This window comes from Arvicanthis niloticus, chromosome 14 (genome assembly GCF_011762505.2).
Source record: "Arvicanthis niloticus isolate mArvNil1 chromosome 14, mArvNil1.pat.X, whole genome shotgun sequence".
In the NCBI taxonomy this organism is placed as follows: domain Eukaryota; kingdom Metazoa; phylum Chordata; class Mammalia; order Rodentia; family Muridae; genus Arvicanthis; species Arvicanthis niloticus.
In genome coordinates this window covers 18,673,391-18,817,569 of record NC_047671.1, presented here as the reverse complement: position 1 = coordinate 18,817,569, position 144,179 = coordinate 18,673,391, and the positions used below count along the sequence as shown (strand labels likewise).

The 144,179-nt window shown below is 39.4% G+C and overlaps 4 protein-coding genes and 1 non-coding gene across 12 annotated transcripts; 1 reads left to right on the top strand and 4 right to left on the bottom strand.

Annotated features, from left to right (window-relative positions):
- Nucleotides 1-37,824: 37,824 nt before the first annotated feature.
- LOC143434423 (uncharacterized) lies at nucleotides 37,825-48,148 on the bottom strand. Its single transcript, XM_076913049.1, has 7 exons — nucleotides 47,900-48,148; nucleotides 44,095-44,328; nucleotides 42,670-42,823; nucleotides 41,672-41,781; nucleotides 40,350-40,463; nucleotides 38,700-38,846; nucleotides 37,825-37,959 (listed from the first exon to the last, which is right to left on the bottom strand). The coding sequence occupies exons 1-7, from the start codon at nucleotides 48,146-48,148 to the stop codon at nucleotides 37,825-37,827; spliced, it is 1,143 nt and encodes a 380-aa protein (XP_076769164.1).
- An 18,496-nt stretch (nucleotides 48,149-66,644) lies between these two features.
- Nucleotides 66,645-88,057, bottom strand: C14H18orf54 (chromosome 14 C18orf54 homolog). 3 transcript variants are annotated; one of them, XM_034517982.2, is made up of 9 exons: nucleotides 87,921-88,057; nucleotides 87,338-87,658; nucleotides 85,285-85,604; nucleotides 83,496-84,263; nucleotides 83,069-83,219; nucleotides 79,696-79,804; nucleotides 73,128-73,259; nucleotides 71,520-71,590; nucleotides 66,645-68,323 (listed from the first exon to the last, which is right to left on the bottom strand). In XM_034517982.2, the coding sequence occupies exons 3-9, from the start codon at nucleotides 85,565-85,567 to the stop codon at nucleotides 68,251-68,253; spliced, it is 1,587 nt and encodes a 528-aa protein (XP_034373873.1). In that variant the 5' UTR covers nucleotides 85,568-85,604; nucleotides 87,338-87,658; nucleotides 87,921-88,057; the 3' UTR covers nucleotides 66,645-68,250. The 3 variants fall into 3 exon arrangements, with proteins under 3 accessions (XP_034373873.1, XP_034373876.1, XP_034373875.1); XM_034517985.2 differs by lacking the exon at nucleotides 87,921-88,057 and having other exon boundaries at nucleotides 67,211-68,323; nucleotides 83,069-83,236; nucleotides 83,791-83,792; nucleotides 84,034-84,263; nucleotides 87,338-87,480; XM_034517984.2 differs by lacking the exon at nucleotides 85,285-85,604 and having other exon boundaries at nucleotides 67,212-68,323.
- On the bottom strand, nucleotides 71,120-71,256 carry LOC117720292 (small nucleolar RNA SNORA21). Its single transcript, XR_004608305.1, has one exon. It is a non-coding gene; the product is annotated as a small nucleolar RNA SNORA21 (small nucleolar RNA).
- On the top strand, nucleotides 87,675-109,320 carry Stard6 (StAR related lipid transfer domain containing 6). 3 transcript variants are annotated; one of them, XM_076912489.1, is made up of 10 exons: nucleotides 87,675-88,063; nucleotides 88,324-88,461; nucleotides 88,836-88,998; nucleotides 89,996-90,076; nucleotides 91,894-91,987; nucleotides 92,177-92,226; nucleotides 98,808-98,934; nucleotides 103,720-103,837; nucleotides 106,184-106,277; nucleotides 109,001-109,292. In XM_076912489.1, the coding sequence occupies exons 5-10, from the start codon at nucleotides 91,898-91,900 to the stop codon at nucleotides 109,197-109,199; spliced, it is 678 nt and encodes a 225-aa protein (XP_076768604.1). In that variant the 5' UTR covers nucleotides 87,675-88,063; nucleotides 88,324-88,461; nucleotides 88,836-88,998; nucleotides 89,996-90,076; nucleotides 91,894-91,897; the 3' UTR covers nucleotides 109,200-109,292. The 3 variants fall into 3 exon arrangements, with proteins under 3 accessions (XP_076768604.1, XP_076768603.1, XP_076768605.1); XM_076912488.1 differs by lacking the exon at nucleotides 87,675-88,063 and adding an exon at nucleotides 88,192-88,239 and having other exon boundaries at nucleotides 109,001-109,320; XM_076912490.1 differs by lacking the exons at nucleotides 87,675-88,063; nucleotides 88,324-88,461; nucleotides 88,836-88,998 and adding an exon at nucleotides 89,089-89,228.
- Nucleotides 109,321-116,260: 6,940 nt separating this feature from the next.
- Poli (DNA polymerase iota) lies at nucleotides 116,261-132,536 on the bottom strand. Of its 4 annotated transcripts, none has more exons than XM_076912483.1 (11): nucleotides 132,414-132,527; nucleotides 131,016-131,141; nucleotides 128,908-129,072; nucleotides 127,102-127,254; nucleotides 125,096-125,332; nucleotides 124,638-124,816; nucleotides 123,362-123,453; nucleotides 122,438-122,605; nucleotides 118,809-118,936; nucleotides 118,210-118,415; nucleotides 116,261-117,333 (listed from the first exon to the last, which is right to left on the bottom strand). In XM_076912483.1, exons 1-11 carry the CDS (start codon nucleotides 132,514-132,516, stop codon nucleotides 116,521-116,523), a joined length of 2,370 nt encoding a protein of 789 aa, XP_076768598.1. In that variant the 5' UTR covers nucleotides 132,517-132,527; the 3' UTR covers nucleotides 116,261-116,520. The 4 variants fall into 4 exon arrangements, with proteins under 4 accessions (XP_076768598.1, XP_076768599.1, XP_034373872.1 ...); XM_076912484.1 differs by having other exon boundaries at nucleotides 131,016-131,138; nucleotides 132,414-132,513; XM_034517981.2 differs by lacking the exon at nucleotides 122,438-122,605 and having other exon boundaries at nucleotides 132,414-132,536.
- Nucleotides 132,537-144,179: the final 11,643 nt, after the last annotated feature.

Genomic DNA, 144,179 nt, shown 5'->3' with positions numbered 1-144,179 from the left:
GGCATAACAAGAGACCTACAGAGTCAACTAACCAGGGCCCATTGGGGCTCACAGAGACTGAACCACCAATCAAAGAGCATGCACAGACTGGACCTAGGCCCCTTACACATTTATCACAGATGTGGTTCTCCTAACAATTGAAGCAGAGTCTGTCTCTGTCTCTGTTGCCTGCCACTGGATCCCCCCTCACCTACATGGACTGCCTGGTTGGGCCTCAGTGGGAGAAGCAGTGCTTAGACCTGCTGGGGTTAGATGTCCCAGGGTATGCTGGTACCCAAGGTAGGTTTCCCCTTCTCTGAGAAGGGGAGGAGGTAATGGGGGGAGGAATTGGTAAGGACTGGGTTGGAGGGAGAAAGGGAGCCTGTGATTGGGATGTAATGTGAATAAAAATAAATTATGAAAAAACTTAACTTTTGGCTTTGACTAATTCACAGAAAATTTCAAAGAGCACACAAAGATTCTCCCTTATACCCTCCGCCCTATGTCAACTTTCCTTGATATTATTATCTCAGATAACTACAATACATTTGTCAAATCTAAGAAACCAAATTGTGTATTATTATTATTAATTATGCTCTAAATATTTTAGTTTATTACTTTCTTCATTATGGTCCTTTTGTTCCAAAATCAATTTCAGGATAACATGATGCATTAGGTTATATCATATTAATCTACCTTTGACAATTTCTCAATTTTTCTGTTTTTTCTTTTCAAATATTTAATTAATTCTTTAAAAATCTCATACAATGTATTGATTATATTCATACACACATACACAGACAGATAGACACACACATACACTGCTCCCAGAGCCACCCCATCTCCCTACCTTGCCAACTTCTCCTCTCTCTCTCTCTCTCTCTCTCTCTCTCTCTCTCTCTCTCTCTCTCTCATAACTTGCCAAGTCTAATTGTGCTACTCTTACACTGAGTGTGGTCCATGCACTGGAGCATGACCAACCCACCAGGGGCCACACTCTTAAAGGAAACTGATCTCCTTCCCCTAAAAGCTATCAGATCTCCACAACTCATCACTTAGGGATGCAGACACAAGTGTCTTTTTTTTTTTTTTTCAGAATACAGAACCAACCAAGTATTTCCCACAACACTTTTCAATGTTCATTACTATGATATGTTACCCAGATCCATAATGAACTTAGGGGTTGTTCTTTTAATGTACCAAGTGTAAAGTATCCTTTCTCATCACAGCCAAGTAAAATGTGTCTGGAATTAGCAGGCCATCACTAAGTATCAATCATGCTTAAGATATTTTCCAGGTTGTCCACCGTAAAGTCTCCTCCATTTCGTGTGTTTGAAAGTGTGATGCATATCACCCACACACACACACACCCTGAGGCAGGAAGATTTAGAATTGCTAAGAAACACTAAGAAGAATCAAGCAGAAAGCTCGAAACGAAATCCAAAGTGAGTATTACCATTACCGCCTACAGCCAGGGAAACAAAGCTGTTTTCAGAAGGAGGGTGTGGTCAGATGGACCCGGAAAGGAAACTAAGAAAATTATTGACAAGGATCAAACGGAAAGTAGGGATGACTCTGACAAGAGCAGTTTTGCTTGTGTGATGGAGTGAAGCCAAGGCCAAGTGCAACGCGTGGGGCTGATTATTATGACAGTGAACTTAGAATGCAAGTTGCACATCTTTGACTGTGAAAGGAAATAAATGGAAAGGGTGGTGTCTAGCTAGATCTTCTCTAGCTGGAGAGTCCCCAGCCAAAGAAGATCTGAGGGTTCTGTTTAATTGGTGAATGGAAAAAAGATGTGAAGAAAACATATGCTTAGGAAAAAGAGACATTTGAGTAAAGACACAACGAGGAAAATAAATCTAAGTAATGTTACTGGTACAGTAGGTGCACATGGGTTATGTCACAGTATCTACCTCAAAGTGAGGTTGGTCTTTACTGGGGAAGAATAGCTGTTATTACTGATTTGTTTGTCAGAATTACACAGAGATTTAGTGAGACAAAAACTATCAGCTCGAAAAGTTTCTGCATCTCCCTTGTGTGCATTTGAGGGTCTTCCCACCAGACTCCATCCCAGCTCCCTGTCTGTCTCTGTCTCAACTCTGTCTGTGTCTCTCTGTCTCTATCTCTCTCTGTCTGTCTCTGTCTCTCTCTGTTTCTCTCCATCTCTGTCTCTCTTTCATCTCTTCTCCATCTCCCTACTCTACCTCTCTCTCCTCTTCTTCCTCCCCCTTCTCTCTGCCTCTGCCTCTGCCTCTGCCTGTACTCTTTCTCTTCCTCTCCAAGCATTTCCTCAACAAGCCCACATCTCAGCAAAATTCATCCAGATTTTCAAACCGAATCTAGATGCATTTTTAGCTCCTCGAAGTAAGTTTCACACTGTAGGATAGGTTTCCTTTCAGTAGAGCAGTAATAATAGAGTCTGACTAGAATCTTGCAAGAAGTCTTTGGTTCGTAGAGAACTAATTACTCATTCTCAAACCTATGAAGAAAGTATGTAGAAAGTACATGGAAGGGAGTCAGCCACACTTTTTTTTTTTCATTTTTAGTGAGGCCCTTTGGTTTGTTTACTGGCATTTCAAAAGAAGAAAGCACAACATAATATTGTCTGTCACAAATATTGCTTGTCTACAGTTCAGAACATGTAAATAAAGGCAATGCATCCTAAGTATGCACAAATGTATGCATGTGTGTGTGCATATGTGCATGTGTGTGCATACGTGTGTGTATGTATGTGTGTGTGCATATGTGCATGTGTGTGTGCATACATGTGTGTGTATGTATGTGTGTGTGTATACATATATACGTAGTTCAGATTTAGTATTTAAAAGTTATTCAATTTTACATTCTTTTCCCTTTGACAAAAGGGTATTTAACCAGATGAATGTGCTATACAACATATAGATATATATATTATTTATTTTATTTTATGTGCATTTGTCCTTTGCCTGCATGTTTGTCTACATGAAGATATTGGATCTCCTAGAACTGGAGTTGCAGGTATTTGTGATCGGCCATGTGGTTGGTTGAAATTGAACCCAGGACCTCTAGAACAGCAGCCAGTGTTCTTAACCACTGCACCATCTCTCCAGCTCCTATGCTGTTTTTTAAAAGATAGGCAATCTCAAATAAATGGGAAAACTTTTTGGTAGATTTTTTTTTTCATTCTTCCATTGTGTTTTTTTTTTCATTTTATTTTATTTACATTTAAGATGCCATCCCCTTTCCCCATTTCCCCTCCCTAGAAAACCCCTGTCCCATGCCCCCCTTTCCTTTTTGCTTTTATACAATTTTTTTAAATGTTAATCAAAGGATTTATAAGTTTGGCAATGCTCAATCAGAAGGGTAATCCAATACCCAACCTAGATATAAAGACTATCTTTGACTGGTGGAGACCTGTGAACATCTGCCTCCATGCCCCCTCTCTCTTTCTCTCTCTCATCACCTAGCTTCTCAGATGTTTTTAAGATGAGATCAATATATAGCATAAGACCACAAATATTTATTAAAATCAAATGACAATTTTAACAAATGGTTAGTGTCTAAGAATTCAATTAATTCTTATAGTGAGCTAATTAATTAGTACATTATAGGCATATAATTTGTAAGAAAAGCCATGTCCACATTTTTATTATTGTTGGCATTTTATTATTTTATATATTTCATTATTGTCAATACAATGAAATCAAAAGAAATGAGCTCAAATGATTCAAAGGGAAGAATCGATATACATACCATCAGTGTTTAAAATTATATCATTGTTTATATTGCCAGCTCTCAGCAAAGTACCAAAACACTTTATTTTATTAATTAACTATCAAAAAATATATGAATACATTAACTGAATGAATGAATAAACAATCCATGAAAGTAGAGAAATCAGCTTGACTACGGATCAATTTTGTTCTCAAATTCTCATTGTAAAGAATGAGATCTTTCTGAAGAAGTTAAAAGCTTATTGGCACAAAACAGCTCAGATAGTCAGCTTAACTAGCAGCCATTTTTAAATTATCTCCCACAACATATATCTGTGTGTCAAACACTCTACATTTATTTGAAAATAATACCTGGAGCATGAGTGTTATTCGTCTCATAGTCCCATTCCTCAGATGAGGCTAATAAAGAAAATAAACTAAGTTTTCCAAAATCACATTGTGTATAGAAAATATTAGAGAAAAGTCAGCTCAGCCGTTTGGGTTTAAATTGGACCTGGTGTCTATTAGATTATCTTCCCTTTACAAGTTGGTCGGTGTCATTATTATAGAACATTCTTTAGCAAAGTTTGCTCATGAGGTCTGGATATTCCCATCATAAGGGGCACAGCACAGATAGCATCACGTGCCACATAAAATTAATGCTGTTGGTTTAAGTTTGTTGACGTAAGAGCAGTGGTTCTCAACCTTCCTGATGCTACGATCCTTTAATACAGTTAGCTCCTTGTGTTATTTTTTTTTTTGCTACTTCATAACTGTAACTTTGCTACTGTTATGAATCATAATGCAAATATTTTTGGAGATAGAAGTTAATTGAAAGGGTCGCGACCCACAAGTTAGGAACCAGTGTGTTGAGGTCTTATTAACATGGACTTTGTAAATTCATTTTGATCTTAATATCTGCATAAGAAGTAAAGACTTGAGAAGGCTACTGTATTCCATTTGATCACTGTAGTAAGAATATGGCTCAATAAAACGAGAATCTGATGTTCTGTCCACTAAAAAGTCTCCATTTATTTCAAGATCTCCAGGAGCCTATATTAGCATATCAGTGAGAAGCCACAGGCTCCAGGGGACTTGGCTAGTGATGATGCACGAGCATAGCAACACAGCTCATCACAGGAGGCTGAGGGTGGCTGACAGCTGTTCTTCTCTTGAACAGAAGCAGAAAACACAGCCAAGGATGATAGGTCTAGATTATAAACACTTCACGTGTATTTTCAAACTGAAACCAAAATAAATTTGATGGGAGCTCGAGACTAATTGGGGGAGAAAATATATTTTAACCTTTACTATTATAAATTGATTCTTATATGAAAGACTGAATTTTTTCAAGTGAAAAGGAAGAAAAGACTTGTTTGCTAGCCACAGAAATAATATAGAGGCAAGACGCTAATCACTTTAATTATCTCGGGATAGTCATCCAACATGCATTTTATATTCTCTGACACATTTTAAAATTAACAACTTCTAAATATTTTCAAATTACATACCACCATTGCTTTTTGTTTCTTTCCTATCTGTTCTGTTTCTTATGATGGTGAGAAAGAAGAGAAGGAGGGGCTGCAATAGAAATATTTTGAATGTTGTGATGAGTCATCAAAAGTAGGAAATCAGAAGTTGCCCACTTTGGCCCACTCTTCAGCACAGGATGAATCACGTCAGCCACTAAAATCCTGTGTTAACTCTATAATTAACGCCTACATGACTCTTAAACCACAGGTTTCTAACTCACATTTAGATCATGAGGTCAGAACCTAATAAAAGAAAACTCCAGACAACTCCATCATGTTTATAACCAAATTATGTTCTTTCTTGAATTTTTACTTTGGGATATTTTCTTCTGGGTACTAAGCTTCAGAAACCCTCTTCCATTTCTTTACCACCTCAGCTCCACCCACCATTTGGTGACCAATGTCATCCTTAAATCAAATGTCTAGCTCTGATCCCAGGTATCTTCTTCGGGTACAGTTATGCTCTTGTCTTCGGCTATATTCTCTTCTGACTTTTGTGGATGACTAACACTTGAAATGCAGCCAGGACCCTGGTTCTACCACCCACACTGATCTAGGAACACCAGCTTTGCTGGCTGCCTGGTTGTTTTGACATTCAGGAGGTTGTCACTCAAACTTATAATTACCTTTGTTTTTTGTTTTGTTTTGTTTTGTTTTTAGTTTAAATACCATGTAGCATAGAATATCACTGTAACACTCAGTAGAGAAGAAAATAGGAGGGTATAGATAATAACAAACTTCTGATGGTCATCTTTGTATCCATATCTGAACATCTAAACATAAAGAAACATTGTTTCATGGAACAAGCATTCATTATCAATTCCACAGCACAGTGCCTAAGAAAAATAGTAAGTACTTGACAAATGTTTATAAAGGACATAATAAATTCTACTAAAAAAAATGCTGCCAAACATAAAACATACCCATGTCTCCACCATTCAGTTTTATCATACTGAACTTGAGAGAATAAAGGTTCCCAAATTTCTATTCTAGGAATTTTATTCAGCAAGCAGTACATTCAAAGTTAGTCCTAAATTATTAGCAGAATTAATATGGTGTGTAAAAGGTAATCATGTCATGTCTCATGGTTTATAATATGAGATGACTTGATCTAGAACTTACAAGGTATAGCCTAGTGAGAGGTATTTACAACACTGGGATCACTATATGTGAAGGGAGTTGAAGGAACTCCAGTCTATTCTCTTTCTGTAACTTTTTGGCAATACAGTAAGTGGTTTCCCCTGTGATGCATCCCCACTGTGATGGACTGCCTGATCGTAGGCCCAAATAACAGAGCCAATAAATCAAACTGTGAGCCAAACTAAGCCTGTCTCTTTGTACATTGGTTATCTGCGCTATATATGTTACAGTGGCACAGTAAGTACAGTGATAAAAATTGCATGTAATTTAACTATAGTTTGAGGTTTTTTTCCCAGTGAGTTTATTTGTAGAAAGATCTTACTATAAAGCCTGAATTAGCATATCAAGTGCTCAAATTATAGACATGTGCCTTTACAACTAGTCCTAATTTGAACTCTGACTATTCCAACAACATATACATTTGATAGATAGATAGATAGATAGAATACAATATGTAATATAATATATATCATATATACACATACACATATAGATATGCATGCCAACAAATATATATATACACTATATATGTGCCATGTATATACACCACATATATATGCCAACAAATATATATATATATATATATATATATATATATATATATATATATATATATACAAGCAAATGGGTTACTTAATCTTTCATTTCACAATTGAAAACAAAAAAGCACAAGTAAATATACACCATACATTGCGCCTGAGACCATGGACCAGTGGGACTAGCTCTGAAAAATCTGAGGTAGGGATTTGTAGCAAACCACATGTCTTTGTAAGTGTCAGCAACAACCTATGTTTTACATTCTTAATAAGTCTATGCATTACAAAGTTATTCATCAGGCATTTGATTTGTTTGTTTTGTGTTGTTAATCTCTTTCCTTTCTCTGGTTCTTAGAGATATATAGCTGAGAGTAACATATTTAGAACTAAGACAGGATTTGAGGAAACAAGAAGTTAGTAACAAGACTGTTCTGAGAAGAATAGTGAAGATACATGGGCCCACTGCGGGCCTCTGAGGTCACACCACGTTGCAAGCATCAATAGTTTCAAATATTTATGTCTAGGTGGCTCTTTAAGAAGACATAATCCCTTATGCTGCATAAAACACTATGGCCAGCACTGTATTTTGTCATATCTATACATTCTCAACTTAGTGGTGAGCTTAACAGATTCTCTTCAACCGATAAATTATGTGGCTTGTCTTACACGAATTGTTTTTCAAAAGACTATGTTCCTGAGGTGATTATCCTCGCACAGTCTTGTTGAGATGAGCCTGTCACTGACATTATCCCTGTCTTCTTTATAAGTTCTAATGATGTGTCTAGACATGCGGAAGGAAGTCAAAAAATGAAGCAATCAGCTACATAATTTGGAAGGAAAAATCATATTCAGCTGAAATATTGAGTTGATTGGACTGAGGGAAGTAAGCTGCCCAGCAGTTCCGAGCGGGGCTTTTCACTGTCTACTCAGACTTAATTCTTGTCTAGAATATAGTAATGGGGCTGGAAATTGGTGAAAATCTATGTAGTCCTTCTACACTGATGCCAATCAGCTCATCTCAGCATAAAATGAGATGCCATCAGTCACAATGAAGTAAAACCAGTTCTCCCAGCCACCGTGCCTGGCCCTCAGCCTCAGTGTGTATCCAATCGTCCCCAAATAACTGGTAGAAGCTGGCATTTGGGCTAAATGTGCAGGTCTGATGAACAAGCAGATTCTGATTCTTGATTCGCAGGTTCTTCAGATATTTATAAAATAGCTATTGACTAGGCTTTGTTCCACAAATACAGAGGTAAAATGATAACCTCAGCTTTGGGGGGCAGGCTTGGCTTGGGTGACAGGAGGGAAAGTTTCTAGGAACACTGTGTAAGATTTCTCTTGAAATCAAAAGAAAAAAGGTAAGAAAAGAAAGGAATGAAGGAGGGAAAGAGGGAGAGAAGGAAGAAAGAAAAAGAAGAGTCCTTCAGTCCTCTCTTCAACAAAACCTACTGCGTATCCAGATTGAGAACAGAACCTCAGGAATATCACAGGGAGTCAACAATGAGTAACTATCACTGCTGACCTCTGTGAGCTAATGGAAGGGACTGTCATTTTTAGTAGATGACAAAAACAAGTGGAGACAAGCGGGGTGAAGGGACTTTTGGTCAGTCATCCAATCAGGAAGGGATGGAGCTGACTCCCATAACACTCCATCCTTCCCTTCTGCTTCATCCTATGCTGTATCAAAACAATGCCATGCAAGAGAGGGAGTAAACACGGGGCTGTAATGCTGACTTACAGTGGACTGTATTTCCCTCCAGTGTAGCTCAGTAGCCACACTGTGCTAAAATGTCCTCTCTGGGTAGTATGAGTGTGGATCATGTGCATGATTTAATTTTGTCTCCATAGAAATCACTTACTAGGAGAGATTTTATTTTGTCTTAGAAAGGCGAGATTAAAAGACCCAGAGTCTCTACTGAGTCTTTATAGGGTCTCTTTAAAGAGTCTCTATTTAGTTTTCAGTTGGTGTATAAGAAGCTGCAAAAAATGTTGAGCAAAATAAGGTTGAATTTCAAAATAAAAATTGAGAATCGTGCTATCAGTTTCTTTTACAGCCAAATGCTAACAATTGAGGCACCTGGACCTCTAAAGTGAGAGGAGGAGTTGCAGGATGGCGGTGCACTAGCCCACTATCTGAGGTAATGTCCATTCTCCAATGAGCACAGTTTCAGATTCAGATTCAGTCCGCATCCTCTAGGGATCCACCAGCTTTCTGGACTCTAAGCACACTTCTAAGGCAGTCAGAAGGCAGTTATGCAATGGGCTAACTGCATATTTTGAGCTAAAGCAAACAAAAAGATCTTAGTGTGTTTTATCTCTGCTGCTCTAAGGGGAATACCTGACCCTACATAAGTTATGGCAACAGGAGTTGGTTTGCCTCATGGTTCCAGGGGGTGGGAAGTCCAAGAACATCATACTGGCATCTACTGAGGTCCTGGTTACAGTGCCACAGCATGCAGTAGGGCAGTGGAGGATAAAAGGTAGAAATAAATAGGTCCCTCTCTTAATAACTGACCCACTTCTGCAATAATGACATTAATCCGTTTATGAGGGCAGCACCCTTGCAGCATAAGCGTCTCTAAAAGACTTCATCTTCTAACACTGTTACAGTGGCAATTATGTTTCCATGTGAGTTCTTCATGATGGCACAGGAAACCACCCCAGGGCTAAAAACTGTATTAAGTGCACCTTGGTTATTATTATATGTTATTAAAGCATTCTTTTCTTTTATTAAAAAGTAAAATGTAGCTACTTTTCAATAACACACTGTAACTTTGTGTAGGTTACTTTTAATATCTGTCATCAGCAGAAACTAATGTTTAACAGCTCTTTGTATTAGGAGGTAAATTAAGTCACCCTTCTCACTTCTGACCTCATGAAAAAGGAAAGCCTGTCAAGCCAGTGAGTGTCACGTCACAAAAAAAACTGCCAGGTTGTGTTGTAGCTTGTGTCTGATGGTTTGCTCCATCCAAGCATCAAAGTCCTGCAAGGACTCATGTTCTTCCAAATCCTGGCATCACACAGGTACTTAGCTGACTTTGGTGATGTTGTAAAAAGTTAACAAGTGTGGACTATTTGAAGTTGTTGCTTTTCCAAAATGTTACAAATATTACAAAATGTTACAAATATGCAAGGAAGTCTGGGTAATGTAGTTGATTCTACACAGCACCCAAAGTGGTAGGAGCAATGGCGGGAAGACCAGAGAGCAGTTTCATCAGCGTCTCAGAGTCTCTGCGTGTGCGCTACCTGTAGCACCTGTCTTTCCAGTGTTGGAATGCAGCACTGAATAATGTTTGTGGCATCGGACTGTTTGCTTCTCTCAAGATGCTCTTCGGAAAATGCAAATCTATTTTTAATATTTCATTTTTAATTATGAGTGTGATCATGTGAGTACAGGTGACCATGTTGGCCAAAGGAGTATGAAAGATTCCCTGGAGCGAGAGTCAAAAGTAATTTTGAGCCAGCTAATGCTGGTTCACTAGTAAATAGGAACTTTAATTTCACAAGCATTGTATTTTCTGATGTTTTACAAGTGGAATATAAGTCCAGGCTATTTTTCTTTCATATTTCAAGCCCCAAAATCTAAAATAATAAGAAAATGTTAAACCTTGTTGTGAACTAGGCCAAATTTAATTTTAAAAGATAAACATTCTGCACTTTGTCTCGGGTAGACCAACATCTGCAAAGCCTCTTTGATACCATGATCTTTCTACTCTTATTTCTCATTATTGTTTTATTTCAGACTTTCATATTTTTATTTTCCAAAGCATGTCAGATTGTTAAAATCTATATAAATTAAATATTTTAAGTTTTTTTTTAATTTGGAAAACATGTAGCAAATATAAGAAGTATCTGAAATGAGGTCATCTTTTTTAAATAAGCACCAAATTCTGCTGTGAATTTGTATCCAGTACAGTCAGCGTCCAACCTTGGATGCAAACACAAGCGGCTGTAATATCTCTGAGGTAGTCAATCAAGCCTGCTGCGATCGCACCGACTTCAAATACACACGGACTTTTTTCTTGTCATTAATCCCTAAACAATGCCGTATAACAATGGCTTACACTGTTCACGGTGCATTAAGTATTTTAACTAATCTAGAAATAATTTAAAGTACATGGGAGAGGCTCCAGCAAAAACACAAAATAAAATGCAAGTTTGTTCATCTTAAAAGATAGTGGTATATGAGAAAATGTGCTTAGTCTTATTGTAACCTATTAAGCCATGGTTGATTGACATTCCTGGGAAGCCTGCTCTCTTCTGAAGGGAAAGGGAGGAACAGTGGATGGGGGGACAGGGATACTGGCAGAAGTGAACGGAGGGGGAAACTGTGGCTGGGAAGGGATGTATGGGAGAATAATAATAGTAGTAGTCTATCCTATCAAGCCCAAGACCTATCACAGACTTTGAATTAGTTTGCCTTTCAATAAAGTAAATAGAGATAAAAATAAGTCTTACTTTTATCCGTTTCATATAAAAAGTTCTCTCTGTATGCAAAACTAGCTCCAGGTTGCTCTGTGGAATTAAAATCTTGAAAAGAAAAGGGAGGAATGGGGAGCAAAGATTAAAAGGAAGACAAAGAGAGAAAAGGAAAGAAATAAGGGAGAGAAGAAAGGAAGGAAGGGGGATAAGGAAGAAGAGATAAGGAAGAAAAGAAAGGATGGGTCAAGAGGAAGAGCCAATCATCACTGTTGTAGAATCACTTGTGATTTGTTTAGTGAACAGAGTTAAGCATAACTAGAATTTCTAACCCAATAAACTAATAGTTTTAGTCAACCTATTGGCTATACAAACAGGTTATTATCAAGTACATTATTTTTGCCCTAAAGATGAGTATATAGCTATGCAAATACCTAACTCAAATGTCAAGGAAGCAAAGGAATTTGCTAATTAGAAAAAGAAGTCTGGAAATACAAATATCTCAGGGAAAACTGTTCCCAGTCTGAACTGAAGTCAAAGAAGCCGAGTGACGGTAAATATGGCGTATGCTGTTTTTTCACTCTGGCTTCTCAAGACCTGGTCCTGTTATCTTCTTGTTCTTTTTTCCTTGTCTATTCTAGCCAGCTGCTACTGTATTGCTTTATAACTCAAAACTCCCAGTAGTCACTCTGAAAAATTCCTAGCAAAAATAAATACACAGCCAGTTTTCCTGGGTGATGGTTTCCACTGATTGCTCCAGAAACAGCAGACAGATTGCTCTAAGTGGTTTCATCTGAAATGAAGTAAAATAGTATTTCAGTAACTTGACCTGAAGATCTCTCGGTGTTCTTCATTGAATGCTATAATGTTTGAAGTTGTCAAGAATGTAAAATGATTCTAGTTTTTCAACAGCCTGTTGTAACAATGGTTAAGTATAAGACCTGGAGTTATGTTGTCCAAGGTCAAGTCTGAGCGCAGCTGTTGTACTTAATCTTTCTGTGTCTCCTTTCCACTGGATAAAATACGATCTCTAGTGACAGTCATGTCACAAGCACAGGATCCTCGTGAGTATGAAATGTGTTCTGTAAAGCAGGATGTCAGTTGGCATTTACTCTCATTTCTTACACAAATGAGACAAGCCAGTTTCAAGAAGTCCAAGTGACAAGATTCTCCACTGTGAAGGACTTGGCAAGTGTGGAGAATCCCACTGAGGAAAGCTCACCAACATCTGTTGATTTCGTTGGGGACTTTTACTACTATGCCATGTATGTGGAAAGTGTTAGTTTTGGTAGACTTTACAAAACTTCATACATAAGTTGGGTTTTGTTTAATAAAAGTTAACAGTTGTTTTAGCCCCAACTTTCCACGGCCTATCTCAATAAAACATTTCTTGACATTTTTACTTTGCTCCAACTTCCACCCCAGACAACTGAATTTCACCACGACTTGGAGCCATAACTTAGGGTCCTGCCATTTTCCCCACCCCCAAACCCAAGCATTATCTATTTCAGGACATCAGAAATCTTTGTTGCAGCCAAGTGCAGTGGCTCATGCCTTTCATTCCAGCACTTGGAAACTAGAGGCATCTACATAGACGGCTCCAAGCCAGCAAGGGATACAAAGTGAAATCCAATCTCAAAACAACATCAAAGGAAAAGGAAAGTGTTTGGGGCTGGAGAGATCGCTCAGCGGTTAAGGGCACTTGCTGCTTTTCCAGAGGACCTAAGCTCCCTTTGTCACATGGTTCATAACTACCCATCACTCTAGCTTCAGGGCACACATGCCCTCTCCTGGCCTCTTCAGCCCTTCAGTCCTGTGCAGAAAACCATGCGCAAACACCCACATATATAAAGAACTAAAAGTAAAAATGACATGATGTTTATGTCTTTGAGTTCATAAAGCACCAAACATAGAACATTGCTTTTGATATTTATGAAATGGTGCATGGGCTTTCCAGTTTAAGAAATTGAAATTGGGAGAAATTCAAAAAAAAAAATTGCCCCAAGACCAGATAATCTAGTAAGTGGCTTAAAGAAAAAGAGGAGGAAAGAGAACGGTAAAATGTCTGAGCCCAGATCATCAAAGGAAACCTAGGGTTCCTCCACCATTCATTTCCCACAAGCAGCACCTCACCGTCAACCTCCAAAACTGACGGGCTCAAAAGCCTGCCACTCTTCACATTATTCATTTACGATACAGTGGTTTGGAATCCAGGTTCTTGACTCTTTTACTCATGAGAAAAACTGTACTGGGACACAGGAAAGGAAGGACAATGGAGTGTTGAACACACTAACTTCCCCTTTGCTCAAGCCTAAAACCATGCCAACAAGATTTGAAAACACTTAAGAGTTTTAAAATGTATGCGTTCTTTAAAAGAAATTCCGTGAAGAATTTTGGTCCCTGAGTTGGTATAAAAATCAAAACCCTGCATCTGCACAGCTTCACTTCTCATCCCTGATACGTTATGCACAGTTTTTAATTGTTGGATGGACTTACCCTGAGGTTTGCCTTTGCTGTGGAAGATCAATATTTTCCCTTCAAATCAATTAGCCATGAATTAATTCATAATTCATTAACTCATATCTTAGTGTAGCAGATATGAGTCTCAGTTCACAAGAGCAGGTGTTCAACAAATATTGCTGTTTTATTGCTTTTTAATCAACTTAACATGGCACTAAGCCTACATTATTATCCAGTAATTGTGAGCATACCTTCTATTCCTGGGTCATACCAAAATCAATAAACACACACACACAAAACGATGAGACATGCGGTGTCTCCCCCTCAACAATTTGCAGTGACCATGTCTGGCATTCTAATTATTCAAGCCCAGGAAAGTTGGGACTCTGGCTTCTTTGCCCTACATAGAAATTATAAGCCTTTCCTAGATCTGTGATAGCAATGCCCTTTTCTCATTTGCTCAGTCACTGTCCAAGCATAGGGCATTTGTTCCCACTCCCATTCAATTCTTAGACATCTCACTACTTCAAAGAAATTCCTTCTGGAGTCTGTCAGATCCAGAAAGCCTTATTGGCTTCCTTTTCTTTGATAGGACTCCCGATTACCTTGTAAATATTCACATGAGAAAGGATTCACATGAGAAAGGAAAGAAATGGGAACAAACAGCAATGCCAAACAGAGCTGCTGCTTCCATGGGTCACTGAAGGAAGCAGAACAAGGCTCTCTTCCCTAAGTGCGAATGAGTGACAAACATAGCACAGAAAGGACCCATTAACATTTCTCTAATTCATCCTAACATACTATTTTTGGTCTGGTATCTTTGCAATATGTAAAGAGCCATTTCTAAATTATTCCTCATGAAACAAGATTTAAAAAGACTGGCTTCGAGTTGAAGCAGATTGCAATCCCGTGGGGGAAGCAACAATGTCAACCAGCCAGACCCCCAGGAGCTCAGGGGGACTGGACCACCAACCAAAGAGTACATATGGAGGGACTCATGGCTCTGGCCATGTATGTGGCAGAGGATGGTGCTGTTGGACATCAGTGGGAGGAGCGGCCCTTGGTCCTGTGGGGGTTCAAGGCCCAGTGTAGGGGAATGTCAAGGCAGGAAGGCGGGAGTGGGTGGGTGGGTGGAGGAGCATTTTCATAGAGGCAGGGGGAGAGGGGATAGGATAGGGAGTTTCCGAATGGGAAGGCCTGGGAAGAGGATAATATTTGAAATGTAAAGAAAGAAAATATCCATTAAGAGAAAACACAAAACAACTGACAACAACAATAATAACAAAAAGACTGGCTCCTCAAAAATATGAAGTTGAGAACAGCTGAGTGTATATTATATTGAGAATGCCTCGTGTAAGTGAACAGCGCTCAGACAAGGCGAAGCACCTGGAATAATATAACTTCTCTTCTAGGAGGGAAGTAGATAACACACACGAAATTTGAGCCTTTTCTAAAGGTTTCATTTTCTCATTTTACGTGTATGGGTGTTTTGCCTTCATATATGTCGTGTACCATGTGTGTGCCTGGTGCTCAGGGAAGTCAGACGAGGGCAGTGGATTCTCTTGAACTGAAGTTACAGACAGTTGTCAGCCACAGTGTAAGTGCTGGAAATCAAATCTGAGTCATCTATAGAGCAGCCGTTGCTCTTAACCACTGAGCCACTCAGTTCTGTCTCCCATGCACTCCTTGGCTAATCCTCAATGGATTCTAATTCATCCATCTGTTGCAGGGTTTTCCAAAAAGAAACACGGACGCCACCTTTGGAAAGTAAGTAATAGGAAGCTGTAAATTCTCTAGAAACATTTAACCCTTAGCTAAAGTAGCAGCTTCCAAATGCCCACAGTATAATGCTGGAAGGAGAAGCTGAGTAAAGGTGGAGCCGACTTAGGAAGAATCAAACGTCTCCAGCATCGGTTTTTAAACTGAGGACCAATAACAAAAGGCCTCAAAGTATTGTCAGTGCACAAGAGGATCACAAGTTTAAAGTCACTTAATGCGGAGATGAAAGAACTCCAGGAGTTCCCCTTTCTGGAACAGAAAGTTACAGACACTATTTAATAGTGTCTTGAAAACAGAATGTCTCCTTCAACCCCCACAAACCTCTCCAGCAGTGAAACCATGACAACTAAGTTAGAAGATTTCTCTAGGAACTGCTGGGTTTTCAGCATCTAATGTTTTCCTTTCTTTCTTTCTTTCTTTCTTTCTTTCTTTCTTCCTTCCTTTCTTTCTTTCTTTCTTTCTTTCTTTCATTCTTCTGTTCTTTCTTTCTTCCTTTCTTTCTTTCTTCCTCTCTTTCTTTCTTCCTTCCTTTCTTTCTTTCTTTTGGAATGGTCTATTTCATTTTTTATTTCACTGCCCCGCTGCCATACTTTCCTTTAGCTATTTGAGTTTGACCTGGTATTGAAAACAAATGGGTAAGATTTTAAATGGGTTTGCATCTTTTCTGTTCAGACCCTCCTATTTTCCTCCTCTCGTTTACTGACTATTCGTTCACTTATATGGTATTTGTATGAATGCCGATATTGATCTTATACTTTGAATTGCATCCAATATTATTTCATATTATTTCATTTACCTTGTTATCTAGATTGTTAACATACTATAAAGTAGCTTTAAATGTTTATGATTTTTAAACAGGAATAAAATCACAGGAGTTAGGGAAGTGGCCTAATGAGTAAAATGTCTGCTTCTCAAACATGAGGACCTGAGTTCAATTCTCACTGCCAATTAAAAGCACAATACAAAAGGCAGCATCTGTAGCTCCAGCACCAGGAAATGGCTGGAGACAGCCAGTTTACCTGAAATGGCAAGCTTTGGGTTCAATGAGAGACAGGTTTTTATAAAAATCCATACATGTGAGGTCCAGTCTTTAAAAAATAGACACATACACATATATACGCACACATGTATATGTGTATATGTATGCATCATTGTGTACTAGTTATTTTTATCAACTTGGTACAAACCCAGAGTCATCTGAAAAGAGGGAACTTTCAGTGAAGGGGTTGCTTGATTAGGCTGCCTGTAGGCAAATCTGTGGGACATTTTCCTTATTCACGATTGACGTGGAAAGACCTAGCCCACTATGAGTGGGTCCACCCCTGGTCAGTTGCTCCTGGGTGATAGAAGAGATCAAATTAAAAAAGGAAGCCAGTAGGCAGCATTCCTCCATAATCTTTCCTTTGGTTCCTGCCTCCAAATTTCCAAGGTTGAATTTCTCCCTTTGTTTCCCCTAATGATGGGTCGTACTTCATAAGCCAAAATAAACGCTTTCCTTCCCCCATATTGCTTTTGTCATGGTATTTATCACAGTAATAGAACCCAAACTAGGACAGGTGAATGATAAACTGAGGAAGAAACCTGACATTGACCTCTGGCCTCCGCATACACGTTCATAGGTGAGTGTACCCCTAAGCACACATGTACACACACATAGACATGAAGATACACACTCAAAGACACACATGCGTATATCATCATCCCAATGAGAAAACACTATAAAATAAAGATTAATAGCGTTCATTTTGCAAAAGACAAACAGATACTTGGTGATGTCAAGGAGTGTGCAAAGAAAATTTTTTGGAATCCTTTATTTACAGGTCGCTAAGACACATGTAAATCTTAGACATCACTCTTCCCAGCTGTCGACAGAATAGACTGAAGAAAGGCCACACTCGAAGTTTATATTGCACTTAAATTTAAAAAGCGAGTGACCTATTAAAACAAACTACTCTAAGGCACAAATGTGATGTGAGACAAACCATCGGCCTTCAATGCCATTCCTTCTGGACGTGAGCCAGATCATAGGGATTGTTGAACAGCAAGTTGATGAAAAAAGAAAAGAAAGAACACACCAAATAAATGGCAGTGAAGAGTAGAGGCACCTTTAAGGAGTAACTGAAGCAAAACTTTAGTCAGCTGCACTGGCCAATGTTTCCAAATTCAAATAGAAGTGAGTACGAATTGCCTCTCCTTTCCTCTTTGTTTTCTATCTGCACCATTTTTAATGTTCCCACATAAAGCCCCTAAACGGCCAAAAAGACCTAAATACAAGAGCAAGGCTATTGAAAGTTATTTAGAAACATGTGAAATATGAAAGTCCAAGTCAGATCTAATTTGCATCCTGCCAGAGCACCTGCGGCCCTTCCCCGCGACCACACACACACACACACACCCCAAAACCCTGCAGGCTGGTGGGAACTGTCCATGGTAGTACACGCCTTAGGAAACTGCAGATTGGAGAGGGTCTGAGGGAGAAGGGTGAGTCCAGGCTGCTTCTTCCCAGCCTTGCCCAAACATTTGGCTGGCTAAGCTTGAGTGGGCGCTTGAGAGAAAGAAGCTCTACTCCTGACCTGGCACCCTTCCTTTGCAATAATATTTCCCAAAGCACGTAGTAAATCAGTTTACTTTTACTTATGTGTATTCATGTTTCTGTGTATATGTGTCTATGTGATCATATGCACACATATTTATCTGTGTGCCTTCAGAGAAGAGAGAGCATTTGAAAATGATTCCTTGGAGCTGGGGTTGAAGGTGTTTGTGAGATGATAATGTGGGTGCTGGATTCTGAAGCCAGGTCCTCGGGTCTTAGCAGCAAGTGCTCTTAACAACTAAGACCTGTCTCTGTCTTGCAGATTTAAATCTTTGTGGGCAGAATTGTTAACTTAGAAGTTGAACCGTCTGAACCTGTGTCCTGGGGTATAAGTCAGGTATCCTATTGTCTGCATAGATAGCCCATAAATTTTTCTTCATTTTGACTTTGCTTCCCTTGGGATTCAGAGAACTAGAATCCCATGTTTTTAAAATTCTGATCAATTGTCAGTTCTTCTCATCAACTTATTTTCTCTGACATCCCATACATAAGTGCCTTCAGAACATGATTTAAAAGTCACTAACCCATAATTATAACTTCCCAGGGATACTTCTATGAAAAGGTCAGGCATATATCCAACAGTGACTGTGCACAAAACCCACCTGCTAATCCTGGAGTCTAAACCACGTTCAGGACCAATTAACATAGAAATCCTAAGATCGAGAGCCTAGCACCAACATTAAAATCTTAAAGTTATTCTCCTAGTGAGTCTAACATACAGCTGTGTGAGAACCACCTTGTGGAGACAAGTGACATGCTGCAAACCTGGCCAGGCAGGACTGACATTTATTTCTATAGTATCCCCTGTTTGTCCATGGGAGACACTGTTCAAGATACTCTGTAATGCCTAAAATGACAGGTAGAATATATCGTGTATATACTCTGTGTGTGCATGTGTGTGTATGTATCATATATAGTATATATTACATATGTACATATTATATACATATATGTGTATATATGTGATGTATATGTGTGTATGTATATGATATATGTATATATAGAGAGATAATTTAATTAAGTTAAGCACAAGATATTAACAATTATTTGTTGTATACTTTACATACAAATATTTTTATTTCTTTATTAAAAACTTTATTTTTTTTTCACTTAAATTATCTAAGTTATAGATTCTTTTTATCATTTCCAAATTGCCAGAACCAGTACTTCTGCATTTGGGAACATTATTGTGTAAGATATGGGTTTCTTAAACAGAGGCAGAGCAATAACCCACAGTCAGTCTAATCACCAGGAAGGGAAATGAATGCATAACTAGTAAGAAAAATACAGAATGGATACTCTAGGGATTATTGGCATCACAAGTGGGACAGCAGATTTCATCACATTGATCAGAACAACATGTACTTTGAGAGCTATGAATTGTTTTCTGAGGGCATTTTGCGTTTAATATTTTAGACCACAGTTGAACACATGTAGCTAAAACTATGTAAACAGAAATACAGAATATACAGGAGACCTCAGTGATGTTTCTTAAAATCAAAAAGCTTATGATATGAAGAAAACCATTTCTGGAAGCACTTGGAGTTCTATTATGGTCATTTATTGCTTTGATATTTATTGTTTTAATAACAAAATTCTTCTTTAGAAACAAACTATATGTAAATTATGAGAGTGTCGTTGATGTTAGTTTTCTTAGAGAGGAAGATGCAAGGACAAAAGTAGATGTAAAGATAATAGCTATTTATTCTCATGGTTGTAAGTTCTGCATTTCTATGTAGTGTTTCTTAAATTTTCCTGCTCTGATTTTCAAGGACTGTTGAGGTGTGAAGCTGTCAAAAAAAAAAAAAAAAAAAAAAAAAAAAGAGAGAAGAATTGAAGGTTTCCATTAAAAGTTCATCATGGGTCTGAAGGCATGTAAACCAGCCTCAATTAGAATAAAACTGAATATCAGCGGTGGCAAAGCCAGATAGAACTAACAAGAGCTTCAGCAAATGTCTGCATGCAGCCAGAACAACTTCCATCACCACTCAAGACACAGCTGGGGACATCTGAAAATGTAAGAGAAATAAGCGCATGTAATACAAATATAACCAACTACCAGAGCCATCCAATCCACTCTGGAAAGAAGCAAATTTATGTTTATATATTGCTTGTTGTGATTCATAGATCAGCATGAAGAGAGCAGAGCAGAGCACCGCCTAAATAAAGTCTTTCCCTCAGGAAAAAAATGCAAAAGGTATAACTTCAAATATTTCCTGAATATTTAAGGAGTGGCTCTTAATAGGAGGTGGTCCTAAGTAGTATGTCCTTGAGCAAGAATTTGGTACTGCCCTTCCCAAGACACAAAGCCCATTCAACACTCTGAGCTAGGTGTTGTGCAAACTGTCTTTAAAAAAGTATTTCTCAGGGAAGCTGGAAGAAGCTGAGGACAAGGGCAACCCTGTAGGAGGACCAGCAGTCTCAATTAGCCTAGACCCCTGAGATCTCTCAAACAGTCGACCATCAACAAGGCAGTACACACCAGCTGATATGAGGCCCCCACCACATATACAGCAGAGGACTGCAGGGTCTGGGTTCAGTCAGAGAAGATGCACCTAACCCTCAAGAAACTGGAGGCCCCAGGGAGTTTAGAGGTCTGGTGAGGTGGGAGGTGGGGGTGGGGACATCCTTGTGGAGACAGGGGTGGGGAGGAGGTATGAGATGTGGAACAGTCGGAGCATGGACTGGAGAGGGGGGAATAAAATCTGGAGTGTAAATAAATAAATGAATGAATAAATGACATTAAAAAGGAATCTCTCTTATTTTATTTTAATTTATTTTTAATTTTAAAAAATAAAATAAAAAGTATCTCTCTCCATTAATTTGGACTTTGGTTCAATAACTTAGGGCAAAGCTTTGTCCGTCTGAGTGAGGAATGAGGGATCATCTCTGTATATGGGTGCATATACATAGCAACTACCATCGCAAGCTAGAGGAGCATAATGGTTAGGTTTTCTGTGAACTTGACAGGCTAAAGTCATTTGGGAAGAAGGAACTTCAGACGAGAAAATGTCTCCATTAGATGTCTGTGGACTCATCTGTAGGACATTTTATTGATTAATGATTGATGTGGGATTGCTCAGCCCACTACAGGCAGTGCCTCCCCTAAGCAGGTCATTCCTGGGTTGTATATAAAAGCGAGTTGAGTGAGCCAGAGAAGCAAGCCAGAAAGCAATTCCCTCCATGTCCTCTACTTCAGTTTCTGCCTCTAAGTTCCTGCTTGAGTTCCTTCCCAGACTTCCTTGAAATGTGATGTGAAAATGTAAGCGGTATAAACCCTTTCCTTCCCCAGGATGCATTTGGTCATGTTTATCATAGCAACGGAAAACAAAGGCAGGGAGTGACAAAACTTCACCTGGAGTGAAGTTGAATACTGGGTTGTTCTAGGCATGTCTCTTGTGGCCAAGCCTAGAAAAAATAACTTGGGCAAATGTAGAGCCACATGTTACAGTGTCTAAGAACATTTCTGGTAAGGTTCCAAGAGCAGAATGAGATCAGTTACCTGTGAGAGTGGAAATTACATCAAGCCATCTCCCTCCCACCCTCTCTCTCTCTCTCTCTCCCTCACTCACTCACTCCTTCCCTCCCTTCCTCTTTTCCTCCCTCCCTCCTTTCTCTTTCTTCTATTCACCTGTCTAAAATAAAGCACCTGAAAATGGAAGAGAAATATTTTAATTAATATTGAACAATACCCATTATGGGACAGAAGCCTTTCTAAATGGAATTTAATAAATTGATCGTCTTTATTGATCACTAAGAGCAGACAGAGCTATCATCTACACCGAAGTTCTCTCTTTTCGTCATTCTCTCTGTTGCAAAAATTGTTGACTACCCCTTCATATACACTCTGATCTTTTCATACAAACAGAGTTCTTGAATCTTAGCTGGTTTCTTGGCCTTTCAGAGAACAGACAATGGTCCTTTCCATCCAGTGAAAATGGATGAGGCTACATGACTGGGTTGTAACCAATAGGATGACTGGGAAAGCAATGTGTGCAATGAACATACCATGTACTCTAGAAAACCCCTGTTGATGTATGGATAGAAAGTAGATGGTCTCATCCTTTGCATGCAACTGTCTTGCAATGGTAGTAGAATAAGAAAGAAGCCAAGACCCTCAGACTTTGTCGGTAAGGAGAGCCCCTGCAACAGTTCAGAGATATTTGGGGGAAGGAAACAACCTCATAAGATAATTTAGTCATTATTGATGAGTCTATCTCTCACAGCTAAAACTGACAAAAATTATCTCTAGTTTACTTGTTCAGTAATGCTTTTTGATGATAATGTGCAAAAGAATTAAATCACACTACACTCTGATGAAGCTAGCATAGTGATAGCAACACCATATCACAGGGACAATTGTTTTAAGGTCTAGGAAGTGATGTCCAGGGCTACACAGACACAAAGTGGTCAGAAAGGTAATACAAAAAAAAAGTTTAAATAAGGTAAGAATAAGCCCAATTTCTCAAAAATAAGCTGAAGAAAGGGAAGACTTTAATCCATGTTGATATGTAGATATCTAAATTTAGACAGGTTTAGGATGAGAGCTGATGACTTAACACATAGACATTTGTAAGGAGGAAGTAGATATTCAGTATTTACCACTGAGTAGCTCCGTGACCTTTGTTAAGCAACTTAACCTCCCTTAGCTGGCATTTTTCTCATTTGAAAATAAAGTTATTAACAGCCAATCCATAGAGCAATTATATATGTTTAGTTGAATGACACACCCTGACATTTGCCACAATGCCTGGCACATCACAGATATTCAATAAATAGACTTTAGAAAATACCCTGCTCCAACCAAGAGAAAAATCATTAGGGTTTTTTTCTTTTCCACAAAATACCGACTTTATTCAGTCCCAATTTGGTCACGGCATTATCGCTATTTCTGAAGGGCTATCCTTCCTCCCCTCATTCACATCCCTCATCGGGTCATTCTCTCCCTTCTCTGGATTCCACGGTCACCTCGTCTTGACTGTGTCATTCGCTGCAACTTAGTCCCACACTGGTTTTGACTCATGCATCTTCCATTAGTGCCCAACATTTCAGAGCATGTTCCTGTCCTTCAGAACACACATCCTGTTGTGCTCCCAAAATACTCATTAAAGAGACAAATGATACCCTAGGAACAAATGTGCGTGTGTATCATCCAGAATGCCAAGATGAATAAATGTCATTCTATTCATATACTGAGTCACCAAATGGCAGAATACCTTAAACTTTAAAAATCAAATTAATGGAATCGTGACATTTGCAATCATGGATAAAGCCAATATGATGTACTTTAAATTTTGCCTTAACAAGAATAGTCCCTCCCTAACAGCAGGTGAGTTTTAACTTCAAACTCCACTCCCTGTTCATCTGTTCCCCTTGCCATTTCAAAGCCCATCGTGATGCTATAGTGTGTTGGCTATCATCAAGAATCATTAAATTTTTTTCTCAAATATGCTAAGACTTGAGACATCACAACTAACTAAATAGGCTCCAAAGCTAGTTTTTTGCTCACCTGTCTTGGGAGTTATCCTGCTAGTTTGCCAGGCCAAATCGATTGTGTGGCTCAAAGTTCTGGAGAAGTCCAAGATCAGAGTATAATCAAGGAGTGTCTTTTTTTTTTTTTTTTTTTTTTTTTGAGGTGTTCTTTGCTAGTCCCTACTTCTGGTGATTTGCTGACAACCATGGCATTTTTCAACTCAGTCTCTGCCTTCATGCTCACAGGATGTTTTCTCTGTGTGCATATTTGTTTCCAAAGGTTTCCTTTCTGCATAGACACTCGTCTCATCGGGTTAGCCGTCCCACCCACACCGCCTATATGACCTCATTTTGACTATTGATATCTGCAAGTCCTCTTTTTCCAAATAAAATCACATATGACATACTTGTAGGCAGAAATTCAACCTAGGAATTCTGAGTGGACACCCTCCAGTCCATAACAGCTACGATACTTGTGCATCGTATTCAACAAGCAAACCCAGTGACAAGAGACATCTGTGACCATGGTCTAGCTTTGTAGAAAGTATGGCAGTAATCAATGTTTTCAGTGCAGAAGTCAATCTGGGTAAAGTATGTACAATGGTTCCCGGCAGTAGAATTAGTACTTGACAAGTCCCAGCTATTAGTAGCACTATTGAGATTATTAGTATTATTTTGATCTTAAATCACAGTATTCAATATAGTGTCAAAAACATGTCAACCTCTTCTGTGAGTACGAATAACAGTTGAAAGCTAGATGAGCGAAAATACAAAAACAGTGAAATGAACTTAGATGCCTGTAACCAGGAACTCACCAATTAGACCTTCATGTTCAAAAATTAATCATCAGCCCAAAATCAAAGTGTGATGAAATCATGATGTAAATATTTTTCTGGTGTTTCTATTCATCATGTGTTTTCATTTTTATTGAAAACTGTGCAAACAGGAGACGACAACACTCAAAAGAGATGTATGTCATAAACTGTAGAGTGTTATACCTTTAGAAAATACTAGAAATATAATGATAAAGAAAGTCAATATTTTTATCTCAGAGCCATAAGATTTAAGAAGAATATGGAGATAGATAAGATGGAAAATTACATGTTACGATCAGTATAATTTTTTTTTATTTTAAAGAATACACAAAGCAATGTGGCTGTCTCCAAAGTAACAGCAGTTAACTGACAACTACATTATTTCTGAGACCAATTTAATAATTTTAATAATAAATCGAACTGAAATTTATGTGAAATGTTAATAGTAGAATTGATCATGAGGAAAACTGATTTTTAAACAGTATAGGATTGGGAAACACCATTGTCTTGTAAGCATAGAAGGGAAGAAACCTGCAAGCCACCAGGCAGTGTTTAGTTGGCTTTAAAGGGAGAAGGTTCCCTAGATATAGAGTTACGTGGAAGCTTTGGTTTGGAAAAAAGGTGATCACTGAGCAGGAGCATGAAGAGATATGAAGTGTGACATCATAATATAATATTAAAACAATGTGTGTTTAAAAGTGAGATTAAAAGGCACCATATGAGTTATTATTACAAGCATGGTAACATTTGAAATGAGGAAGATATAATAATCACAGGCCTGCAAAAGCTTCCTTAAACATGTGGGCCAGGAGTTGGGTCCTGTTGGACTTAAAGGTAGGCAAGAAAATGATGGGTTCTGTGCTTCTGGGCAACAGGGAAGAATAGCAGGACTTTAAAAGACAATGTCACTGAAAATCCACATTTGAGTTGCCCAATTAACTTCAATGGTAAGTCACTGATAATAGCAAGTAGGTAATGAGAGAAGCAAGAAGTGATTTCTGGAGTAAGCTATGACCCAGCAGAATGTCTCTTCTTTACAGACATCTGTCCAGTTCCTTCCAGCTCTAGGCTTGGGAGTCTTCCTTGGTAATTCTCTCTTGGTACAAATTTGACAGACTGGAGTTCATTGGTTCCCATGTGTTCTGTTCCCAGCAAGCTATGGGTTCCTCAAAGGCAAGACCATTTATGTTTACATTGATGAGACTCGGGTTCTGAAATCAGGTTGCCAACCATGGCTTCCTGTCCCGGGGCATCAGATACCTACTCTAACCCTTCTGGTCTGCATTCCTGATTCACAAATGCAAAGAATGAGGCCAATAAGTAACAAGCCAAGTTGCTCGCCATAGAAACTGCTCAACGTCTGTTATCCTCATGGTTGTTCCAGAGCCTAGCTAGAGTGTGTTCAGGTATTGCTCGTGAGATGGATGGATGGATGGATGGATGGATGGATGGATGGATGGATGGATGGATGGATAGATGGATGGATGGATGGATGGATGGATGAATGGATGGATGAATGGATAGATGAATGGATGGATGGATGAATGGATGGATGGATGAATGGATGGATGGATGGATGGATGGATGGATGGATGGATGGATGGATTAACTTTTGGTGGGAAAACCTTGTCTTCTGTACATTTCTCCCCAAACCTAGGTAAAGTTGACTGATGAACAGATCTGACTTTTAAGACTGCAAGTTCTCTAAAGTGAAGGAGTACATTGCACAGGTGCTATTCTCCAGTGCTGGACTCCGATGTGAGATATCACAGGCCAAAAATGTTCTCAATTCATTCTGCTCAGGCATTTTCTTAGTAACCACTTAGTCCACCAGCGAGTGAGCTATCCACGAGAATTTCCAAGCCTATGACCTTAAATAACACTTTACAGGTAAACTGAGGTTCAAAGAGTACACTAGCCCAGAATCCCTCACGGCTAATAATTATCTCTGCAACTCACTTCTTACCAAAACACAGGGTGGGGGAGAGAGAGGAGGGAGGGAGAAGTCGGGGAGAAAGAAGGAGGTGCAGATAATGATGTGAAAGAAATTAGTTTCTTACACAGAGTGTGTGCTGTAGCCATTACATTCCCTAAAAAACTCTGAATCATTCTGCAACAGCAACTCAAACACACACTAGCCTTTTTGAAGCTCCTATTTCATGTTCATACTTACCTGTTCCTATGTGTGTGTGATGTGACACTTATGCAGACATGCATGTAGACGTTAGAGACAGCCACTAAGCCATTTCAAAGTTACTCAATAGCTGAAGTCAAGTCATAGCCTCAACTGATAAAAGGTCTCTGCCAGATTGGCCTAGAGGTCATGGAACTGGTTGATGTTTGAGACGGGAGGGCCAGTGTGGGTTGCTTCATACCTAGGCCAGAGGTCCTGGGTTGTAAGGAAATCAGGCTGAACAAACTCTCGGGGCAAGTCAGGAAGCAGCAGGTCCTCCATGGTCTCTGCAACAGTTCCTGCCTGGAGTTCCTACCCTGACTTCCCTTCATGATAGACCACAACCATAAGTTGAAACCTCTTTCCTCCCCGAACTTCTTAGTCATGCTCACAACAACAGAAGCATAGTTGAGACACTGGCTTCCGGTCAGACATTTGAACTGAATCTTACTTGAGAGCTCTTACACATAAAACAGAGCTTCCCTAAACATAAAGGTGAGACTTTAATTCCAAGAATTGAAATCTTGAAAACTGGAGTAAATTTTAACAAATCAGCCTTTGTTTGGCCTCTGGCTCCACTTTCCGGAGAACTATGACTTGACTTCAGCTATTGAGTAAGTTTGAAATGGCTTAGTGGCTGTCTCTAATGTCTACACCATGTCTGCATGAGTGTCACACATACATAGGTGACACACACATACATACATATACTACATACTCACACAGGCACACATACAAAAACAATTGCATTTGTCATTTAAGGATAATAAAAATACAAGGCCTCTCAGTAAGTGATTGTTTCCTGTGTTGTTTTCTAGCCTGCTCCGCAAGGAACAGCCTCATCTTCATTTCCTCTGGATTCGAGAAAGACAGAAGAGAGTTAATTACGCTTCAATATTCTGACAGAGAAAGAAGATGGGAATTCACAGCGCGTGATAGAAACTCACTCCTCTAAACACCAGACAACATTAAGTGTCCTTCTATCTGTGTGTAAAGAATGCAAGGAGTCCAGGCCTGGTGACATGTGCCTGCAAACTGAACACTCAGGACACAGACCTGGGGAGATGGCTGCAAATTCAAACCAGCTTTACCTGCATAGTGTGTTTCAGGCTATCCGGAGCCGTGTAGCAAAAATCACACACACACACAAAAAAAAAAAAAAACCAAAAAAACAAAACCGTAACTAAATAAACAATAGTCCCAGTGATTTGCTCACAGTTCTGGGTGTCACAGGCCACGACTCAGGGTGGACTTTTTTGAATATCAGTAGAGATTCTGTAGTCTAAATACTGCGGGTCTCTTTAGCTGTCCGTCTCGGCTCTTGCCTGCGGTCTTCCTGTCCTTCTGTAAGCTAGCTATCTAAACCACACAAAGACCGTTAAGCCCGTGTGTGGTACATTATAATGAAGTTTCACACGTGTATATTAAACCACCTTTGGACAATAGAGTTACAGACCAAAAATCTACAAGAAATCAGTTTGTTCCAATTTTTATTAAAACCACACTGTCTCTCTTGGAAACAGAAACTCAAGGTGCAAATGGTTTGCAGAGCTTCTCTGGTGATGTGCGAGCGCCACCTAATGCCCAGAAGCGGAGTGGCTTTCGTCTCAGACCTCGGCAGAGAGCACAGATGACAGGAGCGCTCTTTGGCCTGCCGCCTTAGCACTTTCTCTTCCTGGTATTCCTATTTACATACATCTACTCAGAATGTCTTCCGTGCGCTTTTATGCATTTATTATCTAATCGTCCAAACAAATTCATGACGCTGCAAAATGGCATAAAAATAACCAGCTGTCCCCTGGCTTCTGTGAGGTTCATAATAAAATGTGACGCATGTCCGCCACAATTTCTTAAAACAGTATGTAACTTTTAGTTCCGTGTATTTTCTTATAGGAATTTTATTTTACATTAGTTTCCAGAGTTTGTTCATGGCACATCTCCTAGTTTATGTATATTTTGTGCATCGCGTGTCACCTCAACTCTAACGCATTCAGGCAATACTTGCAGAACCTTCTCCTAATCTTCGATAGACAATTATCTCAGGCTAGAAAACATCCAGGTCACCAAAGCCATGGGAAATGTAAGAAAATGCTGCCCGTTGTTAGAGTCCTATGAAGGAAGTTCTCGCTTGCGAGCGAGGCTTGCTCACTCGATCTCACTCGCTCCTGGTATGTAGGAACCACAAGTCCTCAGTTTCCGTGGATGCTCTCGAAGTGAGAACAAGTGAGGTGATATCCAAGGGACACATTTGAATGACAGCGACAAAGATAAAGAATGCCAATTAAAAAAAAACTAAAATAGAACCTGATTTAACTGATTGGGTTGACAATGAAGAATGCTTTTGTTAATTAATCACATGGTGGTTGGAGTTTGTACAAAGCAATAACGTTAAAGCTTCGAAACGACGTTTGAAGCGCAGATACATGACAAATGCACGATGCAACATCTGGTTACTGTATCGCTTGCAATTACTTAAACCTATGACTTAAAAGTTTCGATGACAAATATGAAGGTAAGATGAAAAATGTCGGCTTTCAAATTAACTGGGGGTAATATAGACCACAGAGAGGGAAACACGGTACTATAGCATTAACGTGAAAGTTACCCAAGCGGAGTTCCAGCTGTCAGATTTAGCAGTTCAGATAGTTGGTTTAACAGTCCAGACAGTGTTGACAGACCAGATAGTTGGTCCTTATAAGCATTTTAGTTTTTTATCAGATATTTACAACCCAAGCTCCAGTACAAGTGACACCCTCAGGACTCTGGAATTCTTTTATAGGCTCATCCTGCTCTGTCCATTGCTTGCACCTTTGACTTTATTACTTAGTGTCATTTTTTTTAGATATCTGACACGCACATACCAGACCCCATTCTTTTCCCATTCATAGTATCCAAGGTTCTAGACCACACTTCATAAAACACTAGAGATGGTGGAAGATTTCCTTCGGAAGGATTCATGGCCATTAAGGTGGGCCATTCTGAACATTCTACCCTCCTTCCTAGAGACTTACAATTCATAATTTATTGTCTACATACTAAACTGATTGGACCACATTGTGGTATCCACCGCTGATGCCCAGCAAGTAAGTGTTCAAAGTGGCTTGAACCAGAACCAGAAACCTTACAAGAAAGTTCTAAACAAAATAGAAAACTATGCCCAAGTAAAGCTTATGCGTGAGCGTGTGTGTGTGTGTGTGTGTGTGTGTTCCCTGCTAAAATTGTATCTCTCAGCTGTCACACACTATTAATTGTCTTCCTCCATCTTCCCACATGCTTTCCCTAATTTTTTCTCTTTATATTCATTTGTTCAGAACTCCTTCAATGTGTGTTTATATACAGATATGACCTAACCTTCCCCAAAAAAATCTCATGAAAGGATTCCTATTATATTTCAGATATTGGGGATAAAATTGAAATTTAGATATGTGATGAAAATTTTCCAAAGTTTCCTAAGTAGTTAGACACAGCCTTATTTAGGACCTAGTTTTATCTAGTTGCAGATATGGACATGAAATATCATCAAACCAACCAGAAACTAGAGCTGAGCAGTAATGGAAGGGGTCCATGCTTGTCTGCTTGACAAAAGCTTTCTTGGGGGTGTTATAGAATTCCATAGGAAATTACTGGCCATTCTACACAAGCCCCATGCTTTTAATAACAAAATAAAATTTATATCTCATTTTCCTTAAGACAGCACCAATTCTGACGAGTTGTTCGTGGTGAACAGTTGCCTGCCAACAGCATCTTCATATCAACCAGTTCTGACGAGTTGTTGTTGGTGAACAGTTACCTACGAACAACATCTTCATATCAACCAGTTCTGACGAGTTGTTCATGGTGAACAGTTGCCTACGTACAACATCTTCATATCAACCAGTTCTGATGAGTTGTTCATGGTGAACAGTTACCTACCAATAGCATCTTCCTATCAGCTCCTGCTTGGGCACCGAGGTCAATGCACTTGGTATCTAAGAAGCTTACATAAATTCCTCATTTTATCATTAAAGACGTTCCCCTGCCTCACTTTTTGAGTGCACTGCAGGAGTTAAAGTAAGTGGGAGAAGCACTGATACCTTCTCAAGTAAGGTCATTATTCTTTGTTTAACCTCTCTGGGTTATTTGGGTTGATGCTAGAAAGACAGTTCTTTCAGGCCTAGTTTCCAAGTCAGGAAAAGAAAGGAACTGGATTGGGCTCTATTTCAAGTCCTTTACAGTTTTGTTTAATCAGGGCAGAGTGGGAGGGGGAGGGGTACTCTCAGTTTGCCTGACTTTCTTCTAGGTCAGCCCTGTAGCAGTGCCTGGAGTAGCTATGAGCACAGCTGGAATCTCCTGGGTTAGGTGGCCATTTCACAGTTCGGATGCTCCCTTTCTCCCCCTAACATACAACCAGAATACAGGACTGGGGTAGGGTCCACCCTCGGAAGGCAAGAGGACAGCTGCATACATGTGGCCTTTGGTAAACAGCCTGTAGTCAGAATGAGCAGGGACTCTCTCGAGGACAAGAGCAACAGGCATTCCTAATGTCTGCTTAGAGTCCATGACAGGTGATAAAACATACTGGCTGTAACATCAAGTCTTTGTTCTCCTATGATGTCTAGAGATGAAAACTACCAATTCAAGTTCATATAGACACGTGATCAGTGCTGGGAGATTCACCTCCGCATAAGCATCATCATTCGGATTAAGCGGACTATAACCAGCATCCCGGAACACTTAAATTCAGATTTCCTACACATAGTCCCCTGATAAGGTCTCAGAAATTGAGACCTACTCCATATACCTTTACTCTTGGGCTTTGTGGGTTTTTGGTACCCATGTGTTGAAAACGGTAAATATTTCATGTTGTAACTTAAAATTCTCATGTTTCAAGGGGAGTTTGATGCCAGTATCCATGGGTTGTTGTTTCTAAACTGGAGTTACAAACAGGACGTCCATGCCAGCAAACATAGGAAAGGATTCTCCAAAAAGATTTACTGCTCCCTCACTAGAGGGGTCAAAGATACCATAAGAGGACCCGCAGAATCAATCAACCAGGGCTAGGGGCTCACAGAGATTGGACCACCAACCAAAGAGCATGCACATACACATAAACATGCATAAAGACATGCACACACACACACACACACACACACACACACACACGCATGAAGACATGACTGCCCTTCTTAGGAGAGCTAGTAACCTCCTGCACTCTCCTCCACCATTTCTCCAGAGAAGTAAATGTCTCTAGGGATAATGATGTCCTGAGTTTAATATGTTGTCATAGCTTCCTCTGTCTACTAGATTCCTCCACATGTGTACCACATGCACTGAGGCACCGAGGACAGTGTTAGAGGGGAGTATGTTACAAAGCAGGGGAGAGCTGGCCTGGTCTTTCAGTCCCTCTCCTCTTGGATATGTTCTCAAATAAGTGTGCAGAAGATAAAGAGCGAGGACACAGCCTCCATGAGGACCAGACTTAAAGTATAGTCCATTCTATGTATATGTCCTGCATATTACCAGTGAATGAGGATGATGATAGATTTAAATTGTATTCATCTGAGAGGGTAAAATAAAAGGCAATAATAATTAAGGAAAGAGCATAAGGGGCTGAAGAGATGGCTCAGCGGTTAAAAGCACTGACTGCTCTTGCAGAGGTCCTGAGTTCAATTCCCAGCAACCACATACATGGTAGCTCCCAACCATCTGTAATGGGATCCAATGCCCTTTTCTGGTGTGTCTGAAGAGATCGACAGTATACTCAAATACATAAAATAAATAAATAGTTTTTAAAAATTTATTTCTCAAGAAAAATTTTAACTTAAAAACGAAAGGAGCATAAGAAGGAGAAAACGGTGAGTTTTATAAATATGATATTCAAAAATAAAATGTAGATCCTAAGGAACACTTAATAGTCTGTTGCAGTTACACAAACAAGCACAAGCAGGCACCAGAAGACCTAGACATGATGCCCCCACGATGCTCTTTACACAGCCACGTTCCGTGTGCAGAGACCCATTGGGTTATCGTGGGAGCTATCGTGACATTTGCCCATGAACACTTATATTTACTCTTTGAAAGTTGAAGGCTGGAGGTCAGCACCTCCAGTTATGGACCAAAGTAGATACCACCTGATTAGCGACATGTATGTACTTTATGAATACAAATGCTTCACAAGGAAAATATACAAGTCTAAATCTTGGACGGGAGAAAGTCCAAGACTTCTGCCCCAGTGTTTGGTCAAATGGTGGCAGTTTAAACAAACACTAACCCTATAGTTTTCTTCTTTGCTGTTTTGCAGCTGTCTTCTGAACCCCTCAGAGCCAGGCCAGGTGGGAACACAATGCTATAAACCTGTAAAGTGATCTCCAACAAATTATTTTATAATTCACACTTGAAAGATGATCCATCTAACGGGCTGAAAGGGTTTGTTTTTCTTATCGGATTTTACTCTTGTATGCCCAATAAACATAAATGAAATAGTTTCAAAGAACAACAGTTATTTGAGTTTCACCAGTACTGGGAAAATGCTCCCTAGGAACAAAAAGCATGTGGAAGCTTTGCATGAATCCTTTGAGTCCACGTTACCAGCAGCTTTTAATTTACACCTGATGTTGCTAACACCCATAGCACAATTCATGCTTAACACTGAGGGGGCGGGGGAAACAAACAAACCCTCCACCCTGAACTTCCCCATTTCCCTGGAAATTAAAATACATGATTAGTAACTGCTTTACATTTTGGGTAAATGGTCTTTTTTTTTTTGTTTGTTTTTACAGTGTTACTCTAGATTTATTATAAGTACAAACAGTTATAAAATCTTTCCAGAGACTTGTAGATGCAACTACATGCTCATTGGTGAGTAGATGAATTTCAATGAATACAAAAACTCTGCGTCTCCAGTGGCATGACTTTGATCACATGTTCCCACACAACTTTTTGCAGGCTTTGAATGAACACTCAGCTACATATGGAAAAAAATCAATCCTGTTTTAAAAAAAAAAAAATCTGGAGGTATCATCATCCCTGATTTCAAGCTACATTACAGGACTATAGTATTAAAAGCTGCATGGTAATGGCATGAAAACAGACAGGTTGATCAATAGAATCGAATCAAAGACCCGGACTTAAATTCACACACCAACAGACCCCTGATTTTTTATAAAGATGCCAGAAATACACAATGAAAAAGAGAAAACATCTTTAACAAATGGTGCTGGTCTTACTAAATATCAGCAAGTGGAAGAATGCATAGTTCTGTATCTACCATCCTGCGCAAAACTCAGTCCTCAACATAAAACAGATACATTGAACTTAATAGAAGAGAAAGCTAGAAGAGAAAGCGGGAAATACCCTTGAACACATTGGGTGAATGTTTTTCAAATGTTAAATTTCCTCATTGGCACAGCATGAAAAGTAGACCTTTGAATGTGTGCTGAGTCATCGGGCTGACTCTCAGTCAATAAAGCAATATCTCAATGAGGCAACACAGGACACTACTCCTGTCCCCGGACATAATTTCCTCTCGTTGGCATGAGACACTCTGCATCCTGAGCCCATTAGTAATCAGAACACACAAGACTATAATACAAAGTTAGAGTTAGTGCCAAGCAGGATCAAGCTGGGAAGTACGCCATCAAGATAAGAGATATGAGAGACACCTGCTTAGGTTCTTGGGGATTTCTTGCTTATGTCAGGAAATAAATAAATAATAATAATAGCAGGGGCAGAATTCAAACAATCTTGTCTGTGTGTTCAAATTTCAGGTACTAGAATGAAGTTCCCCACTAAAGCATGTGAGAGTGAAGTAACATTCTGAGCTTTGAAAAGCTTGACCATTAAAGAACTATTGAAATACAGGAATACTCTGTGAGTATCAGTGAAATGTCAGGGCATAATGTGAGTTCACTGGTGTCCTTTTTAAAGTATTTGTTGCTACCTAATAAAATCTGAATAAATAAATAATAATAAATAATAAATAAATAAATATTTTTAATACTCATTTTAATAGTTTGTAAAGGCCAGATGCCATATATATAATATATAGTATCATATATGTGTGTGTATGTGTGTACATATATATGTGTGTGTGTGTGTGTATATATATATATATGTATATATTATATATATATATACATATATATATATCGGTTCTGAAGAACTCTCCAGAGGTCAAGCCAGTCATGCCAGAAGGCCCTGAGGTACGCCTGTCTCAATCTCGCTGGCACTTCTCAGAGATAACAAGCATACACCACTATGCTTACCTTTCGTTAGGTGGGTCCTAGGGATCAAACTATTGTCCTCATGCTTATGAGTCAAACACTTTCCTAATGGAGCTATGAACCCAACCCTTCAGTATTAATGGATGAAATAAATGGAGAATAAAGTGGCTGAGAAGAACAACCTACACTAATTCCCTCTGGGTTGGGGTTGGATCTCAGTAGTACAGTGCCTGCCTGGCATGGATCTCAGTAGTACAGTACTTGCCTGGCGTGTGTAAAGCCCTGGGCTCAAGATTCAACAGAAAAGCAACAATAACAAAATACTTCAAAAAGAGTCAACAGTAGAAGAATTGCAAATCTTAAGAATATATCCCATAATAAGATAATATTTCAATAATATGCCATGCAATAATATGTTTGAAATAAAATGGCCCCTATAGGCTCATGAGGCATGGCACTATTAGAAGGTGTGGCCTTCTTGGAGGAAGTGTATCTCAGTTCACTTCATGTTGCCTGCCCGTCCAGATGTAGAACTCTCAGCTCCTTCTCCAGCACCATGTCTGCCTGCATGCTGCCATGCTTCCCACCATGATGACAATGGATTAAACCTCAGAACTGTAAGCCAGCCCCACTTAACTCTTTGCCTTTGTAAGAGTTGCTGTGGCCATGGTGTCTCTTCACAGCAATAAAATCCTAAGGCATATGCCAATTGAATTTTTCATTAAATAATTTGTATTTGAGAATTTTTCTTTTAAAAAATATATAGTTGAGTGGATCCCTACGGCAAACATTAACCATATTGTTAACCGGAAACCTAAAATGTTTCAACACCATAACATACATTCCTTAGGAGATAATAGAATATATTCAAAGATGCCTACAGGCAGTAATACTTCAAACACATAAAACCATAAGAAGAGATTATATTCAAAATTAAAAAGACAATATGATAAAAGTAGACAAAACCTTTCATTTGATGACCTCATAGTAATCTAATACAGCACTCCCTAGTACAAAAAAAATGGGGTTATAAACAAGCATATAGTAAGTAATTTTAATTCAAAGGTAAAATTTGCAGATAAAAGCTATGTACACACATTGTTTTCTGTCTTTATGACCCTCAGACTTCATAGCCACTGAAACAATTTGGAGATTTTTATATGAGACAACTTCATAGAGTAGCATAGTCATTACTGATGATCAATACACCTGTCTGAGCAACCTCTTCCATGTGCCTTTTTTTGTGCTATTCCCTGGATCTCCTCAACATTACCTCTGCTCCCAAGCACCGTTAAGCCTCTCTCTCTCTGCCAAGCTCTAACCTCAGGTAGGAAAAGGCAATACGGAAAAGCATAGTGATGTGGTTCTAAAGGACACTAGCATCTTCACTATCTGGACCGTCCCTGTTCCTACCTCATCTCTCCTCACCGGCCCTTCCCTCTACCCATAGTGACCTGCCTTCTCATTCTTCCATGTTTGTAATGACTCCTTCCATCTTCGTTCTAGAATTGCTTTTCTGCTCACAGATTCCGTTTTCTTTTTAATGTTGTGGCTAACTGTTCGTCCTCACTTAGATCGACTCCAGGAAATCTTGGCACCCCCATCCTTGACACCCTCTGGCTTCCCCAGAGCTGGGTTTACTGTTTCACTTATGCATGAATGAATGTGCATATCCATACATAGTGTGTGTGCACACATTTATCACTTATCATAGTGAATTTCACACCTATCTCAGTAGAGTATGTGCTCTTTGGGACAGTAATAATTTAAATGATTTTGTCTCTCTAATATAAACACTAATATGTTTCATATAATTAATTCATTCATTACTTGTCTCACAGTGCTTACCTTACAGGAATGAATGAATTAATAACCAAGCGCAGAGGCAAGCCATCATCATGTTCCTAAAGCCCTTTTGTAGGTGGCCAGCTAACCCTGTTAAAAGCTCTCCCTTGATTCTCCTGCACTAGTTATCATAGAGCTAGCCACTCAAATGAAGAGAGAGAGAGCTTTTTTTTTTTAATTGCATTATGTTCCATTATGTGTTAGGGTAATGACAAAAGGAAGCTGTGAAGACCGGCTGTCTCCTTAAGAACTTTATATAGAGGCCCTCAGTGAGAGAGTTCATTGATGCTGGCAACTAGAATCCCTGCTGAATACGTGACAAAGAAAATTAAAGTACGGATAAAATAGTTATATTTATAAACTATTTTTATTTAAATAATTGAAGTGGGTGCCAGCCCCAACCAGCTTTGGAAAGATGATAAGGTGCCCATGGGTCTTTATACACAGCCAACACTAGCATCAAACACTTTTCAAACATGGGAGAAACTTTCTAAAATGAATACAGATGGTGAGGTTACCAACAGAACCCAAATACATTCAAAGATAGCATTTAGTTCATAATTGTATTGTTGTTAAATATCTTCTATGACAATAGAAAATAAGTACGCAATTACTGACATGACTAAATTTTTGAAAATGTTGACATTATCAAAACTATCTCATGCCAAAAAGGACTGAGAATCTCCAATTTAAGGCATGGTACTAAACTCCTCAGACACAGTCTGATGAACTTGGATTGCTGTGCCTCAAAATGTACATATATAAACTAGTCTCTTTTCTGATTCCCACAGTGATGAATAATCAATTATGATACATAGTAATGATGTAACTATGATACACATGTAAATTTTACCTATGTGTATAAAAAAGGCTTATACAATACATTTGAAGTAACAAGACATATGTGTGTGTGTGTGTGTGTGTGTGTGTGTGTGTGTGTGTGAATATATATATATATGCATTAAAATGCCAGTTTATCAGCTACCCCAGAAACCTGAATTTGAAATGTTCCATTAGCAAGACTTTCCACACTCAGATGTGCACATTGGAGAGCCTAGGCCTGACTTGCCCATTGCCTCTCTTCATACCTCTCTTCTTGTTTTGTAACAAGCCTGACTTTCTTAGCAAGTGGCCTTTCTTCATCAACAACTGGCAAAGAACAGTAGATACAAACTCATGAGTAATTTAAGGCAGGTTGATGGCCTGGTCCTCTGTGAATCTGGGAATCTTCTTAAACTCACTTTGCTTCCTGAAGAAAAGCTGGGCCAAAATATGGTCTGAGGTGGCCTGGAGATAATCGTCCATGTCGAGAGTTTGCACCTAAGGATGTTAAACAAAAGGCATGTCATCGCCACACGGCTCAAAGTTAGTTCTACAGAGGCCTCAGGACGGCCAAGGCTTTGGCAATATGGTCTGGTACTTGGCCATCTAAATTCGTACAATTGAACTCCTGCACAAGGTGATTGTGCGTGCCAGTCTCCCCTGGCCATGGGGAACTCACCGTTTAGTTCTGAGGGAGAAAGTCTGATAGGAAAATGAGCTGAGATGCCTCCAGTCTTCCTTAGAAGGAATCATCAGTCCCTCTAAGAAATGCATCTATCTCCCTGTGAGCAAGAATGGGTGGCAGACTTCTCATGGTTGTGCACCTAATGGCCATCTGATGAGACAAGACTTACAGTCCAGGAAATGTTCCTGAAACTTCATGGCAACACTAGGTTCTCCCAACAGGGTGATGATTTCTGCTCCAACATGAGGAAGCCTATCTATTCCTGGGAATAGATATTAGGAATCATATTTGCCCACAAATGTGAATCACACCTTCTACTATCTGCTGTGCTGTAATTGAAACGCCTTTATGGATCTGTACACATTGATCCTTTGGTTCAAGGTTCAGAGAATTAAGAAGCGATTTAAGAGAAAATTGCTTTGCTCTCCTTTTCTTCATACATTTTTTCTCATCTAGCTTATTCGTCCACTCCTTCGCTCAACACGTGTTAATTAAGGTCTCCTTTGCCCAGACTCATGGCTTAGCAGATTACTGATAACTATCTTAGTCTCACCTGATCTCCAGTGCTGAAGGCGAGAACGAAGAGCAGATCCTCATCACATGTGTTCTTGATGTAATGCTGGGTTCCAATAGGAAAAAACACCACATCTCCAATGTGAATATTGAACTCTATGGTTCTCTGAGTATCAGTGATGCCCACCTGAGGGGAATGAACACACAGTCTCAAACCCATGCAGGATAAGTATAAACTGTGAAGAACATGCACAGCATAGCTTGTGGCTACTTAAATGTTCCTTAATACAGATACAACAAAGCGGTAGAGAAGTCAAAATATAGAACCCTTACATAAATGTTCTTTAAAGTCTGTGAGTGTATCCAATACACATAACATCGTGAATAAAAGACATCAGCTGTCACCTTCTAAAGAAGGTCACAAATTATGCACCATGTATGTCAGAGAGGATTTGTCTTCAGTATTCTGCCACCTACATGGCTTCATTTGTGCCATCTTTCATCATAGCCTCTGAAGAGTCTTCTTTTTAAGAGTTAGAGACTAGGGCTGGAGAGATGGCTCAGCAGTTAAAAGCACTGACTGCTCTTCCAGAGGTCCTGAGTTCAATTCCCAGCAACCACATGGTGGCTCAAACCATCCATAATGGGATTTGATGCCCTCTCCTGGTGCATCTGAATATGGCGACAGTGTACTTACATAAAATAAATAAATAAATAAATCTTAAAAAAAAAAAAAGTTAGAGACTAAAAAGCAGATAACTGAAACGCACATGACTGCAACATTCGTTTTTAATTTACTAAAACTTTCATTCCTTTATACAAGACTTTTGGTAATTTCATGTGGTTTTGTTCTTTCCTCCATGGTTAAGAGAAATGCAGACCATCAAAGCCTTTTATTAAAATTAGTTGGCAAAAACATTGTGCCATTGTAGAATATAATTTATTCTTACTGATTCATTTCCCCTTCTCTCTTTCTCCCATCATCCCCCTCCCCCTGTGGCCTTTCACCTTCTATCAACACCTTTCCAAAAAAAAAAAAAAAAAAAAAAAAAAAAAAAAAAAAAAAAAAGTCTTGTCTGGTTCATGAAACTCTAAAATAACCAATGTCAGATCCTTGTAGTTACACACTAGATAGAATGGTGTGTAACAGTTTGAGCACATAGGTAATAATCCAAGACAAATACTCTCTGAGGAGTAAAAGGGATTGTTCATAGTTTCAGCCAGACAAGTCCACTGATATCTCAAATGGGCCAGGTATATGGCCGTCATATGGATAGGGTATAAGACAGGCATGCTAATGTTCCGAGCCTTCCCAGGTTTCCCCTTCCATTCTTTGCTGAAAGACAAAAGGTTATTTCTATTTCCCCAGAGCAGAGCAGAGCACTTTGCATTAGCTAAGGGTGCACATCTGAAAACCTAAGTTTGTTCTTCAAGCCTCCACTATAAAACATAAATGTTTATCACTTCATAAATACTCTTACCGACTTCAGAATACAGAACCTCTCCAATCTCTTTGCCTCCACGAACAGGAAAAAGCATCTAGTGAGATCTACATGGTATCCTCTGCAGAAACAGTGTCCACTATGCCATTAGAACAGATTTCTTTTGTTCTCAATGATGAGATCGACAAGAAAAAGGCCCCTTTCTGCATCAAAGGAAGCTTTTACAGAAGTGTTTATTGAAAAATTACCTTTCCACATCCGCTCACTACATATCCCATTTCATTTGCATTGAAATGAAAATGTGGCTGTCTTAATCCGTTATTATAAATCCTGAGTGTATTCAAGGCAAGGGCATTTTGATGCTTTCAAAAGAAAAGAAAACACAGTTACTTAGCCAGCGTGCTGCTCAGCAACCCAACAACTCACAATACCATAAATACCTAATATGGATGCTGTTCTGCAAACGTCGTGCCCGCTCCTCATAGGGACTACATTCCTTACTCCTTACAACAAGCTTGCAAAGCTGGGTCATTCTCCCTACTTCACAGATGATGAGTGAAATATCTTAGTCAGTTGCCAAGAGTCACACAGCAAAGATGTGACAGAAATGGAGTGTGAGCGCAGGGGATCTGATAGCGCAACTATGCTACAGAACTGTTTTTTTTTTTCTTAAAAACAAAAATGGAACTCTCGCCACTCTCCACTCTGTTCACTGATGTGACTGCTTGTGTCAGAGAAGTCCCAAGGCCCCTGGGATATTATATTCAAAATATAAAAATAAGTGACTCATATGAGTGGGGTTAATTTGCATGGATGGAATCAGCCCTTGCTGGCTTAGCTAAGGCTTTACTTCTCCTTCAGTAAGAAGAAGCATGAATCAGATCTAAATCTTATATTTCATCTGCCTGGATATTCATCAATAGTTTGGTTTTTTTTTTTTTTTTTTCCTCTGTGAAGGAACAAGACATTTGCTGTAAGGTTTCCCCTTCTAGAAATGTCAAGGAATTGACATCCATGAAATCTTAGCAACAGGGCTGTCTGAACAAGATCTGAACAAAGACAACACATGCTAACAAGAAAGGGAGACATCCCTTAACAAAGATCAAGAGGCAACTAAGAAAGGCTAAGAGCCAGGAAATAGTCTTCCTCGGAGAGGAGCTCTCAAGTTGGTTAATAGCAAGTGGTCAACCCTGAAATTATAAACATATAAGGTTAAGTAAGCACTAAGCAGGTTGTGTGTGTGTGTGTGTGTGTGTGTGTGTGTGTGTGTGTGTGTGTACACGTGTGTGTGTGTGTACGTGTGTGTGTGTATATATATATATATACATATATATATGTGTGTGTATATATGTATGTATGTATATATATAACAATATCTAAAACAGCAGCCATGAATTTGAAAGAGAACAAGGAGCAAGACAGACATGCATAGGAAGGGTTGGCGGAGGGAAAGATAAAAGAGAAAGCAATATAATTATACTTTTATTTCAAAATATAAAAAAGAAATGAGTAAATGATAATTTTACATTGTTTAATGATAACAAAAAAGGGCATTTTTTTCCTTAACTACCTGATGTAGAAATTCACTGAAAATTTTTTCATTGTTGCTTAGTTCATTTCCATTCTTCCAATACTGTGCTCGCTGGATGACTCCCCCTGGAAACTTATATTCTTTTGAACCTGAATCAGAAGTTTAAAACAGTGTAACTTCCAACCTGAGCTTCAGGTGGACACCCAGCCAAACACAAAATCTCTTCTACTCACATAAAACTTACATAGTATGAATTGCTGACCCCAGGTAATATGAGCTCCCACCAGGCACAGTTAGAATCTATTCCACCTCCCAAACTGTCTTGAAATTTCTAACACAGAGAATCCTAGTACTCTTCATTCAATTTAGGGAACCTGGTAGAAAACTTGGTAGTTACCCCCAAACAAAACTCCGTCACCCATGAAGTCAGTCAACTATCCAGGTCTTTGTTCTCTCTCTCTCTCTCTCTCTCTCTCTCTCTCTCTCTCTCTCTAAATTCTCTGCTTCACAACAATTCCCTCCTCATAGCAGCCACAATGGGGTCTCCATCATCCCCTATTTAAAAGACTACAACAACCCTCTCTGCTCATCGCCTTGCCTCCCACATGGCCTATTCTAATCAGTCAGTAAAAGTCATCAAGTTTGGCATTTACTTCAAAAAGCAAAATTCATGGTATCACTCTTATTTAAAATCCTCAGTCACTTTTTTCTTCAGGTAAGATATAGTACCGACTCCTCATCATGGCTTCTAAGCCCTACATGGTTGGGAAAGTCCTCTGCCATCGATGTCAAGTCTTGCAGAACCTAAAACATCCCACCCTGCTTTGATATCCTTTGTTGAGTTCATTCACTTTAGACTGGAGGACTTTCCCATTACCTACTGTATTGAAAACAGTAGTGGTTTTGTTTTTGTCTCGAAAACTGTATTGTTTTGTTCAAATTTCTCTTGGCAATCACCCACCATGAAAAAAAAAATACATTCTAAGCTAAAAACATATACAAAACTTGACAAAAAACCATCATGAAATATACCATACCTTTAAGGTCAAAGAAGTATCTCCACACAAGGCTGTCAGGAGACTGTATATAACTAGCATTCATAACTAATTCTGCCAGGTTGGGAGGAAGGTTGATCCCCTGATCCTCTGTTTGCTTCTGGAATTCTCTAATGAAGTTAACTCCACCTTTGGGCTGAAACACAATCATAAATCACACATATGGCTATGAAACACTCAACAGATTTTAGTGACAGAAAAGAAAGTGGCAGAGAGTCTGGTAGCCCTAGCACAGATGGGCTTCCATTGACCCAGGCAGAACAATTTCTGATATTTATGAATCCATTTTGTTTTGGGTGATCAATATAAATTTTTACAAAAGCATGCATCATTTCCCATGCTTACCAATATTCTCCCTAAGAAACCATTTCTTCTCTCTGTCTCTAGAGCAGTAGAATACTGGACTCCAGTAAGCAACCTCACAAGTTAACTGTGCATATTCTTATGCTTGCCACTGAACCTTCTTCAGCTGCTAGGTACAGCAGTCACCTGTTCTACATGTTAGTACTGTGAGCATCTATGTTTGACCTTCTGTAACCAACATCAGTCATCCCCCTGTGATAATGTAAATAGGTGCCTGGGGAGATCAAAAGTAGTGACTGTAGTACTAATTTCCAGGAGCAAAAGTTATACTACCTTATCATACAACAGGGTGACAGCGGGGAATAACAATACACTATGAGCTTTCAAAGGTCAGAACGGAAGAGTTTTTGTTGTAAAAGATGCCCATTTGAGGAGAGAGATATGTTTAGCCTGATTAATATTATATCATATAAGCATGCATGCATTAAAACACCTTGGCATCTCATTAACAAACATTTTCAAAAGTTTGTTATAAAGTGCCAGTAATGCGGAAAACAAGGTCCTCAGCTGAAAATTAAGAAACTATGATTCCATCATTTGTAGCAAATTTTTTCCCACAAAAGAACGAGTGATCTTTTGACTCCTCGGGGCTATATGTGGCAGCAATTTTCCATTAATTATATCATAATTAAGCTGGAGAGATGGCTTAGCAGTTAAGAGCACTGACTGCTCTCCCAGAGGTCCTGAGTTCAATTCCCAGCAACCACATGGTGGCTCACAACCATCTGTAATGGGAACTGATGCCCTCTTCTGGTGTGTCTGAAGACAGCTGCAACATACTCATATAAATAAAATAAATCTTTAAAAAATTATTTGATAATCTTTCTACCAAAACATGATAATTTCATGGGAGGACCTTCATAAAAGAAAACCCAAAGAAATGCATTTTCAACTTTGGCCATTAGTAAGAATGCAAGATACATTTTTTAGTGTGCTATTCAATCATCACTGTTAGTTAAACTGTGGCTAGATCTTAGAACTGCTGATATTTACTCTCTGTGGCTGTGTAGCACATGTCTTCATGATTTTACCAGTACTGCATACCTTAAGTGACCTGGAGGCAATGTCTTCAGGTGTAGAAAAAAGCACGTCATCAACATCTAGGGTCTGGAGCTCATCGTGTGTAGAGAAGAAGAGCAGGAAGAAGCAGTCATCATGGCCCACGTTCTTTATCCAGTGTAGCGTATTTTTAGGAAAGAAGATCACTTGGCCAGCTGTGACATTGTATGTGGTAGCGACCTCACCATCATCATCAACCACTCCGATCCATGCCGTCCCCTAGGACATAAAACCATTAGTTTCACTTAAACCAATGTTCTTCAATCTGTATTTATCATTTATCATTTTTGTAAACCTAGTTTTCAAATACTTTTCCCTCTTCCTTCCATTAGCTTATAAAATTTTAATACATTGACTATTATATAACATGTGTGCAGTGTGTGTGTATGTGTGTGAGATAGAGTGTGTGTGTGTGTGTGTGTGTGTGTGTGTGTGTATTGTCTTTTGCCTCCATAAAAATTCATTTTTCCTTGAGGGCAATATGGCTCCCACTAAGATTCCATGCTCTAGAACTGATTAAACAAGTCTGAAACATGTTTTAAATTAAGACTGAAGCAATCTGTGCAAATTCTGTGCTGCTCACAAGTAACTGAACAAGGACATATGTTTGTATACACACTTTGGGGGGTAACATCAATATATGTGTGTTCCAAATAAGAAAACATTTATATACAATTTTAATCATGGAGATAATATAATAGCATATACTGAATATTTTTACTATGTCAGGTACCTACCTAAGCACTTTACCTGATTAAATTTAATTATTTCTTATATTAACTCTATAAAAATCATAGCTATTATCCTTATTTTGTAGATGAAAAAACTAAGCTTAGTTGAGAATATACATTTTCTTGAAGTTACTATATAAGCTAGTCAGTGACAAATATGGGATTTAGACAGGGATTTAGACACAGACAGGCAGGCTCATATATATATATATATATATATATATATATATATATATATATATATGCCATACTACTACATTATACTTGAAGTCTTCTAATAAGAAATGAGCCAGGCAGTGTTGGCCCATGCCTTTAATCCCAGCACTTGGGAGGCAGAGGCAGGCAGATTTCTGAGTTGGAGGGCAGCCTGGTCTACAGAGTGAGTTCCAGGACAGCCAGGGATACACAGAGAAAGCCTGTCTCAAAAAAATAAAAAAAAAATTTAAAAAAAAGAAAAGAAAAAAGAAAGAAATGAAAATGAGTGAATGTGTGAAGATACTGTTAAGTATTATAACTGAATCTAGGTAAATACTGGACATTTATATACTTTTTAGTTATATTTGTTTTGTGGCAGATAACATGATACTCTGAGGACACGTAATGTTTTCTTTCATTTTCTACTCTCTTCTTCAACATTTATTCATATTGTTGCCATTATTTATATTTTACCAGCTACTCATGTCACAAATAATGATGAATAAATGAGAAGTCTTTGTTCTATCCAGACATGCGCTCTGTATCTTGGGTCCAAATGTGTGTTAAAGAAAGAAGGAAAAAATAAACCTAGTCTAACTCAGTGGTTCTCAAATCTGCCTAATGCTTCTTCCCTTTAATACAGTTCCTCATGCGGTGAGCCTCAACCATAAAATTATTTCCTTCTTCATAACTGTAACTTTGTGTACTGTTATGAACCATAATGTAAAATATTTGCTATATAGGATACCCACAGATTGAGGACTACTGCTCTAACGAGTTCTGTCCTCCACACACATGTGACAACAGAAATATCCACTATTCTATCAGGGCACCAACCGAGTAGAGCAGAGGCAGCGATCAATGCGATGCTCACTGCTGGGCTGGACTCACCAAGCCCCCTCATCTATAGGCTCTCAACTCAAAGATGGTGCCTAGGCCCTTACCAAGTTACTCGGAGGCAGGCAGACACAATCTCCACAGACCTGTGTGATAGTTTTTTTTTCCTTCTCATCCTGTTAGTCCTTTGCCCTAGTTATAGAAGTCAGGAATCTTACAATTCTTCCAGGATCTGGAGAACACTCGAGTCAATATACTCCATGCTCAGAAACCGAATTACAAATTCCCATAGATTTATGAAATAGCCTCCTCAGGCCAAGTGGATCTCAGGACCTGTTCTCTACTGAAGCTGCAGACCACTTCCTTGGTGGAGTTTGGTTGAGGGACCCCTTCCAGTCTACTGAAAGTCTACTCAGCTGTCTTTCTTTCTCCTGCTGCTCTGCCACAGCTTGGCCAAGAGTAGAAAATTAGATCTTTTTAAAATTCTCCCTTACGTAGTTCATATATGTGGAAAAACATAAATAAAAAAAAAAAAACCTATACTTTATTTAATCCAGCCAACACTACTGTATACTTTTGGAAAAGTCTCTATATCTCACTAAGCTTTACATAAAAAATAATTAATGTTTGGTTTCATAGATGAACATCTAATTTCCTGTCCTGGCTAGGACTGTGTCAACTTGACAAAAGCTAGAGTCACCTAAAAGAAGGGAATCTCAATTGAAAAAATTACTTCCATAAGATACAGCTGTAGGAAATTTTCTTAACTAGTGATTGGTGGAGAAGGGCTCGGATCACGGTGGTAAAGCCATCCCTGGGTTGGCCCTGGGTTCTATAGAGGAGCAGGCTGAGCAAAGCCAAGGAGCAAGCCAGTAAGCAGTACCTCTTTATGACCTCTGCATCAGCTCCTGCCTCTAGGTTCCTGTTCAGTTTGAGTTCCTTTTCTGAATTTCTTCAGTTAAGGACTATGGTATGGAAGTATGATATTATAAGTCAAATAAACTCTTTCCTCCCCAACTTGCTTTTAATTATGGTGTTTTATCACAGCAATAGTATCCCCAACAAAGGTATCTCCCCTCTAGTAAAGCCAAATAAATGACAAAGAAGGGTCTCAACAGTAGAAAATATACCATACAACCGGCTGGCTACTAACCAGATAATAGAATCAGTCAAAACTATGAAAGTTCTGGAAGGACCTAGTCACGATTGCTTCCTCCTGTCAAGAATACAAGTGCCTGATGAGCACCTTTTGGAAATGAGTAATCTAAAACTCAGGTAACTATACCCATTTCATCTCGATTTTGTCTGTTTGACTTGAATTGAGAATCTTCTGGAGGGCCTAAACCACAAAAGCTCATTCAATGGCCTGATCTTGGAATCTGTGCTGAAGCCAGCATCTAGTTCTCTACGTCAGCTGCCATATTTCCCTGAGAGAAGCCACCATTTCTTTGATCTTTAGATCAAAATCGCTAATTTAGCTTTGACCCAGATGGCTAAACAATGACTTTATTTTATCTTTTTAGCTTTAGCAAAATGTATCCTTTATATTATAGTATAATATCAAAGTTAAACTCCATACCATTAAGCCCTATGGGACAGCTAACATTTATTTTGAGAAGTTGCTGCGTCATTTGCACACATTCAGCCAGTCATTCAACACTTTCATCCCTTGCTGAATCTTTTTTTTAAAAATACACAAATATGTAAACAGTATTAAATAAGAATTCATACTTAAATAATAGTCACATAAAATTATCCACTTAGAAATTAAAGAAAAATCATAGAGGGGGTCACAAAATTTATAGGGAAATTCAATAGTGATTTTTATCTTAACAATAATCTTTTTTAAAAATGACTTCATACTGAAGAAAGGCATACAAGAGTGAGAGCAAATTTGCTAAGATAGCCAATCTAACCAAAAGCCTGAACGCTTGTGTAGCTCTCAGTTAGGGGACTTTGCAACAACTAAAATACCACCTGGAGGACATATAGTGTTTAAGGACAGAAAGAGGACAACCTGCTTCTACCTGCACGAGATAGCCGTGTTCGTTGGCATTGAAGTGCCAATGAGGAGCCCGGAGGCCCTTGCTTTTTATTCTCAGTGTGCCCAGAGTCATCTGTGATCTCAGACGATTCAAGCTGGTGCCAAATGCCTCCTCTTCATCACTGAGATAGTCTTTGATGTTGTTCCGGTACCGAGCCCACTGGATTGCACCACCAGGGAAGTCAAACACCTGAAAAGTCACAAGCAAGCAAATCATCAGCATTGAGGCCATCTTCCGTGCTTCTGTCCATAAGGAAGTGTGAGCCCACTATAACCCACAGAGTAAGAAGGGGACAAATGGAAAATTGACGGGGAGTGGATTTTAGGGTTTTTCAAAAGGAACAGCATTCCTGTATGAGACTAGGAGTTAAAACAGTGGTATATATGCCATGCCATCAGCCTAATCTTGTTATACCCAGACACACACACACACACACACACACACACACACACACACACACACAATCTACTTTGACAAGAAAGCAGAAAGATCTCCATTTACAAGCTGGCATTTCTCTTCTCTATCTAGAGCATAAAATGATCTGCTGAAATTTTCTGCCTGAATTTACCATCAGACCAACTCTGCACTCCTCTAGGCCCCACCTTCTCATAGACCCTCCCCATGGAGAACAGTTTAATAACATGAAGTGTAAAGGTAGCTTTAAGATCATCATTTAGAGCCCGGTGTTCTAGTTATTCATACCTTGGACTTGGGTAAGTGATTAAGAAACTGAAATTTTGGATCAACAGCCTTTTGTACTTGGGAAACCGCTGTTTGTGGAGGTGAGGTTTCCTGTTCAAAGCGAGGCTTGGAGTTTACATAAACCAGGGAGAGAGTCAATACTCCTATTGTTGTGGTGATGAAGCAGGCCAGCAGGCACAGTAGAAAAATGCTCACCAGTGACCACTGCCTTTTCTTTTCCTAGGAGAAATTTTGAAGCCATTATTCTCCATTTGTGACGATGCGGAAACATTGTCTTCCTTCTGGAATTTTTTAAAAAAATTTTTGGGCTAACTTCAATCAGTATACTCTAAAGTTAGAACAGAGTATGAAACATTTAGGGCTTCTTGACATTTTTGAACCACATCCACATTAAGAAATATATTCCTATACTTAGACACGTATGTCTTACATAATACATACACATAACACACACCATCGTTTAGACAAATATTTACCCTGTAATATTTGTTATTCTACTACTTTTAAAATGCTATTCCTATACTCTATATGCATATCATTATTAATGGATGCAACCTGAAGTTTGTCTAGGTCCCTTTAAATAGAAAATACAACACGTTATTACACTGCCTGCTCAGATTGGTAGAGAAAAGAAACAGTAAAAACACCAATGAATGATCCACAAAAAGGATAAAAATTGACCAGAATGTATAATCTGTGAAATATTGCCTGTGGGAGGCAGTTACTATGAGCAACGATTTGGCCATTAAGGAGCTTCAAGCAGTAGCTAAGAGTTTTTAAGAAAAGGCAGTAGCAATGAGAACAGGGTCTCAGTGAGAGCACAGTCTACACAAGAATTCTTTCCTACGCTCTATACCAGTCAGGGCACAGAACCCCAGCATGCAAATCCCCACCTTACCAAGTTGGAGAGGGGACCGATCTTTCCCGCAGAGGAAGCTTTCTGTGTTCCATCTTCTTGCATTTCAAATGCTAAATTGTCCATTAGCAAAGAGGATCTAACAATCCACTGAAAAAGAAAGAAGGGAAGCACAGCTTTTGAAAATGGAGATTCCCAAACAGGGAGAAATGAGAGTTCCTAAGAAAGGAAGCACTTATATAGAGCTGACAGCTAAAGGAAATAAGGAAGCCGACTCCCAAATATTGCTTTAAAAATTTTCTTTTGATAGAGATGTAAAAAAGATACTGATAAGAACCTGCAATAGTCCCCAATTCCTGGGCAGCTGGTGACACATGCTCAAACAGTGACAATCACAGATAACCTTAACTTCCTCCTGGCACTAAGTATGCATCATAAGTTGAGTATTTTACAAGTAGAGTTTGACTTCCTTCTTACGGTAATATTGTCAGTTTCTCTAATAATTTCTCATTTTTTCAAATTGGGAAATTAAGCCATAGAGAGATGCTACCCAAATTCCGAGCCAGTCTCAGCACTGGGACTAAACACCTAAGTTCTCCCTTGACATCACTTCTCTAGGGTTTTGATGATGGACATGTAATTTAGTAAAATCTTTTCATATGCAAATCAGCTGTGCCTCTGAATCACAAGAGTTGTTCTTCTAATGCTTACGAAATTATCTTGTAGCTTGACAGTCGATTTTTTTCTGTTTCTATTAGCATATATTAATTATATAAATAATAGCTTTCACGGTGATATTTTCATATATACAATATACCTGTTACATCTTATAAAATTCACTCTGAATCAGTTTTCTTGGTTATGAGTGGAACATGACTACTCTGAAACAGCGCCTGTGATCCAAAACAGCAACACTAGGTCCTGTTTCTACTCATCCTCCCATCTTTAGTCTCCTATAAACATGACCAAAGATTGACTTAATTCCAGGCGATGTGACATTAATACATTTAGGGTGGGAAGAGGCCTTCGTAGCCTTAAATCTAACTTAGGAAATTTTTACCAAAAAAAAAAAAAAAATGTGTTAAGCTTTGTGCTCTGAGTGTTAGAATCTGTGCGTGGTCCTTGGTGACATCAGAAAGAATGGCTGTCTGAGAAGGCAAGAGAAGGCATTTGTTCCCTGAAATGCATTCTGGAGCTGAGCTCTCAAGTCCCAACAAAGACTCACTGAGAGACACAGTCAATTCCAGTAGATCCTACTGTTCTGGCTCATCCATAGGCAGATAGATCTAGCATAGACCAGGTGGGACAAATGCAAGCTCTACCTGGACCAAGCAGGTGTGTATAAATCTACACTTAACCGCTGAAGAGCTGACCTTTCAGCTTTCCTACTATGTTTATGGAATTTAAGGTGCACGATTTATCAGTCTGACATCACTGTTAATTGGAGATGTTTAAGATGAGTAATCTTTCAGATTCGAAGAGACATAGTATATACACTTTATATTACCATTATCACACAATCGTAATATTAAGATCATCAGAACATATTTGACATGGTTTATGTGTTCCTCTTCTCTCCTGAGAATAGGAAGAAACACTGCCCTCTGACACCAGCATTATTTAGAATGTATGCTTAGCATTATTGAAACAGCTGAACAGGTAAGGTAAATCATCAACCAGAGTATACTAAAATTCACCAATAAACTCAACCAACCAACCACGGCAACTAGATAAGGCCCCTTTGATCTTTGCAGATTAAAAAGAAAAAGGTTCAAATAGGCAAAGTTATTTTTTTTTCCACACTAACAGAGGTAAGTTACTGGCAGCTCAAAACCAAAAGTCCAGCTCCCCACTGCTAACCTGACTCCCTCCCATTGTTCTTTGCTCCTTTGCATACATCAAGTAGTTGACAATAAACCTGGATAAGATAGAAACACGGGGGTCATAAGAAGCAGTGGGATCATTGCAAGTTCACAACGAGCCTTCTACACATAGCAAGTTCCAGGCCAGGCAGGGATACAGAATGTGAAGCCATACCACCAAGCACTATAAAGAATAGAGAACGTGTGACTCCACTTATATCTCTTAGTAAAACACCTAATGTCAGGTGTCACAACCACGCTTGTATGCTAGAGCCAAAAATAATCAGGAATTCAAAATTAGGAAGAATAACTGAGAAGTATTTCTATTTGCACTTCGTCGTTTAATCATCTGGTCATGTGCCTCCCCTGACCACATCAGAGAGCCCTCATAGACTCATTTCCTTGTTTCTGCACAGTCAACTAGAAAGCCACTCTTCTAGAACACTCTGAAGATTGCCCCTAACAGGAGCCCAGGCCTCTATGTTGATAACACTTTACTGAAATCACCGCCTTCCCCCATATCTCAGCATACCCAACCCTTCCCCAGGTATTTTCGGTTGTTGCTTTGGTTGCCCTGGTCCTGCCTTTCCATAGGGCACTTCCTGCCCCTGACCTGTGTGCTGCAATAGAGCTTTTTGGCATTCTGGATGTCCTCCAAATACTCAATTTGTTAGAGCTATGTCTCCAGCTACAAGTATAAGCACCAACTATGAATATAAGCATATTTACTGAATCCGCTTACCACTGTTAGACATAAAACTCACCCAGTTCAAGCATAACTAGGAAATCCACCATATTCACACCTATAAGTAGAGATTAAACACTGGTAATATAAGCATATACATTTCCATGGTTACCAGAGCCTCAAAAGGCAGGGAGGAAGCACTTAATGGGAAGATGTTTGTGGCCAGATAAGAAGATAACTTACAACGTTCTATAGCACGAGATATCGATGACTGACAACAAATATCTGGATATTTCAAATTACATAGTAGGATTTAAGGTATTTTTCTAAGAACAAGGAAATGATGGCTCAAGGTGTTTACATATACTAATTACCTTAATCAATTGCCACTCCTTGTGTACAGGAAACAAAATGTAAACACTCATAAATAAGTCGTCAAGTTGTCAATTGAACAGATAAAATGGGATTTTTTTCAGATAGTGAACTGCACGATGCTACCATGTGACACTCTAAAGAAGAAGTGTTACTTCTTCCACAGAGAGCAAGGAAGCCTAAAATCTCATAAAGTTAGTGACAGGATAGCTGCAATCTTCAGAGAAAGGGAAAGTCTGAGCACCAAGTCGAGGTGAGCTGAGCCAAAGTCCCCCAGAAGCACAGTGCCTTCAGTGCTGAGGGAACCGAAGCCTCTCAAAGCAATGCATTTTCTCCTCTGTGGATAATACTGGGGATGAAACCATCAAGAGTAGCCTGTACTTGAACAGGTTCCAATGGAACAGGAAGATATGTTCCAAACCACAGATGCTCAAGTGACAACACAAAAATACCAGAAACAGGGAAACAAGACCACGTGACTCTTTCAAAATATGATAACTCCTAACTATGAATTCAAGGTGGGTAAAAGATGATTTCAAACACTGACTAGATACAATTACTCTGGGCCCAGAATAGGATACAAAGACCAAATGAATTCAGTTCTAGGTCTAGAGAGGACATTCAGCATGATAGAGGATGTGCTGGGTAGCCTTATGTCAAGTTAACACATAAACTAGAGTTATCTGAAAGGAGGAAACCTTACTTGAGAAAATGTTTCCATAAGATCTAGTGGTAAGACGTGTTCTTAGAAAATGATTGGTAAGGAAGATTCAGCCCATTGCAGGTCGTAGTACCATCTCTGGGTTGGTGGCTCTGGGTTCTAGAAGAAAGCAGTCTGAGCAAGCTATGAGAAACAAGTCAGTAAGCAGCAGCCTCCATGGCATCTGCATCAGCTCCTACCTCCAGGCTCTTGCCCTGTTTGAGCTCCTGCCATGTGATAGACTAGAGTATAGGTGTAAACCCTTTCTCCCACACAAGCTTTTTGGTTATGGTGTTTCATCTCAGCAATAGAAACCCTAGCTTAGACAGAGGAAAACCAGCAATACAAGAGAAATGAGAAAAAATCAGCAACATGAAAGAAAAATTCGGCAGTTTTGTAATAAAAAACCAACCAAACAAATAAACCAATAATGTAAGAAATGTAAAACCCAGTGAGTTGAATTTAAAAGACAGTAAAAACCATCATCAGTTGGCTCAGCAGAGCCAAAGAGGAATACTGAGGATGGAGAACCCAAATGGACACAAAAACTTGGGAAACAGTTACGTGGCAAAATCCATGGGATAGAAGAAATTAAAATTAAAACTAAAGACGTGGGGAATCTATCAATAAAAAGTGATAGCAGAAATTTTTCAAAATCTAATGAAATAGAAATGAACACCAAAACAAACAAACAAAAAGTATTCAGTGGGCTGGAGAGATGGCTCCAGCTGGGAGAAGCAGCTGCTGCAGAGGACACAGGTTCAGTTGCCAGCACCCATGCGGCAGGTCACAGCTGCCTGTAACTCCAGCTCCAGGTCATCCAGCACTCTCTGGGGCCTCCATGGGCACCGCACACTCATGGTTCACATACAGGCCAGAAGACAAACTCACACACATAAAAATACTCATACATATATTTGATATATTTTAATAAACATATATTTAATACATATTTAAAGCAAGACATAATCAGAGAAGAAGCTCATGATGTCAGAAATATGAAGCAAAAAAAAAAAAAAAACCAAACACAAAATAACAACAAAAACTCTCAAGGCAAGAACTATAGTATTAAAAGCAGTAAGAAAAAACCACCCAACAGCAAAGTCAAACAAAATATTCCAAAATCTCTTATTGGCAACTTTAAAATAAGAAAGTCACGGATGACATATTCAAGCCCAGTATTGACCTCTCAAAGATCTTATCCCCATTGAGGGTATATTTTACATTTTCCCATACTGGTGGGTACAAGCCTGTTATTCCAGCTACTGGGCTAAATAGAGCAGGAGGGTCACAAGTTCAAGGCCTGCCTCCAGTACACAGAGAGTTCATGGTCACCCTGAAAAACTTAACAAGACCCTGTCTCAAAAGCAAAACAAATGAAAAGAGGGGAAAAAATGTTGTGGTCTGTCTGCAGGATGTAGTTTTATTAAGCTACAAAGAAAACTGAAATGATATTTGCATCTGTGTGTGCATATGTGTGTTTTCGTGTGCTTCTGTGTGTCTGTGTGTGTGTCAGAGACAGACAGACAGACAGACAGACAGACAGACAGACAGACAGACAGACTAAACAGAAATGTAGAGAAAGGAGACTATAAAAGAAGGAAGACCCTAAGGGAGAATGGATGGAAGGAAGGGACGATAATGAAAGATATGTGACACAAAATCAGAATGGTGACAAGGGGCAGTGCTCGACAGAGGAAAATTAGAAGCATGAAAATACCACAATGAAATTCATTACTTTAGATAAGAACTTCAAAATTATATTTTACCTTGAAAAATGCATTTTAAAGGTGGCAGTCTTAACTGTCACTGTTATGGAAGGAGATGGCTATGAGGAAACATGGCAGTTAAATGAGATGGCTCCCCCATGTTACAGACAAATGTCAGAACAAGACAAACCAGGGAATCTGGGCAAGGACTCCACAGTTAACGGTGTTCTTGCAGAACAACGGAAAGTTACCCTATGGCTATGCGGATGTTACCGAAGGAGCTGAGAGATGCTCAGGACTTACCTGTGCAAGTCCTTGTTCTCCAATTATTCCCCAGAGAAGGTAAAGTAGGAGAGGAAGAGAAGCGAGAGTGAATGAGAAGAAAATTTGTTTAAAAATCTATTCATTTCCCTTCCTTGGGCAAACAACTACTATATATTCCCCAGTGTTTCTTACAGGTGGTGCCACTGGATTACATTGAATAGAGTATTATCAAAAACATTGTGGGCCACTTACAAGCTAAGACTTTTGTTGTTGTTGTTTTTACTGTTGTTTGTTGTTTGGTTTGGTTTGGCTGTTGTTGTTGTTGTTGTTGTTGTTGTTGTTGTTGTTGTTGTCGTCGTCGTTGTTGTTGTACCAGCTAGAGGCAGTGATTCATGGGTAGCATCTTTGGGAAGAGAATGAAATCTGGATCTGTGTAAACACACTTGTCAGTGAACAAACTCCACCTCAGACTCCCACATCTGTAAGCCGTTGAAGCTCCATTGTATCTCACTGTCTCACACTTGCCCAGTCTGGTTTTTAACCATTAACCAAAAACACATTTTCAACTTTTCTGTCCTTAATTCCTACTTGGATATGCCACAAAGCTTATTCTTTGGGGTCTTCATCTCAAGGAGTAGGGTATACTGATAATTAACATAGCAAATGTAAGAGCTGCTAACTGCATTATCTGGCAGACGGATAATCTGGAGAAATATCATAACTCATTACATGAGTCTTGAGTGTGCACATGCAGGCCATGATACCAGGAGGGGGACCCTGAAGGAGAGGAAGAGATCCTGGGCTGGGTGGGTTGGGTTTACAAGAAATCAGTTTATTTTCCAAGAACATATCAAGTCACAAGAGAGCAAAGGTTTCCTTTGAAAATCTGAGCCAAGTCGATCCTTTCATATGCCATCCTAAGAAAGAAAAGGGTTTCTGAAGTCTAATCAGTTATCCCTACTTGTGTTACCTGCCTTGCTAAACCCAACAGGAAATACTGTATTTACTTGCAGCCTGACTTTTCCCCCAAATACTTAACAATGTAAAGGATACAGGCACTGACCAATCAGAAGTAGCCAAATGTATGGCCTTAGCCTGCCAAGTTTATACTGATGTGGTTGAGAATCTGAACTCTGGAGCAATTAGTCAGAGCAGCCAAATGACTGTAGTGTCACTGACACGGAAATAACAGGCATGAGATGTCTACCAGTAACAAGATTCACTAATGTTCTCAATATGCAAATAGTTCTTATCTGTTGCTTAGTGCTACACAGGTGAGTGGCTGTCAGAAATATATGAGATGATGTTGTGTACCAGAAAATGAGAGAAGTTATGAGGCAGACCTCTACGTCAAATATAGTACACTGTAATGATTCACTCCAGCTAATAAACGCACAAGGAAAAGTAAGCATTTAAAAATACGTTTTATAGTATCCTGATAACAAGACAGAGAAGGTACCTTAGTGGACCCAAAGAAAATCAGTGACAGACATTGGATTTACCTGTTTGTGGGAAAGATCAATACATAGTCTCAATGCTTCCACACCCAACAATACCCATTCGAGAAATGCCCTAGCTCTTATGAAGAACTAGCAAGCATTAAACAGGAACCAACTCCTAAAATAAATATTAAGAATGTCAGAACATCCTTCACCTTGTAAAGTTATTATTAAAAAATTTACTGATTTAGCTGTTAAGTATCCTCACTAAGTCATTTCCTCAAGTGTATGAATTATTAAAGCTAAAATAAATGGCTTTACTATGTGTGAATATTGATTTTCAAGCAAGCATTCATGTGACAGACATGTGCTTTCCAGTGTGGGATGCTGAGGTGGCAGAACACTTAAGAGGATGCACTTAATGAAAAGTAGTCATATTCTCCCACAGATGGATTAGTGTTGCTTAGAGCACCCACCGTGTCAGCTCCCCTGTGACTGAATTTTATTCTGCTGAGAATGAATTGTAAGAAAACAAGTTCAGCCCTCTTGAATCTATACTTTGCACTGAGCCCCCTACATTATCTCATTACACATGAGATAACTCCCTTTCCACCTTTCTACCATGTTGTTTGGGCTTTCCAGCCACCAGAGTCATAAGTCATATAGACTTGCTTCCTTCATAAATTTCCCAGCTATAGCAAGCAATGCAGACTACCATAGACAACTTGAGTTAGTGGTAATATTTTGAGAAATAAACTGCTAACTTCCCAAGATTCTCATTCTTTCAATTGTCTATTGGATTACTTAGTAATTTTATCTTGTTTCCTTCCCTTTGGAAAAAAATCTATTTAGATTTCTCACACTTCTGATAATGCTTCCATACGATGCTTTCTTCAAATCTTCACCTACCTTACCTACTTTGGATCCATTCAAGAGGTATTAAGATCTCTCCAGGAATCAATTCCTTCCAGCTATAAGACCAGCTATAAGATGGAAATTTTAGGTGGACCTTCTCACAGATGTTCTCTCCACTAGAAGCCATTTTCCAGATGCAGCATATTGCATTTTCACTTCATACAGTTCCAAACACCTGCAACAATCTTCTTTTGAAGTCTTTCGGTGACTGCCAATCACTATGATGCTACAAATTCTCATTTCAATGAGTGTATTCTGTAAACGTTGTTTTGTGGGATTTTTGGTGCTTGTAAATTGTACAAACCTTTAAAGAAAAATTATTTGTTTCATTTTGGATTTTTGTTTTCTTTTTCTATCTTTTCTGTCATGTGTTTGTGTACGTGTCAGAGAAGAGAGGGAGGAGGGAGAGAGAAGACTTGGAGAGGGAGAGGGAGATATTGAGAGTCTTACATAGCCCAGGCTTAGCGTGAACTTCCGCCTATGCTGTCAAGGATGATGTTGAACTTTGGAGCCTACTGCTTCAACCCCAAAATGCTGGGGTTAGCAGCATGCATCACCAAGCCAAGTTTTATGAGGTGTTGGGGATGAAACCTAGAGCTCTGTGCATGCTAGACAAGCATCCTACTGATTGAGCTGAACCCTCAACCCAAGAAACTACTGCTTAAAGAACAAGTCTTCAGTGGTTGTGGTCAAATGTCTTCTGGCAGGTCCCTTGATGCCTCCACTATAGCAAGTCCTTTCTCAATTAGGTTTCCTGTTCTTTATCACCTACCTGCCAAATGGTCCAGATGCCATTTTTCTGCTTCTATCTTTCAAAACATTCTACAATATAGTTACGTTGCATTGAGATTAAGTGTCCCTACAACTTGTCTGTAGTACCCACTGCCTGCCTCACTTGAAGTACTCGGGGTTTTTTTGTTTGTTTTTTGTTTTTTTTTTTTTGACGATTGCAGAAAAAAAAAACCTTATATGTCTCCATTGTTAGCCAGATTACACAGAGGTAACACCATGTTGGTGGCACTCAGTAGGCTGAAGCGAATAAATGATCAGATCTTACATAATCTTTATAATTCCACACTAACATATATAGCTTTCATCACTCTCCATGCATCCTTCCAGAGAGCTCCCATAAGCCAGATTTTGACAACTGGGGGCTCTGAATATTGCTTACTTTGTAGCTAAGTTGAATACATTGAAAACATTAAAAGATCACAAATTCAAAATACCATAATAAAGAATATACAAGATGTCAATACCTGCAGCAGTAACATAAAAAGTAGAATATATGCCACGTTAAAACAAGGAGTAATTAATATACAGGGCTCCCGTTAATGATGAATCTAAATTAGAGATTTCTGTGTGAGCACAATAAGCGTGCAGAAGAGAATCATAAATGAGCTGAGTTCTCCTAAAGAGATGATACTCTACCCACCTAGGAAGGATGAATTGCCTGAGTGGTCACACACAACTGGGTAAAATACCTAAAAATTTATCGACATAGGAGTTAGACACAGTTCTGTCATTTGCTGACTTCAGAAGCAGTTCAGAGTCAACAACATAACATATGGCCTCTGTTACAACTGTGTGGAACTGGGAAGGTAGCACTAAATCATCCAGAGAAAGATCTGAAGTCGGTGGCATCTTTTAATATTATGTACATGCACATATATGTAATGTGCATACATAAATACAACTTGTTGTTTGTGGGTATTTTGTTTCAGAGATGACCACTTTGTGTTAGGTAGCCAATTAAGGGCATCATCCCTGGGAGAAACTAACTCTTCCTCTCCCAGCTATCATAAGTCGCCTGGGAGAGCCTTTATGTAGGGTGAACCCCATGAGATTTTCCTTCTCCACATCAGCATGTCTCTTGATATTGCCATTGTTCAGGTATGGTTTAGGCAGCCATTTCTTTTTTTTTTTTCCCATTTTTTATTGGATATTTTATTTACACTTCAGATCAGATTTTATTTACACTTGCCATCCCCTTTCCTCATTCCCCCCCTTAGAAAACCCCTATCCCATGCCCCCTTTTCCTTTTTGCACTTATACATTTTTTTTAAAAATGTTAATCAAAGGCTTTATAAGTTTGGTATTGCTCAATCGGAGGTGTAACCCACTACCCAACCTAGATATATCAACTATCTTTGACTGGTGGAGATACGTGAACATCTGCCTCCCTGTCTCCCTAGGCAGTCATTTCTAGGAGACACAGTCTCACAACACACTTCTGATCCTCTGGTTCTCACAATCTTCCTGCTCCCTCTTCCTCTTTCCCGAACCATAGGTGCTGGAGCTGTGTTGTCACTGTATTCCTTTGGGCTGGACTACCCAGTGATCCATTGATCCATTATATCCAGTTGTGGTTTTCTGTACTGGTCTCCATTTGCTGTAAAGAGAAGTTTCTTTGACAAAAGAACCTTACCTGTGGCATAAGGATAAAAAGGTTTAGACAGCAGTTAGGAACTGCACTGATCCAATAAAGAGGCAGTAGTAGGTTCGCTTCTAAAATCCATGACCTCACAAGCCCTGGGAAATTGGTTGGCTTTCTCGTACAAGGGATGATTTCTCTCCTATTGAGCAGGCTGTAAGTGGTTGGTGCCAACTTCCGTAATGCATTGATCACTATTTGTAAAGATCACTATTGTATCTTTGGGGATGTCTTGTCATGTTGGTCAGTGTTGTGGTTTGTAGGCATCACAGCTGAATAGGACAACTGATGGTTTCCTCATTGGCAGCTTGCATGGTATGTTCTGGTGCTATGGAATTAGATCACGAGGCGGAGGCTTTAAGTTAGATCCAGCCCACCTGTGTCCTAAGAGTGCAGGTGCAGTGCCTTCAGCAATAGGTCTTGCCTTCAAACTTCGGGAGGCAATCGAGAACAGCAGCAATAGCCTGTATGTTTTAAGAGACTCTTGGACTCCCCTGACCACCCACTCAAATGCAGGTGACCATTATCTGGTACTGGAACTATTGTGAAGTTATCAGAGAACAGGCTGTGGGGTCATTGTTAGCCCAAGTGAGAAACAGTCTAATATACATATATATGATACACATGCATTATATAATTTTAGGTAAGTATGAACTGATTCCCTGAGGATTTATTTAACAACCTTAATGTTATTTGTCCCCCTCCCTCCCTCCTTCTGTATTGACCTCCTCATTCCCCACCACCCAGTTGGAGTCTTTTCCTTGTCACTGTTTCCTACTTGGTTAAAATAAACTATCATTCTCCTCCAGCCCCTCCCAAGTTCTGCATCCTGATATTCCTCTCACAAGCCCCGAGTCTCTTTACAAGTAAGTAGTAGAGGACAAATGACAATGACATAAAGCTTTTTGGACACGGTGGGTCCTTAGCAGATGTCTGGTAGCAAACACAGAGTATTGGAGATAAGTCTGTCTGGATGGACAGTACAACAGTCTGGAGGTGAGAGCGTATTTGTAGTGATTTAAGAGTTAAGACCAAGCTGTTAAGAAACAGAGCGAATGGAATGTAAGAAGATGTTCAGTTTGAGGAGTTGAGGAAGCAGAGTTGTTGCCTTGTCTCAAGTGATACTCTCAAGCTAAGAACTTCTATTTCCCTATGATAGGAAGGCAGTAAACCCTGAGAAGAGATGCACCATCATCTACTCTGGGTAATGAATGTGCTCTTGGTGGAGAATAGAGCAGAGGACTCGAGAGCAGAAGCTGCCTTGTCTTAAAGCCCCGAGCCTCCCTAATGTGTCAACACCATAGCAGTTGGCCTTTACTGAGATCACAAGTGCCAGCTGTACCCTTTCCCCTTTAACTCTTAAAGCTACAGGAGTGAGGAAGTCGGGTATTAGAATAGCTCAATAGTGCAGAACCTGCCTAACCACAGATGAGTTCCTGGATTCATTCTCCCCATCACCACCAAAAGAAAAAGCCCAAGAAAGATCAGGTTCCCTTGTGTACAATTAAGAGATTTTAAATGACAGAATCATAACAGAAACAGACCTCATTGCAAAGTCCAGATTTCTTCCCATATAACTAACTCAGAACATACCCTTCTTATTACTGTATATCAGACTTTGTTCAGGTCTTTACAGATATTACCTTTATCAAGAATAAATGCCCTTTAACCCAATTCCTTTCTGAAAACCTGAAGTTTCAGTGACCTAGATCAACTCATACCTCTCATCCTGGATGGAACTTTTCCCAGCTGACTTATTTGTTTGCTCTTTGCCTGTTAAAGACCAAGCTATGTAGCCAAGTTAGCCCTGAAATCACCTACCTTCTTTTTTGTTGTCACGTCTGACCCTATACTTCCCCACTCCACTCCGACATCTCCCATCTGACACAGCAGCAAGTTAGTTAAGAATCAAAATCAGAGTCTACTCCTTCTCAGATTTTTGATGTCATATGTCAAACCAACCCCACAACACTGACAGCTAAAGAGCAACCCAAAAAGGTGATGCAATCACAAAACAAAACTGCATCTATAAAACAATTTAGAAACTTGATATTAAGCCCGAACATTCCTTTTTACTACTAGGAAGACTGAAATACATGAAATATATGTAAGGTTCTTTCAAGGTTCCACCTTGAAAGACAAAATTAAACATGATCTGTAGTTGGTACAGAAAAGTAAATCACACCTTAACTGAGAAAAGAATATGCTAAGGAAGAAATAATTTCAATTATATAGTTTTCTATTTCTGGAAATATTTACAGAAGAGTTGAATGGTCACCTTAGTGAAGGCAATGCTCTTTCTTTGTACCTGATGCTTTGTTTGAGGCAAACAGTCATGTAATTCTGAGGTAGGCCAGGAGAGGAGATTGATACTGTGGGACCACCACTTGGCTTTGGGTGAGTCACAACCCTCCCCTTAGAATACAATTGGAAGCCAAGCTCCTTCACCTGGCAGTGCACCTAGGAACTTTAGAACCTCATTAACCCCAAACCTGTATCAGGCAGGCTACACACTACCATCCCAGTAATAATAAAATTTAGAACATTCGAGTGTATTCCTTGGGTATTCAAGTATGTAGGCTAGGAGGGCCATTTCAACCTCCACTGTTTTCCTGTGCAAGAGCAGTAAAAAGCAAAACTGTTTCCATTAGTAACGTTGTAGAAAAATGTTTTAGGAAATGGTGTAGGAAAAATCCTCTATAAACTGGGCATGCGTATGATTAAAATCAGATGCATTATAAGAAGGGACATACCTAGTACAGAAATGATTCCATAACCTAATCCAAATAGAGAACCTAGCAAAGTGTGTCTCTTAGTAAGCAGCTCTTCCCCTTGGGCTGACAAAAGCCAGCCCTGACTAGTAACTGGGGCTCTTGAGCACTCGTTCGTTCACTCTCGAGGCTCGCTGTCCATCTTTCCAGCGTGTCCTTCTTTAGTCTGTACTCTCACTTACTCCCTCCCCCCCAAAATTACCTTGCTCCTTTTGCAATTCTCCGTGAGCCCATATTTTCAATTATTTGAATAAGAGGAAAAGAACATGGAAACCCACACTCCAGGCCCCAGTCACCAACACCTCCAGGATTCTTACGATAGGTCCAGACTTCTATCTCATGAATTACTGTCTTTTATGAAGTGGTCAGATCCGTTGGCCTTTGGGGACACTGGCTCAAACTTTTTCACTGTATTTTGGTGTTTCTAAGTAACCTGACGTTTTTTATAATTACCTACTCTTGGATGTTAGGATATGCTGCAAAACAAGGACCAAGGACGGCAAAGTGGAAAGCTGGGACATTTTATGTTATCTCTCAGCAAAGCTCAACAACTGTACTAGTGAACATTTAAAAGGCTGCCAGGGAAAACTGATCTTGAAGGGCTTTTCCCACTGATTTTTGCCAACTACACTAGCAGTTAAGGAAGTGTGGTATAGAGACGTCCGAGAGCCTTCTGTCCCAATCTCTCCCCCAAAACACGCTGTCCTTACCAGCTTCCAGTGCTGGTTAGGAGTGTCACTCAGACTCTGGTCAGCTCCTGTTCACGCTCCATGTTTCTCAGCATGCCCCCCGCACCCCCCACACACACACACACAGTGATGGCTAGTTAGTGTGGTCCACTCAACAAGATCTAGAATCTGAGAAGTGGATTTCTGAGCATGCCTCTGAGAGATTATCTGAATTGATGTACAAAGGCCCATCTTTAAGCAGATGCTGGACTGAATAAAAGAAAACTAAGCAGCGGCAGCAGACTGATGGCTGTCAGCCTTTTGATTGTGGGCTGCAAGCTGACTAGCTGCTTTAGCTTCTGTTGCCTTGACTTTCCGGCCATCAAGGAATGTTACCTTGAACTCTGAACTAATATCATCCTTCCTCCATCAGACTATCTTATTACAACAATGGGGAAAAAACAAAACAAAACGAAACGAAACAAAACAAAACAAGACGATCATCAACAACTTTCCTGCACCTTGGAGATGGCTGTTTGCCTAATGACTAAAGGTGAGATCTGGCATGGCCAAGATAGTTATTTCCATCTGCCATCTAGTGGACTCCAGACACCTCTTCAATAAGATTGTAATTCAGGCTTGGGCCCATCTTTCCCAAGTCTGTTTTTCTTCTGCTCTAGCTTACCAAGTAAAACTTTAAAAATTAAAGTAGCCATAGTTTTAATCACTATGCAAATGTACTTATACATTAGACCCCCAACTGATAGTTGCCATCTCGCCAGGCTCAGAGCAGCATGACACAAAAGCAGTGTTTTGGTTTACTTCAGTCCCCTCCAATCCTCATGTACTACAGATACCCAGCTCAACAGCATTAGGAGACAGGACTTCAGGAAAGTATTTTAAGTCATAAGGGCTTGCCCTTGTGAATGAATGAATTACTGTCCTAACAACAGGACTCACTTGACAGATAATGTGGTTCCCTTTGCTTTCTATCCTTTTGCTATATGCAGACACAGCATTTGTCTCCTTTGGAGAACGTAACAAGGCACCACCTCAGAAGCAGAGCAGCGCTCAACACAGAGACAACAGAGATGGCAGCATTTCGAGATGACCTCTCATCCTCCAGAACAAGAACACGGACTTTAGTCTCAGATACCCTGGTCACAGCACCACAAAGCAACCAAGACACTCAGGTACTGAAAATGGTCCTTGATTTAGCTTTACATCTGTAAAATGGGTTGAGTATCTGGTAAAATGCAAAATATAAAAAACTTTTACATCTCAAGTGTTCAGGGCTCAAGGACTCAGGAAGCTTATGGTTTTGTCCAGGTATAATGCTTATAAAACTTCTGATCCTGTTTGAGAACAGCAGCAGAAATATCAAAAAGGATAGTTTCAAGTAGATATGATTTACCTCATTTTAAGATGGCTTTGCACGGGTGGAGGTGGAGATGAACAGGAGGCACAGCAGATTTTAAGGAAAAAAAAAAAACATGATGCTTACATCACGATGGCTCCATATCATGCAATTGTCTAAGAATTTATAACACCAAGAGTCAACCCTGTGTTCATTGGCACTTCTTCCACTAAATAGGTTTAAAATATTGTGTGAAGGATAAAAATAAAAATAAAATCAATTGATTTAGAGAAAATCGATTTATTCAAAACACAGGAAAAATTACAATTTTTCCTTCAGAATATTTTAGATTTGTATTTTTATTCAAGTGTGTTTGACAGCATGAGTAAAGGTCACATGTGTGCAGGTGTCCTTTCTCAGAGACCAAAACAGGGGACTGGATTCTTTGACACTGGAATTATAGATGGTAGTAAGCTGACCAACTTGGGTGCTGGGAGCCAAACTGAGGTCCTGGGGAAGAGCAGTATGTGCTCTTACCTGTGGAGTCATTACTCTAATACTTGAGAATTTTATTTTATAACTATATACAAGATTCTAGCCTAATCTATTAAATACAAAATAACAAAATATTAAGTACAAGAACAGCCCAACTTATAAATTTTGGCAACAAATAATCTAACTACAGAAACATATACCAAAGCAAATTCAAGGAGACAGTTCCTCAGTTTGGTGAGGAATTGAATAGGAAACTGAATGGAGAATTCACCCTGACTATATAGACAGTCCAACTCAGTCTTGGCTTGTTTGTTCACGGCTGTACCTCTTGACCTCAACATTAAATCACGTGGAGTGTGAGTGCATGCAGACGGGGAGAGGGGACAGTCTTGGGTTTCATGCCTCAGGAAGGCTTGTCCCCTTATTTTTTGAGAAAGTATCTCTGACATGGACCTCACTTACTAGACTACACAAGCTGGCCAGCAAGCTCTGGGAATCTCTTTTCCCTGCCAGTCTGAGGCTGGAATCACAGTATTCTCTATTATGTTTGTTTTTTGTTTGTTTTAACATGAGTTAAGCATGAGTAGCAAGCACGTTATTGATAGAACCATCTCTTCATGCCCTTTGCTTTTTTATATTTGGCTTTGAGAGGCAGGGTTTCACTACACAGTCTAGCTGTGCTGGAACTCCCCTTTTAGACCAGGCTGGCCTCAAACTCAGAGAGCCACCTCTCTCTGCCACCTGAGTGCGGGAATTAAACCTCACAACATCAAATCCTTTGATTAAAAATCTTTATACTTAAAAACCTGAAGCCTCTTCCTTTTTCCGATTTAACATCTTCCCAATACACCTTAAAAGTAAGATAAGAGCAGTGAACTGATGCAATTTTATATTTATAGTACATCTTTAAAATCTAATTTTCTCATTATCTACTTTGAAATCTCAATTCAGTAATTTCCATATTGACATTTTCTTCCAAAACTCTATAAAGAAAAAACTTTAAAATATTAATTATACATGGGAACTAAACTACTTTGCAAAACTTTACATTTCTATTTGGTTTTATTAGTTGGGATTAATCAATTTCTTCATTTAGGTAAATGCTAAATTTCTCCATATACAAAAGAAAAAAGTAATGCTCATTTGGTAATATAAACTGCTTTAAAGTATAGGTTGTAACATAATTTTAGAATGAGCAGGTTATATTTAATATTGGAGATATGCTCTTGCAAAAGGGATTACTAAACAAAGGAATGTTTGTCAGCCACTATAGCACCATGTCTTTTCAGATACTTTCCAGGATAGTATATATTATGTGTGACAAACATATTTGTTGAGGTCCACACTGCCCCTCGCTTGGGGGCCACTATGTTGCTGTCCACACTGCCCCACACTTGGGGCTCCGTGCTCTGGTCCAAGGGGATCAGACAACAGGGTCTAGCAAGAGAGAGAGTGGGGAAAGAAGGGGAAGAGACGCAAAGAATGGAGGCAAACCACAGTGTGTGACCAAGTCTCAAGTCTCCTTTATTGAAAGGAAATCCTGGGTATTTATAAGCACAAGCAGGGGAACACAGCTGAAGACACTTTACCACGTGCACCATGCAGCTGGGGGCAACTAAACAGCAAAACAAGCTATGTGGGATAAACAAGATGTTATCAGAGTGTGCTCAGCTGTTGTAGGCTGTTGAAAACAAGTCTCTTGTCAGGGTATACAGCTGGAGATGGCTGCAAGGATGATAGCCACTTTCTGCTAGGAGTCAGCTCCCAACACATATTGGCACTTATAACCTAGATCTCTCTTTAGAAACTGTCTATAGGAAAAGTGACTCTCCCAGACCTACCTGATGCTTGTCCTGTTACAATCTTCCCTTTTAACACCAGCAGGAGAACTTATCACAAAATAGCATTTCAGCAACAAAGAGATCTTAGTGTTAGCAGAGAGTGTCTCACCTAGCAGAGAACTAAGCTGGAACCTCAGTGGCTAGGGAACACAACAGACAGGGCCTCCTCAGTTGTTTTTGATGTTAACAGTACCTTAACAGCATGAAAAAACTTATTTGGCCATATGTACTTAGAAATTTTACAAAACAAATTTATTCATCAAAAATCTGGGTAAAATATAATTTGTAGTATTTGACCATACAGTAATTTCATCAGGCTTTTTCATTCTTTATGCCTTATTACATAATTTTCATTCTTGATGAAGATGTTTTCTACTTATTATAAATATTAATATTTGCTTGGTAGAAACTGCAAAACACAGCTCTGTTCAGTTCTATCTAGAGATACATTTGGAAGACTATAGTAAATAGCTTTAAATTATAATTGTTTTTGGATTTTCTACACTCATTTTTTTGTTCAGTTTTAGATTTGTCATAATGTCGTATCTTTTAATAGATTGAGGCTAACCCAAATCTAAAATCTGGGAAACTACATATCAAATATTAGAGTTACAAATATACTCTCTAAAATGATTTGTCAACTGTTAAGTATAATCAAGATTATCTTACAAAGAATCAATTAATTGAATTAATAAAAAGGTTCTATGGTGTCATAATAAAAGAACATCCCATTAACACTGAGTCACCAAAAACTATTTAAATGTCATTTATAAACAGAACATCTTAAATATCCAGTTTATGAAACTTTAGAAGTAACAACATGACCCCTAGGATACAGCAATGTAGCTATTCCTGAAGCACCTTGAAATCACTCAGTACACATACTCAGATATACAATTTACAAGAGTTGGGGAGAAGCGAAAAGATTTTACAATAAAGAATTAAATTACAAATGATGAGAAAGTCAATAAAAACTGAGTTCAGATAAATGACAAGAAAGGAAATGATCCACTTCCGAATGTTAACAATGTTCTGGTCTTAAGATCCACGTACTACTTCAGGTTTTATCTTAGTGTCTTCCACTCTTGTTTTCATATAAAATCGGGCCTATGAAGATTTCCAAGTTCAGATTCTTAAAAATAAATATCCTTGGACTAGTCATAGAATAAGGCGTGGCTTATGTTCACTTTGTCACTGTAAGTATAGCAAAGAGTACATAGCTCATTGTGCGGTGACTGTTTATTGTGCTGAAGTTAAGTTTCCTCTTCACATCTTTGGTGACTGTCTCCCACTGGTATCATTGACCAGGTCTCTCAGGTGAGATAAATGTTGTAAGGCCCTTCATTAAAAAAATAAAAATCACATTATAAGCCAATATTGAGAAGTGAACAGCCAATATAGAAAGCGAGAAATGATGGTCACATTATTTAAACTTCAAAGTTACTATAAGAAAGTAAGTTACAGAAAAACATAAAACTTTGAGAAATCTTTTTTTATAAACTGACATCTGAACAAGTAATAACTAATCTAAGTTAGTGTTCTATAAACATTTGCTTTAAATATAATATTCAATTTTTAGTTAATCTGCTAGAGCACAATAAAAAATAGTATCACAGGTATCAAATTTAATAAAACATTTTTCATATACTTTTCCTAATATCTCTGCAAAAATAATTGTTTTCTTTTGTCATGCTATATGTACCATCTAGAAACAAGGCATGTAATTCATTTAATATTTAAGGTAAAGATAGTTTAAATTTTAAAAAATATTGCTTAAGTCAGTAAAAATTCTCAGTAAAACTCTATTTTTTGAGAAGAAAAACAAGTAACTTCTCCAATAAGGATGAATATGCATGCACTTGTCAAAATACACATTAAATAAAAGGCCACATCATCAGCTCCACACTCTATTAACTACATGTAGAAGAATAGAACTCAATCCTGATCTCTTATTCTTCACAAAACAACTACAAATACATCAAGGACCTTAGGCCCAATATTAGACTCAAGAGCCTGAGTCTGAGAGAGGAGAATTAGGAAATGTGCTTAAACTTATAAGCACAGAAAGAAACTTTCTAAATAGGAAAGCACAGCATAAGGCTAACAACTGACAAAATGGAACAACTAAAATACTGGAGACCAAAGGGCTCTGTCTTCTAAGTAAAGAGGCAGCTTCCCGAGGGGGGAAACACAGACCAGCTGTACAGCAGACACAGGTTTAGTGTCCAGAATATATGAAAAATCTCTAAAAACACCTAAAAACCAAAACCAATAAAAAAAAAAAAAAAAAAACAGAGAGAGAAAGAAAAAAGAGAGAGGGGGAAGGGGGTTGGGGGGGATAAATAATGCAGCAACCCAATTAAAATTGGGGCAGGAGCACTGGGAAGATGGTTCAGTGGTTAAAGAGCACCTGTAGCTCTTCTAGAAGACTTGGCGGGACCATTTCCCAGGACCTGAATGGTGGCTCACAACCACTCATAACTCAGAGAATCCAGGGCCCTCTCCTGACCTCTACAAGGGAGCAGGCACACATGTGGTCCACATATACACATGCAGGCAAAACATTCATACATATAAAATAAAAATAATAATTAGTCCAAAAATAGCTTTAGTTGAAGCAGGCAATTAAACAGTTTAATTAAACAGTTTAATTGAAGCAGTTAATTTAAAAGTTCTCAAAAGAAGAAATACAAGCAAAAGAAGGAGTATGAGTAGTAACACTAAAGACCCTGAAAACCTGTGTGGAAATCTAGTACTGTAGAATCCTAAAGTATATAATTACATATGAAAAGTTTAAATGAAATTACCCTATTACAGTGGAATGATGCCTTTCCTAAACACCATAGGCTATCAAATAGAAAGCCCACTGTCAGATATGAGTTATCTCTTTCCAAAATGTCTGTCAGTGCAGCTCCACAATCTCCCCAAAATAATACAGGCTATGACCACTATTCTTGGACACCCTCCAATATTTGGTGGTAAAAACCTACCGCTGAAAACACCACATACTTAAATCATAGAACACAGAGAAGTCAAGCTGGTACAGAGATGAAAGCTTCATCTCTACTGCCTAGTTTTCATAGTACTGAAAGATACCATGAATGTTACTGAAGGAGAAAATTAGTTATCAATTCTACCTAGTTTTGCTAGGTAGAATTCTACCTAATTCTGCTAGTTACAATAACTAGCAGCCTGATAAGATGTGCCTCTGGTATAGCAGTGACATGACTGTTTTGGGAGTAACCAACCACTTTCTGCTTGAATTTAAGCTGCATAAGACATAACTCCTATTTTGTCCATTATGACCAAGACCTCCTGACTAGTGGTCACAGGCCCTGGGGAAGAACCTACTACTCTTGTTCTTCTAAATGTGCACGGTATTACAGCAAGTCCTAACGAGCCGTCTCACGATCCCCATCAGAGAAGATTCTTTCTGTAGTAGATGGTGATTAACACAGAGGCCCATATCTGGCCAACATGAAGAAAATAAAGACTGGAGAGTGCTCAAACCTAAATGAGGCATCTATATCACACCCATTCCTCCCACAGCTCAAAGATCATCTTACCTCACATCTTTATAACCATATGCAAACCTATAGAACTGTATTGCCTGACAACAGAAACAACTTGTGGGATTCACTACATTTGTATTTAGGACAATATGACTAAGGAAGCTAAACATACCTTTCTATAAAAGTGTGCGCACACGCGCACGCGCGCGCGTGCACACACACACACACACAAACACACACACATACATTTGTGTTCAAGTCAGAGAACAACGTGTAGGAACTGATTTTGCCCTTCCACTACATAGATTCCGAGAACTGAGATCAGATCACCAGGCTTGGCAGTAAGTGCTCTTACCTACAGAACCATCTTGCCAGCCTCAGATACGTAAAATAGTGATGCATTTATGACTAGATGAACTCATTTCATGGCATATTATTGTTATAGGATATCCACATCAGTACTAAATATCTCAAAATTCTGCTTTTATTCTGAAATAAAGAGAGAATCGGACCCAGTCATATCCATTATATTTTGTATGTCTAAGTGTATCTTTCTAGTCCTTAGGACTATTTAAATAGGGTGCACAGGTTTAAAAGCAAGCAAATTTTTAAAAATTTTTTTATCCTGTCACAATATCGATTGAAGTTAATCAACACAACATGTTGCCACTTCACCCAAAAGTAGTGTTTTTCACTCTGCCCCTTCTTGACGGCTCAGTGGGTCAGTACCAAAAGGCCCACTGAGTGTTTTTAAAAGGGGATGAAAGCAATCTTCTTAAAAAATAATTCATTCCATGAGTAACGAAGAGACTTGATGTTGACCTCTGGCCTCTACATGCATAAAAACACACAAAACCCCTACATTTTACATTACACACCACATTTTAAAATATAGTATGTGCTACAAGAACCTTAAGTATGCCTACCCAGACATTTATTCTGGGAACTACTGAATTCCACCCTAATTTCTGTCAAAAGAATAACTAAAATGGATTTGTGTCCAAATTAGTAAACAATACTTACTTGTGAAGAGACCGAGTAATGGGGATCATATTTTCCTTCATCTGTAATTTAGAGAAATCATCCTCTGACACCTATTAATAAACCCAAAAGAAACAAAAACATTTGAAATACTCAATTCATTGTACCAAACCATTTTTTGAAGAGCAATTAATACTTTCATTGTCCCTTCATTCAAAAACTACAACTACTTCGACTTACTGTTCAATGCTCCTAAAATATGCTTCTACGCACATGCCCATTAAAGAATCACACTGGCTTGAAATTACATCTTAACAGACAAGGTTATGTGTCACTGATGTTTAAGAGAGTAAGTGAAGGACTGATTACACGGGGAACATGACACAGACTGTGTGATGCGAAGGCTGACTCACTCATATGCAATGCTCACTGACTACTGTAAAGCCCTACTGAACAGCAGTAACACTGATCAGGAAAACAAGCCAGGCACAGAAAATCAAACAATGAAAGTTCCCACTTACATATGGAACCTGAAAAGTACCATTCTTAAAGCCCTGGAGCTAGCGTTAGAGGCAGCCATCCTACGTGGCTGCTGGGAACAATATTTGGGCCTTCTGTAAGAGCATCCCTTCTTAACCACTGAGCTATTTCTAATGTCACTAGACCAGAGAAAAATTAAAGGCTGAGTGATGACAAATGAAATGAAGTACATGATGTCATACTCAGAAGGGGGTAAGTTCACTGTGTAACTATAGTAGTCATAGATTTTAAATGTTCTCACCATAAAATACTACCTATATAAGGTGAATATACAGTAATGAGCTTGATTTAGTCATTCAATAATCTATACCTATTTAATATATCATATAAGAGAATTTAAATTCTATGGTTCTGTACTTTGAAAATTCATCTGCTACATGAAGCAGAAACAAGATTTTCAAAATTTCTAGAAACACTCAATTTTTAAAAAATGTATTATACTTAGAAATGCCAATAAACATATAATAACATAAATAAATTTGCTATTCTGATACAAAGGTAGAGAAGTCTAACATTAGGAACATCTTCTAGGTTTCACAGAGACTCACAAAAGCTTCTATGTTTGTAAGAAACCACACAGATTCACTGTGTAGGACGTGTAAGATGGCACTGATGCCTTTCTATACTGTAAGTGTAGCAGTAGCACACACTGTGTTGGCATGTTCATTTACAGACAACTACAGGTAGGTGTAAACAGATCTGGTAAGTCTGATGGAAGTCTGAATGTAGAATGATCCTACAGCTCAAGTGCTGATCTTCCACTGGTGGAATTCTTTTGGGAGGCTGTAAAACAGAGTGGTGGAAGTTAATGATGGGGCCTGCCACTAAAGGTCACGCTGGTCTCCAGCCTCTCCCTCACCCTTTTATTCTCAGCAGGCTCATGAGATGCACAGCCTCTCCCCATTCTACTCCCTTCTGCTCATTCTGCTGCCTTCATGTTCTGGCTCACTATGGGCCCAGAAATCAGAGGAGCCAAAGACTATGGACTGAAACCTAAGAAACCACAAGGCAAGATACACCATGTTTCTGTCACGTATCCCAGCACTAGCATGAAGAAATAATACAATTTTAGATAAATGCACACGTCTCAATTCCTAAGTTTGTGCTTACTTGCTTAATCTCTTCTTCTGGCTCCGTATTTTTCTTCTTATTAAAACTTTCTTGTACTGCCTGAAGGTTAAATAACATTTGTTTCAAGGCTTCCACAGGACCGTGATGTTTGCCTCCAGACAGAGTACAGCTCTGAAGTTCAAGGAAATGAGAAACTTAACCACACAAATAGAAAAGGAAAATAGTATATTGTATAACATCCCTCAACATGGAATTAATGCACAAACCAAGATACTGTATTAAAACTGGTGTTTTAAAAGTCAAATCTTCTCTATCTGTGCTCTTACCTAGCATCGGACCTTGCAAGCTGCAATACCAACCCCCCTAGAAAAGATGTACCTACTGGTATGCATGCTAGTAGCGTGACTGTTATGAAATGGTGCTCTCTGACTGAATTTGAGGCATGCTCCATAGAAGGGAACTTCATGACGTCCGGTCAGTAGCCTGCAGCTAGAGGCCACAGGTCTAGGACAGAGCTTTACTTGTTACTCTGCTGAGTTGTCCAATTGTTATCTAAACACTTACAGTCATAACCACAGACCTGAGCTGCTCTAAGGGAAGCTTCTTTCTGTAGTGGGCGTTGACAGTAGTCCATAGAGAGATGCATACATGGTTAAAATAATGAGATAATAAGATATACGCAGCCATAATTCAGATATCTATATTAGAAATATCAACGTAAGGGAACATCAATGAAGAGGAAACAGAAGAAGGAGGTGAAGAACAGGGAGAAGTGCTGTGGTGTCTTCTGGAGCTTACAACAGCTCTGGTTACCTAGACAAGACCTACAGAAGATACACCAACCCAAAGCCCAGCACAGATGGGGTAAGTGGTCTCGAGGGCCCATCCGTTACTGAGGAGCAACTAGAAGTTGACAGTTGCTGGGGAAGGGATGTGGCCACTGGTAGGTTCCTCTGCTCCAGTGGACAATGCACAATCATCACAAATAGGCAGCACTAACCGGATTTAGTGTGTTACAAAAACAAACTGCCTAACAATAACAAAAGAAAACAAGACAGGAAGCTGAGAGGGGGGCATGTTGGGAGCATATGGGGGAACTTAGAAGGTAAAAATGGGGGCAGATAAAACATATATACACATAAAATTCTCAAAGTGTGTTTTGTGTGTGTGTGTGTGTGTGTGTGTGCACATGCATGTGCGTATGCTGATTAACTACCCCAGGCATGAGGTCTGACTTGGAGTGTTGTTGGTATACCTACCCAGTGTCACTCCACTGGAGAAATTTTAAAAACCAAACTACTAACTCATTACCTCTCTATACTCCATCTTCAGGTAAAAGTACTTAGAAATAATAAACTGTTTAGCATATTCCTCCTGATTCCTCATTCTTTAAAATGAGTATTATACATTTACATAATACCTTTAAATCCATAGCTTTTGAAATGTTTTTTTTCCAATATCTAAAGAAAGTTATCAACTGAGTGAGAACTAGATTTTTTTCAAGCAGATTTCAATTGAATTTCAAGTATGTTTTCACTAGTCGCGACAAGAGAAAGAGAAGGCCTTAGTCACTGTCTTATTAAAATGTCAAATTGTGCAGTCACTATGGAAGTAAAATGATTAAACCTCACAAACTGACAAAAGAAGTACCACTTAAACCAGTTATATGACTCTTGGTTATATACCCACAGAACCGCACCAACATGCCACAGAAGTCCCTGCACATGCATGGTTACTGCTGCACTATACTAACAGCCAGGACACAGAACCAACCTTGATGCATAGCAACAGCTAAATATATAAAGACGATATGGTATAGAAACACAACAACGTTTTATGCAGCGATAAAGAAAATAAAACCATTACATTTGCCAAGCAAGTGGATGAAACTGGAAGTCATGTTAAATAAGCTAAACTCAGAATACTACCTTTCCTCTGATAAAGATACTAAATTTAAAACTGTTGAGTCACATGCTGTACCTCTTTAGAGCCTTCCCCTTAAAGACCTAACAACTGCCATACTAACCTTCCCGGTGTTCCCCAGTACTTAACTATACAACAGGGTGATGAAGACTCGCAGATAGTCTCTACAGAATTTTGGATTTCTTTGCCTATTTGGGAATTTATATCTCATGTGGCCTGGAATCACCAACAATCCTACTTCCACCTTCTGAGCTTCACAGGCTCATGACATTTCTTATGAAGTTCCTAAAGTGGCTATTTCATAGTTACAAAAAAAAAAGAAAAAGAAAGAGTGAAAGGAGAGAAAGGAGAGAAAGGAAGGAAGGAAGGAAGGAGAAAAGAGAAGAGAAGAGAAGAGAAGAGAAGAGAAGAGAAGAGAAGAGAAAAGAAAAGAAAAGAGAAAAGAAAAGATACTTCTTTTCTCAGGAGGTGGGGGAGAAGAATGAGAAGTTTATGCTTAAATAGCAATATGGTTTAGCTTGGAAGATGAAAAGGCTCTGGAGACAGTTGTTGGTGATCTTTAAAATAACACGTTACTATAATGGCACTGAAGCAAGCATACTTAAAATGAATTCACATGGTAAATTTATGCCATGCACACTTACTACAATAAAATAAAAGCTCAGAGAAAAAAGTAGCAGTGAAAGGATCTAGTTAGGCTTAAAGTCAGTACTTACTCAATATTCTGAGACTTATCACTGAAATTTAATGGTGAATGTTTAGGGAAATAATTTTGTTTCTGATTCAATAATGTTCCATACATACAAAAACCTATTTAAACTTCTAAGTAACAGACTAAAAGCTGCCTCCATGTGAGCTGGTTATGGAGAAGTATCAGGGCTAGAAATAGACCCTATTCCAAAGAGAAGAAAGAACCAAGACTGGCCCGTGGGAACTGAGCAGTGCAGAGAAACAGAAGGGTAGCTCAATGTAGAAAGAAGTAAGCCAAACCAAGAGTAGGGAAACAGAAGCTGCATCAAAAGGTAAGTAAGGTTCTCCCAGTGAAAACACAGAAGCAGTCTTACCACAAGACAAGATTAGCTCTCTCAAACTTCAGAAATGGTTGATAGTTTGTTAACTTCTTTCATGACTTCTCCTTCCAGATAGGTGACCAATCGAGAGCACTCCTCCTGTACTGGCATCTTGACAGAGTACCGTACTAGTCTTAGTTACTTTCCCATTGCTGTGATAAAACACCACGAACAAGGCAACTTATAAAAGGAACCATTTATTTGGGCTTACAGTTTCAGAGGATGAGAGAGAGAGCCCTTAACAGTGGCAGGATCAGCTGAGAGCTCACATCAGCATCTACAAGTAGGAGGCAGAGAGCTAAAACAATAGACCTTTTGAAATCTCAAAGCCCAAGCCCCAGGAGCGGGCGATGACACACCTCCTCCAACAAGGCCACACCTCCTTATCCTTCCCAAACAGTCCTACCAACTGAGGACCAAGTATTCAAACACATGAGAATACAAAAGCCATGCTCATTCAAGCTACCAGAACACTGTTTTGCTTAAATTAAAATAAGAACAGGGAACCATCACAAGTCAGAAAGCCTAAATTCAACCCACTGCTGAAATGGACACCAGAATTTTATGGAGACTAAGAGCCCAATATGCTGATAAGTATAAAAACAAAACAACAGCAACAATAAAAAAACACAAAAACAAAATCAAAACAAGACATCAGTTGGTTTATTCCAGGTAGTAAATGTTACAGGGAGGAAGAACGAGACCTACCCTTAGTAGTTTCATCAACTGAGAAAAACCTTGAAGTCTGATAGTTCAGAGTCTGAGGTCAACAATTAAAAAAAACTCGGAAGTAATGAGATTTACAGACCAAAAACTTGAAGCTCCAGGAAACAATTTAGTATCCAGTCAAATCTCACCAACAGAATAATTAATGTTTGAGAATTTAGAAAGACATCAACCTACACAAATAACTACTCTCTGCCTTCCCTCTGTACTCCAAAAATATTTGATAGATGCCTCCCAGCTAGAATATTTACCACTTTGAGGAAGAAAAACTAAGAGTGGCTAGACTGTGACAACTAAGTACAGGCAGCAGAGGCCCCTGGTGCACAACACAGGGAAGATAATACAGACAACTCTCATAGACATCCCATCCTTGTCCAACACAAGTTCAACATCAGCACCAATCATAGAAAAGATGCCAAGAGTCCTTAAGCCCAAATGGCCCTCTACCCCTGAAGACCTCCAAACTCAGGAGACCCTTACTCAAGTCTCAAGAAGTCACGGCCACCCAAAAATTGCAAGACACCGTACCTGGATGCAATCAGCAGAGGTTTATTAGGGAGAGTTGGCTGGCCAAGGTCAATTTGTTCACTCACGCAGGAGCTGAATTGACAAAGCCAGTCAGTCTGAGAAGGGTTTTTTAAAGGGGGAAACCACAAACCTGGAGAGTGAGGAGGGGGTGAAGGGTTGCTAAAGAAATATAACATAAAAATAGTGGAGAATTCCAGAGGAACACAACCTATGTGAATCAGGGTCATGTGGAAAACACTCTGTATACTCATTCTTCTGTAAGAATGTAACCTTGCCCAACCATTTATCTTGTGGTCAGCCAGTTCCTGGGACCAGCCAGATGACTTGCATCTTTCTTTGTAGTCAGGAATGTCTTCCTGCTTTGGGCCTTCCCCACCCAGAGGTGGGTTCTCTTCCCTGAGGCTTGAGGAATGTTAATCTAGCAAGTGTCCTCAGGGATAACGTGCTCCTCCCGGAATGCATCCCCAGGCAGTGAAGGCCTGAAATCTTACATTCAGTTCTGCTTTCTGGAACTAGTGAACCTGTGTTCTTTTGCTCAGGTCTAGGGGTAAAGAAAAAGCCTGTATATATTTTATAAAATGATCTTCATAATTTTTCACTCTACACCCCATATGCAGAGGTAACAGTCTCCAATATCTGACAGAAAGCAATTCTAATGTCTCATCTTAACTTCTCTCTCTTCTTTTTTCCTTTCCCTTTTGTTTTTTGTTTATTTGTTTTTTTGGTTTTGTTTTGCTGCATGATTCTCTTTCTCTTTTTACTATTCTTTAGGTCCTAGTTTTAGTTTATATCTCTATTTTTTTATTCTCCTCAATATACTTATCAAGTTTCATATATTTTTTTCAGTATGAGACAATTCCTTTTTTCTTTGTTGTGTTTCATGTTTCCCCTGTATATTATATTTAGTACTGTTTTGACTTTGTCTTCTTTAAGAAAAGCCTTTAATATTTGGTGTTTTGTCTAATTTTAGTTATGAATTTTTTCATTATTGGGAAATTATTTTCATTTTTTTCATCCATTTTATTATTCATTTGTTAGTTTCTGGGTCTTTTCTCTTGTCTTCTAAAACATTCTCCCCCAGCCCACTCCTTAAGTTTCCTGCCTTTAATTTACCTTGTTTTCTCCACCCCCCTTACTCACTTGCTGCCTCTATACCTATTTGAGTAATTTTTGCCCTCTTAGTACATTCTACATAGTGTTCACTGGTAACATACTAATGAGCTTTAGTCAATCTAACCTGTATTTCTCTATTTCTGACGGCTAAACAATGTAGATGTTATAATGGTGTAGCCTCTCCTCTCACTGTTGCTGCTGAGGGATGAAGGTTTCCTTGAAATTGAAACATTTCACCAGAAGGGAGAGTTAGACTCATGAGACTCAAGTTTAAAAGGAAAGGTCACACATGTAGAAAGACAGAACTGGATGCAAGTCCAAGATAAATGTGATTACATGAGCATCTCTATGGCAAAAGAAAGAGAAAGCAGAGTGGAGAGGCAGAGTATGGACAGGGGAGTAATATCTAGGACCTATGTCAAACCTTAAAAATCCTCCTAAAATGTGTTCCTCTATCAGGGTTCCTTTATGAATGCCATCTCCTAGCTGCTTGGTAAAGCACCTTGGATTCCTTCAAGACACATCTCAAGTGTGGCAACTGCTAAGCACCTCCAATGTGCCTACACTACCCAATTCACTGCCCCACTATTCTGGAGACGGCAGCAGTCTCCCAAATGAGGTCACTGCTCCTTCTCTAGGGTCTTCCAATGTGCTCCTCACATGGCATTTTCTGCTTCCCAGATCTCCTGCTTACCATTCTATTGTTTGCTTCTTCTGACAGAGCTACTCTGACTCACTCTGATAATCTTGAACATGTCAGGCATACTCGGACTTTTAGCTCAAATTATGTATAATTTCTTCAATGCATGTATATAATTTGTACTTGTAAGACATATAAACTGACTTTGTAATAATAAGTAAGGTGATAATTTAAATTATTATGATATGTATTACTACTGGAGAAACACAAGCCTCAATGATCAACTACACTGGCCTACAAACAAAGATCATTTCCCCCAGAATGGTCTCCTTTGTTTTCCAGAAAAAAAAAAAAAAAATTGTAATGACAACTCAAGCTACATGTATAAATCAACTCCAGTTTCTTATACTTTACAGAATACTAAATTCTTATGCTTTAAAATACTAAATTTCCTGAAAGTAGCTGAAGTTTGGTGGTATGTTGGGGGAAAATGAATTTGGGAACTTTTTTGTTTGTTTTTGTTTGTTTGAGAATATTAAATAAGAGAAATCGGTATGCATAATTTAACCGCAGACTTTCTTTTAATATAAACATTAACTTTACTCACCTGATTATCATCATTTAAAAAGTCCTCAAGACACTCCTGGTTTCTTTGACATTGTGCCCTGGTACTTTGTTGAGGACTGTCATCAGCTTTAACAGGGACAGGAGATTTGCTACACAGGATTTAAAGGATACAAACAGTAATTTTAAAAGTAGGCATTATATAATTCAAAAGTTTTCCCTTAAAAACAAGTGAGGCAGTAGAGCTAGCTTAGGCAAGAGTACTGGCGGCTACTGCACAGGACCCCATCCTTCTCCAGCATCTACATCTTATGGCTCATAGCCACTTGCAACTCCAGCTCCAGGAGATAAAACCATCTCTTCTGGTTTCCTCAAAACTGCAAAGACACACACCCACATAACCCATGTACACAACACACACACACACACACACACACACACACACACACACAAAGGTGCACACTTAAAAATTCTTTAGTAGTGACCGAAGAATAAATGTCATAGATATAACTCATATTAAAGCTGTGTAGTAAGTCCTCCACCTTGTTCCTAAACTGATATCCCTTTGCTTGTCACTTCCAGCTTTAAAGACAGTACTTACATAAAGTAAACTATTATTCCTCAACTGAATCCCCCAACTTTGGAATAACTTCAAAAGCTCGTCTGTTTGACACAGTACCTTTCCCAAGTAAACATAGTGAAAGCTGGAGTGTAGCTCATGAATAGAGTCCCAGCCAAGCATGCGGTGACTCTGGGTTAATTCCTCCCTGCCATGCATACATACCAAACAAATTAGTTACCTAAGGATAACAGAAAGCTTAAAACTCACAGGACTTTACTTAAGTGGTAATTTAATGTTCTCCCATGAGACAACAGGACAAACCCACCTCAGAACTATTATTAATGGGGAAAAACTGAGGAAAGATTTAATTTTTCAAATATAAACTCCAAACTGAAAATTCTAATCCCAACTCTATATGACCTTCAGTAATTTACCTGTCCAATCCTGAGTGTCTACATTTATTTTCTTTATTTCAGAGATATTATAAAATAATTCTCTATGCACCTTACATATTTAGCAGTCATTCAATAATCACTTCTTCCATGATGTTCTGAATAGTGAGGAATACTCATGGCAAAAATAAGAATTTTCCAAATTAAACTGTATTTATCACAAAAATAAATAAATTATTCTAGTTCTTTACATATCACAACATACATTTATAACTTAAAAACACAGTATCTAGTAATCTTTATAAAACACTTAAACACTGCGTGCAAATTATTTCAAGAAGCACTTCTTAGCTGACATATTTTACTTTTAACTTGCCACGAGCTTTTTCTCAGCCTGGGTAGTTTTTTCCCTCACAACTAACAATATACTTTTATATATCCATATTAAAGATTGATATAGACCAGACACGCTCATTATACTATCCTATTTTTATTTTTAACATTTTCACAGCAAAACTTGTTTTAAGAATGTTTTGTTGACTTTCATTAACTTCTACATTTTAGTGTATGTGGTATGTATATGTGTGTGTGTGGTGTGTATGTGTGTGTGGTATGTATGTGTGTGTGTGTACATGGTATGTGTGCATGGTATGTGTGTGTGCTGTATGTGTGTGGTATGTATGTATATTTGGGGGGGCATGTGGGTGGTGTGTGTGTGTGGCATGTGTATGTTTGTGTATATGGAGGAGATGGTATGTGTGTGCATGTGGGGGGCCTGTGTGTGTGTGTGTGTGTGTGTGTGCGTGTGTGTGTGTACATCTGGGCCACTCAATGTCACATACCTTCCTCTATTATTACCCATCTTAATTTCTGAAAGGCTTTCACTGAACTTTGGCTTTCCAATTTAGCAAGACTAGTTTGCCAAAAAATCCAGAGGTCCTCTTGTCTCTCCCTCCCCAAGCACTGGGATCACAGGTGCACACCACCACACCCAGCTTCTTACTTTGGGGCTACAGATCCAACCTGTAGTCTGTGTGCAAGCCCCTTATCCACGCAGGCAGCTGTCCAACATTTACATTCTCCCTTTCCTGCACTAACTTACAGCTTCCTATTTTATTCTGGTTACTCCTGGAACACCTTGCCAGTATCAGCTAAGATCTATTTTTTCTACAAGCACAACTCTTGTAAGTTGACGCTCCAAAAATAAAGTGCCGGGTGCAAGTTACTCAGATAAAATGCAAGTCTTCTAGTCTAACTGAAACATCTACAGTAAATGCACTGGAAAGTCCACTCCTCCTCAGCTCCACTCTCACTGCTCTCCTCACTTTGGTCATGACTGTAAGGTAAGTATTGCAGTTATTCTTTAACTCACGCATAGACTAACTGATTAAGAAATAAAAAAATAAAGGACATTAAATAAGAGAGCTAGTTATAAATCATTTCTAAAACATATTGAAGTAGCATGAGAAATAAAACTAAAACAAGGAAATCAAGTTTTATGAGCAATCACACTACAGGATTCACAGACAGTTCGCCCCAGTCGGAAACTAGCCTAAGTACTTCCATTTTCAAACTGAATCCTCTTGACAACTCTATGTAACTATTACTTCTCTATCTTTAAAATTTAGAGAACTTACATAGCTACCAAAGCAAGAAAGTAAGAAACGAGGGCAACAGTCAGTGTTAGCATTCAAAGTATCCTACTGAGAAACAAGCAAGAGGAATCCATATACGCGGCAGACTGATGGAGGAGGGTCTAGAGCTGAAGGCCAGCATAGGCTACAGAGCATGACACTGTCTCAAGAAAGAAAATAGGATATAGGAATTATGAACTATAGTCAACTATTAGAGCCTGAGACACAGATACTGCTTACCAAAATTGCATTTTGTTAAGTGCAAATGCGGTATCACTAATGAAAAAACTCTTTATATCAGCTCCAGCCAATACAATACTCATCTTAGGTGTGTAGGCACTTTCTGAATTATTCCAAGAAACAGTGCCATAGGAAGTGCCAAATGAAAAGAACCCTAGGAACTAAAACAGATCATATCTCAAAATGTACTGCCATCTCAAGAAAGCAGTAACCAAGAGAGAAAACCAAAACAAAAACAAGACATGAGTAACAGGTGCTGGGAAGACAACATTTAAACAGTAAGGAATTCAACAGCACTATTCCATTTGCAAAATAAATGTTTATGCAAGTTCCATTTTATATATATACATATAGCTTCACATATTCTCATTACAGATAATTTAACACCAAAGTAAAATGAACATGCAACATGTATTTTATGGAAGCACATGAAACATTGTATCATCTTATAATAACAAAAGAAAAATGCATCTTAAGCAATATCAAAATAGATCATAGAACCATCAGTTATTAAGTTATATGGAAAGCACATCTGATGTCGACATAATACTTTTTCATTTGGTACACTAAACAGTGTCACTTACTTACAAAGTAACAGGGACATTTTCCCATGTTCGTTCTGCTTCAAGTTTATCTAAGGAACAAGGACTGTCTTCCTTTTCCACAGGCTTTGGTAAGTCTTTAGTAGATTGTTTGAGATTCTTCTTAGCTTTCAGGATAAGCAATTCAATTTTGTCACCTAATTTTAAAAACACTCTTTAAGAAATAGAAACTTCAAAATATCTCACAGTCAACAGGAAGTAAAACACTGGGAATGTACATGTCTATAACAACAAATTAGAATAAACGGTGATAATTGAAGCAAGGAAAACAGAGATATAGACTTTAATAGCTTTAAAATACTAAAGATCATATGTATTCTAAAAGTGTTATTACATCATAAAACTTCTACAGAGTATATTATATTTTAACACATCCTTTGCTTTAAAATAAAAAACTAGAAACAAAATATTACCACAGAATGGCTTTTGAGATTGTCCTGGGAGAAGTGGATTGTCACACTGACATTTAAATTCATTACTTAATCCTTTATACTCACTGAAGGAATCTGTAAAGTTTGAAGGTTTAAAAGAACATTCAAAACAATCTACTTTATTTAAAAGCTGAGTTGTTCTTTGTGTTTGGTAACTATGTTTAGGGCAATATTCATCTTCGTTAAATAATTTATAAACCCTTGGAGTATTTGCATCAGGTAGCAAGTCTTCATTATGGAGCCAAATTGGATACTTAAAATCAGGTATACTAGTTACCCCTGAGACATTAAGGTCAGATTTCTGGCTAGTGAGCCATCTTGGATAATTCTTTGCAAAACTGTGCTCTGAACTGTCCTTGAAAGATGATTCTTTAGGAAAAGATAAAGATGAATCTGAAACACATTTATTTTTTATATTAATAGGTTTTGGGGTTCTTGGCCTGCTACATTTCTTTCCATTTATATTTGTATATACATAAGGAGGAACTATATTATCCTTGCTCTTGGGAGCAGCGTCTACATAAAAACTTAGACTATTTTTAATGTCCGATGAATCCTGTCTTCCAATGTATTTCTTGTTTTTCTTGTGTTGTTGGTGATCAGGTGTAACATAAGGGAAGGAAAAGCATCCGTCTGCTGGAAGTCTTAACAAATCATCAGTTGTTAGGCTAATGGAGTCCATGTCATTAACAGTCTCTCTTCTATAGTATAGGGGGTTAAGGTGCTGTTTGTGATCAAGATTTTCAAAAGCTGAAAAACAAAGCAGAGTTCTGTTTAATTTTATCATATATAATAGTCAACAGTAAATGTGAGTTAAAAATTTAGGAATTGTTTTGGTGCTTCTCCTTTATCATTAGTTTTGAATATAAATCTTAAACATATAAACTGGTAAATATAAGGCATGCTTTTTCACACCTCTTCAGTATTTAATTTCTATATGTAGCATCAATCAGCTAAATCTGTGTATTCTCTTATTGTTTCTTTTAATCAGCTAAATCTGTGTATTCTCTTATTCTTTCTTTCAATCAGCTAAATCTGTGTATTCTCTTATTGTTTCTTCAACCTTCTCCACCCAGATAGACCTTTTACATTAATACAATCACAGTAAGCAGCTGAGAAAAGTATACTATTAAAGTAGGTGGAAAGACAATTTGCTTTCTCTGCTCCAAACCCTGCAATGGCATAGCCACAGAAAATGTTATCTAGTTCTCTTCAGAATAAATCACCCATACTCTTCCCACACTACACTTCTCTGCTAGTGTTCAGTAAAGTTTATGAATTCATTTTTCCAGAACTGTCTTCATGAAGGCTTTAGTAAAGACAAACTTTTAGTATATTATGACTATTATTCCACAGAATACAGATGATAAAAAAAAATTCCTACTTCACCAGCTGAAATTGAGCAAATATAAACTCAGAAAGATAGGGATTATTTAACAGCTTGTTAAGACAAAAGTATCAATACTCTCTCTATCCTGCCACAGAAAACGGCTGCAGAGTTTAGGCTCAGCCACTCCCGACTGTTAAGACTGTTAATTATATTTACCTGTGTCCTCTCCAAGGGCAAAGGACCTGAGCAAAAAACTCCTGGGATCGTGACAAGCAGACAGTCCAGTTTACAAAATATCAAGACTTCAGCAATATAAGGTTTTGGTTTTTTTTTTTTTTTTCAAATTAACAAAAAGGTCCAACTTTCTAAAGCATTATCTCTCAAATATGTTAAATCACTGGACATAAAAGTGTTCAAGCAAGCATAAAGAATAAAGCATACCATTGCTTGGTGTATGCACGTAGCTGGAAAACTGTGGCACATTACCAACCTCACCATCAGTGTTTACTTTGACAGTGTTTGCACCAGGATGTTCTCTGCTTAGGTCAAAATCATCAATATAGGCCTGCAGAGCCTCAGAAGCAGAGCTGTACAGTTGGTCCTTATAGAGAAAGGAGCTGTCGGAATTGGAGGAACTACTACCACTTAGACTGCAGCTTGCCAGGAGAGAAGACACTGAAGAGTCTCGAGAACAAACTCTGTGTTTTGCATTTAATTTTGCCATGGCTTTCTCAAAATGAATTATTCATTTCCATTAAATACTGCAATATAGAAACAAAAAGTGACAGTGCCAATGAATAATGATAGGCAATATAAATTATTAAATATGTACACAAAGTTTTTCAGGATTAAAATTACGTATTGATAAATAATCTTACATAAGCACTGTAAGTTTCCTATTGTCTTTACTGTTAGTCATTTTATGAACGATTTAGGGAAAACTTGAGAACCTACTATGTGCTTGGAAATATACAGATAAAAATTATCTGCCAATATACAATGAATACCAAGGAAAAGGTACTTTTTTTAAAAGTCCTAAAAGCTACTATGGCCAGTCCTTCTTTATTATGGTGATGTATTTTATGACGTCACAATAGCTAGCATTTTCCAATAGGTACTATTTTTCAGTCTTATAAGCCTACTGCCATACATTACAGATAGCTGGCAATCAATTCTTAAGTCATTAAATAAAGCATTAGAAATAAGTATCAATATGAAACTTTAGCCAAAAATAACTTCAGAAAACAAAGTAATAGCTACAAGAAATAAAACTAAAATTTTTAGTTCAGAATAGGCTAGCTATAAGCCTTTTATAAAAAATGTTAAGAATCTCTTCATTTTTCATATCTCTGTACATTTTAATTTTTAAAAATCTTATGTGCATGGGTTTTGTGCCTACATTTATGTCTATGTACTAGATGTATGCCTGTCGGCCAGGGAGGTCAGAAGAGGGCTGCATAGCCTATGGGAATGCTATTACAGACAATTATGAGTCAACTTGTGGGTGCCAGGATTGAACCTGGGTCCTCTGGAAAAGCAGCCAGTGCTCTTAACCACTGTATTTCTCCATCTCCTGTAGTTTTAATTCTTAAAAAGTTTCACCTTCTTAAAAAGGCTTAACACGTTTGGAAATTCATTCAATGTAATCAGCTTTATGTTTTCTCAGTAAAATTGAGAGAGCTTTCAGCACAGCAGTAATACCTACTTTTGTAAACAAGACATAATGGGATAGACATGTATTAATTTAGAGCATAATAGTCATTGAGAATTGAAGGATTCCTTGTACTAAAAACCTATATATACTTCACACATAGGTTGTGAGGCATGCTATAATGTTGCAACGTCAACAGTTCAATTCTGGCGGTAATTCTGTAAATGTTTTGTTTGATGAGATTAGCAATGTCAAATTTGACCTTAAAATATAACAAATGCTCTAATTAAAGAGACAGAGCTGTAGTAGCTCCAGTTCATCTATCCAGGGCTCTGAGGCTGTGGGAGAAGGGAGCATTGGGTAGTGACAGCAGGATGTGAGAGAAAGCTCTTCTCCAATCCTGAAGGCTCTGCCCTTGGTTTCTCTCTAAAGAATAACTGGACAAAGTCAATTTCATGCTTTCTTTATCCTTCTTACGAATCTTTAAATTAGCTCAACTAAGTCTGCTTGGATAATGTTTTACGTCACAAATCAGGATGTCAATTTTACTTCACAAAACATCAAGAACAAGCAACATCTTCACAGGAAGAGCTGTTGGTTGGATTTGGCCCATGAGAGGCTGAGAGTTATCTCCATTTACATGATAAGAAAGAAAACCCATAATTCTTATGGAAAGTTTCAAGTCCATACAGAAGTAAAATAGCTTAAGAAACCCCTGTACCTACCCTGCTTCTAACAACTATCAACTAATTTTAACTGTTTATGACGCCCTCCCTTCCATTTCGGTCACAGGACAGTTAGTTCCCAATTCCATATATTTTAAGTAAATAGCATATATCTTACCATTCCCTTCGCAAGTGCCGGTTTCAATCTCCCAAATTAAATCCATCATCGCGTTGAATGATAAAAGTTAGGGCAAGAAATTTCAACTACCTCGATTCAAAACACAGACGACCGTGTCAAAAAAAAAAAAAAAGTGCCAGGGAGATGAACGCTCTGGAAGTGGAGCACAACCCTTGGAAGCCGCTGCTTTGGTTTCTCCAGCAAAGGGGAGCGTCGAAGGCTCTGGAACACTGATTTTGGCAGGCCCTGGGGCTGCAAAGAGTTGGGCCATCCGCGTGTGCTGGATGTGGTTGTCCCGCTGGCTCCCGGGTGGCAGCGTCCCTGTGCGTGCGGACACAGACATGGCCTTGGGTGAGGACCTTTCATCCCGCAGCAGCCGGGGCCGCAGTGGACGCTGAGTGACAACCGCCCCCGCCCCCGCAAGCGTCGTCGGGGCCCCTCGGGTCACCGCACCCCGGGACGCTACTACTCTTCTTCAATACACTGCCCTCCCTGGGAGGCTTTTCTCCCTCCGTCCCGCCGCCCAGCATCCGCGTCTCCCTCCGGCTGCGGAAGGAAGCGGCGCTCCCCGCCGATGGCTCACCGGGACACTTTTTTTTAAAGCGCGCCCTTCCAGACTCTCGGCGGAGAGCCCAAGCCCTTCCCAAACCGGACGACGCGACAAAGCATCCCCGAGCGCGACACCGCCCTCCTCTGGACCGCTATTTCCTCCGCCGCCGCAGGAAGGCGAGACGCCCGCGCTCGCTTTCAAACCGACCCAACATGGCGCCGGGGCGCAGGGCGCATGCGTAGTACCAGGAGCCGGGAAGGGGTGTGGGGTGGGGGGGGTGTCTCGAGAACCCCGCGAAGAGTTCAGAGGTCAAAGGGCATTGAGGGGCGTTAGGTCGCCGTCCTCGGGGGAGGTGGGGTTTCTTTTTTTGTCTTTTCTCCTGGGTCGGGTGGGAAGGTTCTAGACTCTCTCCGTGACCCATGCTGTCTTCATCCAGGGAACCGCTCTTCCCGGCGCACTTGGCAGACTGGGCTTCCCGGGCTGTGGGAGGGAACTGTGCAATAGAAGAGTTGGAGGCGCCTTCCCACGCGAGACCTTTCTCTGAGTGCCACATCTACAGACCAAGTCTTTCCCAGTGAGCTTTGCGCGGCTTCAGAGCAATCTCCCACTCCCACCCCACTCATCCCCCACCTAGATAGGTAGCAATTAAGCCAGGGTCACTCTGTTCACCACCACCCACCCACCCCACCCCCGTGCCATCCCCACACATCCCGCCTTAGAACCCTGAACCTCCTGGGCTTCCACCCATCTCCAACACGTTGCAGATTCAGGACTTGGGGAGGAAGTCTGACTGACCTGTGATGGGATTTAACAAACTCTTTGGGAACTTTGATTCCCAGGAAAGAATGGCAATGAGCCAACGCGCATTAGGGACCCAGTCAGGCAGCACAGAAAGCAGGAAATTATACAAACATAAAGATTACTAACTTGTGTGACCCTGTCTACCAGGCTGGGACAGGATATGAAGTGGGAAGAATCAAGTTGCAACCAAGTGCTGTGTCAAAAAAAGATGCTAGCTCAACAATGGTCTGTTTTCCACTGACCCTATGGCTGAAGACACCCTTGACTTTCATCTGAACACATTCTGGTTCATCCAATGTTACATCATCAGGTAATAGAACTATAACTTTGCTGTGTCCTGTATCTTTGTACTCTCTCTAGCCTTCTAAACTTTACCTTCCTGTTGCTCTTAGCAAAATTGGCAGATGCTATAAAACACCGTTCAGAAGTTCATTAAACACACATCTATTATGAAATTCGAAATGATTCTAAACTAATTATACAACCCACGCCGAAACTTACACCTAGTGATAAATGTGTGAAATTTCTAGATCAATATAGGTAAGTCAGTGATAAGTAAAATCCTGTGTTTTATGCTAGAAGAAGACCATGTTGGAGACCAGCCAAACAATGTTTATGGCATGACCTTAAAAACAAAACAAAAAAACCTAGATTTTTTTTTTTTTAAGCCTAAGCTCCATCTAGGTGTCTTTTTGACCTATACTTTTAAAAGTTCTTTGAAGTTTCTTGGCTTTGGGATGTAGCTCGGTGGTAGAACACTTGCTTAACATGATAATTCTCATACTGGAAAACAAAAGTTTTTTAAACTTCTGAGTAATGGTTTCAATAAGAATGGCCCTGTAGCCTCAGGTGTTTGAATACTTGGCCTCCAGGTGGTAGAACAGTTTGGGAAGAATTAGGAGGTTGTGGTCTTGATGGAGGAGGTGTGTCACTGAGGTGTGGGTTTTGAGACGTGAAAAGGCTTGTGCCATTTCCTCTCTGTGTGTGTGTGTGTGTGTGTGTGTGTGTGTGTGTGTGTGTGTGCCTCCGACTTGCAAATCAAGATGTAACTCTCAGTAGTTCTTGCCACCATACCTTCGCTCTGTCATGATGGACTCTAATCCTCTGAAACAATAAACCCCAAATTAAATGGTTTCTTTGATAAGTGGCCTTGGTCACAGCAATAGAAGAGTAAGATGTACCTTCACCTTAGAAGTGCGTTTTTCAATGAAGATATAAAGTGTTAGTGGAGGGAATATAACAGAATTAATAAAAATATATTAACCTAAGTTGTGGATCAAAATAACTTGCACTTTATTCCCTTCCAGGTTAACAGATATGGAGACGTCCTCCAGGATTTGGAGGACAGTATTAGTGGGCACTAAAATTCTGGACTAGATTCGAGAAAGGTAAAGAAGCTATCACCTAGTTATTGTGCCTTTCTGGGAAGCCAAGGAAGAGAATATACATTTATGCACAATCTGAAGAGTGTTAGGAGAGAATTAAGTATTTCTAAATGTTATGATATTTATGCCTTAAGATGTGTTAAGGTGCTTAGGGGATAGTTAGAAACTAACCTTACTGACCACCCTGAACAAAAGCCCTCACTGCTTCAAGCATTTGTGCATGTATTAGCTCTCCTAACCTTTGTGGCCTCCCATACGCATCATCCTCTCCTTCCTATAACCGTAGGAAGTTGAAGTTCAGAGCCTAGGCACTTAGCAACTTGTGGTGTCAGAGTCTGGATTTGCATCCAGATGTTACCATGTTCTTTGTAGTATCTACTCAGCCTCCCATAACTGAAAAGTGGGTGATGGGCGGAAGCACCATGATACCCCAGCCTACATCTGAGCATATTCACAACAGACACAGGTTTTTCTTTTTGTTTTGGTTTGTTTTGTTTTTGCTATACTTACCACAGTACTCAGTCCCCTTGAGGTGCTACTACATATATCATAGACTAGGTGATTTATAAAGAGCAAAAGTTATTTTTCATACTTGTGGAGGCTATAAGTCTGACCTGCATGCCATAATGTTTGGTTTCTGGTCAGGGCACTTTTCTAGTATGTAGACTGCTTTTTATGGCTGTGGTCTCGGGGCAGAAGGGACAATTAGGCTGCCTGCAGTCTCTTATAAAGACACCAATCTCATCAGTGGGGCATCTGCCCTCATGACCTAATCACGACCCAGTTTCAGTCTATGAATGTGGAGGAAGGAAAACAGTCATTTGCAGTACTTAACAGCAAGTAAAGATTTAGTAAATGTCTCGAAACTGAGTCTCTTTGAATCCAATCTTGTCTGAATGGTTGACATTTAAGCAAAGGGTCTGATGAAGCATAATCTATCATGGGTTTTCCAAGGAAAAAGAACAGTAAGGACAAAGACCTTGAGACAGGGCAGTTCTTGGTTGCACTTGAGGAAAATCCAGGAGGTTGATATGATTGTGCCTAAGTGGACAAGAAGATAGCTGTCAGGAACATGCTTAGAGAGGAAACCATATATGGCCTCAGTCACTCAAGGTTAATACCAGGAGCACATGACAAAAGAGTGTGACACATCATAAGGGGAAAAAAAAAACTTGTTAGAAATAATGGCTTTTGAAAAACTAGAACCTGCCGTGCTCTGGGACCTACGTCAGCCCGTTTAAGGCAGTCCTTACCACTCTGACACTGCAGGGTGTTAGGTCTATTGTAATCCTTACATCAAGGAGAAAGTAGAAATACTACATATCATGCTTCACACGATGCAGGGATCAGACTTCACTGGGGGTCCCAAAGTTTCAAAATCTGCCTTTTTACATCCTTGCACATTTCCTCATTTGAAGACAGAGGTTCGTGAATGCAAGTAATCAGATAATTATTATGCACTGCTAAATAACAGATGTTTTAAATATATATATTATTTAATATATATTTAATATATTATTATATAATATATAATATATAATATAATATATTATTATATTATTTATATTATTATATAATATATAATATATAATATATAATATAATATATTATTATATTATATAATATATATTAAATGTAATATTAAATATATAGTATATATTATATATATAGTATTAAAGTGTATTGTTGGACACCTATTGTACCAATCACTTGACAGACTGGGGCTTCAGTTCATGAATCCAAGAGCAGCTATGCAACATGGAATTTTTTCTTTTTTGTTTATAAAATGATATGTTACAATCCTTGTTAAATTTTCACAGGTAGATGGACTATAAGGCCATTGCCCAACAAACCGCTGACCAAGTCTTAGCTTACAATCAAGACATAGCTGGTTGGAAAGTCGTTAAATCTGCAGTAAGAAAACAAGTATTTTTTTAAGAGTTTATTTTTCAGTGAAAGTTGACTGTAAAGATGTTTTAAAATAATATGTTATTTTTTAAGCCAGAAAAACATAATTTTACTTTTGTTTTGTTTTTGGTTTGTTTTGTTTTGTTTTCTGTGTCTGACAGTTAATTTATTTCTGGATTTTATTTCCCCTTTGAGAAAAAGATAACTGTTTCCAGCAAGGCCTCTAGAATATTCCACGGAAACCTGTGAGTACATTTTCCCACTTACAGTCATTGTTTTAAATTCAGTGCCATTACCAAATCTGGAAGTTAACACCACTTCATTAAGTAGAACAAACTATTTAATACTAACCAGGAAATGATGCATGAAATCATGTGTTTTCAAAAAGTAGAGTCATCATGTGTTGTGCAACAATTTCCAGACAAATAAGTACAGTCAGAAGGAAAATCCTTTGTGCAGATTTAGAACACTTCACTCAGATGCGCAAAATCCTACATCTAAACACTAGAAAACTATGTCTATAAAAAAGATCCTAATTCACTAGGATAAAAAAATGTTCTGCAAAAGAAAATTGATATTTCTTGCCAACAGTAGCATTTTTATGATGCTTGGAATTCTTCACTTTTCTCTCAAACCACTGAAAAGATTTTCCCTGTCAATTTTTTTCTCTTACTCATAAATGCAGGTTTTTTCCTATAAATTGCTTTAAGCATGGTTTTGAGAATCAGACTGTTTCAAACACAACTAAATGTTTGTAAAGTGAATGCCCTGACATATTTTAAGCATTTTTGTCTTGTTTTTTATCTTATTTTGTTTTTAGGTGTTCACTTATAGCTCCTGCTATCACATCTGTTCCCTCAGATCATTGGATTATGGGGAAAACCATGACCAAATTTTTAGAAATTGTTTCTTTGAAATCTTTTACTTTGCACATCTGGCTGTTGATGTGGTTTTTGTGGTTATTGTTTTTTGTTTGTTTTTCATCTTTCTGAAGTTTACCTGTGTTTATATCCCAATTTTTGTGAGTTTGGTGTTGTTGTTTGGTTTCTGGAGATAGGGCTCACACAGCTTTTCCTGCTTCAGCCTTCTGCATGCCGTTTTTAAAAAATTAATAGGTAAAGATAGAATGAGTTTCTCTTATTTATTCTAATACATACCAAGAAAGTAATTCTTTGTTTTCTAAACAATAGATGACCCTAATAGTGGTACTTCATAAAAATAAACCTGTATATGTAGAGGTATATTTAAGCCCAGGCCTAACAGAGAAATAAAACCTATTTAATGTTTATCTTAACACAAACTAGGATCTAGAAAGAGAGTCTTGGTGGAGGGTTTTCTAGACCAGGTTGGTCTGTAGGAATGTCAGTGAGGTTGTCCTGATTACTTGGTACAGGAAGACCCAGAATGCTGTAGGAAGCACCCTTCCTGTAGCCTGCTTTTGTCACAGAAAATTTTTCTTTCACATTTAACAATGACAGTTTTATCTGTCATTATTGTCTGTAGCACAAGTCACTATCCAGTTGTTAGACCACTCTGAAAACAGACTAGAAAAACAACCCTTGTTAAATATTGATAAATTTTTGGAGTCGAGAGACTCTGAGGGTGCTGTCTATACTAATATGTTAGCATCAGTGAAAAGAGAAAGAAAAAGAAGTAATCACAAGGAGACTGGTGGTAGGTGTCAGGTTGTTAGATGGCTGCACACAGGCGTGGGAATAATTTCAGTAAGGGAAAAAGTGGTGTGGAGCATGGGGAATAGGTACCCAGATATTGTAAGCCAGGCCAGCCTCTGCACGTTAGGGGAAGTCACAGTAAGATTATTGAGACCAGAAAAGGGGAAAGGAACCAAAAACAGAAAGGAGAAAGGGATAGAAAGGGGTTCAAACAGTAGGTGGCAGTATTGTCCTGCTACAAGGCCTCCTGAACTGACATAGCTAAGGATGGCAGAGTGGGAAATGGGGGCTGGGCGGGGTTCCGTGCTATGATCTGAAAGGGCTGGTGGACAACGAAAACCCTGAATACCCTCGTTCTCTCACAGTTAGGAGCCGCTGGTGGCTGTATGGCGCCCAGAGCACTGCTTCCTTCCACAGCTCACCTTGTTTATCGTCTATTTGTGTTTCTTCCTGGGAAGGATGTCTGCTCAATTTGTTGGCATGCTTATTGATTGGCAGGGAAGGTTTTGGTGTTTAATTTTTGCAGTTTTTTTATAGACCGTGGGTTTTAACAGCTTGAAGTATAGCTAGCCAAGATTCTCTTGCTCCGTGGGCCGCCGTGCACACAGTTGCTCTACATTGCTGTGAAGAAGCCTTTTCATTGCATGTCAATTCTTATGGCTATTTGCTCTGCTGCTAGGGCTCCACCCCGAAGTTTGTTTCCTGTACCTGTGTCCTGGAGTATTTTCCTCGACCACTTGCAGAGTTTCATGTCTTGCATTAAGGTTTTTGATCTAGTTTGAATTGATTTGTGTTCGAGGTGAGAGATATAGACCCGATTTCATTCTTCTGCAGGCTTACATTCTGCTTTTCCAGCACCGTTTATTTAAAAGGCCGTCTTTTCTCAAGTATATGTTTTGGTTAATTTTATTAATTTAGATTTTATTACTCTTGTGGTCAGTTTGGCTAAGAGTTGCTCGATTTTTTTCTTTTCCAACAAGCAACCTGTATGATTAATTCTCTGCATTGTTCTTTGGAGCAGAGCCCCTGAGCTGCTGAGTCACCGGCATTTGCTAGTGTGTTGGGGGATGGGAGGGGCGTTACTTCTGGTGTCCTCTTGCACTTGGTGTGCACATGGTGCCTGGGTTTGATCACTGGCTACTCTGGACTATAGCAGGGGAGGAGGATTGTGAGCCTCTGTTTCAGAATAGCATGCTCTCCTCTGCCACTTCCCTGAGCTCTGCTGCTGCAGCCTGAGGTGATGAGCCCGGTGCAGCACTGCTCAGTGAGCACTGGAGTGCTTACTGTCCTTTCCTCTACAGTCACAAGGACAGAGCTGGGTCACTGACCGTGTTTTTAGTAAGACTGTATTTTTAGAACAGATTGGAGAGGGGTCATTGGTATCAAGCTTGGATCCATATAGAAGCCCCGTGTGACCAAACATGCACAGAGACAGCGGTAGGTGTTTCCTAGCTCCTAGCTGATACCCTGCTGTCGCCAGCGTCTCTCAGTGGAATATGTGAATGGCTCCTGCTCTCTGTTCCTGCTCAGCTACATCGCATTGTTCACCCAGTGCCCAAAGTGAAGTCTTCGAATATGATTCCGAGTTTGCCACTCCCCTGTATAAATCCTCTAAGAATTTCTTTGACATCTAAGATAAGATACAAACATTCATGGCCTCCACGTCACCCTCGGGCCTCATACGTGTCACTTCATGCTCTTCCTCCTATGCTACATCCACAAGCGGTCTATCGTCAGATGCCCTGCACTAAACCTGAAGAGCCTTCAATCATGTTTTGCTTAGCATACTTTCCCGTATCTCTCCAAAGCTGACGTCAGCTCTGATCATCAGGTCCCCCGCTTCACAGCGGCTTCTTCACAGTGGCCTTCCTGCCTACCAGGCTAAATGGTCTCATGCACACACTCAGTCCCTGTTAGACTATTCTGCTTCTGTAACCTTCACAGGTGTTGCTAGATGAAATTTAGTTTTTCATTCATTATATATGTCTTATTTGGATATGAAGTGGTGTGAACAGGAACTTGAATAGGAACACAACTAGAAATAAGTCGCCCTTGTGTTTTGTGGCATGCCTATACCAGAATACTGCCTGTCACATAGATACATGGTAAATATTTATTTAGTGAATTTGTGGGCTTTAGCTTTATAAATGTAACTGCAATATAAAAAGGTAATCTATATATTTTACTAGGATTTGAGCTTTTTGTTACTAATTTGCTGCCCAAAAAGGACCTTTGGTGGTGAGTTTTTGAGGACTTGGTTTTATGCATCAGAAGGCACATCTGTGGTTAGAACCCCTTTCCTTCCTGCCCTCAACAATACATTCCTTTAATGTTATGTTAGACAAAATTTAATTCCCTCCCCATATACAGCATACAATTATTTCCAATTATATACAATATAAATAGCATTACCCCTTCCCGTTTCAGTTGAGTACAGGCCTACATAGGTGATGATCCCCAAGGTACCTACATTGTAATAGTGAAATGAAAACTTTCAGACACCAGGACTTTGCATCAAAGGCTATTTGCGTTATCTTAATTATTGTTTCTTCTGAATCCTAAAACTATCCAGTGTGTGAGTGGACTAACTGAAGCGCATTATCTGAGAAAGCATCTCAGAGTGTGCCTTTGCTGACTTCAGGTCTGGTGCTTCCTGAGCTCTCTTCTTTCCCCATCGGTTATCCCCATTCTGTGTCTGTGGTGATGATCACGATCAGCACATTTAATCCATCCTTAAACCTCTAATGAAGACAATCGAGATATTAATACATCTTACAGCTAACAGTAGTCAGAGTTTAGAAATCATATAACAACAAAGGTAATGGATACAGTTACTGTGACCCAAATGAAAAGCCCTAACTTAGTATAGTATTTACCCTGCTTTAGTATCTTTGCAAACCATAAGTCCTAAAAGGCTCCCTATCAGAATCATTCACGGGACTGGAGAGATGGCCACAGTCGTTAAGAGCACTTGCTTCTCTTGCAGAGGACCAAGGCACACGAACCACTCACATCTGGTAGCTCACAAGTGCATTTCTGTCCCGTTCTACGAAATCCCATGTCCTCTGCCTCTGGGCATTTGCATGGTACATATAAGCTCATACAGGCACACACTCATAAATAGAAACAATAAATGACTATTTTAAATGATAGTTTGAAAACTATCATTTAAGTTATGCTGCCTTTCTATCTTATGAGTAATTTATGGAATAAAAGTTAAGTTATTCAGTGGTAAGTTGTATAGCACTCTTTCAGAACTGGAATTGGGTTTAAACTAGGACATTTCATAGTTTTTTTTCTATCTCTAATTCACAAGTAAAAGAATAACAATAATGCAAATACTAATAGTTCAATATTATCTCTTAGTATTATCATAAATAATTATAAAACAGACTTCCAAATCTCCCCAAAAGAGCTTTGATACGTGTTCCTTCTCTTTCCCCTCCATATCCCTGTGCTTTCTAGTGTGTCCACATTCACTGCTCTTTCAGTGAGGGCCTGGATTCTATAACTAGCTGTCCACTAGCATGAAGTACATAAGAGGAGAAAAATAGAGCCTGTGAAATACACTTAAATAATTGAGGTTTGATGTCACTTAGCAAGACTATTAAAAAACTGTGTTAGTCATCATCAGTAATTAATTTTAGAAAAACTGCTTTATGAAAGGCATAATTAGGTATTATTGGGTATAAGTTAGAAATACAAAAAGTTAAGTCTCTGTCGTCAGAGTTTACAATCTTGCTATGGAGATACATTAGATTTTGTTGCATTACATGGTGGTTATTTAGGTTTATTTTTCCCCAGGGTTAAAACTAAGAAACAATCTCAGTCTGTCTATCTGTCTGCCTCCCTCTCCCTTCCCTCTCTTTCTCCCCTCCCTCCCTCCCTCCATCTTCCCTCCCTCTTCAGAACATTTTTCACAATAAAAGATGTTAACCTTACATTAAGGAACCTTAGAATATCTCATAAAGGAAATTGGGACCAACTAAGCTTCTAAAGAAAACTTAATATATACAAGAAAGTTGTCTCAAGAATTCCTTATCTGACCAAATCATAGAAGCCTGTCAGATGCAAGGGCCCATGCCTGTAATTCTAGCTTCAGCATTTGGGAGGCTGAGGAAGGAAGTGCTTACATTTGAGGCCACCCTGAGCTTTATAAAAACTTTCACAGTCTGGGCTACATAAATAAATAAATAAATAAATAAATAAATAAATAAATAAATAAAAATTAAAAAGCAAAGCTGAGGATAATCGTTCTCCACACACGTGATTACTATTCTCTCCATATAATAATGACATTTTGGTTCTAATCATATTTTCTGAAGAAATTTTAATTTTTTAGAGACTTAAAAGTTTTAAACCAAAACACCTATTTTCTTTCTTTGAAAAAAAAATGCAGAGTAAAAACATGGCCACAGTACTCTAATTTCTTTTTCAGCTGGCAAATGGCTTAGATTGAATTTGAATCCATTTTTCTCCTGATACCTTAATTTCTTGGTAGATAACAACACACAAAATTTAAAAGTTATTGTCTATAAAAATGTAGTCACAACACAGACACACCAGGGCCTAACATATGCTGGGAAAGTTTTCTACCATTGAGTTATATCCTAAAACTATCTTTATACTTTTTGAGATAGGACTGCACTAAATTAACCAGTCTGGTATGGAACTTACCTTCTGGCCTAGACAGAAATTATATATCATGATTTTCCTGACTGCTCAGTCTCCAACTAGCTGAGATCACAGGCCTGTGCCACCAGGCCTGACTATAAAGGTAAACTTTGAAATAATGACTGCAATGTTTATTTAAATAAGCTATGCTAGTTCCCACTCACTATAATGTATTGAATAAAATTGTAAAATGTTGTATAAAATTCGATTAGAATATGTCTATAAAAGATTTTGAAATATAAATGATTTTTGTGCTTAGACTTAGGTCTCATAATCAAGGTCTGTCATTATATATATGCAAAAGAATCCAAAATAAAAGAATACTCAAAAGAATCCAAAATAAAAGGTATTTTGCTTCCAAGTGTTTTAGATATGGGATACTCAATTACTTTACTGTTTTTTACTATTTTTAATTTCAATACCAGTATATTTTCTGCTTAAGCTAAAATTTTACATTTTCTTTACTTTGATAACTATAGATACCGTATTGAAGGAATAATTCCAGAATCAGCAGCTCATCTCTCTGATTTCCTCTACAAATCTGAACACAGAGTTTCATGGGATAAATCATTGAAAGGGTTCAATGTGTTACACAAGATTGATTCGGTAATTTCCTATTTAATAGTAAATAATTGTTTACTATGTTACTGTATTTTAATGCCTTAGCTTATTGAAAACTGTTCAGTAGACATTTTTAATGATAGGGTTGGGGATTGAACCAAAGACCATTCCCATGCTAAGCAAACACCGTATCACTGAATGCCCCCCCACCCCCACAACATATACCACTACTTTCATTACAATTTAGTTTGAGCTAGATCTCACCTAGTTGGCCAGGTTGCTCTCAACCTTTGTTGTCTGAGTGATACAATTGTAAGCATGGACCACTACCCCAGCTGATCCATTTTTAACAGTCAAGAGTTAAATGCCAATTAGCATTGTTGTATTTGTAAACAAGTATCACATTCCTAATATGGTAGTTTCTTGATGATATGTTCTTATTCCATGAGGGAATTAAACTTAGCTATCCAGCTATGTTATATGGAAACAAATTTAAATATGCCTTGTTGAAGGAGTTCAAAATGATACTGGGAGGATGGCGTGCACACAAGTGCTGCTCAAGGAGGCCTGAGGTACAGCATCCCCATGGAGCTGTAGTCAGTGTACTTGGGGGCTGTCTGATAAGCGTTCTGGGACCAGAACTTGCGTCCCCTGCAGGAGCACTATGTGCTATTACTCACTGAACTGTCTCTCCAGCCACAGCTTTGGGGGACTTGTTGCAAAAATTATTGTTTTTAAGAAGTCCACATGGTTCCAGTGCTCACTCCACTGCCCATACCAGCCTGGAACTGAAGATTCTCCTGCCTCCTTGATGCTGTGACTAAAAATATCCTGACAGAGTTTAGTTTGTGGATATGGCATTAGAAAGCATGTACATGTTGCTATGAACCATAGGACTTCAGAAGAAACAGCAGGTACTGCTAAAACCTAAAGACAGGGACTGGAGAGTTAGCCTCATGGGTGGTAGCCATATAAAGGCCTGAGTAAGAATTTCAAAAACCCATGTTACAGGGGGCGGGGAGCAAAGTAGCAACTGTAACCCCTGCACTCCCACAAGGGAGACGAAAAGTGAGAACAGGAAAAGTCCCAGGACTCATGGGCCAACTAGCCTGTATATACAGTAACACACAACAAAGAGGTCTTTCCTCAATTAAAGTGGATGGCAACAGTTGACAGGCAAAGTTGTCCTCTAACCTCTACACATGCACTGTTGTAAACAACACACACACACAAAGTAAATCAAAACATTTTTGAAAGACTCTGGACAAAGTATGAATTAATGAAAAATGATTTTATGGCAACACACATACTAAAATCCATACAAAGAACATTTTCATGACTTCTATTTAAGCATGACATGCAAGCTTGTTAAGTATTCCATATTTTAAAATATGTACAATCCTAATGTAAATAGTCAATCAAAATGAAAAGCAAAATCACATGTCTTGATTAGAGATCACCAATCCTATAGTAATGGTTCCTTATGTAAACAACAAAAACAAAATTTTTAAAACTGTAAGAGAATTATTAGTATATTCAAAGCATTCAAGAAGGATAGAAACACCAGAAAGGATTTTAAAGACAGAAACAACTCTTCAGTGAAGTTCAAGAAAACAATACAAACATCTGATTAAAACAAAAAAAGTCAATTCAGGATATTAAAATAAATTTCAATAAAGACATAGAAACATTAAGGTGAACTCATGAAGATATGAGACTAAAAGTGAAGACTCAAAGTCAAATGAAAAACTGGACTGCATCATACGGAAGACAGAAGAGCAGAGCTGAGGATAAGGTAGAAAAGTTGAATCACTCAGTTGAAAAGTAATTTTTAAGTGTAAGTGGAATGTTTGAGGTCTTCTTCAAATTATGGGCACAGTTGGAGAATTCCATGTCAAAGGCCAAACAAATACTTTCAGTGAAGTCATAGAAGAAAATTTTCCAAGTCTAAGTAAAGAGATGGCTATCAAATTCAGGAGGCATGTAGAACACTAAGTAGAACCAGAAAAGAAACTTGTCCTATAGTGTTATAATTAAAATAAAGCATTAAGTACATGGGGGCCGGGGGGAGTGTATTCAACACAATGAGAAAACTCAAACTGCATACAAAGGTAGTGTTCTAAGAATAACAGCTGACATTACAATGGAAACATTAAAATCCAGAGGAGAAGAATCTGAAAGACCACAGATGCTAAATCAGATTAGAATGTCCAGCAAAATTTTCAGTCACAATTGAAGGAGGAAAGGTATGAAATTGGTGAGAATGGTTATGAGCTATCAGAGAAATCTAAATGAATCTTGGATGGTTTGCAATAGGGCGATAGCATAAGGAATCATAGAAGTGAAAACACAGTCTAGAGATGGAGTTGACAGAGTTCTACAGAAGAAGAATGAACCAAAAACAAGTTCTAACAGGATTTTGGTAAAGGTTAGACAACTAACCATATTTTAGAAAACTGTACAACTATGTACTTAAAATGGGTGAATTTATCATTAACTAACATTGAGTTCTCCGGAAGACTGAGGACTTGCCCTGGTGGCCAGCCTGGGGTTCATGGTGCAGCTAGGCCAGTCTAAGCTACGTATGGAGACTTTTCCTGCAATGAACTCTAGGGCAGTGGGTAGATATAGTTCAGAGCACAGACCTTGCCATATCAGGCCCAGGGTTTGATCGCTATCACTGCAAAACACAGAGGAAAAACACTTATGCTAGGGTTTTAGCTAATGTTAACATAAAAGGAGTATATACAGCAATGGAGGGGTAAGACTAATTTTCGTGATTTGATAACAGTATTTATAAACTTCTGGATCACTGGGTCTTTGGTTCTTTACCTCTTCAAAATAATCAAAAAAGCAAATGCCTTACGTGCATGGTCCTCACACCATATCATAATTGGGCCTCTGCAATTTTACTTGTTTTTACTAAACTTACCTTAAAGCCTAGAGAGAAAAAGAGACTGTAGGGAATCTCTGAAAGACAAATCCATCCTATCTGTAGGAGGGATTATGTTCCTATCCTCAGAAAATAAAGTGAGAGTAAATCACTCCATGATCTCTTCGATACTGGAGCAGTCAGTTTGAAAAACAATGTGCCTCACTAATAAACACACATTTGTGAGGCTTTTTCTATCACCACTGTGTAGCACTGACCATAGGCTCCATTAGCACTTCAGAAATGTCTGCTCTTATTGCAAGTCGGTAGAAAAGAATGCTACATTTGACACTAAAAGGCTTAAAAAGCAGTCTGGGGTCATGTGAGTTGCCCAAGACTCCCAGGGCAAATATGTGACAAGAACTAGGATTTGTTCCCAGTTCCTGCCCCTCCTAGTCAGTGCTCCATAGTACTTCTGAAGTTCATTAATTCACCTTCTTGTTCATATTTATATGTCACCTCCAGAGGTGTTATCTGCCTGTTGTGCAGCCCATGAATGAGGGAAGAATTGTTACTCTTAAAGACATGTGTAATACAGTCGGCAAATGAGGTAAACAATGGTATATCATCATGAATCATGGACTAGGAGAAGAGGGCAGAGTACACAGGGCAACATGAAAATAGATTAACCAGAGGCTGTGAGAGGCAGGCTTGTGCTGCTAAGGTGTTTTGTAGCAGTCTTCTCCAAATTAAACTCTTCCATCTTAGAGGGAAATTTTTTGAGACATAGGATATAAACGGAAGTGATATTTTATGACAAGATCTTTACAAGGAAGTGAAGCAACAGGATATTCTAGAGCGAAGTCCATCCTTTAGGTAAGCTTCATTAGGATAGAAAGTAAGCAACTCAAAATAGTTTCCGGAAGTCCCTGAAACTCAACAGATTCACTAGGTTCCTGCTTCCTCGTAAGTATGTGACTAGGAAAGACTGCTGAGAGTCACTCAAATAAGCAAGCAGAGAACTGCCCAACTACTTTAGAGAAACAAGGACCAGCTGAGCTGCCTAGAGGAGGCTTGGATAAGCTGAGCTACCTGGAAAGGACATTCTGGAGCTCTGAATTCCCGGTGAGCTCCAGGTTTACAGCTTTTATGAGCTGTTACCCATGCCGGGGTGGCTTTGGTAGTGCAGCTGTCTTTGACTCATTTTTGCTCCGGTAAGTAAGTAGCCTCTCTCCCAGATTCCTGCAAGGGATCCCAATAAAGGTCATTGGTTCATCAAATTGGACTTTTGCTGTTCCTTACATTGGACTGCCATGGATTCCCTCTCTGGGATGAGCAGACTGGTAGTGATGTCTCCCCAGGGAACGTCTGTCATGCAGCACAGGCCAGCAGAGAGCTGAAATCACTGAAAGGAATAGGTAGTGACTGGGTCATTTATTGAATATGGCTGTTGGATTCTGGGAGATCTTGCCTGAAGGCACAGAGTTGGAAGAGTTTGCAGTTAAGCCATTCTAAATCCAGTTTCACCAGATGGTTTTAACACCATCTGGTCTTTAGTTTTAGGCCTTATGCTATAAAGTGCCAATGTATTTTTCAGATTTATTTTATCTACCTAACGTACACAAAATGGTGTGGAAATCAGAAAACCTGTGTGCTAGTTCTAAACTATATTCTAGCTGTTCATATGATTTAATCTCATGAGCCCGTTTTCTTCATCTACTAATAGAATAAATGGTCTTTTTATTCCTTGCTAAATGTTGTGCGCTCATAATTGTGAGTCTAATGTTCTTTACCACTAAAAATGCAGGCTGACTTGGCGAGACTGGCTTAACACCTGTTTTAAACCTTAATTTTATTTTCTAAAAACAAGCTAAACATGCATGATGAAGTTCTTTGGGGAACAATAGATAATTCACATTAAGTAATTCTTGCAATCTTTATGATGTGATTTGTTGCAGGATACACTTATATGCCACACCATTACACAAAGTTTTGCCATGGGCTCAATTTCCCCTAGAGACTTTATCGACTTAGTACACATCAAGCACTGTGAAGGGAACATGGACATTATCGGTAGTAAGTTGAAACATTTTGCCCATGTTTTAGAATTACTGTGTATCATTAAAAAAAAAATTGCCTTTAATAATTAGTGTTAATAGTTTAGAAGAAACTATATTTTCAATTCTTTTTTGTTGATTTGCTTGTGTGTTTATTCAGTGCAAACAAAAAGCTTGTGCCCTTACACAGGCCAGGTATTTTACCCCCCGTGAGGTGCTATTTAGAAAAGTTCCTCCTGCACCTTTGCAGTATGAACTGTGAACTTAATAGAGGTAGATGACCGTGAGCTAAGATTTCAGTGTATACAGTTGTAATTCTATGAAACAAAGGTAGCGTTTATACTTGGCTTGTTTAAAATAGGCATATATATATACTAATTCTAATATTACTGACTATGAAATACAAAAATATTGAATGAATGGTGCTGGATGGATCACTCCTTAAATGTGCTTATATCTCTTCTAGGGAAGGCAAGTTTTGATATAACCCTACCCTGCTCTGTGCAATAGTGTGACTCTGTGAAGTGCAGTTGTGTCATCATTTGCTAACTTGTGTTACTGACTCAAAACCTTCTCACACCATAGCGTTTGTACTCTGAAAGTTTAAGATCATGTTCAAAGTACTTTAGCAGGGTAGTGGTGAAGATCCCAGTTTTCCTCTTGAATTTGATTTAATTTTATCATTTCTATCAGAATGTTTCCTCTCCTGTAAGCTACTCAGGGATAGACAGTGACGCTGTGTTATTACTTCCCATGGCATGTAATATCTTAATATGGGATGACTCCAGTATTCTTTCACAGACAAAACTTCTCAGTCCTCTAACTCAAAGCCAGTTCTCTAGGTCTCAAAGCAGATCACTAAAGATGGCTGTTCTCAGTGTATACATGTTTTGACCATTGTTTTCAGAGTTACAGCATTTAAAATGCTTTCAGAGCCTACTGTACAGATTTTTGCCTTTTCGGAATTGTACATGTATAAATTTCCACATTTGAAATCAAGCCATTTGGGACTTTTAATACTAGTCAGAAAGGAGGTAAAATAGCACCTACGTTTTTAGCTCAGTGACAGTTCTGTCATAGACACATGAGGCTCTAGGCTGTATCTTAGCATAACAAAATAAGTAAATAAATGAGAACATGTCAGGTTGGGCATGATTGAACATGCCTTTTATGCTAGCACTTAGGAGGCAGAAGCAGGTGGATCTCTATGAACTTGAGGCCAGCATTGTCTATATAGTAAGTTCCAAGCCAACCAGGACTACATATTGAGACCCAAAAAATAATAAAGCATGATACAAGCTTAACTAGCAAAAACGAGCAACTAGAAATAAGCATTCATTTTTTGAAGCAACAAAGCTAAATTTTCTTTAAGAAATTTCCAGTGAATAAATTCTCAACAAATAGTCAGTTTTCTTAGTGTTTTTAAAGCTCTCTCTGTACCTTGCTTTGAGGTAGACACTTTGTATGTGGTCTCCCTGGGGATAAAGCTGAAGTTTAGGAACTAAGCCGTGAAAACAATGATTGACATAGCTAATAAGCTACTGGATCTCAAAGTCCTCTCTTTCTGGTTTCCAACATCATGCCTCACTAAAGAGTCAGACTTTTTGGTTAAAAAAAAAAAAAAAGAAAGAAAAGAAAAAGAAAAAGAAAGAAAGAGAGAGAGAATTATAATCTCTATGTTTTGAAAGGGAAACTACCTTATTAGTGCTCTAGGTAATACCAGAGTATGAGGCTCTGTTTAGAAAGTGGTTCGAAAGTGGTTCAAAAATGGAATATTCGTCCAACCACATCGCTCTTTGCACTCCTGCTTCACTATGCCTTTCACATAGACTTTGTTAACGATCTTTTAGGTAAATCTATATTCTCTGGTCTGACATCTCTCTCAAACTATTTTTTTAAAATATATAATTATCATCACCATAATCACAATCACCTCCCTCTTTTCACTGCAGCATATATATCTTGCAGCATAATTAATTACTGAGGCAAATTCTCCTAAGTTTTAATTACCCTTTAAAATTAGCACATGAAATTAACAGAAGAGGGCATTTAATGTGTCTCAGTAGTCAGCTATTTTGTGGAGAATAAAAGTATTAACCACAGCCAGTGAGCTCCTGACTCAATAATACAATCTCTCTATGTTCGGCTCTTTTGTTTCAGACCTCAGAAAGTAATGAAACAATACATTTAAAGAGTTTTCCTCGTATAAAAATATACAAGCATCTTTAGGAATACTAGTACAGATATATGTACACTGTGAAACTAGTAGTAACATTAAAGCCAAGTGCTATCATGTATCTTATGCTTCTAGAAATAATAATTTTGTCTTTGTGATTGGGTCTTACTTCAACTTTTTAAATCACAGCTAGAAGTGTGGACTTCCCGGGATATCCCCCAACATCACACTACATCCGTGGCTACAACCATCCCTCCGGCTATGTATGTTCACCTATGAAGGAGTGAGTATTGTTTTTATTTGTTTATTTTACCAAGATTTTTCACTTCAACATATGATTTACTTCACTCACCAGTAGAAATATGTACCAATATATTTTGTTAGAAGAGAAAAACTGCTCCTAAAAGCAATTTTTAAACTGACTTTTTTTATATTTTTGTCTTAAATATAAGAATAAAAATATATGCGAGGTTTCTAGGCCTAATGAAATACACAAATATTTTCCCATAGCGAAGCCTCCCCTGATGTTTGTATTTCTCCACTGTAAAGGAGTTTTTGAACATGCATGTATGAAAAGCACTAAGTGTACTTAGGCCGTATGTGTGTGCGCGTATCTGATAACTAAAGAAGGGGTCGTGCATTAGAGAGGCAGTGGGAGTGGGGAGGACATCGGAGGAGCTAGAAGAGGAAATGATGGAGATACAGCACTGCTTATGTTCATGAACAGTTATAAAACAAAATAAAAATTATAATTAAAAAAATAAAATAAAATTCCCTGAAAATGCAGCGCGCACTTATTTTATCCTGAGTGAATTATTTCTCTGGGATCACCTGCTTTAAAAAGATGCCTACAGAATGAGACATCCAATAGGGATATTCAGATCAAAACTGCCAAAATCAGAGTCAAGGTACTGCTAACAGGTGCTCAAAAGATAAAACGATAATCTAAATAGACTCAGTAAAAGTATACATTGCATTAGAGTGTATGCATATATGCATATATATATCCACAAATTTGTTAATTTTAATTTATGCTAAGTTACTATTAAAATCAATGTTGATACATAAAGTGAACATAAAATTTAGGATGGTGAAATATAAATTTGTAATAGAAACAACGTGTTTGTACTTTTAGTCCTGTATGCATCACTACGTTCTCTACTGAACTGGGGAACTTAAGGCCTGCTTTACACATTAGTGGACGGTCGTTGCTCCTTAGGGTTGTAATAGGAGTGACATGCTGTCTTTCCAGTTATTTGTCAGTTTTGAATCTGCGGCCAAGATCCTAGGATCCCTACCAGAACAAAACCAAATGAATGAGGAGAATCAGCTTTTGGCAGGAAGTCTTATGGTCTTGCTAGCTTTGTGGGATCAGACTCCACCTCCCATCCTGCTAGGATAATGTTACAGTCCTGTTTTCAGAGATGCTGACAGGAACCATGGTCCCTTATCTTCTCTTCCCTGCAGTCTAACATTCTAGACAGCAGCCATTTGTAACTGAGCCATGCAAACACTTGTAAAACACACTGTCCTACTGAAGCACTCTCCATAAGCAGGAGAAAAGTTTTCTACTGTGTGTGACCCCCATAGTAAACTCAGTAGAGCTTTAGGACTGACACATGTAGCCTAAACTCTTCATAGGGAAATGCAGAGATGGTGACACTCCCACAATTAGCTACTGCAGTCTTAAAACCATTCAGTGAAACTCTGTCCGCCTTCATATTTTCAAGTTGACATAGAATACACTAAAGGTGAATTTTCTAGTCTATCCTAAATACTGATGTATTTAAATGGCTCTACCCTTATGAGCCCAATAGAAACTCTATACCATGACAACTCTAATCCAGCATTACACTGTTCATTCCAAAATGCATAAAGCCACGCCCGCTACTATGCTGACTGAGCCTTTGAATCACTTCTTTCTTTTTTGAATTTGCATTTAATATTTTCCGCTCACATGATAGTTTGCAGCATAGATTTACAGCTTTGAATTTTTAAAAATAACCATATAATTTTCTATAAAAGATAGTGTGACTTAAGGTTTTGAAATGTGTTTTCTATGACCATAATATCTAAGAATTAAAACTGCATGTGTGCAGCTGGATGTGGTAGTATAATTTGTAAGTTAGAACCTGGGCAGTGAAGGCAGGAGGATTGCTATGGTGAGTCCAAGCACAGCCTAGTTTGCATAGTGAATTCAAGGCCAGTCTGAGATGCATCCCAAAACTCAGTCTCAGAGAAGAGGGGAATTATATAAATATAATACTGGCTTGGCTTGTCCAGTTTCAATATGATGGTTTTCTTTTTTTAATATATTTTGCTTTGTTATGTTTTGTTGTCCCCTAGGAACCTGTATTTGATAATGAGAAACATAAAGGGAATAGATCCAAATGGGAGAGGAGTAGAGGGAGGAGGAAAATATAATCAGGACTTATTGTATAAACAAAGAATCTATGTTTATAATAAAAGGAAAAAGTATAAATGTATTTTACTAAAAACTACATATATTCATATATATTATACATATTATAAAAGTTTTATTTCCCTGTTTATTTATTTTAATAGAGGTAGACATTATATTTCTTATTAAGTAAATAATTTACATATAGAAAAGTGCTGCATAAAGTTTATAACTGCTACATAAACATAATTAGAGCAGGTGTCATGGGAAAAGAAAAGGTCTGTATTCTGAGGGTTGTGTATCTCCTCAAAGGATCAAACAACAAAAGGAAGAGGTGCTTAATCTAAAATTTCAATGTATATTGTGACTACTTAATACTGTATAAGGCTGTAAAATTTCAATATATGCTCTGACTACTCAATGCTTTATAAGGATCTGACCTCAGGCCAGTCTCTGTTCTCCTCCTTGAGTTAACTCTCTTGTCATATCCACTGTAGAAAGAGCCCAAGAGAATTGATTTAAGAATCTTGCCCTGTATAAATTTGCCATCTTATAAGATCAAATTAAGACTGCTTTATCTTTTGTAACTCTTCATTCACTTACAGAGACCCAGCATATTCCAAGCTAGTGATGTTTGTCCAGACAGAAATGAAAGGAAAATTGCCTGCATCGGTAATTGAAAAGTCTATGCCTTCCAACTTAGTAAGCTTCTTCCTCAATGTGAAAGATGGCATAAAGACACACAAAATTCCATCAGTCCGTGCACGCCACGGTTCACACTCATCTGTATACAAAAAGAAATAAAGCCATTCTGCCATTAAACCATAGAGATCTCAGACAGCACAAACTACTAGTAAGTGTAGTTTGTTACTGTAGATTACTCCTAAGTCAGTGTGAATAAATCTGTTATATGTCTCTAGACACTAACCTTGTACAGAGTATTTAAATATTTTGTCAAAATAAGAATTTCACTGTACAAGAAAACTCAATTAAAATATAGTTTCTAAGCTAACATAACATTAAATAATATGCCATTAATACACTTTGACCATCTGAGCATGCTCTGCATTGGGATCATAAAGAAGGAGATATATTCAGTAGTTAGCATTAATTAGACCTTAATTAAATATTCATCTGATAGTGATGGTAAGCACCTGTGTAATCCCTGCACTGAAGAGGCCAAAATAGGACAAGCACAATGAGAGCAGCCTGAGCTATACAGAGAGAACCTATGTCAATAAATAAATAAATGAGTATAATACATATTTTAAATTATTTTTCTTTCACCTACTGCTTAAATTGAAAAGTATGAAAAAGACGAATGTAAAAATTCAAAGATTTCCACTAGGGAGCTCAGAGTACAGCTTGGCGGTAGAATAACTGCTTAACATTTAAAGAGCCTGGATTCCATCTTTAGCACCAAAAAGTGGTAAGAGTTCCACTCCAGTAAACAGCCAGTGATGTTTATCTGAAGACATACTGCGTTTCCCCTGTGCGTCAACAAGGAGGAGCAAGGTGGTGAGTCACAGGCCCAGTGTCACTGTGCTCCTTCACTGCACATTACTGTCCACTGCCACCAGGAAGGGCTCAGCAAGGGCACACATAGAGCTGAAGTGCCACATACATCTGCCATGTGGGTCCCTCAGTGCTCTGCTATCTAAGGAGATCAGACCACCCAGCTCCTATACTAATTACAGCCAACAGTGCTGCTGCCTTCTTAACGGGACTCTTAAGTAGGATCCATAGGTTCCAGGGCCCTTCAGAAAGCAAACAACATGTGGAATGGTACTTCATACTGACAGAGAGTCAAAAGCACTTCAGCGGAGGACAAACAGCTGCCCAACAAATGATACTGGAGCACTTGGATAGCAAGAGGCCTTCACCTAATCATGCACCACTCCTAATAACCACCGGTAATAATGAACACAGACATAACACCCTAGAAAATACACCTTACCTACAGCTGAGCGGGATTCTTACAAAGGGAGAGTGGTCACCAAAATGAAGCGTGTGTGTGTGTGTGTGTGTGTGTGTGTGTGTGTGTGTGTGTGTGCTGTGAGAGTCCCTGGGAAGAAGATGAAAAGACAGGTTGGAAAGTATTTGCAAGACACTCCTGACAAAGAACTCTTACCTAAAATATACAAGAAGCTTTCAAAATGTATAATATAAAAACAATCCAGTTAAAAAGTGGCCAAAACCAATGCACTGAAAGGGATCTGTAATTAAAAACAAACTCAAAAAAAAAAAAAAAAAATGCAACATTATCCATTAGGTAAATTCAAGTAACATTCAAGTTGAGGTGTCAGTACACTTATCAGAATGACAGAAAGTTTTTGTTTTGTTTTGTTTTGTTTTGTTTTGTTTTTTTGGTTTTTCGAGACAGGGTTTCTCTGTATAGCCTTGGCTGTCCTGGAACTCACTCTGTAGACCAGGCTGGCCTTGAACTCAGAAATCTGCCTGCCTCTGTCTCCCAAGTGCTGGGATTAAAGGTGTGCGCCACCACTGCCCATTGACAGAAAGTTTTAAAACAGTGATAGGATTGAGCGTTGTCATACAGAGAAATTGTGTCACATTTCAGGTAGAAGGGAAAAGCAGCACACTGGTCCGGGAGAGGCATGGCGTGGTTGTAACCAAACCTGCTGAGTGGTCTCTAGACATGAGCCTGCCCCGTGGAAGGGGAAATGTTCTCATGAGAACCTCTGCAAGTGTGCAGGGCAACTTTATTTTTAGAGCTCCAACCAACAACCACCCACAAATCTGCAGATTGTTTAATGCGGAAATGAACTGTGGTTTGCCATAGATGACACAGTGCTAAGCAAAAACGATGACGCCATTTTCTTTCTCTTCAGTTCAAAGAACTCCTTCAAGTAAGTTTTGTTAACGCTGCAATAGTGGTTGTGAATTCTTCTAATCTGTTTTTAATCAAAGAAAGATTTTCCTCATCCCCCAGTTATGTCAGATAGGTTTGGTGGGTGTAGGAGTCTCAGGGCTGCCATGCACTACCCTCCCCTACCCTCTTGGTTTTCCATTTCTGCTGAGACATCCAGGAGCTTTCATTCCGAGGAGCTCGCCTCCAAGTGTGACTCCACCTCGTGTCTCTCTCTTGCAACTTTCAATGGACTTCCTTTGTTTCAAATAGTTAGAGGATTTTGGTTTTATCTGTTTTATGTTCTAAATGCCTTCTCTGTCCAGATAGGCTGCCATTGAAATGTTTTACTCTAATAAGCACTGCTTTTGGAAAGAAATGTTTCACTTTCCTGTATATTGATGATTGTTAGAGTTGGCATTTTCATAATTTCTAAATGCCTTGAAAACCCAGCTTGTACCTCTTTTATTAATCATTATTCTTATTGGAATGTTGCAGTTCTTCAGGATTAAGTTCTTTGATCAATTCTATTAGCGGGACACTCCAAAGATATTTTTATTTGCCTTACATTTTTCGTTTCCAGTGTTTACATTTCGTTTTCCTTTTTACTCCCCTGTCCTCATGAACCCCTCTGTCAGATGGAATGTACCATCGGCCTCCGTATCTTACTGCGCTGGCTGTGCTCTCAGCATGCCTTCAAGAGTTGACTTTTTTTTTTTTTTATCATATTCATTTTCTGAGATTTCATCTAGTCTTCATTCATGGCCGCCATTTCTGTAGGCGATGAGTTTTAGAGAACAAAGACTGACCCGGTGTTATGTTTTGATTTGCACTTTTGGAATTAGATCATTGCTTGATTGGGTTCCTTATTTAATTTTCATCTGATATTTTTTTTGCTTGCCCTTATTCTTTTAGAGAAACTTGCATTATTCAAGGAGTATCAGGTTATTGCTCACAGCTTGTAGGATGGGGATATGGAGTGTTTGACAGGGTATTCTGAGCTCACTGGAGTGATGGACAGGGCTGGAGTCTCCTGGAGTGTTGTCTTCACTGAAGCAACAGGTAGCGCTGATTCTTCGTGGGTGTGTGCTGTGCCTGCCTGGGCAGGGGATGGAGCGTCATCTTCACCTCTACCTTCACGTAGCTAGAGAGGAAGAGTCTGCACAGACCCTGTTCCCACAGCCCTCAGCCTTCATCAGCTCAAGGCTGCTCCACTCAAGTAGTGGCCACTGGGAGCTCACAGCCTCCAGCCAGGTATATCAGGCTGAGTCTTCAGACTAAAAGGAAAGACAAACTTCTCAACAGAGATAAATAAACCACTTCTCATTAATAGGAAAACAAGAGAGGGTAAGAAAACGCCAAATACTACAAAGTCAACAAAATGAGAAGAAATAATACACACTTTATAATAGTGACTCTAGATATCATTGGTCCCAGTTTTGCAGTGAAAAGGCACTAGTGTAATGGATTAAATGCAGGATCTTGTTTTTATTCTAAGAGGCATGACTCATCATAAAGCAGAGATGCTACCTCACTATTTTTCTATCCTTTTGAAAATACCATGAGCAAAGCACCATATAGAAAGGAGGGCTTATTTTGGGCTTACAGTTCTGAGAGCATCACCCCACCATGGGGAAGCAGTGGAGCTGGCAGAACATGGTTGGCTGGAGCAGGAGCACTGAACTCACATCCTGAACCAACAACATCAAGCAGGGGGCTCACTGGGAATGGCACGGGCTTTTAAACCTAAGTCCCATCCCCACCGACATACTTCTTCCATCAGGGATACAACTCCCAAGCCTAGCCAAACAGTGTCCCCAATTGGGGACTGAATATGCAGATGCCTGGGAGTCTGTGAGGGTGATATCTCATTCAAACCGTCCCACTGGGAGTGAAAGGATGGGAAATCATGTTCCAGATGACTTAGAACTAGGAAATAACCACTGTCTAACTGCTGACAAAAGTGACTTCAATCAGAAAAGATAAAGTCACGTCATAATGACTTAGCAAAGAATGCACTGGAAGCACATGGCGGTTCCAAACAGATGGGCAGAGAACATAGGCACAGCTAACGTTACAAAGCACGTATTATTAGAGATACGATTAATCCTGCATAGGGCTAGTTTGTGGCTTCAATACTCCACTCTCATCCAGGCAAGAAAATGGGTTGGGAGTTCCTGAATGAAATGATGTAATAGACCAAATGAACTTAAAGGTATCTGCAGAACAGTTCATACAGATGTTGACAATGAGTGTTTTTCTCAGTATCTCATGAAACTTCCTCTCTCTCTCTCTCTCTCTCTCTCTCTCTCTCTTTCTCTCTCTCTCTTTCTCTCTCCTCTCTCACATACACAGAGAAAGAGAGACAGAGAGAGAGAGAGAGAGAGAGAGAGAGAGATCTTAACATATAGGAAAAGTGAGTAAGTCCTTGTTTTTTGATCACAATGGAATAAAACTGCGAGGGTGGGGGAAACAGACCATTCAGGAACTCATGATTACAGAGCACAGAGCTGAGTGAGGAAATCAGGATCTGGCATTACAGCAGCTCCTGTTGTCTTTGGAGCAAAGTATAGTAAATTTGCCCTTGCATTCAACACAAGCCACACAGTGATGCTTTTCATGGTTGACTTTGCAGGGTTTTGTGATTTCACATCCAGAGACTCCTTACTATTGCCAAATTAGTGATGCCACACAACTTCAGTCATGTGACCCCACACAGAATGGAAACTTGCAGTTTAAGGATAGGTGGAGAGGATCTGGGAGGACTTAAGTGAGGGGTATAAAATAAATTAAGACAAAAAGTAAAGATGACGCTGACCGTGTACTGTATGTCACCTTTAACATAAGCTGGGGAAAGCAGAGCTCTTAAAAGAAACAAGCCGAGGTCCAGCCTATGTATTCTCTTTGGTTGGTGTTTCAGTCTCTGAGGGCCCCAAGGGTCCAGGTTAGTTGACTCTGTTGGTTGTCCTGTGGAGTTCCTACTCCCTTCTGGCTCCTTTTAAGAGTCCCCAAACTCTAGCTTCTGTTTTGCTGTGAGTCTCTGCATCTGTCTGAGTCAGCTGCTGGGTGACTTGGTCTTCATGTGGGTCCCCAACACCTGGAACAGGAGCTACCCCAAAAGCTGTTCCCTGTCTGCGAGACATTTTCTAGCCAGGCTGCCCTGTCTGGCCTCAGTGGGAGAGGATGCATCTAGCCTCACAAAGACTTGATGGGCCAGGGTGGGGAGATGCCCAAGGGTTCCCCAATCCTTCAGAGGGGAAGGGGAGGGGAAATTGGGGTAAGGATTCGGGGAGGGGGTTACCAGGAGGTGGGCAGTGAGCACAATGTAAAGTGAATTCAAAACACAAACAAAAATCAAAGCAAGTCTTTGATACGCTAATCATTTGTAGTCAAACGACAGCAGGTGGCGCTCTCCACATCTTGTTTGTCGGCCAGCTTGAACTGCATGAGACACTGCTAACAAACAGACACATTTCAGCTTTAGTAGTTAAGTTGTAGGAAATCTATAGCCCAGTCAAAATTTCTGACCTGGAAGAAAGTATTTTTAAACTTCATTCATTCACATATGCGTATTTTATTTTTAAGTCTCTAGGCTATATTTATAAAAATTATAGCCACAAGATGACCCCCGTAAATTAATGCTAAGGGATACTTAGGTATTATAGAAACTTCCTTGCAAATTGAGACATGCTCAATCATAAATCATAATTTGGCCAGAAAAAGGGAAAGGTAAAATAATTACAGGACCACTTAGTAATGATTTCTTTGTTTCTGACATACCCTAGTCTCATGTTCAAATATACAGGAGATTTAAAAAAAAAAAAAGCAGAACATTATCACCCACTGCTTCTAGACCCTATAGATTGATTGCCTATGTGGAAATGGACTTTGTTAGTAGTGCTGATGCCCGTGTTTACCACAATAATTTCCTTCTACTACTATCCTGTACAACAGCAGTTCTCAATATAGGGGTCCCCTAAACCCATCAGAAAACACAGATATTTGCATTATAATTCATTACAATAGCAAAATTAGTTATGAATTAGCAACAAAAATAATTTTATGGTTGGGGTTCACCACAACATGATGAGCTGTATTAAAGGGTAATCGCACTAGGAAAGTTGAGAACCACTGCTCTATAACATACAGGCCTCTCTCATCCACAATCCTTAGGGTAACAGGCCACAGTGTTCATTCATTCCGTATTTATTAATGCACGGTGGTATGTTCTCACTGTGTGAGAAATAAGTAATTACTTTTTTAAAAGCCAGTGGTGAGGTTGGAGCCCTGGTGGTTAAGAGTGCTCACAGCTCTATCAGAGGACTGGGGTTCAGATCCCAGCACCCACACTTGGTGGCTGACAATCACAGGTACCTCCATCTTCAAGGGATTACATGCCCCTTTTTGGTTTATGTGGTCTCTGTCTCTCTCTCTCTGTCTCTCTCTCTGTCTGTCTGTCTCTGTCTCTCTCTCTCTGTCTCTCTCTCTCACATACACACATACATACACACACACGCTCACACAGATACACTTGAACCCACAAAATAAAATCTTCATAAACCAGTTAGTAGGTTGACATATTGGTTTACCCTGATGCAGTCTCAAAACTCAGAGGGTAATGGCAAAAAGATCACAAACCTGTGGCTGGACTGGGCTACACAGTAGGATATTAGTTCAAAAACAAAAGCAAAGTTTAAGTCAACTTGTTAAATTGTATGTAGTGATTTGCCTAAAGATATTTACCTTTTGATGCTGACGAGAATTTCCTATTTGGATGTTATGGACTGACTGAGATACTATTCAGTTCTCACACAGACACAGACAGACAGACAGACACAGACAGACACACACACATAGACAGACACACACACCAAACAACCAAAAATCCCCACAAAACGAAAACTAAAGCCCGTTTCTTCCTAAGCATAATGATGCTGTGATGAGCTCCTATTTTGCATGCAGGCATAAAACATCTGTCCCATAACTTAGAGTAACAGTCCACTGTTGACCATGATATTGCTTTATTGTCAATGATATAAAACAGCTGGAGAAATAATAGGAAGATAGCATTTTTTTTTTACATTACCACATGTTATGGATATTTTTCCTTTGTACTAGAATTTACTTCCTGCGCCCCCTTTTGCCTTATCTATTATATCTTACATCAGATTTCTACACCATTGAATATTACCATTTAATTATGAAAAGGTGATCTGGGAACACCACTCCCTGGCTTTCTGGACCTTCTCCTGAGCGCACTTATTTGTGCACAGAGGGGAACTCTGCTCCAGCTCTCTTCCATTCAGCCATCAGTTCTTTTTGGACCTCTTCTGGCAGCTCATAGAAAACCTGAGGATCAATGTCCGATGGGAGAGTAAGATTTTCATCTGCAGAATCTTGCTCTCTGTTTTCTAGTCCCTGGTGAGAGGTAGTGGCTGTCTGCCTGTGGCTGTCTGCAGTGAGGTGTGTGGAGAAAAGCTGTTCACTCTGCAGATTTGGAAATGAGTGAAAAACAGAAAGAGCAGGATTTGTATTGGAAAAGTGGAATCCTTGCGACTCTGTAGGGCCTTGACTCACACGCTCCTCCTTTAACCGATTGTCTACATAGTAGGAACAATCCTTTCCACACAAGGGACGGGAGGAGTGACTAGTGCTCAATCCTGATGTTCCCGGCTCACAGGGAGACACTGCTGATACCTGATTGCCAGTGAACATAGTGTCTTTGGGGCTTAAGCAACTGGCTTGCATCTGCTTTGTAGAAAAGAAAGACAATACTCCTTTCGAGGCATGTAATGGACAACTTAAACTTCCTTTCCCTTTAAGATTTTCTTTACATTTTCCAGAAAGGATTTCTTCTTGAATATCTGCTGGAAGCTGCTTAAAGACTTCTTGGTCAACACCCTCTGGCAGTGACTGGAGTGTCAAGTCACTTGTGTCTTTGTCTTTAGGAAAACAGGTGGCATCCAATGGAGACTTCCCCATTCTCATGCTTTCGAGTCTTCTACTTGGTAGACAATCCCGGTTTGCTTCTTTCTCCTTGTAAGAGTCTTCCGTGTGGGTGTCCTTCACTTTCTACAACACAAGGGGAAGAGCAGAGCTCAGGAGTCTGCATGCCATACACATCACTGCTGCACTTCTTCTGGAGCTAGTGTCTCACACACCTGCCAACCTGCCCAACACCTTTGATCTTTCGGTGCCAGTGCCAAGTATCTACAGTGAGCACTATCCCAGGCCTGCACACTACTGTGTGGCCTATCATTATCTTTACCTGGTCCTTGCTAGCTAGCATGGAGTAGGAGACACAACATGCATGAGGAAAGGACCTCAGCAACCATGTGTTCCGCATCGAACTCAGTAGACTAACGTGATCCAATGCTGTTAAAAATAGATGCACAAAGCGAAAAGGGCTGACTTTCCAAAAAATTGCTTGCCTAAAAGGTAACATTTAACAGAAACAAAAAAAATGCACAATAAAAGTATATTTTTTAATCTGTAATACTACATCTATATAAAACTTAGAAACATTCTCAACCTAAGTTTACTCAATTTTTCTATAAAATTTTTCACTTGAATTTCCCTTCTAGTTTTATATACTATAAAACATTCATCCACTCAATTACAGCTCAGCAATTATTATAATAGTATCCTAATCTTAGTACAATGGTAATTAATTTCTAGATATGTTTATGTTTATAAACCAATCCATAATATTTGTATAGACCTCCAGAACATGTGTTAACACTTCCCAAAACAGAAGCACCATCATAGCTGTCTCTTTTCTTCTGGGTTTACATTTTCCTCTTGGATTCACTATATTTAAGGCCAGCAACCATCCTGTGATAGGACAATTAAATCATCCGAACAGTAGCACCTCAAAGAACCTCCCAATAGCCCTACACAGAAATGCAGATGGTGGGTTTAGCAGCAGTGTGGTCAGGTTGTACTTACAAAGCTGCGCTTGCTGGAGCAGGTAGTTGTTGAGAGGGACGGCTTTAGGTAGCAGTCCATAGGCCCTTTCTTAGCACTGCTCAGGGCTTTCAGGTTGCAGAAGCACACACTTAGAAGAGTCAGGTGAAAGGGCATCTTCACATTCACCATATTTCGGAAAAGTTTCATAAGGATATCAATCAGGGGAGGCATCGCGTTATAATTTCCTAAGTAAAATGTAGAAGGATGTAATAAACACATTCATCTTAATCAATATTCAAATCACAATATTATTTATATGACTTAGCTTAAAAAATTAAAATCTTAATTGGGATCACCACGCATTTTGATATTATTTACTAAATGTATTCTACATAAGTATCTTAACTTTGTACCCTCTGAAGTTGGGAAATATTTTTAACTAAGTATTTACTGAGTTGATTAAATGAGAATTTACTTAATTATCTATTAAAAAGTTTTCCTAATGTTAATTCCTGGTAAAATAAAACTAAGTTTTGAAGAATATATGAAAAGACATTAATGTGGCATGTTTCTAACTCAAAGTTTGCTTTTTGAAGAGATCAATATGCCATTTATCTTCTTAGAGAACCGGCCCATACCTGTCCCTAACTTCTGAATGACATGGGATGGGATCGGGCACTGACGACTCTCACGGTTCCAATGTTTGTCAGAGTGTCGACGGATGACTAATCTTACTGTGTGGGGCTTCCTTCCATCGCGGCATACTCTAAAAATATAAATGGAAAAAGAATAATACAATGAATGAACACAATTTTAAGATGATGGAATACTTATATGCACCATAGAAAATGAAAAATAAAATAATAAATGTTCAAAAATATCCAAGTAAGTATCTCAAAGGCAACACAGCAAAGCCCTGACAGCTATATATCTAACAGAGGACTCATAGCCATAATCTATAAAGAACTCAAAAGACCAGGCATCAAGAAAACAACCCCACATGCCAAAAAAGTAAAAATAAAAATATTTTTCATTAGCCTTAGCAATCAGGGAAAAGTAAATTAAAACTACTTTGCCATTTCATCTGACCTCACCTCACTCAGAATGGCCACAATAAGATAAATGGTAACCAAATGTGTAGAAAGGAGACTCCTCATTCACTTCTGCTGAGAATACAAACTTAGGAGCCATGGAAACCAGTGTGGAGGTTCCTCAGAAAGCTAGAAACAAATCTACCACAGGACCCTGCTATACCACTCCTGGGCAGACACCCAGAGGCCCATCAGTGGACTTGTGAAATACAATATTAAGCAAGGTCGCACACTCTCAGAAAGAAACCACATGTTCTCTCATATGCAGAATCTACCCAATAATATATATACACATATGTATGTGTGTACATGTCTATGTGTGTGTACAAATGAGGGGTACAGTATAACATGAAGAAAAGAGGACAAAAAAAGCTTAGACATAAGGAGACAAGGAAGAATTGAGTGCTAGTAATCACCACGAGCAATGAAAGGTTATATGAAGCTAATTGTTTTTCTAACTCTTAATTTGGCCATAGATTTTTGGCTTGGGTACGAGGCAATATTATACCTAGTGAAGTCACCTAGACCTAGAAAGATAAAATCTGCATGTTCTCTCTTACTTAAGAACCTTTACGTTGGCGTCTCTTAACTTGGAAGAAGTTTAGAATCCAGCCAAGGAGAAAAGGACCGTGTAGTGAGACACAGACTGCAGGTCTATGAAGGGAAGGGGGCGGGCAGGAGAGCTAACTGAAGGACGAGTTGAGAGGGAAGTGTGCAGAGAAGCAAAGGAGGAGACTGACACTAAAGATGGTGAAAAGGCCATAGAGAACCCTATTTTATGAGCTTTCTTAAAAGTGCGTCTATGAAAAGTGCACACATAGTTTAACAAGGCCTGTCAACAGCAGGAATAATGCTGCCCGTAAGCTCCATGGACTTATCAGAAAGTCCAGGATCAGATGTGGGGTCCGGGGTGGGGGCTGGGCAAAAGACACTACAAGATAAAGCATGCAATTGTCATTGCTCCTGGCTGCATGCCCTAACTTGTGATGTACTAAAGACACCACACACTTGCCACAGGCTTGCAGAAATCAAGCTGGAACTAGGCTTGAAGCTCCCCACAACCCCCTCCTCTGACCAGCTGTCACAATGCATGAATGTGCTATGCAGGATGACAGGAAAGAAAGTTATCAGGAGCCCCACCCAGCTGTAAGTCCTGTGAACTACCATAATGACAAGCTGTGCTGGCTATTCTTGCTTTCCAACTTGACTACATCTGGAATTAACTAAAACCCAAGTGGCTGGGCACAACTGCTGATGGTTTGGGTGGTTTTTTTTTTTTTTTCTTTCCAATTATTTGAAGTGGGAAGGCACTTTTAATCCAGATCTTTTGAGGTGGGAAGATCCATCTTTAATTTGGGCCACACCCACTGGCGGCCTACAGGACTTGGGAGAAGGAAGTGTGCTGTCTTTGCCTACTTGCTCTCACTCTCACTAGCAAGTCCATTGCTTCACTAGCATTAAATATATCTATATAATTGGATTAAAGTCTGCTGGACAGAAGGAACTTCATGTCTGGTGCTGTAAGACTAGCCAAAACCTTTAGCTGGAGAGGTCACAGGCCCTACAGGAACACCTACCTCACAGACGCTGGAGGAGCACCTACCTCACAGACCCTGGAGGAGCACCTACCTCACAGACCCTGGAGGAGCACCTACCTCACAGACCCTAAAGGAGCACCTACCTCACAGACCTTAGAGAAGTACATACCTCACAGACCCTAGAGGAGCACCTACCTCACAGACCTAGAGGAGCACCTACCTCACAGACCTAGAGGAGCACCCACCTCTACCATCTCACTCAACAGGTATACCATCTACTTGCCTTCAAAATACTTATCCTAATACCCATGGATGACTGCAGCTCTCATCACATCAAATAATCTTTCTGTAGCAGATGGAGGTTATTACAGAGAATCACAAATGGACAGAGTGCAGAGAATAAAAGCATTTGTGGAGTAGCCAACCCCAAATAATAAGACATCTACAACACAATCCCACACCCAAGGCTTAGTGAACAGTGAAGAAGAGGGAGACGAAGACAGTAAGAGCCATACAAAAAGAGATTTTCTACTTACCTAAAATTATACATGTATTTATATAAATAATATAAATTTTATAATATATAATATTTATAAACTATATATAGATATTTATGTGTTCATATATATTTATATATGGTTTAAAGTAATTACAGCACTTGGCGTAATAATGCTTTCCCCAAGAACCATGGACTATGGAACAAAAATCCCAGTAGCAGGCATGAGAAAGCCCCTCCCAAGTTGTTGGGCAGGGCAGTCCAGAACTCTGAAAATAATACAGGCTATTGCATTGCCCTACGTTGATTCCTAGATTTTTCAGGTGAGTGCCTGTTCATGAAGACAGCGTGCACTCTGGACGCAGGGCGTGGGACTGAGCATTGGAACTGACCCAGAAGCCTCATCCCTGAGGAGTGGCTCGCAGGATCAGAAAGGACAATGCAACCTGGCAAAGAAAAGCAGCATTCAGTCATCCTCAGCAGCTAAAGCCTACGAAGGAACGAGCGAAAAGCAGTGACTACACTAGCCACGTTCCAACAATGGTGTAAGGGTGGCACTTGTACTGTGGTGATCTAATGACCACCTAGTCAGACACCTGACAGGTCTGCTCAGTAGGATACTAGGAAAAGGCTAAAAGCAAGTTTAAACTAGTGCTTAGAGGCAGGCTTTAAAAAAAAAAAAAAAAAAAAAAAAAGTTTACTTTTCTTTCTGACCTGTAGGATTAATCAATAAACTTTCTAGAAGAAAATGTATTTCAGATATACAGACACACAGATATGAAATTATTTTTATACCAGCCACCTGAATTCTATAACCTCAGTCACAGAAACAAGTCTCAGTCACAGCACAACAGTGAGGTGTTAGGGAGAACTGGCAACAGAGACATGGACGAACGACTCTAGACAGCTGATGTCTCAGAGGGTTAGAGTACCTGCTGTCTTCTGGATTGAGTCTTCAGGCTAAGAACTTAAAAGTATACAACATATACTTCCTCTGGTGTTTGTTTCCATGTGCAGGACCATTCTCCACAGCCACTGATTTCAGGGTACGCATGAGCTGAGGCAGAGTGGATGACCCAGTTTCAGCAGCAGAGTCCCCAGAAGAGAGTGAGCCATCTCGCTGGAGCTGAGTCATGCTTTACCTCAGAGCAGGCGGCCAACAATGAACTGCACAGCTCTGCTTCAGACATGAGGCCAGCTGCATGTGACAGCAGATCTCTGCGACAAACATCAACTGTCTCATCTGTGTACACCAGCCATCCTTGGAGCATTTCAGAAACACACATCCTTGAAGCCAATTTAGGACACTTCTAATGAGATGAAGTGATGGGAGATTAGTGCTTTCTTCTGGGAAATGAGAAACATTTGAAAGATAACAAGAAACACCAGGAAAGCATTTCTTGCTCAGTTTATATTACATTTTTTTGAGTATTTAGATCCCAGTTGGCACATTATTGTTAACTGTCTGCCCCTTGTACATACTCTCACATTGTACATACTCTCACATTGTACAGACAGCTAGTTAGCCCCTTCCTTTGACTCCACTGTCTTTTCTGAATCTGAGACAAGGGAGCCAGGGGCTTCTCTGCTGCCTCTAGCCCTGGCCCTCAGCACCTTCCTACTCTGAGCCATCATCCTACCCATCTCTACACGCGGACCGTGAGAACTGTAGCAGATGGGCTCTTCTCTGCACTTTCCTTTTTAACTGAAAAGCAAGTCCTAATGTCTGGAGCAGAGGCCGTGTAACAGCCACAGGGAAAATTTAAGACTTCCTTCTCACCTAAAGACTAGAAATCTTTGGACTCTTATTAGAAATACTAAAGAAGCCCCTCAGGTAAGTACCCCGGCTTGAGAGCAGCATAACCACCACGTGACTCGAATGACAACTAATAGAAGTCGGTGATGTTAATTAAGAGCACGTACTAAGAGAAATCTAGTGGCAAGTGATCTATCCTGAATAATAACACTGCTTCACTCACAGTCAACCTGTAAAACGCAACACAGAACACGAGGACGTTCTGTGTCCAGCCTGAATATAAAAGACAATGAGGCAAGGAGGAACACACCTCATCAAAAGGCTGGACAGTAATTCTTCAATCTTAGCTTTAGCTTCTGCTTCTGAGGAACACCGCTTAAACGTATCTTCTTCACTGAAGGACTGCCAAGGAAGTAGAAAGCAGGGTTAATGTAAAAGCTAACACAGTGCTCATGCCAAACAGACACTCAACACGCGCTTTACTACGGTCTTTATGCATCAGTAACACCAGATTCACTTTTTTCCTGGTGTGTTAACTTATTGTGTGTACAGTTATTGTGTGTGCAGTCATTCTGTGTGCGGTTATTGTGTGTGCAGTTATTGTATGTGCAGTTATTGTGTGTAGTTACTGTGTATGCTGTTATTATTAGTGCAGCTATTGTATGTACAGCTACTCTGTATGCAGTTATTGTGTGTAGTTATTGTGTGTACAGTTATTATCTGTGCAGTTATTGTGTGTGCACTTATTGTGTATGCAGTTACTGTGTATAGTTATTGTGGGTACAGTTATTATCAGTGCAGCTATTGTATGTACAGTTATTCTGTATGCAGTTATTGTGTGTAGTTATTGTGGGTACAGTTATTATCTGTGCAGTTATTGTGTGTAGTTATTGTGTGTGCAGTTATTATCTGTACTGTTATTATGTGTGCAGTTATTGTGTGTGCGGTTACTGTGTGTACAGTCATTGTACACCACGAGTCATGCAGTTTTAAAGCACAAGGACCATCTCCGGTTCCTCTATAGGACTACAGCAAGGCTCCCATGGCCTAGAACCTTAATCTGAGTCTATGCTTGGACAAGTTACTTAATCTTTTGATAGTGCATTCCCCTCGTCTTAAGGAGGGAAAGAGGAAGCAGGAGAGGAGGAAGGAAGGTTTGACAAAGGATACTGCCTATCTCAGAGGTTACGGTGAAATTCAATGCAGTGAGTATGTGGAGCAATTTCTGACATGCCTAGCACATGAGAAAAAAACCCTCGCTAACTGGGTAGTTATTCTCTCCCCACTGTCCAAATCACTCGATTAGTCTAAAAATGAGGATGTTTTAAAAGGTTTTCTTCACGTTTGTGTGTATATCAGGATTTTAAGGCAGTAGTGACAAAAAAATAGATAATTAGATTTGAAACTACTAGCAGCAAGTTAAAATTTCAGAGTACTTGCTCATCTCACAGAAATCAGCTTCTCCTGGGAAAGAGTCACACACAAGCTGCAAGGCACACCAGACGAGTGAACCCTAAAGCCAGACAGCTTCACCTTAAGTAGCATCATAACCACCAACTGGTAAACTAAACGCCGTGCTCACATACCTGCGGTGGCCCTGACGGTGTGACAGGAGACCTGTCCTCTCCAAAGCTGAGCTTCTGGATGCGCTGAGCAACTGAAATTCCTAATTCCTTTTCTAATGTTTTGATGGGGAAGTTCTGGAGCTCATGTACGCTACTGATTCCCAGAGTTTCAAGACGCTTGGCAGTTTTATAGCCGATACCTGAACAACAGAAAAGCACAGTGATATGAAGGCTTTGCTTCCCAAAACCAAGCTTCTCTCAATACTAAAGATGTTTCCACCATATGACTCCAGGGCACCACTCAAAGTCTTATGTGGAAAAAGGACTTGCACATATATCTTCACACAGATTTGTTTCACAAAACATTTCAGGTTTTTGGTTTCCTCCAAAAACCAAGTGTGTGCCTCTAGGAATTAACTGCATAGTTTAGAGAAATTACAACAAAGCCAGTACACGCTCTTCATGTGTATTTGTCTTACCAGGTATTTCCTGTATGTGGTTCAAACTGTGAATGAGATGTTGACAACTTTCAGGTAACAAGACTGTCTGTTGATTTGGTTTAAAAACACCAGACACTAACTTTGCCAGGAGTTTGTTAGGAGCCACTCCAGCACAGCCCGTGAGCCCAAGCTGACTGTACATGGCTTCCCGCATCTCTGCCGCAATCTGCGATCCAACCACAAGTCTCAGATGCATGACGCTGTGCAGGTTCACAGCTGTAACGGCAATGGCATCACCACAGAAGCATTAATTTTATCTCTAACAGAAAGGATTAAAAGAGCCCAGGTCCTCCCCACCACTCCCCCACTACTCTTCTAACTGCTTTCTTAGTTTATCCTGGGTCATTTCAAACTGAACAGATATGGCGGGCCTGTGATAAGGAGTGCATGCCGGGAGTGCTTACTCACTAATAGACTGTGAAAAGGTGGTTCCTGAGCAGTTCTAGCTGACATGCATGAGACCGTCATTCACATTTACCAAGAAAGAAACAGAAGGAAACATACACTAGGAAAACACACATAGCTTTAGAATGAAGTCTGGATGTCATGCGCCACAGGAATACCCTGCTGCGAATAATGACTGGCCCACAGGTTAGGAGATCTGCTCATGATACCGTAGGGAGCTTTTAAAGAAACACGATTTCTTTGGTGTGGATCCACCCTAGGACTCATGCTGGAAGGACATAGAGATGAAGTGTCTGATACAGGACTTACTCTCCAGTGGCTCGTCAGTCAGCCTAGCTGAGAGCACACACACGATTCACAGAGGCACGATAAAATAAATGTGCCAAAATGAAACCTGGCTTGTCTATAACAGACAAGAGCATTCACACCATGATCCTGCCTGTTTATATACTGGTTTGAAAGAAATTGCTTTTAAATCTATGTGGAGCCAGGGGCAAGCTGATCTCAGAGTTTAAAGGTATCCTGGTCAACACCTCTAAGCCAGCCAGGCTACATGGTGAGACTAGTTTCAATTAAATAACTTACGTAAAAGAAGAAAAAGTAATGAGCAATTACGTATTCTTCATTTGAAATATGAAATATAGCTCTCTCTACACTAATGTGGTTTTTTCTAAATAGTCAGGTCTGTATCTGCTATAAAAGCTGCATAAAGATGTATCTGTAACCTTTCTGCCTTTCCCCCTAAGGTCTGGACAAAGGGCATAGGTACAAACGACACAGGAGAGGCTTCATGTCTCCTGGAAGTGGAGGTTCTGCCCTGTCATCCGTGTTGATGACACAGGACACTCTATAAACAGGGACATAAGAGGAGGTGCATGCTGAGATACAGGACCGACTATGTCAGGCCACTCTTACACGAAAAGCTTGTCCTCTACATGCATTCTCTAGCAGTCACGAGTGTCTAGAAGCCTGATTAGATATTCCCAGGCACTAACTTCAATTTATTTACAGATGTGAATATCCAAGGAAAAACATCTGTCTTCCACACTTTCTTCATATGTGAAGATAAACCATGTCACTTTTTTACCAATAGTTGCTGATGGTCATTTGAACTGATTAACCTGAAGCCTGAGGAAGTCACCAGCAAATAGCTGTGACAAATGACTGGCCTGTGACAAAAGGCCTGGATAAGATGTAACCAGAATCCACCAGGGGAAGCTCAGTCCTCAGAAGAACAGAAGGGATCAACAACACATTTAGCCTACCTTAAAATTCAGAATTAAAAATAAAGAAAAAAGTAGTAAGTCGATATCTGTATGTTAAGCATAACCGACAGAGGTAGAGCTCTTAAAAATAAGGAGTGGGACGAATAGAAAGGAAACTGCCTCAGAGACAAAGGCCGCACCTCGAGGGGCATAGCCCTATGCCCCGCTCAAGTTTCCTGAATACGTGATGTGATTGGAAGACTTCATTTTGGCCAGCTTGGATACTGACTAACTAGTCACACAGATGTCAGCGAGCTCCCTGGTTTGGGATATGTGCGCTTGCAGTCACTGAGGGGACACGGAGGAAGCACTCACACTGGTTATTGTAAACATGGCCGAACACAGTCACTGACGGAACTTCGTCACTTGGAAGCTGCTGGAGTCTTTTCTCAACCACTTTGGTTAGATCCACAAAATTCTCATCAAATCCAAGTCTCTCCACAACTGGACTAAATTCCTCCAACAATTCTAAATTGAAAAAACATTGCAACACAGATATAATTAAGTTACAAACTAGAACAGATTTCCCTGTTTAATTATTAAGGTAGTAAATATAACATATGTGCATATCCTATGTATGATACCATATGCACCACAGCTTCACACCTTTGAATTTTTACTTAAATTTTATTTCATAAGTATGGGTGTTTTGTTGACATGTGGGTCTGTGTACTGTGTATGTGCCTGGTACCTACAGAGGCCAGAAGAGGATATTGGTTACAGATGGTTATGACCCACCATGTGGGTGCTGGGAACTGAATCCAGATCATCTGGAACAGCAGCCAGTACTTTTAACTGCTGGGATATCTGAGCTATCAATGTAGCCCAGCTCTGCATGGAATCTTGGATAATGTCTTCAGTTAATAAACTTTTGAGTAGATGTCATATTCAAAGAAAAAAAGCCCAAAGATAATATTCCTAGGATAATGAATCACAGTAATAAATCTAACTCAATCTTCTTCCACATCCATAACTTTTTTATCCATAGTATACTTTAAAAAAAGAAAGGAAAACAACCCATGCTTAAGAGGTAGTTAAAATCTTGACACGGATATGAAGGATAAACGACAATCTCCTTAGAAACACATAACCAAGTAATATTTTTAGTGGTATCTTCCACAAGTACTTACAACAGAGCAATCAAAATAGTATTTAAAACTCATCTTGAAACTACATCAAATGAGGCATCTTGATGAAGTGGCGCCTGAGTACATCCCATGAGGATGCAGGAGCTGAAGCACTGCAACCTCAGGAAGTCAAACTCTTGCCTAGTGTCAAGCCAAGACTTGGGCATTGCAAAGTTCACAAAAGTGACCTGAACCAAGACTCCGAATGAATTCAAAGGGACTATCTATTCATTCTGAAATTAGACTTTAATCACTAGCTACAGCTATGAAACTATTTTACTTACCCTGAATCTTCTAACTAGACAGTGAGAGGTACAGAAGTTCCTTGGCATTCACATACCAAATAAAAAATTTAAAAACTGGACAGCAACAGAAGACACAAATGTTTACCTTTGACACACATGTATACACACAAACACACACACACAAAACACATGCACCAAAAATATTTTTTTCAGTATTTATTTTCATTCCATATTTTAAAACTCCACTTACATTTTTCTGTTACTTATATAAATAGTACTCATGACCAAATTTTAATTATCCGCAACTATTCATTTTCTCCTCACAGCTATATCAGTGAAAGTGGCCTACTTAGATAATTAAAAATTTGTATTAAATTTATTTATCTGGGAGTATATGAAGCCACCTTATATAGTTTAAAAAGTGTATTACTCTTTTTTTTTTTTTGGATGGAGGAAGAGGGCATATGCTACAACATGTATGGAGCTCAGAGGACAACTTGTTCAAATCAGTTCTTTGCTTCTACAAAGTGGGTGCCTGGGGTGAACTCCAGTTGTCAAGTTTAACATCAAGAGCATCTATCCACTGAGCCAACTGCCAACTCCTTAATTTTTGAAGTGGGCAAGGCCCAAATATTTTTTTTAAAGTGTTAGGCAAAAAGAATGACATATATGGCACTTTTTTATGAATATTTGTATAGTGCATAGTCACCCCACATAAATATGCCAAATATACAGCAGCTATCTTGTACCTGTGACCTTATATGACATCTCTCTGTAGCGGCTCAAGTCTTCTCCATTCACTAAGACTAGCTGAGGACACTTTTCTTTTGCATCTCTGACATTCATAAGCTTCTTCACTCCAAGTTTCCTGGCTTCATAGTTGCAAGTAACTACCAAGTATTTCTGTTGCACACCTATTTAAAAAAAAAATAAGAATCATCTGAGGAAATCATGCAGAATTGAGCATTTTAAAATACAGCTTCCTAGCTTTGTGCTGTGACAGTGTAGGTGGTAACCCACTGTTTGCTGCTGTGGTTGTTTGCAGCAATGGGGCTCAAACCCACAGTCTTGTGCATACCAGTCAAGAGCTTCACCACTGCTAGTTCAGAGCTCTTCAAGCTCTTGGGCCTTTGCTACACACTCACCCCTCCCTCTTAACAGTGGCCTTGAACTCACCACATAGCACAAGCTGACCTCTCACCTTCCGGCCTCTTCCTCCCTTTTGCAAGTGCTAGGATTACAGGGCTTTGTGCCACCTTGCCCTGCTTAAAGTGGGTTTTTACAAGAGCAAAAAGATAACTGAGTTGAGAAGAACCACCCTGATTAAAATTCTAAGAAACATCAGGTTTTTGAGCTATTTCCTACTTATTATAAAATAATCCCCAAATTATAAAATAATTAGAGAAGAAAGAAAATATATTAGGTAAGAAAACTCTAAATAATTGTGGCAGAAATTACATATAAGAATGTGGACACATACCAGTACCCAAAGGGAAGCTGTTTCTCAAATTTAAATTATCCTCAGGTCAATATACTCTTTGGAATTTTCAGTGATAAAACATAAATTAAATCCTTCTAAGACTCTTTTCAAACAACTCAAAGCCCAATTAATTTTATGTTGTCATGTAATACTCTTGGGTATGTTCACCAAACAATAAGCCCAATGAAAATAACAAGAACAGGAAAAAAAAACCAACAATTAAATACTGGTTGATGTTATAAAAACTAATTTATCTTCTGAGCAAACTGCCAGTGAATATAACCCAGTGAATATAAGATTCTAAGAGCCAAGCCACAGAAACCACGAGAAATCCTGTGCCAATAAGCACCCTAAGCAATGAAGTATAATTCATAATAATTTGTAGTGCTACCATGAGGAATTATTTTGGTCTACCTTTTAAAATTGACATTATGACCACCTATAGAACACATTAAAATTTTTTTACCAGGCATTTAAGATTGCCAAATGTATGTGCTTTTCTCATTTTACACAAGTGGTTTATTTCATGACACTCTACATCATATTCATCAGCAATATATAGAATGAAAATATGGAAACCACCTAAACCCATCCTTTTTGCGTATTTTTAAACTTGACATCATAAGATAGAATATTAGTTTTGCATATTCATTTTTTTGTTTCACTATCTAAAAGTCACTGTGTCAAAGATAGCCATCCATGAGCTATATACAAGAAGGCCAGACTGATAAACTCCTTAACTAAAAGGATGTCCCCACCTGACCCATTTGTACACTCACTCTTCATGATAAACACTCGTATCTACTTCTTAACCATAAAATACCTTTTAGTACAAAGTAACTACTGGGCATCTTGTGCTAATTAGACATTATTTCAGAAGGAATTAAACTGATGGAATTAAACTGATCCTTGACCTCTTAGGAAAGCTTAAAGATTTAGTCTCACGCTGAAGAACTAAAACCTAGGCATCCCTTTGTCCTTCACGGAATCATAGGCTGGACTATGACTTGTAACATCGAACGAGGTACTAGAAGAAAAGGAAGGAAACTAAAGACTGCCCTTTATGCTAATAGTAAAAGATCCTTTCTGTGTGCACAAAAGAAAACCCACTTCCCTTACTTAAGGCGTGAGCCTATAGAAGTAAGCTACTACATCTATTAAGGCTCATTCTGCTTTCTGTTTATGTGTTACCTATGCTAATGCCAGCTTTATTAAAGGGGAAAGACTCGGCACATCTACTCTTGATTGCAAAGCAAATACGACTGCCAACAAAGTACCTAAAAAATGGACTCCAGGAACTGTCTTAATATGGCTAATAAATCATAGTTGAAGCTAATTTTATCACCACTCAATAAAGATACCATCAATGTGGATTACCTAGAGGTTTGTCCTTTAATTCTGGATTGGAGATCATTTCTACTTGGGCGTAAAAGCAATCCAGATCCACGTGGACTATGACTCTCGACGAAGAGGTTCCTGTTGGTGCCCCTTGATCACAAACTGCTGCACGATACACGAAGGAAAACAAACATATTTAGGCTTCTTGTTATCCATCAGCAACTAACAGACCCTTCAAACATTTTATCTGGTAATGTATAGTGGCTTCCACACTGTCCCCTCTTGGATTTATGAAGTACCCAATGCCCACTTTTTATATGTCCCACAGTATCTACAAATCGTAGAGACATGCAACACCACCAACAGAAAGCTCTTCTGCCCTGCTTAATTAACTAGAATTTCTCCGGCTACTTTTTTTCTGAGTAGTTAATTTAAGAGGGGAACTCTTGATCAATAATGGATGGCACAAAACCTTGTACTACTGTAAGTTTTTTAGAAGCTTTTAAGCAGTAGAGGCAAAGAAACTGTAGCAATGTTATTTTCAACCAACTTGAGAACTAGTCAAAGTGGCCTGTTCCTACATTTAAAAACACCACACCAACACAACCCAACCAGTGGGTTCCAGGACACTAAATTTAGTTCCCACAAGAGTTAAGATTTCCTGTTTTAAAGTCCCCAGTGCCTACAACAGTGTCTGGGGTGCAACCGAAAACGAATCATTTCAGCACTCGATTTAAAAACCAAGGATCTAATTTTAAAAACTGGGGTCAGGGCTGCACCTGAAGCCAGTCTGTAAACAGTAGTTTATGATACAGTCCAACAGGAAGTGCCCTTCCTTAGTTACAAAGCAGACTAAAGGCAACCCTGGGCTAGGAAAAGCACATCTGTGGGGAAACTGACAAAACCTGAACATATTGTGTCTTCCATTAAAGAGGATTGGTTGTGTACAGATTTTAATTTTGACGTATGTACCAGGGAGATGTAAAATATTAATATAAAAGAAACAACGTGCTGCCACTACTTTTCTGTTAACCGGGAGTGGAAAGTGTCAGGGAATGGGAATCCCGCGCCACAAGGCCAGGTAGATCACTTAGGGACTACTCCGGCCTGCTTGCTAAATTCGGGCCATCCTTTCCTGCCTAGCCAAGTCTCTAAACATAAATGGACCACAAAACCTTCCTATTCTGTGATTTGGAGCAGCCAGATGCATCAGGGGTCCCCACGGGAGGCCAGAAAAGGCCTGCCGCCATGGAGACAGGTGCACCCCAACGGTGTGAGCAAGAACGCAGCAGTCACCCCAGGCTTCAGGAGCCAACGCAGAGTGACCGCACTCTCCAGGCCCGAGCGGGACCAGAAGGTCGCGACCCAACGACCGCCCCAGGCTCCCGCCCTTCACGTCTTCCCCTCCCTTCCCGCCATCACCGGGACAGCGCGCACCCCGCGAGCTGCCCGCCACCCCCGCGTCCGAGGGCTCCATAGCACGAGGAAAATCTTCCTCCTCCGCAGGGCCGCCTTCCTCCTCCGGCTCCACCCCCATCATTCCTTCGGGCCAACCGCAGCGCAGCTGCTGCACGGTCTCCTAGGAAACCAAGGCCCAGCCTCCAGCCTCGCGCTTGCGCACTGAAGTGAAACAGCCTGAGTGGCAGAGGTGGGGAGAATGGGAAAGACCTAGTTGTGGTCGGTAAGCAAAATAGGAAGAACCTAGATGCCTCCTCTTCTCTCTTCCGTAATCTTTTTTGTTGTTGTTGTTGTTGTTGTTGTTTTTAAACGTGTATGTGAGAACGTATGCTGTGTGAGTGCAAACGCCCACAAAAGCCAGAAAAGAGCGTTGGATTCCCAGGAACTGGAGTTAACTGGAGTTTGTGAGCCCCTGGTGGTTTCTGGGAACTGCTCTTGGATTCCACGGAAGAGCAGCAAGCATTCTCACCCTTGAGGCATCTCTTCAACCCCATTCCTTCCTTTTATTGATTCAATTTTCTCTGAGGGCTTCAGTGTTCGACTCATATAAGAAAATTAAGTTTTTAAATATAGTCTCTTTCCAAAGATTATTAACAAAACTGCTAACCCCTAAACCTGGGTGATTTGTGTTGATGGGAATGGGGAAAGTGTATAAATTGTATCAAGATCAAGGTGACCACGTAAAAAACATGATTAGCAAGGATGTGAAAGTTTGTTGAGGTTTGTTTTGTTTGGAGAGACTGATGCATAGGACCCCTGAATGGTTTATGTCCAAAAAAAAAAAAAAAAAAAAAAAAATAGGGCTTAGCCTCACTAGCTGGGTCATAAAATCACCATTCCAGACTCTGATTTTGCTAACATTATGACTTTGAGTGGTTATGTAACTGCTCTGAACCGGTACTGTTTAAAACAAAACAACATACACTCGATTACATAAATAGAAAAAAAAAAACCCAACATAGTTTAATATTTTGATGTCTGTAAAGCCCCCAGCACATTAGGAGCTCACTGTATCCATGCCTTCTCCAGGGGTGCATTTGTGCCGGTGTGTTGATATTTGATTCTGTGGGCTTTGTCTGATACATTTCTCTCCCTACCGTGGCGGAGTAGAACATACTGATTGTAGAGAGAAAAATGTCACACTTTGCTTCCTCTTGCTTTGATAACCGCCATGACTAAAAGCAACACGGGGAGAAAGGGATTTGGCTCATCCCCAGCCTGCTTTCTTCTACTACCCAGAGCCAACTCTTCAGGGGCAGCACTGCCTACAATAGGTTGGGCTGTTCCACATCAATCATTAACCAGGGAAATGCCACACAGACATGCCTACCAGCCAATCTGATGGAGGCATTTCCTCATTTGAGATTCCTTCTTCCCAGCTGACTCTATCTAGTTTCAAGTTAATGGAAAAACTAATCACACATGTCAAAAGACAAAACAGCCTTAGGCTATTTTAGGCCCTTTAGAGAAATGGCCATTCACTTCCAGCCTTTGTGTTTTGTCTGGAATGTATTGTTAAATTTAGCAAATCGAGAACCTCTACCAAATGTTGTAACATTTGAAAACTCCCGGAAAGATTGGCTAGATACGATGTATTTATTAAATGTACTTACTCTAACTGTTCTATTTCTTTGACTAAAAAAAGTTCATACCACCACTTTCGTTTTGCAGTGTGTCATTTGGGGTAGCTTAAAATCCATGTTCCTCTACCACAGTGTTGTGTGACACTTCCTGGGGAGACAAGGACACAAGTCTGCTCACCGTGGACAGGAAGCTGACAGAACAAAGCAGAGACACCACCAGAGTTTACTTTGGCCAACCATTGAGTTTACTGAGGTTGCTTACAGAAGTGTGGGTCTTGAAGGGGTTACCTTCAGGAGCATGGGAAGCTCAAAGGCAGCTGCATCATCCAAACCCCACCCCAACAGGGCTGATGACTCCAGAGCTGTCAGGGCTCAGGAAATTTCTTTTTTTTTTTTCTTTTTTATTTTTTCTTTTTTTCTTTTTTTTTTTTTAACTTTCTTTTTTTTAATTGGATATTTTATTTACATTTCAGATGCCATCCTCTTTCCCCATTTCCCCTCCCCCTCCCTAGAAAGCCCCTATCCCATGCTCCCTTTTCCTTTTTGCTTTTATATGATTTTTTTTAAAAAAATGTTAATCAAAGGCTTTATAAGTTTGGTAATGCTCAATCAGAAAGGAAATGTCTACATAACATATAATGAGAGTGACCACTTTCATTTGGCTCAGAATAAACTATTTTATTCTTTCACAGAAAAAGTTCTTAATTTATATGCACAATTAACATACATGGGTATAATACATTGATTTTTTTTTACATGAGTCTACTCCCTCCTCTTCTCCCCCTCCCCATTTTCTCTACTTCCGCTTCTCTACTACCTAGCTCAGACTGGCCTCGAACTAACTCTCAACCCTCTTCCCTTGGCCAAAGAACTTCTGAGATTACAGGCATGAGCAACCCTGCTCAGCCGTGATTCTGTTTCTTATCAAGTATGAAGGGAGGGTCTTGAAAAAAGAGAACTCTTTTTAAAAAGTGCCAGTGTGGCCATGCAGAGTAATAGCAAACAGCACACTGTGTGTGTGTGTGTGTGTTTAATGTATTTCTTTACAAATCACCATTGCATATTTAATTCTTAGACATCTGGAGCAATTCCAAAAAAAAAGTCTACATAGGATCAAAATCAATTCTTAGGAACCATACTGTTCCATGTAAGTTTCTAAGGGAAGGAAGCATCTGATAGTCTTGCCCAGCTATGCTGCCTTTGAAATCAAACAATGACCAGCATTCATGGTACCCTAAGGGTACAGTAGTAGCACACATACCTTAGCTGTAACCAACAGCTCTCTAATTGGATTTAAGACCATTCACCTAAAGGAAAACTATGCTTGGTAGTAGAAACCTATCCAACTACCCATGGCTAGTGAAGTCATAGAGAGAGAGAGGAGAAGTGTCCCAGGCAGTGGCGGCACACACCTTTAATCCCAGTACTTGGGAGGCAGAGGCAGGTAGATTTCTGAGTTTGAGGCCAGCCTGGTCTACAGAGTGAATTCCAGGACAGCCAGGGATACACAGAGAAACCCTGTCTCAAAAAAACAAAACAAAACAAAAAAAACCCTTATATATATACACACACACACACAGAGAGAAGAGCCTACATCAGTTTACTAAATCAGCATAATTTCTAACTATATTCTAAATACTCTTCCTTATAATACCTACAGATTAGCATAGGTCTCACCCCTTAAAAAAAAAAAAAAAGTCTTCCAACAGATGTAAACCTTTACAGAAAACCACAACCAGTCCAAATGCTGAGAACACGTGAGCATGTGGTCCCCAGCACCAACTGATCTATCTACAACACAATCCCTGCACCTAAGGCTCAGAGATCACAGCAGAAACAACAGTAGTAAGATTGTGAGAGCAGAAGGAACAGGAAGTTTTCTGTGAGATTTCATCTAGAAGTGTCAGAGAAGCAATACACATGAAGTGTGATCGTGAGTCTGCCTAAGCAGGACATGAGCAATGATGACACCAATAGACACGCCAGCATGGAAGGGGGAAAATCTCCTGGGGCATCGGCTCTAGACAAAACAACTACAGGCACGTAAGGAATTCTGGGAGTAGCCTACCCCAGGAAAGAGCCCTCACCCCACTTGGCTTATCCAAAACCAAATGGTCAGCCCTAAAATCATCCACATTTCAGTAACATTATACAGACTGAGCAGGTTGTGTTCATATACTTAGGAATATATGTAAACATATATACATGTGTATATAACAACAACACCAGCAACAACAAAAAAGAAACAAGTCACGAATCTAATAAAAAGCAAGGCAGGGGTGCATAAGAAGAGTCGGAAGGAAGAAAGGGAAAGGGGGAATGCTGTAATTTTCATTTCATTTCAAAATATATATATTTTTAAAAAAAACAAAAAACATGCTGCTTCTTCAGTGAATTCTATTTGGCAAGCCTAAAAACAGAACTTTAGAATTGAGAATTAAGTTTCTCTTTGGCCATGAGTGTCTCTTGGACTATAAATCAAGGCTCCAGTTACTTGTAAACAACTAAGGTTGTTTTTTTGGTTTTTTTTTTTTTCCTTCCAATTCTTCTCAACTGAGAATGATGCAAACCACCGAAACAGCCTGGCATAGGAATTCAGTCCCGTCTGAGGAGTCCAAGGCTCACTAACATTCAGCGCGATGCTTGAGTTAAACAAGCCAGCATTGAAAAGCAGCACACACACACACACACACAGAGAGAGAGAGAGAGAGAGAGAGAGAGAGAGAGAGAGAGAGAGAGAGAGAGAGAGAGACAGACAGACACAGGGTCCAATCCTCATTAGTCAGTTGCATTTATTTCCCTGTCAATTGTCAGACTTGAAGAGTGGCTTTTAATTTAGTAGAAAGACAAGTGGACCCCTGGAAGTGCTGGTAAGCCCGCAGAGCCAGCTCTGTGACTCACACGGGACCTACGCTTGGTTTAATGTTCTGGTTTAATGTTAATTAACCAGTGCTGGGGCGGGCGAGGGCAAAGAATAGAAGTGACACCCACAAAATGACACCTATGGAAGCCCTGAACATCAGAAATAGCTGATAGCTCAAACCAGGTTCTTTCACCTCACAATATTTAATATTAACAGCTCCTGAGCGTAGATGTTATCGCTGTCGCTTTACCAAGGATGAAAGGGGTGAGGAGGAGCAAGGCAGATGACTCAAGCTTGTCGCCCTGGCATTTGGGAGGTGAAGCAAGAGGATGAAGAGGACAAGTGCATATGTGTACCTCAGGCTGAACTACAAGAAATCCTCTTGGTGAAGGAGGGAGGTGAGGGGGTGGGGCAAGAAAAAGGTCCTTGCTTGAAGATATGGATCTAGCAATGGCAGATCCACTTTTCAGAGTTCTCCGCAAGAAAAATGAAATAATTTGTTTTCAGAGAAGAAATCAGTGCCCCTCACCCACCCCACCCCCCGGGGCATCTTCCATTGTGCTTCAAACAGCAAACCCTTTGGAAAGGGAAGAGTGTTTCTCAAATATATTTGCAGGCTGTGCTGGCTAGTTCTATGTCAACTCAACACGAGCTTGATTCATTTGGGTAACCTAAAATGAGAAAATGGCCCCATCAGGTCGGCCTGTGGGCAATCCTAAGGCGGGTTTTCTTTATTAATGATTTATACAGGAAGGCTCAGCCCAGCAGGCTGGCGATCTAGGTATTCTAATAAAACAAGCTGAGCAAGCCTCGAGGGGTAAGCCAGCAGCATCCCCCCAGGGCCTCTGCATCATTCTCTGCCTTCAGGTTCCTGCTATGAAATTCCTGTCCTGACTTCCCTCAGTGATGGACTGTTACTTAGAAATGTGAGCCGAAATAAACACATTTCTCCTCGAGTTGCTCTTGGTCGTGTTTTTGCTGTTTTGTTTTTTCAGAAAGAGAAGTAACTAAGTAAAATGACATGTTTCTTTGAAATTATTTACTCTATAAGTCACATGGTTTTAATTAATAGATTGTAATCTAGGATAATGTTAGAAAATGTCTTGAGATTTGATTGTGTATTTAAGTACCAAATGAGAAATACAATGAAATAATAATTAAAACAATATTTGTGGGAGCGTCTGAGATTGCGGGAGCATTGCTACTGGATTGAAAAAGAGGGCAGCCGGCCACAATGGCTTGTACCTGCAAGAAACAGCTTTACTTGAGGCAGGGGGATCCTTCCAGTACAACAGTATGAGATCAGTTTAGACAGCATAATAAGACCTTGTCTGTTTTTTTTTTTTTTTTTAAATAATGTTTGGGACATTTCTGAACTCCCATAATCAATGTATTGTGAGTTTATGGTTATTCAAAGCAATAAACATTCATTTTAGTGAAGCGTTGGGCATGGATACCTTATAGTGACTAATTCTCTCCTGCTTCCCAAACTGGCCACTCAGGCCTCTTGGAAGGGGTACCTGGAAGGGGAATAAGATTTAGAATGTAAATAAATAAAGCATTGTTTTTTTTAAAGTTCATGTCTGCTTGTCCATGCTTTATGGTGGTTGCCAGGTGAGTCAGTAGAGACCGGCTGTTCTGGTTTGCCTTTTATTGCTGCCCAAAAGCAATTTGGGGAGGAAAGGGTTTCTTCAGCTTGCACTTCCGTATCACAATGCATTGTCTAGGGCAGGAGCTCAAAGAAGAAACCTAAGCAGAGACCATGGAGGAGTGATGATTACTATCTGGCCGTCCCTGGCTTTCTTAGCCTACTTTCTTAAGCAAGCCAGGACCACCTGCCCCACAGACATGGCCACAGGCCCGTCGGATGGAGTCGATTTCTAAATTAAAGTTCCCCCTTGCAACAAGACTCGAGTTTGTGTCACGTTGACAAAAAAGAAAAACTAACCAACATGTTCGCCACAGAGCCAAATGAACAATTTGAATTGGCAGAGGCCCAAAGGACTTGGGTTTTTGCAATTCTTTTGCCTAACATGGCGCTTATCAGCTGAATGTGCTTTTCTTTTCTCTAGCATGTTTGACACTTTTGATAGCAATATTTGAGAGGCTGGATCTCTGACCCACTAGTGGGTGAAAGCCATACATTAGTACTGAGCAACCAAAACACAGTGCAGGCTATACCACACCAAATCAATCCTCCCAGATGTCCACTGGGCCAAGACAAAGGCTTTAGTTGTAGCTACACCACATTACTCCCTGCCAGCCACCTCAGATTAGGGTCTTGCTGGACAAGTTGGCCATTTTGGTTATGTGCTTTTAATTATAAATCGCATCTATTTTTTTATATTCACTCAATAGTCATATGTAGCCCATTTTTAGAGACAAGGGAATATATAAAGAGAGGAACAAACATTTGTTTTGTTCTGCTCTGGGAATTAATATTCTTTAGCTACAACAATTTTTCCAGCTAAGAAAGATTTAAGAAAAATAGCTACTCACTTATGGAGCTTGTGAGTTGCTCCAGGCCTGAAAGGATAACAAGTCAGGAATAATTTAAAGCATGGGGGAGTTCAAACCCCAAATCCCGGAATACTGAATGCCTAGAAGCCACTGTAATTGTGCTAACGTGGTTGTCATACAATGTGCATGCCCTGTAGTGTTTACTGAGTAGCTTACATCCTAGGTCTCCAACTGATTCAACCTAGAGCTGCGGTAAAGAAAGTCCTGCCTTTGTCACACTGTATATCATCAGTGTGGTTTGCAGTCTCTTTCTGTGAGTAATCTGAAAGTGTTTGCTCCTTACCATGGCGGAGAAACAGTACAAGACACTAGAGGCATTTTTGCTTTTGGGGTATATACTTGATGTGCCTGGTGTTGTCTGTTTGGATGAAGAGGGTCAGGAAGCAACCTGATCACTGTAAGATACCTTTGATACTCATTTTAAAACATGGTCTTCAAGCTCTAGTCACTGAGGAAGGGACTGTCTGAGGCGCTATCAAGTTGCCACATATTGGCTATGCTGTATCAAATATCTAACACATTTCTAATACTTCTATTATTATCAACACAATCTAATAGTTCTCTTTAAATAGAACCTCTTTCAGATTGCAAAGGCCAGGCGCGACTATTTTGTAGAGTTTGGAAACTATAAATAGGATCTAAGAAGAAAATGGAAATGATTCGTCATCGTCTATAACTTGGTGCCCAAAGATAATCATGATTTGATAGTTTTTCCATAAAGCACAAGTTTAAAGGAAAATTTTCACTTCACAAATATATATATATATGTATATACACACACACATATATATATGAATGTATATGTAAGAATGTACATGTAAAATGTATGTATGTATGTATGTATGTATGCAAATATATACATATTTTTTCTTTTCCTTTCCCAGTTTCCCAAGTGCCATCATGCCTGACACATTTTTTTAATATATTTATATTTTTTATATATTTGTAAGGCATTGCCTAAAGTTTATTCAAAGAATTCATTGAGAGACTGGGGAGATGGCCCAGTTGGTTAAGTGCCTGCTGCGTATGCCTGCTGAGTTTGGATCCCCCGAATAAACACTCTTAGGTTTTCTTAAAACTCTGTAAGGTTATTATCTAAAACCATGTGTAAGGTCACTCAGATACACCAACCTTGTCAGCTCCAACTCCAAGTGTGTGTTCTCAGAGTGTGTGCTTTGCTGTATGGTTGCTGACATGTTGTGCACCAAGAGCACACTCACACACTGGTTACCTTTCTGACATCTGCCTGTTCCCACAGCCACCACAGTGATATTTTAATAATATGATTCATAATTCTTTGTTTTCCTGCTAAGAGGCCTTCAAAGGCTTTTACAGTCTCTGCAATAAAAGTCATCAAGCCTCGCGTTAGGGCCTCCTTCTACTCTGTTTCTTATACTATTGATCTTCAAGATCATCTATTGGTGTTTTTTTTTTTTTTACTATTATATTGGGTTCTTGTATCTCTACCTCCATTCCAACCCTTATTCCACCTAATCCCTTCAACCCCATCCCCAACACTAGGTAGGAGAGAAAGAAGTTGGGCAGAGACCTCTTTCAGCCAACGACATAGACTACTTCCTGTTGATTAGAGGCATTGGCTTTCTCGGGTCAAATCCAATCTTCATCATCAGGATATCTCCAACTTTCTTCCTCTAATCCTTCAACAGCAACCAGGAGCAGCAGTGGCAGCAGCAGCCACATCAAAGCACTTTGCCCTCTGCTCTGCTATTTGTACCCTCTGAAGAGTCCCCAGAATTCCAAAGGTAAACTATCTGCAGCTGGCAAAACATGCCCCTGCCAGTGCAGAAGACACTAGCAAAATCATAGTCACCTGCTGAGAAGAAGCCTCTTGTTTCATACCTGGGATTAAACCAGAAACATATTCACATAACATAACTGGGTTTTTAAAGAAACCAAAATTCTCACTACAACCATCTCTCTCCCTCTCACTCTCTTTCCCTCTCACTCTCTTTCCCTCTCACTCTCTCTCTTACTCTCTCCCTCTCACTCTCTCTCTCTTTTCCTCTCACTCTCTCTCTCTTACTCTCTCCCTCTCTCTCCTTCCCTCTATCCCTCTCTCTCTCCTCTGCCACACCAGCCCAGCATTAGTTCACTTGTCATCACCATAACAAAATACATGATATAGGCTACTTATAAAGAAACGGAAATCTGTGTAGGTCACAATTTTTGAAGGTGAAAGTTCAAGCAGCATAGTACTGGCTCCGATGAACAGTCCCTTGGCTGTACCACCTCATGGCAGATGGAGATGGTGGGAAGTCAGAAGCACTGGAGATGCCAGACTTATCATTTATGAAGAGTGCATTCATTCACAAAGGCTAAACAGCCTCCTAAGACAAGTACCCTCAGTGTCTTCCAAGGGCATGCCCCGTAGAACAATGAACTAGATCCCACTAGGTCTCACCTCTTCGAAGTCCACAGCAGGACCCAATATTGCCACCCCAAGGACCAAGCCTCCAATAATACATGAATCCACGTGGGTAAAGATGAATAACCACAGCAAACTCCTGTTAGATATGAATACATACATTAGTACTCACTCAGTCAGCAAGCTGCAGAAATAACAGAGCCTGTATTATTTATCCTCATCTGAACCAGAAGGCCTGAGAACCAGGAGAGCTGGTAATGTGACTTGCATCTTCATCCACAAAGGCAAAAGACCAATGTCCCAGTTCAGAGGGACAGCAAGGCAGCAAGTGTCCCATCCTTGGTCTTTTGGTTGCACGTAGAGCTTCAGGAGACTCTAAGATGCCCCTTGCTACAGTCAAAGTGTGAACTGCCCCCACAGGGTCATTTGTTGTTTCTCAAATGGTGGCCCTATTTCAAAGTTGTGGAGCCATTAGGCAGTGGGGCCACACTAGGAAAAGCGGGTTACTGGAGGGGTGGACACTGAGGGCTGTACTCGGGTCCTGGTTCTAGCTGGAGTCATTCAGCATCCAGAATTGTCCATCAGGATACAGTCAGCTGCTGAACACACTTGTCACTACCTCTTCCCCTTCTTAATGGACTGGATCTCCTCAAATGACAAAACAAAGTAAGACACTTTAATGAGCAACTTTTAAAGTTGCTTCTTGTCAGGTGTTTGGTCTCAGCAGTGAGAAAATAACTAAAAATACCCATCATATTGGGGAAGGTAGTCCATGTTTGTTTGGTCTACTGATTCATACGTTAATCTCATTTAGAAACACACCCTAAAAATAGGCCCAGAACAATGTTTAACCAAATATCTACACGGCCCCATAGAGTTGATCTCTGAAATAACCACACTAGGACTGTTTCCTGCTTCTTCTAGACCACCCTATAGTTTCACCAATCAGGTTGTTCTCTTTGCTAAATACTCTATAAGAAATCAGCATCTCAGGCCGACCTTGTGGTTTTTGCAATCTCTCAGTTCTCCCCCAGAGTTATCCTAGTCTCGGACATTCACTTACTGGCATACTCACACTAATATGTAATTACCTCGACTGTTTGTTTTTGGCTTATTTTTAAACCCTTTCTCTTCTGAGAAAATAAATTATTTTATATGGATGTCTCATATGTTTTGTACATTAATAGAACTTACAAGGAACATATGCAATAGGTTGTTTTGTGTTGACATCAATAAAAGAATTGGATACCTGGATAATAGTAGATCGTCGTCGTTGTTGTTTTGTTTTGCTTTGTTTTTGATACAGTGTCTCTCTGTGTAGTCTGATATTCTGAAATTAGTTTTTAAATGTCTTTCTTAGACAAATCTTCCTTCCGTAAGAATCCTAAGCAATGAATGCAGCTAAGCCTTGCTGCAGAAGCTGACTTCCATCTGTCCCCCTTTGCCAACTTGGCATAGTCATTGAATATCAAAGGATAAAGGCTGGAGATAAAGGGACAGTGAGTGCACAATGGGAGTGAACATACAGTGGGCATCCCACAAGCAGCATCTGCAACAAACGATTGTTCAAACCTCACACAACCTGAAAAGAAGCACTCGGGAGTGCACAACACAGCGTTGCTTCTGTGGAATTCTGAACGAGAATTCCTAACACCAATCAAATAATAACAAACGATTATACAAAGTCAAACTGAGAGAAATCAGCCCAGTATTCGTGCATTTCAAGTTGAGTATTGAAACGAAATGCATTTTGGGTTAGATTCTGGAGCGGGACATTGATGGAAAACTCAATGAAGTCTCAGGTTTATAGAAAAAAATGTGTTTATGTCAGGTTCTTAGTTTTGAGCTGTGCATCACAAGAATACAGGAAGTTAACCAAGGAAAATGATGGTGACTAGGTTTTATGATAATTCTATTCTTCTAACCCTTCTCAAAAGCATAATCTAAAATAAAAGTTTACTTTTGCTAGGTATGGTTTACATACCTGTAGCCCCAACAATTAGGAGGTCAAAACAGGTTTGAGACCAGCATAGAATACATAGTGGGTTCCAGGCCATACTGAGCTACAAGGCAAGCCTCTTACCTCCAAAGAGCCCAACAACTATCAGCAAAAATGGAGAGGAGTTTGTTTTGAGAGATGGTAATCACAAATCAGAACCTAAATAAACCAAAAACTTCTACATTTACAAATTAAAAAAAAAAAATAAAGTTCCTCAGAGGAGTACACATATGCCGCTAGCATTACTCAAAAGTGCGTGAAGATGCTCTGCCTTTTTATGTTATTCAACATATGCATAGAATTACGATAACCATCATTTAAAAATATTTAAGCTTCCTAGGTTTCAACTATTTCTCTCTGTCTCTCTGTCTCTGTCTCTCCATCTCTCTGTCTC

Coding starts and splice junctions, on each gene's coding strand:
- LOC143434423 (XM_076913049.1), bottom strand. CDS start 48,148: ATGGCCTCAATGCTGATGATTTGCTTGCTTGTGACTTTTCAGGTGTTT. Junction 44,329..47,899: donor AACACGGCTATCTCGTGCAG/GTAGAAGCAGGT, acceptor TTTATGTCCTAG/GGGACGGCATGGATCGGAGT. Junction 42,824..44,094: donor TTGCCTCCAGGTCACTTAAG/GTATGCAGTACT, acceptor ATTGTGTTTCAG/CCCAAAGGTGGAGTTAACTT.
- C14H18orf54 (XM_034517982.2), bottom strand. CDS start 85,567: ATGGCAAAATTAAATGCAAAACACAGAGTTTGTTCTCGAGACTCTTCA. Junction 84,264..85,284: donor CGTGCATACACCAAGCAATG/GTATGCTTTATT, acceptor TTTGTTTTTCAG/CTTTTGAAAATCTTGATCAC. Junction 79,805..83,068: donor GAAAATGTCCCTGTTACTTT/GTAAGTAAGTGA, acceptor AATCCTGTGTAG/CAAATCTCCTGTCCCTGTTA.
- Stard6 (XM_076912488.1), top strand. CDS start 91,898: ATGGACTATAAGGCCATTGCCCAACAAACCGCTGACCAAGTCTTAGCT. Junction 91,988..92,176: donor GGAAAGTCGTTAAATCTGCA/GTAAGAAAACAA, acceptor TTCCCCTTTGAG/AAAAAGATAACTGTTTCCAG. Junction 103,838..106,183: donor GAACATGGACATTATCGGTA/GTAAGTTGAAAC, acceptor TTTAAATCACAG/CTAGAAGTGTGGACTTCCCG.
- Poli (XM_076912483.1), bottom strand. CDS start 132,516: ATGATGGGGGTGGAGCCGGAGGAGGAAGGCGGCCCTGCGGAGGAGGAA. Junction 124,817..125,095: donor CCACATACAGGAAATACCTG/GTAAGACAAATA, acceptor TCTGTTGTTCAG/GTATCGGCTATAAAACTGCC. Junction 117,334..118,209: donor GCTCCAGCAAGCGCAGCTTT/GTAAGTACAACC, acceptor CTTGTGTTGTAG/AAAGTGAAGGACACCCACAC.